Here is a 144,179-nt window from a genome sequence, read left to right as displayed (position 1 = left end):
ATTTGGAAACTTTCACTGAATGAATAAAAAGGGCATACAGATATTGGAACAGTGTCTATAGATAGTAATAAATAAGGGTGGATTATTATGAAGAAAAAATATTTTCTTCAGATTCTGTCTTTGGTTAAAAAGATGCACTGGGTTCAGTGTGCTTTTCACAGCTATCACATTCATGACCTTTGCAATTAACTTCTTAAGTATTCATATTTAAAAGGCATGCCATAAAAATAATGGATTCAGAATAACTACCATATGTGGTAAGAACAAAGAAAAAAAATACTTCTCTCTATCCCAAAAAGTTTCAGAAGTTTCAGAGTTAATAAAGTTCGGTATGTGCTTGGAGAGTACAGGCCCACAAACAGACTATCGTTTTGAAAGAATTCAACTCCCTAGAACCACCATTGGAATATTGCCACTCACTATGGTGAGATACAGGACAAAATTCTAAAAATGGGTATGTAGGCAGGTGAAAGGCAATATGGATTTCTAAAATAGTTATCAACCAAGTTTACATATGTTAGCAAATATTTGCACTTATTAGTATAAACAGGTTGTCATAAAATAGTAAAATGACACAAAATGAAATGACATACAGTAAATTTATAACAATGTAAATTTAGTCCTTGGTTCATTTTCTTCTTTTTTCACATTTTTCTAAATACTTCTGAAAATATTCATGTGCCATCTGTTATTGATTTAGAATACTATATATTTTTTTGTTTTTTAAGCCTATTTTCTCTTATTCTGTACACAGAAAAGATACAGACTAATTTTTATATTATTCTATATAACCAGCCTTCGTATATTGGAAGGCATGTTTGGAAGCAAACATGCACTCAATTTAGCTTTCCCAAACTGCTCTCTTACGAGACAGGGGAGATCAAACGTTGTGTCCTTGACGGAGCAGGAGCAGACAGAAGCAATCTCTTGCTCTTCCCTCCTGTTTCCCCCATCCTATGCCTTTCTCTCTGTCTGTCTTTAGGCCCCCTGGAACAATAATAAAAAATGTTAGAAAAAAGCAACTTTTCAAACATTTTACCCAAGCATTTTTTTCTTTTCATTTAACAGTGTGTTCATTATCTATTGGTGCATATAAAATTAGCCCCATATGTAGCTTCTTTTTTTTTTTTTAAAGATTTTATTTATTTATTTGACAGACAGAAATCACAAGTAGGCAGAGAGGCAGGCAGAGAGAGAGGGGGAAGCAGGCTCCCTTGCTGAGCAGAGAGCCTGATGCGGGGCTCGACCCCAGGACCCTGAGATATGACCCCAGCTGAAGGCAGGGGCTTTAACCCACTGAGCCACCCAGGTGCCCCCCATACGTAGCGTCTTAATATAACAAACATTATGTTTTCATAGTTCCTGTGGGTCAAGCATCCAGGTATGGTTAAGCTGGGTCCCTCAGACTCAAGATATCTCATGAGCTTGCAGTCAAGCTGTCAGCTGGAATACGGTCACCCCCAGCCCCAAGTGGGGCTGACGGTTTTAATTTCACTCACAATGTTGTAGCCAGGCTGAAGATCTGCATGCATGGCTGGTCTCAACTCCTCAATATGCCTTATGGGTATCTCCCAAGGACTGCTCACAACATGGTAGTATGCTTTCCCTTGGGCACATGGTCCCAGGGAGTGTGTAAAAGGGCACTACAAAGGAGTCACAGTCTCTGCAACCTAATCTCAGAAACGACGTCTCAGCACTCTTGGCATAGTCTAGTCCTTAGAAGTGAGGCACTAGGTCCAGCCCCAGTCAAGGGGCTTAGTTAGCACCGCGTATCATTCTTAGATCACTCTAGAAAATGCAAAACAATGACAGATGAGTTTATTTCTGATGAAACAAAATTAACAGGCTCAGCATGACTAACTCCATTCAGAAAGTGTCTTTGATGAATCGAATTTTTTTCCCAAGAGAATCTAATTTCGTCATTTTGCTTCTGATCAAATCCCTAAACAGTAGAGCTTAAAATGTGCCAGGCGCTGGTGACGGTGCTGACTGCAGGAAGTGAGACACAGCCTCTCTCTTCAACAAGAGGCCTTTAATTTTGAACTCTGTTGTTTATTTCTAGATCTTCAAAAATCTTTTTAAATGCTTTAGTTATTTGGATTTTGTTTTGTTTTGTTGAAACAAGGAATGATTACCGTACTAAATAAATATGCAATTAATTGTGCTCTTCCAAAGAGCTTCAAAGCACTGAAGTGTCAATATCTCCCTGGATCTTAGATTCCCTAAATAAATAGAGATTCAGTTTATAGTGAGATAAACTAACACATAAAAGATTAGGTTTCCTGTCCTCTGCCACAAAGGTAAGAACAGATTGTGAAATAAAAGAATCGGTCCCACTTGAGTGGCTATCCGTTTCCCTACTCACCAGGGATTACTGCATCTCTCTGAGCTCTACACACCAGTTAGAATCATTGATTTCACAACCTACTCATGTAATTCACTTTTACTCTTTCGCCTCTTTATCCCTTGACTGACTACAATCTACCCCTTTCGGCTTTTTCCTGCCCTTATCTTTGTCTGAAAGCATTTAACTTTTGCATCACACGGTTGTTCCATATCTCTCTTTTGTTCCAAACATACTCTGCTTTACACTAAATCTTTGAGACCACTTTCAAAAATCCATTTCAGATGTGCTCTTTGGAATTCTTTTTCCTTAAGTGGTACTGTTATGGACTTAGCTCTGATTAAGTCTCTCTTCGTTGACAACAACATCTTCCCAAACTAAAAGACTTTGAGCTTCATCTCCATGCGCCAAACCAAATCATGGCTATTCCAACCATTCACATTAGAATTTCCATTATCTCCAGAGTTTATCTCCCTATCTAAAATAAGGTAGTGGAAGAGTCTTCAGACAAAGTAACAGTCACTGAAGCAAAATACTTGAGTCCTAAGTCAGAGTTGGCTCCTTAAAGTCATTTAAGGAGAATTATAATAACATGGCATGTTAATAGTCCACTCACATAAAAGCGAATTAACTCAGTTCTATTTCTATCATACTTTAATATAACAAGGTAAAGATTATAGAGCACATAGTAAAAGAGTCTGCCCCACTGATATTGCTATGTAGTCAACATTTTCATGGTAATATAAAATGCCACAATATGCTTTTCTGGTGGTTGACACCACATCTGACTAAGCTTGTAACATTGCTGGTCTAATTCATATGAATAAGCATTGTGACTTTCAGGAATCTGGAACTCTGAAAAATGTAAAGAGAAAAACATTTTTGAAAAAAAGAATTATAAAACAAAGATAGTTGTTCACCCAAGTGAATTATATAAACATCACTGGAACCATGAGTTAATGACATAAAATCTAAATGTGTTATAGCAGGGAGTGGTCATAAGAGCATAAATTGCTGTCACTGACAATCAGGCAGTCTGGGACCTGTAGGAAAACTAGATGTGTTCATGGCTTCTACTGTGGTTAGCACTATACAATAAGCAGCAAAAATGGGCCTCCAGAGGGAATCTGCAAAAGGTTGTAGACAGATGTTCTGAATCTTAGAGTCCAACAGAAATGTATTTAGGTCAAAGAATAAGATTGAACAAGGAGAGAAAGAGCAGAAACAGAATTTGTTGGGTGACCTCTAGAAGCTGTTTCAATAGAAAATTGTCTTGATACGTGCTCTCTACAAGAGCAATGAGATTAGCTGTGAACTATAGCTAAACTAACATTAAAAGTCTGGATCTAAATGGAATGACACTGAAAATGTTGTAGCATCTGAGAGTTCTACGACAGGGTCCACAGAAAACAATGTTTTTTAAAAAGAGGATTCATTGAGCCAAAGAGCAGTATCATTTTCTTAAATGAGACTTGGTTTTATATCAGTTGTTCAGTTAAACTGAACTATCTTAGAAAAGTTGTTTTAATTCTTCTACATACCCTTCTTCTTTCTAATATCTATGTGAGGGCATGGAAATTGATGTAGCCAATAAAAGCATGAGTCACATTGGTGTGACTGGGATTTCTTTTCTCCATTATATATGTAATTTTATTTATATATGTAGTTGTATTTCTCTTATTTATAGATGTATAATATATACAAATATTTATTTGTATTTGTATTTATTATCCATTTTGTATATATAATATTTTTCTATTATATATATGTGTGTGTGTGAGTGCATATATAAAATCAAAATTGTGTTTGATTCTCTAGAATCTATTTTTTTTTAAGATTTTATTTATTTATTTATTTGACAGAGAGAAATCACAAGTAGATGGAGAGGCAGGCAGAGAGAGACAGAGGGAAGTAGGCTCCCCGCTGAGCAGAGAGCCCGACGCGGGACTCGATCCCAGCACCTTGAGATCATGACCTGAGCCGAAGGCAGCGGCTTAACCCACTGAGCCACCCAGGCACCCTGATTCTCTAGAATCTTATGTAAACTCATAGGATCCTAGGTATAATCTTGCCACTCCTATATAGAAGGAAACTGTTATAATAGCAACTGACATTAATAGCTCAGATAACAGATTATTTAAGTAATTACAATAATAGCTATGTTACCAAATTCCCATCTTTTTCCTTTACCCTCACTTACCACCCCCTTGTTGCCACTACTTGCACTCCCAGCCTCTGTCTCAGACACACTTAGGACTCACTCCAGGCCAGATCATCTGCTTGGTTTCTAAAACTCCTTCGAGGACTAAAATGATATTATATTTCTAGAGTTTACATGACCCCTACCATCTAATCCTCTCCACCTCTATCATGAAGAGAATGAGAAAATGACCTAAGCGGTCCCCACATAAAAGGAGGCCCATGCAACTTCTCAGTAATAGACCAGGCTCATCATATTTTCACTCATTCTCCCCTCCATCTGTGGGTGATCCCGATGAAAGAACAGTTTGCTGATGGTTAGGTTCTAATTCCACAAATTGGGCCTCCTACAAAAGGGGACCCATGTAGTGATCTCAGCCTAGATTATTTCTTCCTGCTTCTGAAAAGTACACCAAAGAATAGCATTGGAATATCAAAGTATTTCTACCATAGCTAAAGTGATCTGTTGCAAGAATAATAAAAATATGTTTACACATTTGCACTACATTTCTACTCCTGTGTTTGGAGCCATGGAAATTCAGGAAGATGAGGAACCATTTACTATAGCATTAAAATATTAAAAAGTGTCTTAAAAATAAAGGCTGTTTACATTTCTTTGTTATAATGGGGATAACAACTTAGTTTTCATTTGACATTTCTGGAAAAGGGTGACAACCAAGAATAAATATATTATACCATATCAAACTAGTTGAAAGCTCAACTCTTTGTAATTCCTATATGAAGCTAAGGGCCACAAAATCCTTGAACATTCAAGGACAAGTGAAAGAGGAAGAAAAGACTCCTATCAAATACCAAATCTGAGTTTTATTCTACTATTTAGTGCAACTCCCTTTTTTGGTCGTCGTTTCTCTAAGTAAGCTCTCGTGGAGTTTGAACTCATGACCCCGAGATCAAGAATCGCATGCTCTACAAAATGAGCCAGGCAGTCAACCCTGTGCAACTCTCTTTTGTGGTCCTAGCACATTCTGTTGACCTAGTTTACCAATTGCTTTCTTTTCTTTGATAGCAAACAAGAGTCCAGAGACAAAATCAGAGATAAGTGGGGGCTGTACCACCTCGCTGGTGGCAGCAGTGTGGACTGTGGACAAGAGCTCTAAGTCTCAGAAACAGAGAGTTGTGCTGATGCCCATTTTTCTGTCGCCTTCTACTCTGAGATTAGAGATATTCATAAGATTCAGTCACACACCTCTTCTAACCAACTAACTATTGGGCTGACCTTCATGGTAAATTTTTCTTGCTGCTTAGCACATTAGAAGAGACATTTTTATTTTGTGAAACAATCAATCCATAAGCAGTGGTTAAATGTTTCTTTATTCTTAGTTCTTTCTTGGCATTGTTGGGGATGGCTAAAAAGAATAAAGACTGACCTCTATTTTCTATTGTTTAACATATGACTGAACAAAAATACAAAACACAAATTATGACAAATGCATAGTACTTATTCTGAATATACACTGCACTCTTTGGATTGTATTAATCCATTAAATTCTCCTACCACCCAATGAAGTAAAATACAATTAACTCTTAAACAATGTAGAGTTTAGGGATGCTGCTCAATTTTTGAGTTCCCCCCAAATTAACTAGTGATAGCCCACTGTTGACCAGAAGCCTTACCAATAAAATAAACAGTCAATTAGCACATATTTTGTATGTGATATATATATATATACACATATATGTATAAAATATACTGTATTCTAACAATGAAATAAGCTACAGAAAGAAAATATTTTTAGGAAAACCATAAAGAAAATACATTTATAATCCTGTACTGTATTTATCTAAAAAATCCACATATGAGTGGACCTACACAGTTCAAACCTGTGTTGATCAAGTGTCAACGGCATATTATTATCTCCACTGCACTGATGAAAAAAGTGAAGCATGGCAAATTTATCTAACTTGGCCAAGGTTATATAGCTAATAAACTGCAGATCCAGGATTCAAACCCAGACATTCTGATGCCCCTATCTATGTTCTTATTCAGCATGTTCTACTAACCCTTGAAACAGTCAAGTGTTACATGACTTTAAAGAAAAAGGAGATAAATGACACTGGAAGAGGTTCATGGGTAAAATGGAGTGGACTTGAAACTTGGCAAATTAGGAGACCATGGCCAGGCAAGGAGCAAGGAATTCTGGCAAGAAGATGAACAAAGCACGTGGAGTGTCCCCGGGGGAGCAGAGGAGCCAAACCAATCAGAGAAGATGGGGATGAGGAGAAATTAGATGAGATCATTAGGATGGGGAATAGTATGGAAATCCAGAACATATCTAGTGAAAACTGAATTCCTAACAGGGCAAAGTAATAATTGGTTTAGAAGACATTATCTCAGAAACATATTTTGTTTCGTTCCAACACAAATAAACCTTCTCTATAGGTGTGGAGATCTCTCAATGATCATTTCATTATTGCCAAAACTGAACAGGGGAAAATACAGAGTAAAGTGTTTTACTCGGTAAAGTGACATACAGGTGTGTTTATTTTTAGGTAGCCTTGGAGAATGGCTTCCAAGGAGCTAGAGTTTTCTATCCTGACCCACAGTGCATTCTGATTTGGACTCCATCTTTGTGATCTCTGACCACCAGGAATGTACCACACTTGTATTGAAGTTGAAATGGGGTTAAAGCCATGAGGCCTGCCTGAAAGACAACATACAGAGGAAAATTTTTTCCATGCCACCTGCTGTTCTGGAAGATCACTCCTAAAGGAAAATCAGCTGAGAGGCAGCAAGAAAATGCAGTCTCCCCTCAAAAAGCAGAAAGGGAGGTGAGGAAGGAGAACTTGAAACACAACTAAACCATCTTGGGATGGAGAGGATACTATGAACAAGTTTGCCAAAAACAGAATGAAGCTGAAGAAAGCAGGGGGTCTGAATGTGTCGCTAGAAAAGTTAAGCAAGAAGGTAAAGTAAGCTAGCTCAGGAATATGGCCAAAAACTTAGAAGGAGAAGAGGGAACAGTTTCATAACCTCTCACTCTTTCCAACTTCCTACAGTGTTCCAGAAAAGACAAAGTGTGCTTGATAAGGATGATTTATTGAGCAATTATCTCTTTCCACCCTCAGCTCTCTGTAACTGGACAGCAGACAAGTCTGGTGAATTATATTTGTGGAGTTCTCTGGAAGAGCTTCCTCTCAAGGATGCACAACTTCCCAGTTAGTCACAAGGCAGCTCTACTTTTCACACAATTTCTGTTATTTTAACTTACCCTTCTCTGTCCCTTTTTCAGTCCTTGCTCATTTGCCACTGATTTAGGATTGTTTATTGCACCTGCCGCTATAATCATTGTTTACCCCCTGCATGCTTATCCAAAGTGCTTGCTGCCGGGTGCCTGGGTGGCTCAGTCAGTTAAGTGTCTGCCTTGGGCTCGGGTCATGACCCCAGGTTCCTGGGATCCAGCCCTGCACCGGGCTCCCTGCTCAAGAGGGAGTCTACTTCTCCCTCTGCCTCTGCTGCTCCCCCTGCTTATGAGTTCTCCTTCTCTCCCAAATAGTGTCTTTAAAACAAAACAGACAAGTGACAACAACAAAAAGTGCTTCCTCCCTTTTTGCTTGTCTTACTGTTCCTTCATGCTGGTCCCACTTTGGACAGTCTGCTCTGCAAGAAATGGGATGGAATGGCCCATGTGTGCTCCAGCTTCCCTCCCTCCTCCTCCAGCCATGCTCTCAGGCTTTCCTCTTCTGCCTCACGACAAATACCCTGCAAAAGGAGGCATTATGGGCTCTTCTCTTCCAGTAGGGTTCTTCACCTCCCAGAATCCCAGGTCTTCACTTACCCTGTCCAGCCCCGCTTCATAAAACCGCAGTGGTTACCGCTGACAAGCATGGGAAGCAGGATCTCAGGAAATTTGTGCTTTGGCTCAGTTATTACTTGGGTTTGATTTGGGTAGCCTGAGAGCGCCGAAAAGTCTATTTCGGCTGAACATCGTGCAGTCGCAAATGTGGTGAGCCGGTCTCGTCTTTCACCGGCTGTCATGGTTAACTGGCACCTGGCAGGCACAGGGTGACTGTGTAGCATCTCGAGCACACATGCAGACAATTACATGAAGAATGCCAACAGATTACAGACCATCAGGGTCATGTTTTAGCAGAGTTCTTCTAGCAGGGAATGTGTGCCAGCATCTAAGATCGATTGTGGCATGTTGTTTATTTTAGAAGCTTTGTTCCAGAACTGTTGGGTACTGGATCATTCCAGCATTTTTCTGCGTTACAAAGTCCAAGGAAAAACAAGTTTGGGGCTGAGGGTTCTCAAGCACCAGTGACTCAATGACAGGCACCAAACTCATTCCACTTAAGACTGTAGAGTGAACTAAAATTGGGGTCCCTGAAGTGAGAGACCAGATCCTTTATCCACTACATTAAAGGAAGCATTTCTTATTTCTGTTAAACAATCAGGAAAGGAAAGATCACGCAACAGCGGGAAGAGCACTGCAAATATCAGGGTTACCAAGAGTCACCCAGAAACCTTTAAAATAATTTAAAGTGGTGATAGAACAAGTAACACAGTGTGTTTCTATTGATGCAGTAATCCTTAACCCTTGAACTTAACTTGTACTTGCACCAAGACGTCAGTAGAACTGTTTCTAGTTGCTCTACCAAGGCAATTTCCCATAGTTAAATTGATCGGGAATGGTGCTGATTTTCTCATTTAAATGATCCACAGAGTACTAAAAAAATTGTGACTCTTTGCGGGAATTACTTTTCTATGAAAATAAAAGTGGGGAGGGACTCGTAAAGGGATCGAGAGCATACTGCACTGTGAGCTCTAAATACATCAGAGATAGACGGGTGTACCAGAGCTCTGATTTCCTCAATTCTTTCCAAGGTAATCAAGGCAACTCCAAGAAGTCTCGTTTTATCAGAAATTGGATTTCTAAAATATATCCACCTGAGTTCACAGTGAGCAGACAGCTACCTTGAAAGTGGGATGAAGAAAAAATAAAATTCGAAGGTCTGAAAAAAAGTAATGGAGAAGCAAGATGCTTTGACTCATTACTAGCACCACGTATGCACATCGAGATACAAAAACAGCTAAAAAGGCCAGGACAAAATTAAACAGTAATGATGATTTATAGTAAGATACTCTGAGACATGACAGAAGTCTCAGTACACCAAAAGGAAAATCTTGTTTGCTCAAATTATTTGTTTCTTCTGTCTAATGAATGTAATTCTAATATACAAGTGATAACACTGGCATTTCTTTGAAATGTTGATTCAGTTTAATTATGAAAATCACCAAGGTATTTCCTAGCTGCTGCATCACTCCCTGTACTAAGATTAATCACATCAACATCATTCATTTAATCTTCAAAGAGGAAGCAGTTGTCCACAAAAGCCTTCAAATAGCTTCATTAGTGCAATTTTTCAGTCTCAAACACTTAGCTGGCAGCATATGATTGAGAGTAAGGTCATTAGATTCAACTATATCCTAATCTAATTTTTTTAATGTTTCTACATTTAACGTAGAAATGTGTAAGTATGGAGTTTTGGCCTTCTCTTTGTTTGGCAAACAGTTCAAAACGTGAAGAGAAGATGGACTGTGATTGACAAAATATTTGGCTGCTGTGGCTTCAATTCAGAAAATGTAATGTGCAGGCCCCACACGGATACATGTCCCTTTTGGGGTCTGTTCAATGTGAAAAGGATTGGACATAGACATGTTGTGTTTTCTTGTCTCCTGCAGACAAAGAAAAACTTGAGCATGAGAGATATTCCTTCTGCTCTGGAGCTAGAGTTAAAAGAGTCATTGCAAATACAATTTCTTTAGTGTTTTAAAATGCAAGATGGATTTTGTATTTACAAACAGAAATGGTCAACCTCACTTAGGTTTTATTACTAAAACCCACTTTTAGCATCCTCCCCTTTAATAATTTCTTCCCATATTGGAAACCAATAAGCATCAGAGTCCAATAAAATAACACAAACATAATTGATGCATTGATCAAATCACAGTATCAATCATTAAAAATTACCGTTGCAATCAAAAGCATCCTCAGAGACTTAGAGCAGAGCCTGACTCCAACAGGGGTGTGGTGGTTGAGTTACTTGTAATTACTGTACCGGCTCTGAAGTGTTATGAAATGTGTCAGAAAGTAAAATTTGGTGAGCCTTCTTACCGAGAATCAAAACTTACTGAGCGCTACTTTAAGATTTGCACCAAGAAATTATTTAATTGATTTTGACTGGTCCACTTGCAGAAATTATTCCTTGGCAATATTCAGTGAGTGTGGAAAGGATAAACCAAGTTAATATATGGGGACTATATAATGCCAGATTTTGAAGATCTGCCAATGTTGGAACCAGTAATACAGTAAGTTGAGGATTAAGGCAAGAGGATTAGGGCTTTTGGTCATGAGGACAGTTCATAACCATGCAGTGATCTGAGGCAATTGCTCAAATTTTGTTTCCACAAATTATATAAAGAAAATTACGTTATTTAAAGTAACTGTTTTTTAAATCGCTTTGAAATAAAACTACAGTGAGTTTTTGTGGAACTACATTCTGATACAACATACTTTTAAGATAAAATATGAAGATGAGAATAACCCCAGCTTGAAATGTTCAGTGTTGCACTTTGCCCAGCCACATGGGAAGTCACCAGGATAAAATGCAACCTCATTTGACCCCTTGAACAATATGAGATCCACTGATATGCAGATCTTTTTCAATAAATACAGTACAGTTCTGCAAATGTACTTTCTCTATGACAGTCTTCATAATGTTTTCTCTAGCTTACTTTAAGAGTACAATATATGATACATATAACACACAAATATGTGTTGTTTATGTTATCAGTAAGACTCCTGGTCAACACTAGGCTATTAGTAGTTCAGTCTTGTGTGTCAAAAGATAAGCAGATTCTTGACTGATCAGGGGATTGGTGTCTTTATTTTTTTATTTTTTTTTTAAGATTTTATTTATTTATTTGACAGTCAAAGATCACAAGTAGGCAGAGAGGCAGGCAGAGAGAGAAGAGGAAGCAGGCTCCCTGCCAAGCAGAGAGCCCGATGTGGGGCTCGATCCCAGGACCCTAGGATCATGACCAGAGCCAAAGGCAGAGGCTTTAACCCACTGAGCCACCCAGGCGCCCCGGATTGGTGTCTTTAAACCCTGTGCTGTTAACAGATTAACTGTATTTGAAAGGGGAGCGATAGGCTGCATTACTTACGTATGTGTACATTATTTACATATTCACATATATTTCAATATGATGATCAGGAGAAAAAACTTCCTGCATTCCTTAATTCATGCATTCATGAAGTTTTATTACCCACTATTGTAATAGTGTGTTAAACATTCCACAAAATACAAAGATAAGAAAAATAAGACTCTTCTCTTGAGAAGCTTTTATTGCTTCTCAAGAAGCATGTGTCCTCTGCAGAGAATGATAAAAGTTTTTATCTTCAGATGTGGCAAAATATTTTTTATAACAGTAAGTAAATAAATTTAGAAAGACTCAATGCTCACTCCAGTTGGTATTTCTAAAAATAAGTCTGAAATATCCATTTTAATGGTTAATGTCAGGCATTTAATGCAACTAATATTAAGAGATAAAAACAAAAACGAATAAACCTGAACAAGTATACCTAAACATATTCTAAAAAAAAGATGTGTCTACTTTTCAAATAACAAAGTCAATTTATTTTATTCATGTAAAATTTGGCTGGAAATAAAAATGATCATAATTTAGAGAAAATGTTTAAAACTGTAAATCATGTAGCTTCATGGATAGTTTTATTGTTTCTTCCCTCCCTTCCTCTCTTCTCTCTCTCTCAGGGTATACACACATACACACACACACACACACACATAAATGTATTCCCCTCATTCATAAGAACAGCATTCCTATGAAGGCTATCATGAGCCCAAATGGTGCAAAGCAAAGATGCAATTATCACTAGTCTATATGGAAAATTTTTTGAGAGTCCCCAGACCCAAAAGATTACCTCTCTTAGACTTTTCTGATACCTTAGGACACATCTTGTTAATGGACACACACAATAAGTTGAGATAAGGCACAGCTTCTCACAGGCACAGCTCAAAGCCTATGGCAGGTGTGGCTCCCGGGAAAGGAGCTGCGGGTGCCATTCTCATTGCTTGGGGGGCACACTGCCTTTATAAGTGCACACTGCAAAACAATCATGGAATGCTATTTTTGCTTCTCATCTTTTTTCATAAAATCAAAAATCTTCAGGTTTCTTCTGGTTAGCAAAACAAGTACAAATGTTGGTCTTTCATAAAAGCAAAGTAGCATAAGTGAAGTTTTGAAACTCAGGGGATACCTGTGTATTTCAATGCATGCCTAAGGTTGGAGGTGGAAATTTGATAGTGGGCAAAAGTGAATCTCATCCAGACACCTGTAGTAATATGGGATCCAAATATTATTTAATAAGGGGCAGAAAGTAAAACAGATAATTAATAGAGCTTACTGAATTCATCTAATTCACAAGCACTTTTGGCACGCTTCTGGTAATTTCAATGAACCATCTTAAAAGTAAGAAACCTGTCTTATAGTACCAGATGATACTGGGAAATTAACAAACCAAAATCGTCTCAGGAATAATAAATGTGTATTCCTGTTTGCAAGCATATAAAGGATAAATACAGGGGGCTCAACAAGATATGAAGAGTCCAGGAAACAAAAGTAATTATATACAAACTAATACCTAATCTGGGTCTTATCCTGAGTGTCTGGAATGTGTCTCACTGATACAGAATATGCAGTGGCTCTTTTAACAGCAAGTAACTGAGAAGCTTCTTTCACAGAACTCTAAGGAGCTTAGAATCACCTTTCTGACCATCTTTCCTGTCTTCTATATATCCTCATAAAATATTTACTGTTCTTCTGAATGACCACTCTGATTATCCTTAGACTCCTTTCAGATTCCCTGATGATGTCATGGAAATGTTAAACCCATTATGCTAAGTTAGGACCTCCATCTGCAGTGACCTCTTGGCACAAGCTTCGAGGACAGCATGATATTTTTACATAAAAGTTAGTCTTCATTCAAATCCTCCAGGTCTGATCCTGAAAAAACACTGACAGCTCAATCAACCCTAATAAATACTTAACTAGGTCCATGGAAAAAATAATAATACAATTTCCCCCCCAATCCATTATATATTCACAACAGAGTCATAAAAATGTCTACTAAATGTACAATTATTTTATCACATTTTTATTGGAAAACAAGCATTTATCCTAATTTACAGGTTTAACCCAAAGGTGGTACATGACATTCCTTTTCATTAAGCTATTAGGAGAGTGACGAGTGATGGCGCCCAGCTCTAATTATCTTTAATGTAGTGTTTCAAATTGATCATGCATAATGCAATTACAAATCATAATTAAATTAATTTGTATTGATTTAAGATTTTATAAGTTGCTAATAACTGCAGTGTAGTACCTCTATTTCCACAAGCTAACATTAATATTTTCAAATACCAAAGCGCTTCCTCCTTTTTTACTCCAGTTTTGTTCTCATTAAAAAGTTCACAAATTTGTCAGCACTTTACGGAGGTGAATGCTAATTTCAAAACCCTGTCAGGAGAAGTTTTTAGTATTTACATTAGGTTTCTCCAAGAAATGATGTCTGACACATTTGTAACTTTAGGGTCATCTAGATTTAAAAACGTATCTGTCTCTGAAACACCTCGTCCCCCTAACTATCCTACCCACCACAACTGCACTCCTGCCTGGCCAGTACCGTCTTCGCACATCATATCAGCTTCTGATTGCCTGGTTGAGTCCAGGAAACCAATGGAAATGCAGAAGTCCTTTCCTCAACATTGGGGGGGGGGTGGAGAAGAATCTGGAAGCCAAGAGGAGGCCCAAGCAAACTTTACCCCCATAACAAAACGCAGCCTTCCCTTGTCTTCCTCATACTAACCACATTCCAATTCTCTCAGTAATCTCCACTTCTGAAGGCCAAGTCCTAGTAGACATCCTTCCCAGTAGACAGACATACAGGCAAACCCGGAACACCTCCTCCCCGTTTCTCTCAAGAACTGAAGGGGAAGACGGGAAAAGGAGAAGAGTGAGACAAAAGAGCAGGATGGATTATTAATGACGCAAAAAGCCCCCAGCAGTATGCTTTTGTAACAGGAACAAATATTGGACAAATTCGCCAAATCATCTGAGCCGTTTTGTCACGTCTAAAAAAGTATTCCCTCACCTCCTAAAACTGTAGATTCAGCCAGCCCCAGGGGATGGAGCGCAGGGAGACGGAATCGGGTCCTTCCGCCTGCTACCGGTCTCGCAACTGTTGTTGCAAGATTGTTGCCTTCATGAGGAAGGGTGGGCCTAGAGTTAAAGGTAGTTCTGTTTTGTTTTGTTTTGTGGGTCCTTCTCTGGGTGTGTTAAGCGCCTTAAGATCCTATGCGGGGAAATGAACTAATCAGATGGGGGTGGGGGCGAGGGGGGCTTGGAAATGGAAGTGAAATGTATATGAGAAAGGCTCAGAAATAAATACGACGGGCAGAGCTTCCCGATCCCCGCAGCCTCCCGTTGGGACTGGCCGGGAACAGGCGCCGGCTGAGCTTCGGAAGTGCACGCTCCCAGCAAGTAGAGGCCCGGAGTCAACTCCGCCTGGCGGACCTCGCGGCGCGCGGAGCTTGCTGCTCACTAGCGACCCCTCCAGCTCTCCGGGCGAACCGAGCCAATGCCGGAGCGCGCCCCGGACACCCGACCCGGGCGCGCCGCCCAGCTCCTTTGCGAGGGTGGTCCCATCCCGGAGCGCCGCAAGCCGCCCGGCAGCCCGCCACTGCGTGGAAAGCGGCTCCAGAGCCCCGCACTGGGATGGGGTTCGAGATGTTGGAGAAGAGCACCCCTCTCCCCCCCACGACAGAGAAGCTGAAGTCTCCAAAGTCTGAGAGTCAACTGAGCAGGAGGCGGAAATGCAGGAACACCACACTCAGGTGGAACCGACGCGGGGCTCCAAGGGAGGAAACCTGGCGAAGAGCGAGCCCTGGAAGCAGAGGGAGCTAAGGGACTTTCCCCCCTAAACTGGCCACCACCAGCCTGAACTCTAACAGATGGGGTCAAACCACTACGATGGCTTCAGATGAAAACAAGCTTGGGCAATACTTTCTCTACACATCCCCCACTAATTGAAAAGTATACATCCACACATACAGACACACGCCCTCCCGCAAGAAAGAAAAAGCAAAAGGGGTCCAAAACTTGACTGGGTTGCGAGGCCGGACTCCTCCCTCAGCCAAGCAAGGTGCAGCTGGTCTACACCACAGCCTCCCTGTCAAGTAGGCGGGACTCCAACCGTAGGACACGCCACGTGGATAAATGCAAGCGTTCTGTTGTTCCAGGTTTCTGAGGCCTCAGCCCGATCTCATCACCAACTGGCAAAACCAGTTCTCCAGCCGGACTTCGGAAGATGTCTCTTTCTAGTCCGGCACAACAGATGGGGTCCCGGTGGTGTCTCCTTCTCCCCAACATTACACAGAGAAACTATTTAATGGACCCTTGTGCCTTACTAAAATATTTCAGAAAGAATCTTGAGTTGTGAAGAGGTCTCTGCACTGGGCGGTGCTGGAAGGAGAAAGAGTACGAAAGGGGTGGCACAAATATTTTCAGGCAATCTCCAAACACAGTGTATACTGGAGAATAAAATTCGAACACAACACATTATGTTCCTTAACTAGGAATACTCAAGAAATGGAAATATGGATTTCCTTGGACTTGAGTTTGGCAGTAGACACAACACTCAGCTTCAACCCTGAGACTGAAGGCACAGCCATTAATTCCCCTGTGTGCCTTGTCCCTGGGATTGAGATGATGTAGCCCTACCCTCCAGGAATTAGAACATTTTGGGGGGAGAGAGGGCGGGCTCCATCTATAAAATAACTATTTTAAGATAAAAAAGATGATACTCTGGTTTTAATAAAGTCTTACAATTGAGGCTGAATGTTAGGTGTTTGGAAAAGGTGGGTTTCATATTTTGTGGGGTTTGGGGTGAGTTTTGGCTTTTGGTTTTTTGGCATCGGTATGTGTGACTACCAATGCAGGTTGTTAAGTTTCCAAGCAGGAATCAGCTTAAAATGCATGGATTCTATTATATGTACAATTTAATCACAAGGTATTTAAAATAGACATTTCCATCTAAAATCCAATCAGAAATCAACACAGTTCCTCCAGGCACTAGATGATCATCTCGATTTTGCATTTGTAAACTGGGAGAAATAAATGTGACTTGTGGATACCAAGAGGTCAAGTACGGCTGCTCAAATATTTTTCTTACAAAATGACGGATTTATTAGACAAATAAGTAGCCCGGCTGATGCAAAACCCCCAGTGATTGAATTTTGACGTTAAGTCAACAACAACTCGAACTACATCAGTGCTTCAAGATTTAGTTATGATGGTAGAGATTACTGAACAAATAAGAGCCAGAAATGAATACAGATTTCTGAGGATCTGCCCCTGGCACCCTCTTCTTGACATTCTCCTCCATATGCTCCCATATCCTGACTGTATTCTAATTAAAGGACTTGCCTATGCCTTGTGATTGGAAAATAAGTTCAAAATAATTAGGCATATTTTCTGTTAAAAACAACAACAACAAAGAACAGGCTTAGAGAGAAAGCCAATTGAGTTTCATTATCAATTCTTCCGTGGCTTGAAAGTCACCCACAATTAGAAGGGAGGGAGCATGCAGTGGGTGCTGAGTTTTGTTTTCTAAAGATCTGATTTTCATTAAGAATTTTGATAACCTACTCTCCTACCCTTTCCACCCTTTCTCTTAAAATACTGCTCTCTAACAGGTTTGAGGGACTTGGGCCATGTTAGTACCCCACTCGTGGACCTGAATCCACTGCTAAATAATTAAAACCTCCGTGGACTTCCATGAGTATTTAGATTTCACCTTTCGGGGGTCAGTGGCTACGCTCCAGCTCCACCCAACTGCGGCAACCCCCCGACCCTCCCCCACCCGCTGCCGAGCTGCGGGGGGGGGGGGGGGGGGGTGTTGGCCATGGTGCTGAAAATCCTGCGTGAATCTTGTGGAGAGGGCACTTCTTATTTTTTCATAGAGAAAGGGGCTAATGTGCTCCTAGTGTGAATTTTTTTTTTTATTTATTCTATGTGGGACTTCCCTATTGTTGTGGAATTGGTGACTTAATTTCCATTTAAGTCTTCTTGAGCTAGCCAAGAACTCATTCCTTGCACCTTCTTTTTCTCATATTCATCAATTTTCGGCTATACTTGGTTCCTCCTAGTCTATGGAACTGCTTATTTTGTGAGGATAAATCCACATTTGATTTCAAGGCTTCATTTGATCAAAGGCTTGACACAATTTCTCTCTATAGCTAGAAATTTGCTTTCTGGGTATCCAGGCACAGACTGCTAGAGGCAATAAACTGGTACCAGATCTTTATCTCAGATTTTATTTAAATGCAGTAATAACTGTACTCTGTTAAATAAGTTGCCATCCAGGCTTCTCTCCCAGTTTGTCATATTCTCCTCCCACATATGCACATACCCATAATTTCCACAGATGTTTTTATCATCCTGGTTTTTAAAATCATCTGTTGTATTAGTTGTTTTCACAAATAAATAAACTTGAAAATGCAAAATTGCTAACCCTGAAATAGCAATAGAACTCATAAGTAAAAGAAAAAAAAAGTTTCAGAATTATTTGGCACTCCCCAGGATTAAGTAATAAGTTGTGCATTTGAAGCCTTTCTACTATTTCTCTACGCTTCTTCCTTTTTTAATATTGAGTAGTACCTTTAGTCCAATAACACATCTGTTTACAGTTTGCCTGAACTTGTTTCTGGATTTATATTTCAATATGCTCCTTAGGATGCAAAATTCCTGTCAAATTAAAGAGTGCTCTTGTCTTGCCCGCTTCCAGCAAATCACTTGCAGCACCTAATAAATCCAGCTGGGGTTCCTTCCATAGCCCGATGCTGCCGAAATCATTATTGTCCTGCCTTGTTTCATGTCAGAGGCCTCTTCGCCTCATCTGTCATGAAACCAATTTCACTTTATTTACATCCATTTGCTAGTTTAATTACTGTGCTGATGAATAGCCTGAAGGAATTAAGTTACGAGTCTTTGGAAACCCAAAGCGACAGATATATGGGCTACCATTTAACTACAGGGAAAGAAATGAAGACTAGTGTGGAAGTCACCAAAATTTAAAGATAATAAGTGTTTCTCTCTACCCAGCTACTCTTGAAATTCAGGATGATCTTGTTTTTATGTATTCATCATCTCCTGGATGAAATTCAGTGCTTCAGAGCCCCTCATATTTACACATTCACTGCAGTTCTCTACAATACAATTCTCCATTTTTCAATGCGCTTTTTTTTTTCTAAAAGAGTTACTGATGATTTTCTAGCTGAACCAAATAAGCTAATGTGCTGGTGTTTTGGTACCTGCCAATGTTAACCTTTCCTTCTGAGAGTCTTACTTCTGTATAAACACAGATAGGTGCTTTTGTAAAAATAAAGAATATTTAATATATCATATCTAATATACAGCATAAAATACTCCATTTATATTCTATAAATGATATAACAGATGTCATTTATAGAGTTTTTGTTTTTCACCAAGCACAATTTCACAGTTATCTTCTTCAATGTATTTTTTAGACAAATAAGGTCATCCTGCTTTCTCTTTTGCAAGTCCAATATAATAGAGTACTGGGAATCTATGTTAATGACAAAGGTTTTGTGATATGGCTGTATAATCTGTGCTTTCAAATACATATAAGTAGTCAATTATTTGCATATATATATTTAAAAACTAAGATTAATAAACTTTTCAGTCATTCCATTATCCCATAAATTAATACTGTAAATCATGCCTACTAACCATGACATTAAAAATCATCTTCAAGTATATTCTTTCTTAAATTTTATCATTAATTATAGATTTTGAAATTTAAAATTAATAATCCAGAAATCAAGTCCTCATATGGTTCATCACCATTGGCTACCAATAAACAACAATCGTATCTTAATTGACATTTGATTTTATATTTTCTGTATCCCCAGGTAGCATCACACACAAAAAAATGCAACTTTTAAATTTAAGTGATTATATGTTTTCTTCTCATTGCTCTTTTTCTGACATTTTAAAATCAGTACTTTTGTAATGTGTTAAATTTATGACACATGACAAAATATATTCACCATTTCAAGAAAGAACGTAAATTTTTTTCTTATAGACCTGATGCCTTATTAATTGATACCATCTTACTCATTTATACCAGAGTTATTCATTTACACTATCTCCATGCTGAGTACATAGTTACTTCTAAGGTTATACAAACTTTCTAAACTATTTATCTAACCAAAATTTTTTTTAACAATCAAGGGCAAGAGATACTTCTAAACAAAGCAGAAATGAGAAAGATGGGAGATTTAAATGCTTTCTCATTTCCTGTCTTCCTAAAGCAATTAAATACTTTTTGTACCCAGTAAACTCTGCAGTTTCATGTATCATAAAGCCAGCCTAAAGGAAGGGATAAAAATGTACAGACGTTTTATTTACTATCCGAAGAACTAAAGGTGATGAAAACGCTACTGTACATGTAGATAAAATATTAATAAATTATATATTCATTACAAATCCTCTCGGTGCCTCCCTTCAGGCCCCGTTACATCCCCTAAATGCATATTTGCCCCATTCCCCCTCCCCCTCAACTTTTAATAAAGCTCATCTACAAAACAACCTATGTCACAAAACAACATTTTTTGTATCAAGTCCTACTTATAAAAGTTTTGCAATAAAGGAACCCTTAACAAGATCCTTCAGGTAAAATGTCCTTGTATTTTAATAGCATCAGATACTCTCCCAATTCTTCTAGTAGAGATTTTTGAACAGTCTTTAACTTGACAGAAAGAAAATCTGCATTGGCTGAGTCTTCTTTAGCTATTTTTGTTCATTTTTTTATAAAAGAAATGAGAAATGATGGGGGTTTAAACTGCTTTCTCTTCAGTCTCCTCCCCTCCCCCATTGCTCTCATTCTCCCCCTTTCGAAGACCCTCTCCTCCCTCTCCAGCTCTTTTGATTAATAGATCCATGTGGCTAACGGCCTGACATATGGTGTGCGAAGCAGCTTGAGATAGTACCTTAGGCATCCCCTACGGCCATTAACATATTAGGGGCTTATGTGCAGTCAGACAGTCAGACCTCATCCAGAGCCGGCGTTTTCAGAAAGGCTGCACCCCAGAGCTGTTTGATAGAGAGTTTCAATAATGCACCACTCTTCAATTTTAAGCGTTGTGTCTGGTGCTGAAACATTGGGACAGAACCAGAATAAAGTTTAGAAATGAGACTCAGTTACATTAAACAACAACAGTAAAAATTGTGCCTACGTCTGTTTGTATATGGAGATGCACGTGGAGGCGCAGCTTCAAGCTCACAAGCACACACCAGCTCTTGAGTATTATCAGTAAACAGGCAGCATCACCTGCCTGGATTTATTTTGTTTAAGGATTTATTTTGTTTAAAGTCCTCTTTCTACTGAAAATACTGACAATGCAATAACAGCACAGGTACTGCTGGAGATGATTCAAAAGCAAAAATAAAAGACAGCCTAATCCTTAAAGAAATAAAGTTCTCGGAATCATGTAGCCTGATGTTTTTCCCTAGTAGAAGAAATTAAATATATTTTTACATCAACAGTTTTGAAATATGAAAAAGAGGAAGAAAAGCATGAATATTTTAACTGTAAAAGATGTGATCATGTTTTAGATACATTTGCAGATCAAATCTCTAGAAAGCTAACTATTCTTGATCTACAAAACCTGAAAGTTTACAAACAAGCAAAAAGTCTTGACAATAATTCTATAACTCTGAAGGTGGGGAAAGCCTCTAGGAGATTATATATATATATTTATATATATATATTTATTTATATATATACATACACACACACACATATATGTATGTACGTGTATATCTATATATGTACTTCGTGAGGGAGATGATACTCAAAATCAAAGAAGACATCCCACTTGAAGCTTATTTCATTCACTTTAACGGTTTAACAGCATAACTGAAGCTTGAAATTTGCTTTACCCAACGTTCTTATTCCAGCCTCCTGCTGATAAACCACTGTACCCCTTTTGAACTGTACTCTGGCTGTTTGCTTGGCAAATAAATGCTGTTCCGCCCTATTAAACCTTTTAGGTAGTTTCATCTTCGGATTTCTCAAATACAGAGCTAATAAGGAGGTGCTTTGATGCTGTTTTACTTTCAAACTATAGCCTGAAGGCGTTGAAACGCGCTAAAGGTAACCGAAAAAGTAAATTGCCACGAGCAAGGCGCACCCTCCCTTTCAAAATCGCTCCGACCCTCTGCAGTGCACTGCGTGGCAGCCAAAAATCTCCTGTTCCTGGGCACAACTACGTCCCGTTGGCAGCCCCTGGGGTTCTGAACCCGTGCCACGTTACCAGGGGGATGAGGAGAGGGGAAGCACTTTTAAGTTTAAAAGCCCTGAGATCCCTTGGGGGAGGTGAAAGACAGGAGGTAGAGACGGCAGAGCTTCTCAAAAGTTGATTCTAGGCAAACAAATATCAGAAGGGAAGTGAAGATTAAGATACAGCAACTTGTTTAAGCAGCCAGGAATAAAAGTTTTGCATAAGGCGTGGCGGCGGTGTGCAACTGCTTGCTCCCGGGCGCTAAGGCTGATCTCAAACACCAGGCTCAGCTTCCACTTTGGAGGGAAGACCCCGGCGCGCACTCATGCCTCGCACACACTTGACTCCACTACACACGCGCGCACACACACACGCAAGCAAGCGCACACGCGACCGCTTAGTTGAATATAAGCAAATGAAACAATTGAAACATATCTTCTTTAAAACTAGGATGAAAGAGTCTCTCGCTCAAAAGCGTCTCATTTCCTCTCAACTTGGGTGCATTTTCAGAAAAAATGCAAGCCCCAGGGAGATTAACTCTCTGCCCAAGTTAAATAGCTCCTACCTGCTTTTAAAATGCCTGTATTTTTCCATTGCTAACTCACAAAACATATTTTAAGCAGGGTAGTTGAGCTCCGGTCTCAGCCTTAGAGCCCCCAGAACATTCTGCTGCTCTTTCTCTTTCTTTCATGACAACGCTTTTGTAAAGTCGCATAAATGATCAAAATTAACATAAATCATTATTAGTTATTAGGATTTGGTCTAAATTACACTGCGAATATCGCACCAGCCCCATCTGCCGCCCCTGCTCTCGCAGCAATAGATTGCAGATAAAATAAATGTCCTTACCCCATTAGAAGGTTCCTGTCTCTGTAGCCAAAAGCCAAACAAAAGCAATAAATACCGGGCTTTTTCTCTCCACTATTCAGCTGTGACTCTTTTCATCAGCTCTTCCTCTAGAAAAGCTCGATAGCTGTCTGAAAATATTGCATTTTATATCACCAAAGGGCGATTAATATTGCATTAACTGTATTTAACATTTTTTAAGCGCGAGTAATCTACAGTGAGTTAGTTTCTGCTAATAAGTACAGGGGGTATCAGAACTACGACAGACCACTTAAGATATCCGTATAAACATATTATTTGTCTCACACTTTGTTTTTGTTTTTGTTTTTTTAAAATATAATGTTAAGAGTGTAGCGCGCGATGTTTGAAGTGGAAGAAGCCGTGCTAATGGTCTGCTTAAAGTATTCTGACACTGACTGGAGACAGCCAGGTCCCTGCCTTCATTAAATGTTTATTGTCAACACTTGGCGGGGGCGGAGGGGGGTTAGGGTGTGGAGAGACTGGTGTAAGTGTATTTCCTCAGCTGGAAATTGTCAACACTTTGTTTTAGTCTGATCCATGCCTACCAAAGTTTGTGTACATTATGCTGCACTGAAGCCAGGAGTCAGAGTTATCAAACTTTTGTTTGTAATTCTTTTTGCCTCATCAAGGTGGGCAGTCTCTTTTCCTTCTCTTTTCCTCCTCCATCCCTTCTTTTGCCACTTCTCCGTCCAAGCTCTCTTTTAGCTGCCTCAGTTTCCCCTCTTCTTTCTCTATACTCTTGCCTTCCTAAATCAGAGTTGCGACCTCAGGGCATTTGGGATTGGGGCGGGGAGTGGGACGGGGTGCTCTCTCTCCACCCCTGCGTTTGCGGGAGCGGGCGCTGGACTCACTCCTAGTGCTTTGCCAGGTTATCTTGGACCGAGATCTTCCACCCCCGTTTTCCGATCCAGGATTCTACTGAATTCTCCCGGACGGAAGCAGAGTGGCCAGCCTTCTTAACACCCTGGGTGCAAATCTTTGCCTCTTAAGTTCAAATCCTTAATAGGGTTTTCGTTGTGTGCACCTTAACTACAACAAAAAAACAAAAACCGATACCGTACTGCTTCCAAATTTTTTTTTTTTCTTTTTAACGTAAACCAGTTTGGGAAAGTTTCATGGTGTTTAAGGTGCCTGCTCGACTTAGGCAAACTGTGGGGAGGGGGGTATTTTTAACCTCTGTGAGTTACCAGTCCCTTCCCTTTTTTCTCAGGACACCCTCAAAGGCACTTACATGGTAGGGGAAGACTTCTGAGAGCTTCTAATTACCAGCTGCGAAACTCCGACTCACCTCTCGGAGGAGACCGGGAGCTCGCAGCGCGCATGTGCGAGCTCCGCGCGCTCCCTGCGCACTCCGTGCGCGCCCCGTCCGCCGGGCGCTCCCCGCGGTCCGCGCCCCGCCTGCCACCCGCCTCCGCTGCGCAAGCGCGCCGGGGGTCCAGGCCCGGGACCGCTTATCCGTTGGGGTGTTTGGCGGCCGGGCCAATTCCCAGCCAGGGCCCGAAGGCTGGTGGCTGTCCCGCTGTCTGAGAGGAACTGCGGTCTCGGGTGGCTGGAAGCCTTCAGACCAATCGGCAGGCGGTGGAAGGGCGCATACCCGGCGCCCTGCGGTCGCTTGGCCGAGGCTTGCGCGCTTGGGGCGCTGGGATTCCCCGCGCGGTCGGCCCCGGGTGGGCGGGTGTTTCGGTGGCAGAGGGAGAGCCCTACACGGGTCGGGGGAGGGCGGGTCCCTCCTGGCTGCAAATTGTGACCCAATCATGTCCGCTTGCGGTGTGAAACGGCACCCGCCCATCCACCCGCTCGGAAGTCCGAGGTCTAGCCGAGAGGACGAGTGAGCTGCAGACTGCGGCGGCTGGAGGGGAGGGAGCAGACCCACGAGGCGGCCCCCGAAGTAACTCCCTGAGACCGGGGAGCGCTTGTCCACTCCACATGCAAGGCCCTTCCCCGCCCGCGCCCAGCCCTCGAGGGCCTCCCGATTCGGGCAGAGGGGGAGAGGGAGGCCTGCCCGTCTCCTATCAAGTTGACTTGACAACAATTACGAAAGTTTTTAATTAGCTTCTTGTTATCATTCATTTTATTAATTTCCAGAACTCTCAAGCCATGAATTATTCAAAGAGCAAGACAACCGGAGCGGGGCTGTCGCGCGCCCCCGCCGCACGTTCCCGGCCCGGCTCCGGCAGCGCTGCTCGCCCGCCGCCCCGGAGGGCGCGAGCCGGCCCCGCGCCGCCAGCCGCGGTGGCGGCGCGAAGGTTTGATCAAATATTAAATAACGTAATTATTGCGACAAGGCTTATCTCGCAGGTGGAAAAGAGGCTCCCCGCGAGAATTAGAATTCGGCTGCTATTTTTAAAAAATCAATTAAGCTTGCGGTCTCCTTTGAAACCGCCCGCGAGCTCTGTGTGGCTCTCATCGTGGGGCTGAGACTGCGGCGCCAGTAACACGGATAAACAGAACCACACCAGATAATAATTGTGGTCATCACCTTTACCATCCCGGGGGCCACCAAGGCAATTCGAATGGAGTGGGGGAACACTGCTTTTTAGCCAAAGTCAGAACTCAACAATTCCACTTCATGGACTAGACTATGAAAGCTCTTCCCCCAGAAAGATGGAGCAGGGATGCTTCACGCAAGGTAGACGAGAGAGAGGCCCGGGCGACGCGGCTGCGGGCCGTGGGCGGGGGCTGGCCAGGTGAGTCCCAGGAGCTAGGGCGCCCTGTCTTCCGTTGGCCTGGCTATGTGTGGTAACAGGGCCGAATTAGTCTTAGTATCAGGAGAAAGTATACCATCATGGCAGTGGGTGCTACGGTTTATTTATGAAAGTGTAATCGAAGTTGAGAGCAATTTAAGAAAACGCATTAAACAAAAATCTACTCAGAAGTTAGTTGATGTGTCTTGAGGGCATCATTTCTCAGACCTATAGGAGCAGGACTCTGAGCTAGGACTGGGGCAAACTGAAATTTAAAATGAATGAATGGCATCAACGCGACAGGTGCATTTCATGCTTATTTTTCTTTTGCCCTGCCTACTCCACGAACGCCTGGATTTCCCGAGAAGCCGAAGTACAAACGGAGCGCAATTTTCCCACTCTCACCAACTTATTTTAAGATCATTCTTTTAAAGTTCGCAGCCACACATTTTAGTATTTCCACTCACCAACTGGTTTCAGACTGTGCTTAAAGTGTGGTTCCTCTTCCCAACCAGAAAACTTTGAAAGGTCAGCTACCGCTGAGTGACAAGCCTTTGCTCTTGCTTCAGGAGGACATTTGTTTGCTTGTTTGTTTCTTTCTAAATTGACAAAGGTGTCTTAGAACAGTCTTATTCCTTCCCACGGTACACAGATTCACTCACCAGAGAGCAAAGCATTTCTGTTTTGCACAGTTTCCTACTGCATAAAATAGGAAACTCTGCAAAGCATGTGTTTTCATGATGTTTTATTAACATAATATTGTCTTTTTATTTGATAAGGACTTTAATACAAAACAAATGCTTAAGTTCTTATTACATACATTGGTCATCATTATATAATACAAATGTATTTGCCTGCAACATTTGCGTTCCGAGCAGATTGGGGGGGGGGGGAAGCCTTTGTAAATCTTTTCATTTGTTCATTCCTGGTTCTCCAACAATGAAATCCGGTCATACTTTCCTATGAAATAACGGTTGGTTGGTTGGTTTGTTTTTACAAATGCATTTTATTAAAAACTTTGATGACATTTCAAGTCAATAACAACAAAAACAAATCAATTTTGATGGAAGAGATCTATTTTTAAAAATACCTCTAGTGCTTTTTTAAACATTAACAACTGTTTAAAATCACAGCTTTTTAAATGTACTATTCTTTTTTGAACATCAGTGTTTTGTTTCACAGATTTGCCGGTGAAATTAAAAAGATTTGGCTAAAATGGGATGATGTCAGAAGATATAATCCCAGCTATTAAGAAACTTTGTACATTTGGCATCTGATCTAGTCCAGGGTCACCAAGAAATAAAGTATCTCTGGTCTTTCTGGAGCAGTAGGTGGCACACTAAATGTTTCAAATGAACACAGGCATTTGACATGGTGGCTGGACAGATCCGTGGATGATTTTTTATATTAACCTCCAAAGCAAAGTCATTTAGTTACAACATTTTTTAAAGAAATGTTTATAGGCTAGAAACACCACATAGAAATCTCCAAATGCCTCTTTCCCTGAACCTCAATTTAATTTGGGGAGGAGGCCTGGTTATTTATTACCTTCCACCACTCTGAAGTGAGAACTGTGGTTTAAGAGTTTCTGCAGTTAAAAAAAAAAATTGATAAACACAGGAAACTAATATAGAATTCATTTTATTCAGAGCACCGCTTTTCACATGAGTTATCTGAAAGTGAATTCTGATTCAGCAGAAAAATACATCATTCTCACCCCTTCCTCACTTTTTATCCCCCTTTCAATATCCTCCCTTGTATTTGTGGTTGAACCTCATTTTTTGACCGGCTCTACCAGGACTTGGCCCAGTATAAACAAAAATGCACCCAAATCATAAAACTGCTCTTCTTTCAGTTATGTTTTATTTGTAAGCGTACTGGGACACATCCCCCTGTTGTATTTTGGCGCACAGAAATGGTTCTAATAGGAGTGGGGAGGAGGAAAGGTATTAGAGCAAAGACATAACCAAGGAGAAAGCTCAGCAGACATACATGGACAGGTAGATCAATCGTGAGACATTTCAGGATTAACACTGGCAGTTTTGTAACCATTGTGTGAGTGTGTGCGTTAAAGAAAATATTTACAGTAATTTTCCTTTTGTTCTCTTCCTCTAAATACAAGAATATGACAAGAATGTTGTGTTTTCGGTGAAAACAGGCAGTAGACTGTGAAATCACACTATCCACAAAACGGTCTATCAGAAAGCTAGCCCAGTTTAGTGCTCAGTTTCAAATGCATAGTATGTTTGCGCTGCAAACAATGATATACAACGTAATTAAATAAATAATGCCTAACCAGAGTGAGAGCTAATTGTGTTTCTTTCTGCACCTTTCAGATCATGCATGATTTCAGTCTTGTTAAATGGCAGAGTTTTCCCTTTCTCATTTGTTCTGTTTTCAATTTTTTACTTCTTAAAGGATGGTGATAAACCATCTCCACAAGAGATCAAAAGAGTATCTTATGCACCAAGCAGGCATTTTACCTAACCACCTTCAGCTGTCTTGTTTTTGTTTTTAACCATCAGCAGTTCAGAGAGTACCTTGATTATTACTATGAAATACTATACATGATTTTCTATTTGGGAGACTGATAGTGCAAATTAAAGTTCTTGCTACCCAACATTTATCCCCAACAATAAATTACTTTTGAATAATAATAATAATAATAACAATAATAATAATGAAACACAGTTGTTCTGCTTCCCCCGCAACATGCAGACCCCTTTGAAACAAATGGAGGGCTTTAAACCTGTCTTCCTCTCTCCTGGGATTTAGCTGATTTTTGTCCCAGCCAAGTCCTGCTCCAACTGAAAGCAGAAACTTTCCAGTATTTCCAGAACGATTTCGTGGTCTTCAAGAGAGAAAGAAAGGGTACCTAGAAGAGCAAGATGGGTCTTGTTCTAGAGAGAAAATGGGGCACAGTACCTTTCCTAGTGTCTTCCACCCCGACAGTGTATTTGAATCAATAGGGGGGAAAGTCAGTAGGTAGTTTAAAATAAACCACACTCAGAAAAATAAATGAAAGGGCAAGCAAGTTCTATGGGCACGGGGCGGGGGGGGGGGGGGGGGATTTCAAAATAATGTTTTCCAGATCTTAGATATAAGCAAAAATGGAAGGGGAAAAACCTTGTTAAATTGTTTTATTATCTTAGAATAAAATATTTATTTCGGAGACCCTAAATTCTGCCTTTCAGTCAGCTCAGATTGTGTGTCTCTCTCTCCCTAAACATCCCTACCAGACATGACCAGACCACAGGAGTATATAGGCCAGGTCACCCGAAAATGTGGGATTCCTGAATAGCCTCCCTCTCTTTGCTGTGCCCACCCCCCCCCCCCCTTCTGGCAATGGAGAGCAGCTATAGGAGTCTCATTGGAATGGATAAAATAAATCAAAGAGGACACGGATGGGGTGGAAGTGAGACTTGGAGGGGGGCAGTAAACACATAACAACTAGCTTTGCTACCCAGAATTTCACCTTCGGGTTTGTTTGGTTTTCGATTTTAACTCAGTTTATGTATGTAGGGTTGGGGTGGGTGGTAATAATAGTGGTGCTCTTTTTCTCTCTTCCTTAGGGAGTAATGAAGCTGCAGAACCTGGTTCCCCAGAGTTAAGTTTCTAAAACATTTTTTTTTTCTTTTTGTTGTTTTGTTTTAGTTTGTCTTTATTTGTCTGGTTTTTGGTGGTTGGTAGGTTTGTTTTTGTACATAGTCCCTTGGTCCCCAGGAGATTTTGACAAGTGTCTCTGGTCAAAAACAGTCCATTTCCCTAGACTTCCCGAGTCTCCCCCCACCCTAACCCCCAGAACCAATCTGCTCCTCAAAACCCCTCCTCCAATCTCTGCTTTCCTTTCCCTTGACTCCCGCTCACCCAAATATTCCCTCTTTCTCTCCTGCCTGGCTCTCCCGCGTCCACACCCAGCACCGCAGTCCTCTTTTCTGGAGAGGGGAAAGGGCAGGGAGAGCAGGGGGGGGGGGGTAGAGAAGAGTGCGCTAGGAGGGACTCCCCAAATGCAAGCAAGATAACGGACACTCCAAATCTAGAGGAAAACAGGCTCGGGGAAAGGCCCCGAAAAGCCCCCTTCAGCTCCCCGCTCTGCCCCGCCCTGCACCTCCCACTCCCCATCAGTAAGTGGCGGAGAATTTCATCCGCTTCTGCTTCTGTCTCTGGTTGCAAAACCACACCCGCACCACGTTCTTTTTGAGGTCCAGTTTCTCGGCGATGGCGGCGATCTTCTCGGAGGAGGGCCGGGGTTGTACGGCGAAGTAGGCCTCGAGGGAGCGCTTCTCTGGCGCTGCGATGGAAGTCCGCTTGCGCTTCTTCTCGCCGCCGTTGAAGAGCTCGGGCTTGTTCATTTTCTCGCGCTGCGCGCCCTCGGCCTCCTCGAGCCACGCCTGCAGGATGGGCTTGAGCGCGATCATGTTGTTGTGCGAGAGCGTGAGCGACTCGAACCTGCAGATGGTGCTCTGGCTGAGCGAGCCCACGCCCGGGATCTTGAGGTTGGCCAGCGCCGAGCCCACGTCGGCCTGCGTCACGCCCAGCTTGATGCGCCTCTGCTTGAAACGCTCGGCGAACGCCTCGAGCTCGCGCGGGTCCGTGTCCGAGTCGCAGATGGACGCCAGGCCCGCCGCGCCCACCACGGCCGCAGCCGCTGAGGCCGCCGCCACCTGCCCCGCCGCCGCCGCCGCCGCCGCCGCCGCCGCGCCGTGGTGCGCCGCCGCCGCCACCAGCCCGGGGTGCGGCAGACCCGACGGCATGTTCATGGCGGCCGCCGCCGCCGGGTGCGACAGGTGGCCCAGGCCGTGCATGTGCGGATGCGGGTGTGCCGAGCCGCCCAGCAGCCCGCCGCCCGGGCCGCCGCCGCCGCCCCCCGGGCCACCGCCGCCGCCGCCGCCCCCGGGGCCGCCGCCGCCCGGGCCGCCGCCGCCGCCCGGGCCGCCGCCGCCCCCCGGGCCGTCGTGGGCGCCGCCGCCGCCGCCCGCCGCGCCCGCGCCGCCCGCGCCGGCCATGAGCGCGAGCGAGGGCGACGAAATGTGGTCCAGCAGGTCGCCAGGCTCGAGCGCCTGGTGGTGATGGTGGTGGTGGTGGTGGTGCGCCAGCGGCACGGTGGACGTGGACGTGCATGGCACGCTGTTCATCGTGTGGTACGTGGCGTCTGGCTTGAACGGGTGGCTCTTGCCCTGGGACACGGCGATGTCCACAGCCGCCAGCGCCTCTGCCCGCGCCAGCAGCGTTTCGTCTAGGCTGGCGAAGAGGTTGCTCTGCAGCTGCAGGCGACACAAACCAAACCAAAACAAAAAACAAACAACCAAAACAAAAAAAAAAAAAAAAACAAACCACAAAAAGAAAAAAAGCAAAAACACAAAACAAAACCACGCACAAGCCGGAAAGCACAAGCAAAGGGCAAACCAAACACAAAGCAACCAAAATAACAACAACGTGGGTGGGGACAGTGGAGGCCGGGAAAGACGGAATGGGGAGCACATTGAGGACAAGACGGGGGGAGGGACAGATGAGAAGGGACATGAGTGTGGGGAGAGAGACAGGTTCAGGGGAGAGGGGGACACAAGAACACATTCCGGGAACCGGCGTGGGAGACCAAAAAGGAAGGGGAAAAGAAGAAGAAATGGAAATGTAACTCGCAGCTCGGGACCCGTGTCACGCACCCGAACACGCACGGAGACCGCCTTTCCGAGGCGTGAAATTAACAGAAAAAGTGGAGGGAAGTAGAGAGTCATGGCCCCAGCGCTCCCCACTCTGATCGCAGGCGCCCGACACGAGGCAGAGGCGACGGGAACACGACATTAAGCGCCACTGGACAAAACGTGCCTCGCAGCGGGATTCCTCTAAAACTCCCTGCCCGCAAAACCCAGCACCTGCACCCGGAGCACAGCAGCACCCGACATGCAGTGTCTCGGAGACGGGGAGGGGGCAGGCGCGCGGGCCGGGGCCGCGGGCGTGGGGCGCTTACCGGCGGCGTGGGCAGGCAGGCCCGCCGGATGGCCTCAGAGCTGGAGTGCAGCGACGGGTACTTGTGCTCAGGGAGGGTGGGATGCATGGCAAAGTGAGGCTGCTTGCTGTTCATAGACATCATCTTGATGGCTTGGCATGTAAATCCACAAACACTCCGAAAGTCTGCGGGAAAGTGCGCACGCCGGCTCCCCCGGCCTCCCTTCGGAGGCTGCAGCCGCGGCGGCTGGCTGCGCGGAGGCGGCGGCCGCGCCGGGGGCTGCTGCTGCTCCTCTGCTGCCGCCGCTGCCGCCCGGCGCTCCCTTTGACCGTGCAGAGCGCCGCGCACCGGCCTCGCGATCCCACTTCTCCTAGAGCTCTAGCCCCGCGCGCCGACGGGATGCACTCCTCTTACACCTGAGCCCCACTTCTCGCGGCCGGTTCTGGGAGCTCTCGCGAGAGCTCCCGGCCCCGCCGCGCTGACAGGCATCAGCTGTCTGAGTCTGTCTGACGCGCGCTCTCTCTCCGCGGCGCCGTGCGTCTGCGCGCGCGCGCGCTCGCTGGGCCGCGACAGGCGCTTGGGAGCCACTCTTATAGTGACCACCAGCAAGGACAGCGCAGGTGATGCACCTGTAGCTACCCGGGCATGCGCAATGCACGCCTCACCTTTCCCACAGCGGCTCTGGAAAGATCAAAAGGGCTGGCTATTGTCTCAGGGTACCCACCTTTTATGGGGAGAAAGACACGATGCTCAGAACCCCTTTGGTGCTTTCCCTCTCTCAAACTCTCCCCCAACCCCATCGCAAGCCCGGAATATATGCGCATTACTTAGGCACACCTCCACTCTGGGATGTCTAACAAGCTGTTATATAATGTATACAGCTGGGTATTTGTATGTTAAATTATGCCCGCGCATTCCTCTGTATACAGTATAAATAACAACACAGAAACGCAGAAGATGCTGTCTTTTGCTGCAAGAACCTGTTTCTTTCAAGGTTTATAAATAGGTTCCTGGAGAATAATCGCCGTGACAGACATTTGTTTGAAGCAGTCAGACGCTATTGATTTCCATATAATTTAATTTCCTCCGCATACTTTGTTGTTGTTGTTGTTGTTGTGAATATAACTGTGTCAGGCACCGACAGTGACAGCCACTTAGGAGCCACAAGGAGCGTGTGCTTTCTACTAAGGAACTGCTGTTGAAATGAAATTGTGCATTTCTCTTATTGTTTGTCTCCTTTAACCGTGTACAAACCCACATTTCAAACGAGCTCCGGGTGATCTGAGGCTTCTAGTAATCAAAAGGAAAAATAGTTAACAGGGTGTTGTGGGGATCCTTTCCTCTCCTCAGCGTGTACACACACACACACACACACACACACACACACACACACACATTATGCTGGAAACTCCGGGAGAAAAGAAAATCGTTTCAGAGAAAAAAGAATTAAGATGTTGAAAAGAGAACTTTCTTTTCCCTTCCATCGTCTTGGCTTTGGCCTCTTTGCTTCGTGTGTGTGTGTGTGTGTGTGTGTGTGCATATATATATATATATATATATATATATATATCTTGAATAGGAGACAGGATCAAGCCAGTGTATAGGAAAGTGTGATTAAAATATTAATTCAAACAAATCTGGAATAAAGAAACCTAAGCTCTGGTCCAGACTTTATTTTTTATGTATTCTCTGATTGTGAAATCAAAACCTAAGAAGAATGAATCAATTAGCCAACCTGCTATATGGCCCTTGTGTGGCAGGCAGATCAAGCGCCTCCGGGGAGAACCACAGTTCAGGTGCCGAGTCCCCGGGGACACAACGCTTGCCCCGGGTGATAATAACAGCCCAGATGTTATCACATCTGTGGCGGGAGAGCTGGAGAGCGGCAAGGGGCTACTTATGGGAGGCAGAGATCAGATAAATAATCTTTTGGTCTCTCCCACACCAAAGAAGTCTGTATTCCCACCAAAGAGCAGATCTCATTTCTAAAAACCTCAATTTGCGTTCGTGTGGATCTTTTCCTCAGATAAACGTGTCCGTATTTAGCATACCCACTCAATACTCAAATTCCAAGAAAAGCCCACAGGCGTCACCATGGCTTTTTCTTTCTTTCTTTTCTTTTCTCTCTACCCTCCTCTCCTATTGCAGCCAGAGAAGGGAGAAAGAAAGATGTTCACTTGCTAGTTCCAGAGGAGCCTCGAGTTTCCATCCATTACATGGTCCCCTGGGAGTGCTAAATGCAACTTATCTCTACAGGGAATGGACGGGGAGCAGGACATCGCTGGAGGGAGCGAGTGAGTCCTAAGGTAGTCGTCGCTCTGGAAGTCCAGGCTTAACCTAATCCTTCCTGATACCCATGGCAGCCGTTCCCTGAGCTCTTTCACTAGGGAAAGGAAGGATCCTGCAGAGGGCAAAAGCCTAGATCCTGCCCGCACCTCAGGGAAATGCTGGCCGGAGGGTGGAAAGGTGCATGGGAGGCAGAACCACAAGCAGCACAGGTTCCTTCTGAGTGGATCCCCAGAGAGCGAGGCCAGCCAAGTACTGGAAACTCATATGGACTTACCTATGACTCTGGGAGGGCACGAGGAAACCCAGAAAACAGGCACCCTACCAGAGAGCAGGAGCTCACAAGCCTGCTCAGACTCTCCTCCTCCAGTTCACATTTCTTTGGACACTTTTTTTTTTTTTTGGACAACCCATGGGGTGGGGCCAGAATTTGTCCAGAATATCTCAGCTTTTCCTGCGGCTAGAACTATGAGGGCTGTGGGTTCAATTCCCAACCCACCCCCTAATCAGTGGACTGGAAGCCCATTTTAGTGCACATCTGTGTCCACAACGGTACCTAGCAAAGTGCTTGGCACAGGGTAAAAACGCCCCATCGAACAACACATGTGTGTAGAAGGAAGAGAAGGCAGATGGGGAAGGCCAGGTGTGAAAGCCAGAGAGTTCAACAAGCCAGGGTTAATGGGGGGCAAGCAGGAAGATCACTGAAGGGTCTCCTCTCTTCCAAAAAGGGAAATGGAGATTGGGCCAGAAGGTTGCGTTGTCCCCATGCAGAGCTGTAAATCTTGACAGCAGCTTGTTCTTTTTCGGAGTTCAATTATTGCATCCCTCCCTCATTTACATTCTATTTTCCCTTTCTTCCTCACATGCTTGGTCATCACCAGTCTGGGCCAGGGCAAGACACTGGAGAGAAAATGAGGTATAAAACAGGGGTAGCTGCCCTGCAGGAGGTGGCAGTCTCTAAGAGTGGGGCAGCCCCAGGTGAGGGGGCACTTATGGTTCGGGTGTGACAAGTGCAGAGAAAGAGAGTTGGACGGAAACATGGGATGGGGTGGGAGATGGTGCCTGGACAGTTATCCAGCCACATCCCTCGGCCCCAGGCTAGAGCTTGGGGCATGGTGGCAGATCTGCATGCAGTTCTTTGGGCCTTATGAAGTCTTTCTCTATTTACCCCAGGGCAGCGAAAGAAAAGGGTGGTGGACTGGGGCTCACCAATATGTCACTGCTTTGTTTTCCTGGTCTGGCAAGTGCAGTAACTAGTTGGCCCCTGCCTGTGCTAATGATGCCCACATGGGTTCTGAGCCTTGGCATAGATTCCTGGAAAGGTCCCCTCCTTCCTTCTTGTTTAATGACCAACACAGATTCTCCCCTCCCCCTATCTCATAGCTTTGCATTTTATCAAGAGGGGGATAATGAATGCACAGCTATTGATTTCCAAGGAATTTCTCCCCCCAGGGATAGGGAGTCTATCATCTGGATCAGAGACACATTTCTTTCCCTCATTAATTAATTTTCTCCTCCTCCTTTGGCAGGCCCCACTTCACATCTTCTTTGGCAGCTGCTGTTTCCCCCAGCTCAGAGAGCAGAGATTCCTTGGTTGGAGGGAGGCCCGGCGAGAGAGGCGCTGTTCAAGGGCCCTCACTGCTGGGAGTGAACTGTCCTTACCTTAGACACCCACCCACCTCCACAGAGCAGCAGAGCGAGCCTGACAGCTGCTGCCGGCTCAGGCTGCCCTTCTCCAAAAGAGTGAGGGGGTGGGGGAGAAATCAGCTCTGGACATAGCAGCCACTACCTGCACACACACACACACACACACACACACACACACACACACACACACACCCACCCTTCTGGGATGGAACCCGGGTTATTTCTTAGGATTCAGGAACAGCGGTTTGGCCCTGAAGAACATCTACTTAAGTGCGTGGAGAGAGAGAGAGAGAGAGTGTGTGTGTGTGTACTGGAGGAGGGTATTGGGCTCCACGTTCTGGCTTGAAGATCTGGCCCTACCTGCAGGCCGGCCCCCTCCGGTTCTGGCGGCCCGAGTGGGAGCTCTGCACCTCCCAGACCCGGGGTGCCACAGTTCCCGCGGGCAGTTGCCCAGTTTGAAAGTGGGCACATTTCACAGCGCGGCCCCGCTTTGCGTGCAGGCGTAGCCCCCAGAGGTCAGAGCTGGGCGCCTCCAGAGGCCTTTGGAGTTGTTTGTAAGCCCTATGAAGGGGCAGGCAGGGGCGGAGCCGGCCCAGAGTAGGGGGTGGGGGTCGGTTCTCTTGAAGAGGAGCTGCGCTCTACTGGGCCCGGCGGCGCCCTTGCGCTCCGACACTTTCTGCCCAAAGCGTGGAAAAGGGGAGCTGCTGTTGCGGTACTTTCGCTTCCTCTCGCGGCCGCCTTCCCAGGGCCGTGCCTGGGCTGCCTCGATGCTGGGTCTCTGTTCGCACTACCCCTCTGCGCAGGCCGTTTCCATCTCTCCCGCCGTTCGGGGCCCGGGCTCCTCGCGGGTCCTGCCTACGTCTTCTGACCTCCCCCACCGGACCGCAAGGCCTCAGTGCCCACCTCCTCCGTCTCTGGGCGGTGACCCTGCCCTCTGCCAGCCCCAGGGCCCAGTCCTGCCCACGCAGCAAGTTCAGAGCCACGCTCTTGCTGCCGCGAGCTCGATTTCTGGAGGCCCGGTGCTCCCTTTCCACCGCGCCCCGCCCGCGCTCGGGCCGCTCGTCGGAGGTGCTTGAGTTACTGAGGCCCACGGTGATCTCGTAAGGCTCCCGCCCCGTGCGCATTCAGACTGAACTCCAGCTGGGACCTGCGGAGAAGGTTCTTGAGTTATCCGGTCAAAACCCCACTGGTTTCTTTCTTGGGGCCGTTTAATTCAAGCGCCACTTCCGTGGGGAAACTTTTTCAGGATGTCGACCACCCCACCCCGAGATGATGCTCCCCAGTAAAGTTCGCCGCTGGTCATTATCACTCTTGGTGTTACTCAGGTAGAAATCAATCGATCTATTTACTATCATCTATCTATCACCTCCACCTTCTCCGCCTTAATCTCTCTGTGGACTCAGAGCCAACCTACCTAGTGAAAGATCTATGGGCGAGGCAGGACGACAACTAGGTCTGGGTCCTAACAGGGCAGGTCTGGCCCCCCCGCCCGCCAGCTGCGCCGTCCGTGTGAACATGGTTGTATCACGACACAAGGCCACGGGCCCCTGGGGTTTAGATCCTAAAAGGAGCAAATTCGCCCCCGCTCCACCCCGGCTCCTTCAAAACCAGAAGAGTGCGCCGCTCAGAGAAGGGGTTCGAGGTCCCCGGGTTAAAAACAACAACGAACAAACCAACTCTACAGCAGGCACTCCCGCCAGTGACCCTAAGCGACGAGATGGAAATTCGGCCGCCTTCCCTCTCCTCTGACAGCCGCCGCCGCCGCCGCCGCTGCGATGCGGTCGCACGCAGGCCTGGGTCGGCGGGAGCTCCGCGGGCGCCAACGGACTGCAGAGGACCCCCGCCCCGTACGAGTGCAGTTCCGGGAGCCGGCAGGCGGGAGCCCAACGCCCTCCGCAGGCTCAGCTCCGTCCGCAGGAACAGGATCCCCCAGGAGGGCCCAGAAGCCGCCGAGGAAAGCACGAAGCCGCGAGTCCAAAAGCCAGAAGTGCGGAGTTGGGTCCTGTCGCCGGGCTCGGGCGCTCGCCGGCGCCGCCGCCAGCCGCCCCTCCTCCTCGCCGCCCGCACAAATCAAAGCCCCTTGCGAGGGACTGGGAAATAGTTGCCTTGTCATGTAACACATTGCCCTGATTTATTATAAAATTTTAACGAAATCATGCATATTTTAACAGCCTTTAATCACTGCATGAAAATTTAATTCATGGACTGTAGCGCGTTTAAATAAATGAAGTGTTAATTCATTAGGATTAATTAATTTGTTAAAGGATTGTGTGCAAGGTTAAGGTGGAAAGAAAACTCTTTGTTGGTTTCGCGTCTTAATCGCCAGGTTTCGCGAGTGGTAATAAAATGAAAGGAAACCGCAAAGCAAGTCGTTTCCTCGGGTGGGGCCTGGGCGAGAGACCAGCTGAGAGCGCCCTCGAGAGCGCGGGAGATTCCGGCCGGAGGGGCACCGGCAGATTTGTCCTCCCAGGGGATCGGGGTGGGGGGTGTGATGTGCCGGGGGTTGGGGGAAGAGCCGCGCTGGCTGCGGAAATCCCGGAAGGCTGGGAGAGTTAGAATCAGAGGGAGGTAGGGGCCTCAGAACCGAGACAAGCGGACTAGACCTCACCTCCCCACCCCCAGCACAAAGATGACCCTGTGAGTGAAGCGAGGTCGCGCCTTCCGGCCGTCGCAGCGCAAAGCCTCGGCTTAATGGACAGATGATGGGCCAGCCTTGCCACCTCCTGAGCCTTCCAGCGCCCAGGGAGTCACTGTCTCGCCATCAGGCCGCCGGCCCCGGCGGCTAGGGCTAGCTTAGAGTCTCAGGGGACGCTGAGATAGAAGAGGCGGAGCAAAGCCAAACTTGCAAGCTCAGGCTGGAGCAATCTAGAAACCCTTCTCAATCAAAAGTCCTGGCATTAGGCAATGGGTCCTTCAGCACCGCTTCTGAGACGTCCGTGAAGCCGCCCCTACAAGCACAGCAAACAAGCAGAGGAGACGTCCTTTTCCACACCGAGCTCTTATTCATCCTTAAAGACCCAGTGCAAACAGTACTTCCGTCAAGATGCTTATTTCCTCTCTGCTCGGTGCTATCGCCGTCACCGACTTTTTCCACTCACCGTGCTGTAAGAATCAAAATGGACCTGAACTAGCTTCTCTGTCCTCACAGGGTCTCGGTAAATGTCTAAATCCTTGCCCTTGGAAGCCCCGAAATTCTAAGTGTCCCACAAGGCACACACTTCTCCACACTTGGTTAATTCAACTAACATTCATTAGAGAGGGGTCTGCTCCCTCTTAAGAGACAGCAGACCTTAGAATCTTCCATTTCAAGAAGTGGAGCTCCAATTCAAAGTATTCTAGGCTGCTTCTGTCATGTAAGACTGAAGATCGCCCTACCTTGAGCTCCAGATGGGTTCTTAAAAGAAATCTGCATCTTAATAGATGTTTCCTCGCTCAGAGTGGGGTTCCGAGAATTAGGAAATAAATGTTCACTATGCACTCTGAGATCATTGCTTAAAAGGTTTTCTCTCTGCCAAGTATTATTAAAAGGATTAGGTTACATCATCACAGGCAAAGACTGTGTTGTAGGACTCCCACAAATAGGAATGAAAGACCTTCTTATGAGGCTTTGGAAAACACTCTTTTAATCTAATAGTAGGCTATCTATACTCCATAAAGTTACTGTTAATCTCAGTTTGATGTTCTACAAGTATCATTCACAGGTACAAAATCTATGTATTGTACTGTGGATAACTGAAAACCATTCAAGTATACAGAAACAAGTTCCTGAAATATCTTAGGATTTAAGACCAAAATTCTCCCCTTGTTCAGTGGTACTTTCAGTTTTAAACCAATATAGATACAAAAGACATTATAGGAATACAAAGTAGATTTGAAATTAAGGGGCTATAAATCTTAGAATCTACCATTTTCAGTTTCAGTCTCAGATGATACATTAAAACAGGAAAAAAAGTAATTGTTGATGGGATTAAGATTTTGAAAATTAAAAGACGAACACTAAAGTTCATGTCAAAAAAAAAACCCCAAAAAACAAACAAAAACCTACCATCATGTCACATTCCCTTAGCCATATTTTAGAAAGATGAGCAATCAAAAGATGCTGTTTTTACAGGCATCACTGATTAGTGTCTGCTTCCCTTATCACAAGTGCATCTTGTTCTAACATGGCCTTTAGTGCTATCTAAACCTTCCAATAAGGGTTAAATTCATCTAAATGTCAGAGTTAATGCAAATTTTCCTACATTAATTCAAAGAGGCAAACAACTCTCACCACTGAGCTTCCACTTAGTAGTGGAACATTGGCAGGAAGAAAATGCTACCTGAAAAGAAACATGCCAGTATTTCTCAAGTAGTACTTTAAAAAGAACCCTTGGAAATTTCAAATCTATTCATCCTTTGGCCTTCAGATGTGAACTTTCAAGCACTTGGGAGGAAGAGTACATGCTCTAGAATGAGGGGCCCAGTTCTAAGACATGGTTCTATTCCATTCCAGCTGTGTGACCACCAATCCTCAAATCATTCACTTTAAACTGAGGCTCTTGCCTTACAGAGTTTGAAGAAGATTAAAGGAAATAGAAATTAGTAAAATACTTGGTTTAAATACATTTGTCTTTCGTTTTTAGAGTGTGTGTACAATATACTTAAAAACATATGAAACCACTACATGTATCATGATATATCAGATTATGGTAAAAGTAGTAAAGAGTACAAATGAGAATGTGATTAAAATAAAATCCTGCAGGTTATTCTCTTCAGTGGGGAAATGTCACGTCTGATGGGTTTAATGTATGACATATCGTGGAGCAACGCTTTCTGAAGCAGCTGGGAAATACTCTGGTCCAGTAGAGACATTCTAACCCTGATTAGGCATCACTAATCAGGTTATTCTGCACTGCCATGGCACACTGCTGGTATATATTTGGATTAATGGATTAAAAACTGACACATTCATAGTAAAGAAGAGTTATAGACAGAATTAAAGTGAGGCTTACCCCCTAATTTACTCTATGATTACTTAGAAAAATTATAGATTTCTACATTTAATAGAATTTCAAATATGTTACCATTGTCAAAGATATCTAAACTACTCTCTAAAAGTATCTACCGACTTCAACACATCAAAAAGAATAAAACAGCACACCAATCCTTATTGGAAAATATATATAATAAAAATTATGTTTCACGTTAGCTTTTTTTTTTGCCCCTTATTATTTCTAAAAGTGGAGGGTATGATTCTCTAAATCATAAAAGTGATTTGTTATACTTTCACGGTTTCACTGAATCCACAGAGTCTATTATTAACAGGGGTCAGCAAATATTTCTGTAAAAGGCCAAAAAGTAAATATTTTAGGCTCTGTGGGCCATATGGTCTCACTGGCAGCTATTCAGTTCTGCCACTGCAAAGCAGAAGCAGTCATAGGTAATATGTAAACAAATGAGTGTAGCTGCATTCTAATAAGACTTTATTTAGAAATATTGAAATTTGAATTTTATATCATTTTCCTATATTATGAAATATTTTTTAATTCTTAAAAGCCATTAAAAAGTATAAAAACCATTTTTAGTTCACAGGCTTTTCACAAAAATAGGTGTAGGCCAGATTTAGTCCATGGTCCAAAGTCTGTCAACCTCGCTACAAGATCAATTAAAAATGGTAAGTTTTACTGGTTGTTCTAGGCTAATTCAATATCTGAGACAACATCAAGGATTACAGTGCTTATGACATCCTTTATTCAATTCACATAGAAAAGCATGCAGTATTAATGTAAAACAGTACAGTATTAATGTAAAATGTTCAGTGCACATTAGATAAACAAGTCATTAGCATACAAACCATTTTTAAAGGCCTATACAGGCATACCAAACATGTTTAGAATATACTTTTTCAGAGCCTAAATTAAAAATTGTGCTTAGCTCACCTATTCTCATCCCAACACTCTTCATGAAAAAAAAATCTGTCCTACATAAGAGATATTCTATTAACCAACTAAAACTTCTTTTTCTAAGTAAGGAAAACAGTGCAAGAAAGAATGCTACCATGCATACAGAGTTTCCACAAAGAACAGTAACATGCAAACAAGAACTTCCCTCCAAAAAAGCTCCCCTGGGATGAAAGTGAATCAAGCATTTGGCAAAGAGCACTTCCACACCTGTGTATCTGGAACAATGAAGCTACCATACTGAGGCTCCTCCAACCCTACCAACCATTCTATGCCTTCTTTCCAAAGTAGGTTCATTTTCTGATTTTCAACACACACAAAAAGATGAGGAAATGAAAGCTACCTCACATAAAACAAGTATTTTCATATAGAAAATGTGTTTTTTCATTGTAGCAAAAGGTTCTCACAAAAACTGTACAAAACACAATGTTAAAAATGCAAACATACATATACAAAACCTAAAAAACAAAACAAAACAAAACCAAGTAAATGAATATTGGACTAAGGTTAAGAGTGCTCTTTCTCCACCATGGCCCTGCCTAAAAGTTGAGCCATCACTAAACATAAATAAAAAAGGACAGGCAAAATAATTCCCAGCTTAGAAAAGCTTTAAGGAAACTCAAGTGTCTTATAAGCAGTGTATAGACAACCCAAAAAGTTTTATTTAAGGAATCCAAGTTTTGAAGACAACCAAGGCTCATTAATTGGCCACTGTATTTAACAGATAAATCAAGACTTAAGAAAACATAACACACCCAAACCAGATACATATAATATTCATTAAAAGAAACCCTCTCCCTCTCCCTATCTTTTCTGGTTAAAAAGATGCCCAAATGAAATGAAAAAATGACAAATTCTTTAAAATGAACAGAAGTATTTTAGGTACAGGCTAATCCACCATTCTGACTTGATACTTGACTACAGATTATCAATTCAACATTGTACAGAATTTTTATGAGGGAGAAAAGTAACTTTAAAAACTTCTATTCCTCTCAGGACAAAAACATAAATGACACCTTTCTAATGAGTCAACTTTTAGTTGCTTTTGATGGGCTGGCATTGGAAAGACTGCTCTGGATTTTTCTTTTCGTTGACTGATTTGTATTTTTATTCCTCTTCTCAGGCACAAAGGAAGTAGACCAAGGAGACTGAAGATGGTTATGAAGACCATGCATCTCTGAGGTCATCTTAAATAAAGATGACCCAAACCTCTGATCTTCAAATAGCCGGTGTGAACTGCTTAACAAAACACCCTGGGAGAACTCAGTCTGAAACAAACAGCTTGGGGGTTTGATTTCATTAGTTCCTGGGTTAGAACCGGTATGGAGAGAAAAATCTTCATTCATTTCTTGGTCAGATGGAGAGAGGAGGAAAAAAGAAGTGGGTTTCCAATCATTTCCATTTTCTAACTGATCAGTAGTTAGAGAACCTTTGGAAAGGTTTGGCTTAGTTCTTTCCTCCAACTTATCTGGCTCCTCAAGAAATTCACTGCCTTGAGAGGACTTTGATAACACATCTAAGTCCACTGACTTAAAACCGTTATTACAAGGGCTCTTGCTATTATCTGATTCCGACATCATCGAATCCAACTCGGAGATTTTGTCAAGGTAAGCTGCGTCCATGGATGCTTCACTGGATGTTCTCGTCCGATTCATTTCAAACGAGCGAATAGAATTCAACCTCTTAGATAAGCAGGAGCCTGATTTCTCACCTAATTTTAAAGAAATTTCTCCAACAGAATTTGCTATTGTGTTCCCCTCTGAGCTTTCAAAATCCAAGTTTTGGGCATAGCTTGTGGAACAACAGTCCCAAAACCCTGTCTTTGAGGAAGTAAAACATTCTGATTTCTTTTCATTTTCACTTCTATCATCTTCTGATGAATCTTTATTACAAACATTCGGAGAATCACAAAAATCATCAAACACCAATTTTCTAAGATGGTTCGAGTGCTTTTTGGAACCTACTGCTTTGACTACAGAGCTCTCTCTATTTTCTGGAGTACTGAGCTGAAGGCAACTAAGGGACAAAGGGGTACAAGGAGCTGGAAGATCATAAAGTTCTTCATCTTTGTAGGGTATACAATCACTTGGCTTATTACCCCATTCTCTTTCTAAATAAGTATCCATGCTTGTATCTGTCACATCTAACATTATTTCCACTTGTTTTTGATATAGGTCTTTGTTCTTGGAACAATTTGGTTCTGTTTTGCTGGTGCTTTCCTGCCTGGCAGAACTGCTAGAAGGTTTTGCCAGGTGAGAACTTGAGGTGGATGAGCCAAGCGGCTTTCTGGCACCATCACCTTGATTCTTTGATGTCATATCCTCCTCGTTGCCTATGCTCCCTTTGCCATCTGTAGAAAGTGCTCTCTGGCAAATGGAATTCATAGCTTCCTTCTCTTCACTTGAATTTTTTAGCTGTGAAATTTGAGATTCTAGTTCCTCTATATACTTATCACTTCGTTCCAGGGCTTTCTTGAGGCGATTGGTTTCACGTTCATGCTGTTCTACTTTGGACTGAAGAGCAGCTACTGTAAACCTTCCAAACCTGCAAGGAATGGAAAGATAGTTAACTTTACAGTTCAAACTTTTTTTTCCCCCTTTCCAAAGTTTAAGAGGGCATACTGGCTCAACCCATTTCAATTTCACATACCAATGACATTTCAGACCACCTGATGAACAGGTCAAAAGCAATGCCAGATGTAGTATCTTCAGAAAAGAGTTTTTCACTTTATATAATAATATGCATATGATAACAATAGCAAAGATCTAATAGGATACTTTTGTGGTCAAATCAGATTAGTAATAGCAGAAGGTCAGACATGCACAAACTCACTGCTGATTTCCCTTCCAAGAGCTAGCTCTCTCAATTCAGCTCATATATGCATGCAGGGTTATCCCCTAAAACAATGGCAAAGATTTATGATAACATTTGAACAGTGGTCCACATCCTGAAATATTTACATTCAATCATTTTCCTATTGTACAGCAGTGTTTTACAATACATTTCTTATACAATGTCACCTTGTCAAACATAAAATGCCAATTTGAAATTCAGAAGTCTTAGCAGTCCCAGCAGGGGTGGTTTTAAATACTTATTTGGACCCTTTCAATTATAGCTACTCTTGATCTGAAGCTTTTACTTGGCTTTTCTGAACACTGGGCTTTAATTCATTCCAGCTCTACTTATTTTTGGCATTTTACAACTGTGTGGGACATCAATCTCATTTCTTCCAACTTTGAAATACAAAGTCAGTGCTTGTGGTTCCAATATATTACACATAAAAACATCTTCACATTTTCTGAAAAGGAACATTTTGGAAAGCAACCGAAAAAGAACATATCAAAAATTCACTTCTTTTACTCAGGATTATCTTGTTTTCATTATTCCCTTAAGAAGGGTACTGGGTATTCGTCCTTTCTGATGGAGGCTTAATACTCCATAGTGTATATGGACCACATCTTTCTTATCCATTCATCCGTTGAAGGGCATCTTGGTTCTTTCCACAGTTTGGCGACTGTGGCCATTGCTGCTATAAACATTGGGGTACAGATGGCCCTTCTTTTCACTACATCAGTATCTTTAGGGTAAATACCCAGGAGTGCAATGGCAGGGTCATAGGGAAGTTCTATTTTTAATTTCTTGAGGAATCTCCACACTGTTCTCCAAAGAGGCTGCACCAACTTGCATCCCCACCAACAGTGGAAGAGGGTTCCCCTTTCTCCACATCCTCTCCAACACATGTTGTTTCCTGTCTTGCTAATCTTGGCCATTCTAACTGGTGTAAGGTGATATCTCAATGTAGAAGATGTGGTCCGTATACACTATGGAGTATTATGCCTCCATCAAAAAGGACGAATACCCAACTTTTGTAGCAACATGGACGGGACTGGAAGAGATTATGCTGAGTGAAATAAGTCAAGCAGAGAGAGTCAATTATCATATGGTTTCACTTATTTGTGGAGCATAACAAAAAGCATGGAGGACATGGGGAGTTAGAGAGAAGGGGGTTGGGGTAAATTGGAAGGGGAGGTGAATCATGAGAGACTATGGACTCTGAAACAATCTGAGGGGTTTGAAGTGGCGGGGGGGTGGGAGGTTGGGGTGCCAGGTGGTGGGTATTATAGAGGGCATGGATTGCATGGAGCACTGGGTGTGGTGAAAAAATAATGATACTGTTATGCTGAAAATAAATAAATTTAAAAAAAAAAAAAGAATGGGTACTGGGGGGTGCCTTGGTGGCTCTGTAGGTTAGGTGACTAACTCTTGATTTCTGCTTGGGTCGTGATCTCAGGGTAATGAGATTGAGTCCCAAGTGGTGCTCTGCCCTCTCCACAAAAGTTCTTTTAAAAAGTCTCTTTCTATAATCTTTTTAATGACTTAAATATTGACCCCTGTTAAAGAATTCACGGATTATCTGTTTGGAGCAAAGTACTTGAAAAGATGGCTTCTAAAAAAATTTTTTTTTTTTTTTAAAGATTTTATTTATTTGACAGAGAGAGATCACAAGCAGGCAGAGAGGCAGGCAGAGAGAGAGGAGGAAGCAGGCTCCCTGCTGAGCAGAAAGCCCGATGCGGAACTTGATCCCAGGACCCTGAGATCATGACCTGAGCCGAAGGCAGCGGCTTAACCCACCGAGCCACCCAGGCGCCCCTAAAAAAATTTTTTTTTTTAATCTATGGGTTTATCTTTTTCTCCCTTTCCCCCCTAATTATAATTACAATTAAGGGGCGCCTGGGTGGTTCCTTGGTTTCGGCTCAGGTCCAGATCTCAGGGTTGTGGGATCCAGCCCTGCCTAGGCTTCGGCTCATCAGAGAGTCTGCTTCCCCTCTCCCTCTGTTCTCCCCACCCCCAAACATGTGCCCATGTGCACACATGCTCTCTCTCTCTCTCTCTGAAATAAATAAATAAATAAATGAATTTTAAAAGTTATTATAATTAAGAGAATGTACTAGGTATTTTAACCAACTGGGCCACCCAGGCACCTCTGTACTAGGTATTTAAAAAAAACAAAAACAAAAAAACAAAGAAGAAACTCACAGTAATTACCTTTTAGAGACAACCACAACATGTGCTCTCTCACTCAATGCCTAACACCACCTCCTACACTACAAACCAATTCACTCTCTAGCTCACTCTGACCAAATTCCTGCTCTGGTCACTCTGGGGGGAAAAAAGCAGAAAACAGATTCATAAAATCTCAGGCTTATAATGGCCTTAGAAGACACAGTATTGAATATTGATCTACGCACTGCAATCAACCTCTAAAAAACAAAGCAAAAACCACAGGTATAACAAAAACAAAACCAGCTACAATAACAAGTCCCCCTGTTTTAAAACCAATTTTACTACTACGAATATCTGGTTAAATGAATGATGGTAGCTTTTCCTTCTTTGTTAGAGAAAAATGTTTTAGTTTATATATGTAGTATGTGACAGAGTTTCTGCAAGAGAATTTTAAAGAGCAGACAAATATTTTAAGGACATCAGCAAAAATGTTTTTAAGTTCTTGATAATAACTACTCTAAAATCAAATAACCCATATATTTTTAAATGGAAAAAACATGCAGCATGTTTACTTAATGCAAACAGCAAAAGTGACAGCCTTAAATTTGCTTACCAAGATAAAATTTATCTTAATTTCTTACATGCAATTTTTACAATAAAGGTAAACTCAGAAGAAAAAAAAATCAAACAATTCTTTAAAGATTTATTTATTTTAGAGGGAGACAGAGTGTGAAGAGGCATGAGTTGGGGGAAGGGCAGAGAAGGAGACAGACTCCCCGCTGAATGTGGAGCCCTATATGGGGCTTGATCCCACAACACTGAGATCATGATCTGAGTGGATATTGAGTTGGATGCTCAACTGACTATGCCACCCAGGTGCTGAAAAATCAAACAATTTAAAATCAAACAGTGTTGGGGTGCCTGGGTGGCTCAGTGGGTTAAGCCTCTGCTTTCAGCTCAGATCATGGTCTCAGAGTCCTGGGATCAAGGCCCACATTGGGCTCTCTGCTCAGTGGGAAGCCTGCTTCCCCCTCTCTCTCTGCTTGCCTCTCCGCCTACTTGTGATCTCTCTCTCAAATAAATAAATAAATAGAATCTTAAAAATAAATAAATAAAATAAAATAATGTTATTAGGTAGGTAAGTCAGCTATTACCAAAGGATGTCCCTGGGAACTCAGAGGCTTATGTAAGGGAAGACTAGCGACAAATAAGAAATGTTTCCCAAAGTATTAGCAGCTTTTTATTAGAAGGTTTTAACCTGGAATTTCAAGCATGTCACTTTAAGACGCTACATTTGCCCCTCTGTTTTTTCTTTCTTTTTTTTTTATTTTAATTATGTTTTTAAAAGAAGTTAACAAATGGTTTTGAGTTGAAGTCAAAATGACAGCCCCATCCATGTATTCTGGGTTACTTCAGAAAGCTAAAGTGCCATAAGAACTAACAACAAAGGCCAGCAATGGGGGCACATTTGACAGGGACAGCCAGCAGAAATCACTGATGGGGCTGGCTGTTTTCTAAAAGGTCACTGCCCTCAATTCCCCAAAGTTCCATTTCAATACTTTACAAGTCTATAATACTTTGAGTGATCAGACCTTTTTACCATGCTAATAAGAGGCCTGTGCTGGTAGGCAAACTAACAGAAATATATAGTGAAAGCCATGGAACTGATCAATTAATTAACCTATCCACATAATTTTTTAATCTTTCTCTCCCCGATTAGAGTATAAGCTCCAGGAAAGCAGGGCGTCTGACCATCTTACATTCACTGCTAGCTCCCTACAACAATTCCTGGTATACAGCAGTCCTCATTAAATATTTCTTGAATAGATGTTATTTTCTTACTTTCAGATAGATGCATTAGTGCCTTACATTAAGACAGAGCCAACAGCATAGGATAAGCCAAAGATCCTTGCATCTCTTTTACATGTAAGTATTCTGAATCACTATATTACTAAACTGAATGTTTCATACATTTGACTGTTTTGTTTTGTTTTTTCATTGACACTAAGGAAAGCAACAGATAACAACATATACAGAATATAGTTCTGTGGCTTTTGTTTTGTTTCGTGTGTGTGTGTGGTTTTGTTTTGTTTTGTTTTGTTTTGTTTTTCTACTATAGGCTTGCCATCTTATATTGCTCCTTCTAAAAAAAAACCTGCCACTTATGGCACATGGTGGCTCAGTCAGTTAAGCATTTGCCTTCAGCGCAGGTCATGATCCCAGGGTCCTGGGATGATTCCGTGTCCTGTCTCCCTGTTCAGTGGGGAGCCTGCTTCTCCCTCTCCCTCTGCCCCACTCCCTGCTCATGCTCTCTCCTTCTCTCCTTTCTTAATCAAATAAATAAATAAAATCTTTAAAAAACCCTGACACTTTAACCTTAGCAAAAGAATGGAAACATATGACACTTTTGAGATAGCTATTAGGAATTTTAAGCTTACCCTGGATTAGTGTATTAGATTTGGCAAAAGGAAATAAACCAAGTCAGAGAGAAATAACAATTATTTGTTAATAATATCTGCATATCTGATGCTATACTTCTATAAAAGAAGACAATGAAGATAAGAGCTTATTTAACTTTGGGTTTTAATATTCTTATTCACACTAATTCCAGATATTTCCAGAGTACATAACATTAAATGAATCAATGCCAAGGCAAGCCGGAGGGAATTCTAACATCATTTACCATACTTCCTTTTCCTGAGCAAATTTCAAAATGGAGTATTTTTATAAACATTCCATTAGAGACCAAAAGGCTTTGATTTTCAAAGTAGCAGTGATGGCCAAAGGCTTCCTTATGTCAGAGAAAACATCGTAAAGCAGTTTGGGAGCTGCGACTGATATACTGGAAGTGTGCCAGAGTCTGGGAGAAACGTACAGGACTTCTCAGCTTGCGGTGCTAAGGGATATACACATTCTGGATTAGGGCTCCCCTTGCCTGAAAAGCTACAGAGGTACAAGATTGTTCCTGTCCCTACTAACAGTAAGAGAAATCAAAGTCCTATTAGTTTGACCTTTAAGGTATTACACCTAGAATAGAGTATGACTAATAATGAAAAGCTCTTCAGTTCAGATTTTCTGATAGCCCATTACGCAGGAGTAATAGGATGCGCTTGAAGGGAATTAAAAGCAAGCAAATGTGGTAAAAGAATAAATGCCAGAACGAAGTACCAAAAGACCTAACTTCTAGTGTTATGCTGCTATTAAGTAGTTATGAGAATTTGAGCAATTAAGTTGTTTCTCTAGTTCTCAATGGCATCCCTAACAAAAGGGACAAAGTCAGCAAGCCCAGTGGGTTGCTGAGACCACTAAACTTTTAAAACATCTTCAGGACATAGGGAGGCATGAGGGAAGTGAACCCATCTGCCCCCATGCATCTTGGATTTCATATCCTTTCCTTACTTGCTAGATGAAGTAGCAATTATGAAACAAAGTGAAAGCAATCTTTGGATCTGGACCAGCTTTTAGGATCTGGCCTATGTGACAGTTTGTCAACACTGATATCCTTGCCATACATGCTTCCAATACGCATAAATTTCAGTTGCCATAGTTTAGATAAATAAGCCTAGTTATTTAACAAAGGGGCCCAAATTTACATTATATTAACTGTAACTAACAGCATGAAACTGCATAAAATAAACATTTCAATACTTGCTTTTCAGCTCACAAAACAGTACATACATAACAGATGTACATCAGTGACCAATCAGGTCACTTCTTTCCAAGTCTGAAAGTGGTTTGTCCCTCTGCATCTGTTACTCTATTCACACACAGACAGTAACACAAGCAGTATTGTCACATACATTTTACAAGAATGGATCATCAAAAGACAGAACTGGCCAACAAAAATGAAGGTGCAGCAAAGAACTAAATAGTGATCAATGCCAGAAGTAAAATTGGAATCAAATGTAAATGTAGTTACTGAAGCACTGACCATGGAAACATTGAAACTGCCACCATCTGAGAGACCCTGGCAATGCCTGAGGAATTTGGGAGTGACAAACTTATTGACATAAATGAGAAAAGTAGTTTTGATGAAAAGAATAAAGTTATCTAGAGAAAGTGACAGGCTACCAAAAAACTTCACATTAAAGCAATATGGAGCTATTTCATGACATTGAAAGCATTAAGGATAAAATGTTCGAAGCTGATGCAAACTCAGGAGTATGACAATCGTCAAGGCATTAGAAAAGATGCTAGCAGCTTCATATCATAAGTTATAGGATAAGAAGATAAGCACTATTCAGATTATTTCCCACAGTATTTTTTTTACAAAGAAATAAAATACTTTATTTCACAATGTTTCTAATGGTTTAAATTATACTAAATATTAGTGTGCTAAATATTGTTTTATTCTTTTCATTTCCATAAACATTTATAACTGAGAGTAAGAGATTTAATGTTTTGACAAAAAATACTGAAGTTTATAAAGGAACCTGATTCTTCCCATTGATTATTAAGACTGCTTTTCATGGTTTTTACTTGAATGGCTTTTGGTCCTCCACTTCTGTGCAAAGTAAGGATTACCTATACTAAAGGAATAGTTGACATATAAGAAAACCAAGTAAACTTACGTGAGTCTTGGAATTTTTTTTAAAGAATAACCCATTCATAGAGGGCATTTTGTTGCAGAGTTGCCTGTTTACATAACTGTAGTTACATATCTTCTCATTCCCTGACTGTCCGAGATATTAGAAAACATCTTATTTTAAACATAGAGCAGAGGTAGGGTTTCAAAGGGAAGAACATTCCATTATTCTTTTCCCTTTCTTAAATATTTTCTCCTAAAGTAAAACTCACCAGAGATTACCTGAATTTGTAAACTCCTCTTTTTGATTACAGGTAACAGAAGTAGCCTGTAATATGAACTCTTCAGAAACATGAATTTTGATAGGAGTGGGAAGAAAAGGGAGAGGCCCAGTACTGTGTTCTGCTTTGTGCTTATGTGTGCAAGTGGGCAGAGGGCTGGCTTATTTCAGGGGAAAAGGGCAGAGAGGACCAGGACCATAGGAAGCTCAAAATTGTACCTGGTGGTGGGGGCCTTTTGCTCTCACCTGTTTCCAAAGAGTTGCTTGTGTGTTTACCCTTATCTGTCTCACCCTTGTACACATGTCAGAAGGATGGTTGAAGGCATTCTGTCTTTAAACTACTAGGGAAGCTCTGGGAAGAAGCTGATACATTTTTATCTGCTGCAGAGCTATACGACTTGCCAGTGTTTCAAGAGTTTTCTCTTTTTAAAATTAAACATCCAGTGATGAAAATGCTACATTCTTAGAAAATTGATTCATCATAAAAGTACTGTCTATGACCAATCCTAGACTCGAGTCAGTTCCACAAAAAATATATTAAATAATATGAACCATACTAAGAAAATAGGAAGAAATCCTTCCCCCGATGACTCAAGGCAACATTTCTGTTTTCTGGACCACCATCAAATAAACAAAGAAAGAAAGAAACAGCTCATAATCAAATAAATAAATAAATAAACTTTTGTGATGGAATTTACCAAAAGTAAGTGTAACAAGTAAGTCTTTAAGAGTAGCCTGACCGCTACTGATAATGACAGCGACAAAAGTAACAGCAGCAACCAAAATTTACTAAATGTTTACTTAAATCCAGCACATCGCTATATGCTTGTTATATATTATCTTTCTGATTTAATTGTCCTGTTGACCTAATGAAGGAAGATCTGTTATTTTTTATTTTAAGGATGAGAAAGGAGAAGCTTAAAAAGACTCTCTCTTGTTCATGGATTTGCAGAAAGTGGCAGAAATGGGATTTGAATTCAAGTGTGTCTGAGTCCAAACACCATGTCTGACATTACAGGAAGTGCTTGAACATAAGCTCCCTTCTTCAGTAATATAAGTACCTATTTATGCTGTAAAGTAATGTAGGATTGCTGAGCACACAGTCTGTACACACAGGTAACTAACTAGGATTGTTGTAATATTTACTAATACATACACATGCTAATAAAACACAGAGAGGAAAAAAGGGATCAACAGATATGTATATTCAAAGTTGATAAATATTTATAAAAAATCTACTATGTTTTAGACACAAGTTCAAGAATAATTTGCAATTTCAGGGCACCTGGGTGGCTCAGAGGGGTAAGCCGTTGCCTTCGGCTCAGGTCATGATCTCAGGGTCCTGGGATCGAGTCCCATGTCGGGCTCTCTGCTCAGCAGGGAGCCTGCTTCCCTCTCTCTCTCTCTGCCTGCCTCTCCGCCTACTGTGACCTCTCTCTGTCAAATAAATAAATAAAATCTTCAAAAAAAAAAAAAAAAAAGAATATTTTGCAATTTCAAAAGATCATTTATTAAAGTGGCAGATCAGACAGATCACCCTGACAAATGTAGACTAAATCGGAACCCAAACCACAAATTTGGAAGCCCCATCTTTAGGTGTGCTAACAACAGAAAGTATATATGATCATTTTGCCTACCTCAAGCATAATCAGCAGGCATCTTCAACTATAAGAAAACAATGCTATTTAAGTGAAATGAGAAAATTAAAAATGTAAAATTTTAGGGCCAAAGCATCACATAGGTACTTGTCCCGGGGTCTAATATTGATGAATAAAAAAAATACAAGCCATATTATGCTGCCTCTTAGTTTTAGCATAAAACAAAGTGCTTCAACATTTGCAAGAATAAAAAAAGTCATGATTTCCTCCTTAAAGACAAAGGTCACATAAGCAGTGGAACTAGATAAAGAATTATGGCCCGTGCAGCCATTCCTCCCTCTTCTACCTCCCAGAAGTATAAAGATCAAGGTACAGGCTGCTTTGTAAGCTTTCAAAGAAAGAGAAGCTTCCAAACGTAAAGCAGAGTTTTAAAATAACAGCTCACATTATTAATACAATTTTAAAGGAAGTTTTATATGTGTGTGTGTGTTTATTAAGCTAAACTAACCATGTATTTGTAGTTGGAAACTGTGACATTGAAAAGTCTTGCTGAGATACCTAGAAATTCTTAACACAAACAACCTTAGTATTGGGCTGCATATGTAAATTGAAGAGGAACAGATTCCCTTTTGTAGTCTCTAAAAAGGGCTGATATATCTATCTATATCTATATCTATATCTATCTATCTATCTATATATATATAGTGCACCTGAGAAGGTGGACTACTCTTTTAATTATGAAATAAATTCCATTTTATTTGATACATACATTTCACTTCAATTCCACATAGAAATGCACCCTAATTTTCTGCCTCAAAAGAAAAGATCAGCTTTGAGTTTACAGGACACCAGTGGGGATCCTAATTTTTCGTGGAAGGAAATAAACTATACACAAAAGATATTTCATATCTTTTTACAGTTCTAAAAGGAATAAAGGACTTATATGTTTTCCCAAATATAATAACCTTAACAAAATCTCAACAGTATAAGAGGACAACTATTGTTACATGAAAAAAGCATACTTAAAAATCCCTGGACTGGTATTTATCTATACATTTTTCACTACAGTTAAATCAACCTCTCTCTCACCTTGAGGAACAATCTAAAACAAAATAAAACAAAAAAGACTGTGATCCAGCCATCCTGTAATTATTACTATGATGACAGTTACTGAGGACTTAAAGTATGCTGAGGGGTAAGAGAAAGGAAAACAAAAGGAGTAGAAGACATTCTTGTTCTTAAGCAGTTCCTAATATTCCCAACAACCTTACTGCTTAGTCATTAGCATGCAATGCGGGCTCCTAAAATATCTTATCAATACCATAAAGACAAGTTGACAGAAAACTGCAAGAACTGTCCATCTCCAATTAGCTGAATACCCAGAGAAGGGCCCCTCAGGCAGCTGAGGGGCCTGTGCACACCTGGCTGTCACCGTCTGGCCCCAGGGTATCATCAGACTCCCCTGACAGTCTACAAGTTCCCCTTCCGGGAAATCCAAAGGGCATAGCAGAATCAGTCATCAGATCAGGCTGGGGTCAAATACCAGGAATCATGGCGTTTGTCAGAGCAGAATCATGAGAAGTAAAAAAGCCCAGAATAAGTTAAGAAGGCACAACAGCCAAGCCAGCAAGACCAGAGGTGCTGCCAGGGAAGCTGAAAGACAGGAGTAGTCTGAGTGGTACTGGCATGTCTTGAGACACAGTTTAGGAAGAGCAGAACTGTGAACCAAGGAGACACAGCTCAGAGTCAGCATGGAGACAGATAAAGGCAGGATAAACCCAGTTCAAGTAAGGAGACACAGATAAGAAATCTTATCTGGGACCCCAGCAACATCCCGTCCTTCTTTCTTTCCCCTTTCTTGGTCCCAGTCTCTAGTATGACTCAGGAAAACCCTCCGCTCTTCTCATTTGGAGAAAATCCCAAGAATCTTGGGATTTCTTTTCCTTATAAACTCTTTGTACTTTAAGCTTCAAGAAAGCTCAAAATCTTAATTCTCTGGTTAGCTCCCTCCATATTGCAGCATGAAGGACTCCTTCCTTCTCCTAGTCTCCAGAGAAGGAACACACACACACACACAAATACACACACAGTGATACACACACTTACATGTATTTTAGACAGATACACATACGGCAAGAATTTTTATAAATATGTCTTAGCTCCAAGAAGCTAGCTGATAGATTAACTGAGCATGAGTGTCATGGAACTTGTCAGTATACCAGATCCTTAGTAATACAAGAACAATGGGAAGAACAAGAGGAGAAGTGCTTCTTCTGTCTTAGGAAATCATGGAGGGCTTCAATTAGAGTAACAACTGAAGAGGAATTAACAAGGCAGAATAAAAAGGAGAGGCTACTGGGAGGACCAGGGAAAACAAAGGAAAAGGCATGAGCAAAGGTGCAAAGGCATGTCATAACATGGCAAATCTGGGCCCAGTAAGAAACTCAGCATGGCCAAAGCAGACTATAAGCAGGGGAAGGTTGGAGAGGACACGAAAAGGCCAAAGCTCAAGTCATATTGTAAAGAGCCTCCCATATTTATGAAGAAATTTGGGCTTTAATTTGAGGACAATGGGGAATCAAAGGTTATTAAATAAGGGAATAATGATCAAATTTATATTTTGGAATCTTGGCAATAAGAACGCAGATGCTTTATTTAGGGTTAAGAGTGGAAAAGAAGAATAAGCATAAGATTGTTAAACTAGACTAAGCAAGAAATCATGTGAATCTAAACTAGTGGGAATACGAAGATGGATTACAGAGATATTTAAGAGGTAGGATAGATAGAATATACTAAACAATTAGGTGTGGGATGAGGAGAAGGGGTGGATAAAGAAGACTGAGGTGTTTATCTGAGGCAACTAGATGAGTAGTAAAGCCATCAAGGATAGGAACAAAGCAAGAGGATAAACAATCTTTGGAGTAGAAAGGATAATGGATACAATTATTTAAACACACACCTCTATCAGTTCTTTGTGCTACACATGGTTTCAAGGACATAAAATTACTTCCGTTCATCCTCGCAGTAACACATCATCCACATTTTATATATATATAAAAAAAAATGGCTCCAAGGGATTAAGTAATTTATAGACTGTTATTTATCTCTTCATTTAATTGTTCAACAAATATTTATCACATGCCTTCCAGGTGCTGCGGTTTTGCAAGTAAAGGAAGTAGGCAATAAGATTCTTGCCCTTGGGGAGCTTAGAGTTTAGAATGGAGGGAACAGACAACAAACAGATCAAGTAATTAAACAAGATAATTTCAGACTGATTAGGGTTAGGAAGACAATAATACTACAACCTTGGTTCAGTACTAGCTGTGGGCTCTGTTAAAAGTACATTTCAAGTTTTCATTTATTTAACCCTTAATACTCCCTACAAGATAGGTACTACTATTGGCCTCATTCACAGAAGTCAAGAACAGAGATACAAAAAGGTTAACTCTCTTCCCCCAAATCACAAAGAGTAAGTGGACAAAACCAGAGTTCAGTCCTACTGAGTCTGACTCTGGAGCCTGTGCTCAAAATCACACACTATACTGCTTCGTCATGCCATGATTTTATCACTGTGGTATCACAATAAGACAGAGTAAGGACTTTAGAAGGTACTAAAGCAGAGGGCTGCTTCAGAATGATGTTCAGGAAAGGCCTCTCTGAATCTGATGACAGAAGGAGTCAGCCACATAAAGATATGGAAGCAGAACATTCTAAGCAAAGAGCAAAAGTCCATCATGTTTTAGAAACAGAGGAAGGCCAGTATGGCTGGAGCAGCATGAGCCAGAAGAATGATATGAAGTGGAACAGGCAAACATAAGACTGGTTTGTGAAGAATCTGGATTTTATTTTAGGAAAAAAAACCAAACAGGACAGTTTTAGGTAGGAGACTTTTATATAAATTTTGATTTATATTTTTAAAAAACACAATTTCAAGTATGGTGAAAATGAACTGGGTAGGGGAAGGAGGGGCAGAGAGCAAGCAGGGACATTTGCATCCAGGTAATCTGTCTCCAGTGCGAAGCATTTATTTGAACACCACACTATGTGGTGAATTTAAGGTATAGGGTCTTGGGTGAAGGTATCAAATAGACAAATATGAATCTACAGAGGACAAAAGGTAAAACCAAACAAAGATTTATTATATTTTATTTTATCTCTGACATACAGGTAGATGATAATTAAAGCTATGGGAGTAAATGAGATGGCTCATCAAGGCACACTACAGCAGAAAGAGAAGAAATCCCAGGTCATAATCTATGAAATCAATCCTTTCCTCTTCAGAGTACTTTTTTTTCTTATACTAATAACAGAAAATACTGTTCACTATCCAGAAAGTATCTGGAGCCTTTACCTTCCCCCAGAAGGAGCAGGGGCAGGGGGAAGACTGGTACATAATGACAAGCCTTGGGGTTGCTGTGCAGTAGAAGAGCTGCATACAGGGAGACATTATCAAATCCATAGATCTCACTAAAGACACAATGACAAGAACACATAACATTCCTGAATACATATTTCCAGAAAGGAAAGCCATTAATCCAACTATAACCAAGTTTGATGTTAATGGCCTACAGAGTTTTGTACATGGAGTTTAACACCCTAGGCTGTTAAGGTAAGTTAGTAGCCAAGGACAAGAACTGTTGCTCCACTAAAGCCTCCTAATAGCTGGCACAAACCACAAAAACCCTGCCTAAAGTGCCCAGAGCGGGTGTGTGTGTGTGTGTGTGTGTGTGTGTGTGTGGCACAACTGAAGAGAAAGATCTCAGAGAGAGGGCATGAAACTTTCTAATGCTTTAAAAGTCAATTCTTCATATCTCTTCAAGCTTAAAAAATAAAAAAATTACTAAGGCACTCCTAATTCTATCAAGAACAAGTATATCCACATTTCTGGGCACAGTTTAGGAATAGTAACTGAAGCCAAGGATATTTAGGAATATGAGAAATGTTAAGTCTTCCCTTAAGGAATATGAGAAATGTTAAAGTCTTCCCTTAAGCTTCTCATTCTTGTATTTTTTACCATGTGGAGGTGTGACATGCTTCGCATTCCCCACTGAACAGGAAACTGAGAACAGGCCTTTCTGTTTAAAGCAAAGAATGATGGATATCGTGGAGTCATGCTAACCAGCTATTTAAGCAGGGTGATGAAGGTCACAATGGAGAGATATGCAAATTACATAGCTGACTTCTGCTCTGATGAGTATGAGAAGGAAGCCACCATGTTTCTCAAGCGTAACTGTAGCTACTACTGGAGACAAGGGACTGGAACTAAAGGGACTACTTAGTATTTCTAACAGCTCAAGCTGTTTCCCTCTAGCTGAGAATGCCTTCCTTCTCATAGAAATCTCCATCTTTCAAAGCCAGGTTCAAGTCCTCCCTCTTTTTTTTTTTCTTTTTAAAGGATTTTATTTATTTATTTATTAGAGAGAGAGAGGGAAACAGAGCATAAGCAGGGGGAGCCGCAGAGGCAGAGGAAGAAGCAGACTCCCTACTAAGCAGGGAGCCTAACATAAGACTTGACTCCAGAACCCTGAGATCATGACTCATGCTGAAGACAGACGCTTAACAGACTGAGCCACCCAGGTGCCCTCAAGTCCTGTCTCTTTGATAAACACTCGCACCATTGCAACACACTGGTCATTCCCTGAACTGAGGTCTCTGATATTTGATTTAGTATCTGTTCTGTATTTGTTTCATATATTTTTGTCTCTTGCCTTCGTTAGATTATGAACTTTCTAGAGGTAGGAACCACGTTTCATGGGTTTTATTTTTTGATTATACATCCCCTTTCTTCTATTAAAATACTCTATAGTCTACATTTTAGTATTCATTTCTAGAAGAAAATATAGACATTTTTCTTAGGTAACCACAATACGTAAATAACATTAACAGTAATCCCTTGGTATCACCTAATATCCAGCTCATATTCAAATTTACCCAATTGCCTCAAAAATGTCTTTGAATGCTTTGTTATGAATCAATATCCAAAGAAGATCCGTATACTGCATCTGATTACGACTCTTAATTCTCTATTATTGTAAAGCACATCCTGCTTCCCATTTTGTCAATGTTTTTTAATTCATTTTAAAAAATTTAAAATCAATTAATTAAAAATCAACTACTATAGTGTATTATTAGTTTCAGAGGTAGAATCTGTGATTCATCAGCTGCATAAACACCACCTAGTCATTTTTCCTATTAAGTATACCACATTTGGGATCTGTCTTGTTTCCTCCAAGTCTTAAGAGCTATGTTTATCAAGGCACCCGGGTGGCACCGTCGGTTAAACATCTGCCTTTGGCTTGGGTCATGATCCCCAAGTCCTGGATCGAGCCCCACGCTGGGCTCTCTGCTCCGCAAGGAGTCTGCTTTTCCCTCTCCCTCTGCCTGCTGCTCTGCCTTCTTGTGCTCTCTCCCTCTCTGTCAAATAAATACATAAATAAAATCTTAAGAAAAAAAAAAGAGCTATGTTTATCATCCCTTTACTCAACAAATATATATTAGGAGAAGAATATCAGCCAGAACTCTGTAAAATGCAGTGGCTAAAATAGCGAATACAACTATAGTCCTGGCTTAGACAGAAGAAAGCCGTAAAACAGTTGTACAAAATATTAAAAACTAGCAATTATGATATGTGCTATGAAGGGAAAGTACAAAGTAGTAAGAGAAATTATAGCAAGGCAACCTAACCTACTTCAGGGGTCAGGAAGAGTATTTACTTTATATAGTTCAATGCACCTTGTAGAGTGTTAAGTAAATAAACATTCAGTACTCCCAGGGTGGCTGGGAGAGTAAGTTTTCTTCAAATTATCAACCTTGTAAACTAAAGGACATATCACCACCACCATTAGATATGATTCTCTTAGGAGTCCATGTTAAGGGCGCCTGGGTGGCTCAGTGGGTTAAGCCGCTGCCTTTGGCTGAGGTCATGATCCCAAGGTCCTGGGATTGAGCCCCACATCGGGCTCTCTGCTCAGCAGGGAGCCTGCTTTTCCCTCTCTCTCTGCCTGCCTCTCTGCTTACTTGTGATCTCTCTGTCAAATAAATATATAAAATCTTAAAAAAAAAAAAAAAGGAGTCCATGTTAAAGAAAACTGAAAGAGGAAACATATCATTTTCCGTAGTGAAATAAACTTATTTTAGAAGAGAAGAAAAATTCAGGAACTGGCTATATAAAATCAAAGAAAAAGATCCCATTTTTTGGACCATCAGTTTAGATATTAGGACAATGGATTTTTGACAAGGAACAGAATGGATATTACTGAAGCCAAGAAGAATATGCTTAGTAGAATATCTAATATACTGCTGAAAAAGGCTTTTAGGTTAAAGTTGAGGAAGGAAAATTATCCAGGCACACTTTAAGACTGGATATAATGGATGGAAAAAACCAGAAAAACAGTAGCAGAAAAGATAAATAATAACCCAGTTTTTCATCTTAAAAGGTTATGACACTGTTTTTAAAGTATTATAAAATATATTACTTTTATATGGCACCATCTACATGAGACCAATGTAAATGTTTAAGTCACCCTTATCCACACCATCTGTTATTCTCGTTATAGGTAACAGCACTATTTGAGTGTCTTGGAAAGAAATACCTTCTGCTATGGATTGTACTGTATTCTCCACCCACAGCCAAATTCACATGCTGAAGCCCTGACCCTCAGTCTTACTATATAAAGAGAGAGTCTTTAGGAGGTAATTAAGGTTAAGCAAGATCATAAGGATGAGGCCTTAGTGTGACAGAACTGATACCTTTATAAGAGGAGGAATACAGGGGACACCTGGGTGGCTCAGCTGGATGAGCATCCCACTCTTAATTTCAGCTGAGGTCATAATCTCAGGGTTGTGAGGTTGAGCCCTGTGCTGGGTGTGGGCGTGCAGCCTGCTTAAGATTTTCTCTCCCTCTACCCTTCCCCGACCGCCCTCTCTTTCTCCCTCTCCAAGATAAAAAAGAGGAAGAGAGACCAAAAACTCTCTTTCAGACATGTGAAGACATAGTGAGAAGGTGGCTGTCTGCAAGTTAAGACGAGAGCCTTTGCCAGAAACTAAAATGGCTGAACCTTGATCTGAGACGACTAGCCTCCAGAACTGGAAATAAACAATATTCAATAAACAATATTCAATGAGAAAATAAACAATATTCAATGTTTAAGCCACTACTTCTACAGTATTTTGCTATGACAGCTCAAGTTGGCAATTACACTCTTCTAAATTTTTTCCTCTCCAGTATCTAAACCTTAAAGCTCTCTCTTTTGCATGATTTGTAGAGTATATCTGCAAAATTTGAAGGATACATCGGAAACTAAAGCTGTATGCATAAAATGGACACCTTGACTCCTAACCAAGTAGGCAAAAAAAAAGTAACCGGTTAAGGCACTTCCTAATCAAGGGAACAAAATGAAACATATGGTTTTATTTGCTTGCATTTACTTTTAAACTCTTGAAATTTCATATTTTCTCAGTACAAATAGGAGCTCTCCTCAGATGAACCAGATCTGGGTATTTTCAGCTGTGGTCAGCTTCTCTCTGAATCCCACTAGAGTTTGGTGATGCAGAGTAAACAAGGCTATAAATCAAATGCAATGCATTTAATACCTCAATGCATTGCAAATTGATCTGGAATAGGGGTCAGTTCAAATCGTTTTTTAAGTGAAACTATTCCCTACCCCTGAAGGGAAGGAATGGAAGTTAAAGATAGCAAGTCTGAAAGTTATATGGGATTCAGAAGTGTGACTGTTAGAATAGTCAGAGGCCAGGTTTCTTCAGGTGAGATTCTTCTGTTACTTATCAGGTTGGAGCCATGGATACTTAAAAACACATCCTGGTGGCTGGCATTAAATCTGCAATCTGGTGGGCAACTTTTCAAGAAATAAAAGCTACAGACAAAATAGCTTTAGTTCCATTCAGCACACTGTGGGGAATGCAGCTAATGGACATGCATTACTATGACTGGCAGGGCGGGGTGCCAATAAATGAGAGGAGCAGAGATTCAAACCACCACATAACAGCAACATTTCCTAAGCTTATTTCACTAATTTGTCAAAGCAGAACACTATCTGAACAGTGGAAGAAAAATGAGGTTGGAAAGCACAGGGGAAGTAACTACTTAAAAGTAAAAGCTATGCTTCTTTCTCTATTGGTTAGTTATCTCTGTTTTGAGTAATTATGGCTTATTTCTACCATTTCCTGATACCACACTTGGTTTTACTAAAGGTAACATTTTCTCTTTTTCATATGATAAGCAGAGAGCTTCTTCCAGTAGGATAAATTTCCACTGGTTGCTTATGTCTTCCTTGCTTTTTTCCAGTAGGAAGAAATGAAGTCTAGTAATTACAGAAAGAAAATGTGGAGTTCTGATATGCCGCCCCTCAAAGAGGGACGGAGGGCAATATTCTCTGCTTCCTTGTCTTTTTTCCCCCTGGAGAAGAAAAACTTCAAGTGTCATCTCCTATCTTTTCTCCAACTTCAATTTTCAATTCTCAACTGTTTCTTATAATTTTAAACAAACTGCTAAAGAGGTCAATACTTGTACTCTCTTACTTGGAATGGAATGAAAACTATCCCATCAAGTGAAGAATAGATTCACTTAATTGTACAATTAAAATCAGTCTAAACTTCAACAGATAATGCCTTAAACTCTATTTCAGATATGCTTTCTAGTATAATGATTAGTGTAATAATGTAAAGGTTCTCTGTGTAATGTAACACAGGGTGGACTCTGGGACTGGACTACCTGGGTTCAAATCCTGTTTCCACCACTTACTAGCTGTGCAGACTGGATAAATTAACTTAATCTCTCCATACCTCTTTTCTCTCATCTGTAAATGGAGAACACTAATAAGTACACCATAGGTTGTTGTACTAGGCAAAGAGAAAGCACTAAAAATATGTTAACCACTATCAAGATTAGTTCAGAGAATATCTGAAGGGCATTGTATTAATCGCCCTACTCTCTGTTAGTACAATTAAATATTTACATATAAATCCAAGTGAAAGTTCTCCTGTCTTAGGTCATGTAAAATAATCCTCTTGCTAATCAGATAAGGAAAAGGTAAGAAGGAAATCCTTTCTTCAAAATTAGCCTTAAATGACACAAAGATTTCACCAATAATGTAAGTATCCACTTGACTTTTAGAGGCAAGACATTCTATTTAAATCTACATGTTTCAATGAAAATAGTCCAAGGAAAAACACATACAATAACAGCAGCTTATTCTAAAATATTAACATAATCTAAAACATTGCTTTATGAGCAAAATACATACTTCTGGGGTGATCTGTTATCAACTTCAGCCTTCAGTCGTAAATTCTCCCTCAACAGGCCACCATTTTCCAATTTCAATTTTTTATTTGCCTTTAAAAAAGAGTTGAAAATAGTTAAGCACAAGCTAAAACAAGTACCTAGTAAAAATTATGTCATGAGCCATCTGTATCTTTTAGAGTGATAGCAGAAAATTGAATACTAGCACATGGCCTTCAGAAACTTAAAAATCATCACTGGGGGGGGGCACCTGGGTGGTTCAGTGGATTAAAGCCTCTGCCTTCAGCTCAGGTCATGATCCCAGGGTCCTGGGATCGAGCCCTGCATTGGGCTCTCTGCTTGGCAGGGAGCCTGCTTCCTCCCCTCTCTCTCTGCCTGCCTCTCTGCCTACTTGTGATCTCTGTCTGTCAAATGAATAAATAAAAAATCATCACTGGGAATGACTTGTGAAACTGTGAACACAACCAAGCATTTTTAATCCATAATCCCAAAGCACTTCGCAATTGTCCTATCCAAGGAAATAAAGAGAGCTATGTTAGTTATCTTAGATTCATTAAAGGACTATACTAATGGCAAATATTTTTTTTTCCTTTTCACATAAATGTATATTCTAAGCATGGTAACATTACACTATATGGAATCATTTGCAAAACTAATGCTAAGTTAATTCTCATGAACTTTGAGCTATAAGATTGATTTTGTGTTGCTACTTAAAAAATAGTTTTTTAGTGGTAACAAATCTAACATAATTAAACTACTTGCTTTTCTTCAAAAGGCTTTCCCAAATGCCTTGGCCCACAACTTCTGGGGTTCTCAAAACTGGGTCAATTTTTTTTTTTTTTAGATTTTATTTACTGGGGCACCTGCGTGACTCAGTGTGTTAAAGCCTCTGCCTTGGACTCAGGTCATGATCCCAGGGTCCTAGGATCAAGCCCTGCATCAGGCTCTCTGTTCAGCAAGGAGCCTGCTTCCTCCTCTCTCTCTGCCTACTTGTGATCTCTGTCTGTCAAATAAACAAATAAAATCTAAAAAAAAAAAATTTTTTTTTATTTGTTTATTTTGACAGAGAGATAGAGAGATCACAAGTAGGCAGAGAAGCAGGAGGGGTGTGGTGGCAGGAAGCAGGCCCCTTGCTAAGCAGAGAGCCTGATGTGAAACTTGATCCCAGGACCCTGAGATTATGACCTTAGCTGAAAGCAGAGGCTTAACCCACTGAGCCACCCAGGAGCCCCGGGTCAAAACTTTCTAATAAATTCTAAGAATTCTCATTTGATTAAAAAAAAAAATTCCAACTATGACTTTCTTTTTGAATTGTCTGATACCTAAAAATTATCTAACAAACATTAATTGCTAGAAAATTTAGAAGTTAAATATTGATTCTATACAAAAAGCAGTGTGCCTCAATTTTAGAGTCTTCTTAAAAGCTATTTAAATTCCTCAGTCATGGCATTTTTTAATTCCAAAGAATAACATTCCCTAGCCTAGAAACCAATCTCACTAACTTGGCAAGAGAATTGCCTTTTGTTTGACTAGAACATTGACATCTAAAACATTTTAAAGTGAATGGGTCACAAAAACTGTCAACAAAAAGGCTTAACCCAAAATACTTAAAAACAGATTTCAAAATTCTGACAAATGTTTTTGACTAATTTCCAGAACTTCTGACTATATTGCTCATCCACCTACACAAAAATACCCCAGGAGGATGACAAGAGAGGAAGGGCAAGAACATTCTTCTGGGCACAAAGGCTAGCTAGCTCTTGCACTTACACTCATGTAGGTTCTTTAACTTTTTTTTTTTTTTTTTAAGATTTTATTTATTTATTTATTTGACAGACAGAAATCGAAAGTAGGCAGAGAGGCAGGCACAGAGAGAGGGGGAGGCAGGCTCCCTGCAGAGCAGAGAGCCAGATGCAAGGCTGGATCCCAGGACCATGGGATCATGACCTGAGCCGAAGGCAGAGGCCTTAACCCACTGAGCCACCCAGGTGCCCCACTCACGTAGGTTCTTTCTGGGCTCTTGAGCAGCTGCTTATCCTCATGGTTGCAAACCAACCAGTACTGTGGAGGGTTAATTCTTTAAGTGACTGATATACACTATTATTGCCCCTCTGAAGATGCAAGGAAAATCATTTACAATGAATTAAGCTTTCAAACATAGCACCATAAGAGGAGGCACTTAGTGAATGTTTTTTGATGATGATGATAAGCTTAAATTAGAAACTCATTTGATTTCTTTTCCCCATCCCTTCCATACTGTATCACTACATTTCAAGATCTTTCACCAATACTGTGGCTCTCTAATATCCTCATTAGGAGCTGGCTGGTTCCTCAATGGTATCAGAGGTATTTTCTTTTCTTTTTTTTCCCCCCCAACCATCAAAGGCATTTTTAGTTTAGGTGGGTCAAGATTACAAAGGGCAAAGTTCTACCCATTTGTTGCACCTAAAAGAGTAATGAAGACTTCAGATAACTATTTTGCATTGCAACACTGATTGGGTAAGGATACTGGCCTCATAATGGCTTCAAAACCTACCTAGGCCTTGAAACATCAGAAAATAACTCCATTTCACTCATGCTATGTAGTCTGAATCTCTTGTACTCCTGTATTTGTTATTTTGTACTTCACACTCAAATTTTTTTTCATTTGTGTCCTAGTTTATTGCCTACTACTACGTAATACCACCACCAGGCTTATTAAATATCCCAAACATTTATCCCAAATATTTAAATAGGCTTATTAAATATCCCAAATAATTCTGAGGTCTCAATGTAGCTTTGGGTATTGAATTTAACATGTAACTTTTAAAAGAGCAAAGAAAAACTGTGTTTTATGTACTTCTCTTTCACATAAAAACCCCTACACCACTTTTACAAGCCCAGAGTAATATCTTCATACAGACCCTCACCTTCAAAGAAGCATTTTATTGCCAAAAATTTAAATGAAGTTTAATAACTATAAAGGAAACCACGCAGAACTTAATAGCTCAAGAATACGAAGGGAAGTTAAAGGGGACATTGTAGATTAATGATACTGTAACTTTCCAGCTATCTTTCCTCTTTATATGCTCTTCTGGACAAACCAACAGGCTAATGTTGGCCTTCAATACCCAAAGAAACTCCACACTTCTAAACTTGTACCAAATTTAGTGTAATTACATCTGTAGTTTCTTTTTTCTCTGAAAGCACGAAGCTCCCTTCTTTCATTTCAGCCTTTTCTGAGCTCAAACAACATTTATTTTAGAGGTAGGTATGTGAAGATGCCTTGGTATTTATACTAAATTGCAGACTTCTATGCAACTTAGCTTCACTGAGGATCCAAGGGTCAGTATGTGGTGGTACTTCTTTAAGAAGCTCATTAATGATTTCAAGGAGACTGGATTTAATAATTCCACACAATAACAATAGTTTACGGGAATGCAGACAACAGGTTAAACGAGTGGTTGTGGACATGGATACCACAAAACCACCTCTATTCAGCACAGTACTCCACTGTGGATAAACCTGAAATGAAAGCCAAAGGCTGGTCCCTTTGGCCAACAAAACCCTCCAGCGCTTGGTTGTAACAACCTTTCATACTGAGGACAGGGATCTCTTTTGTTTTCCTAGACTGAAAATCTTAGAGGTTGCCTTTCCACCTATGCCTTATCTTGTTGGATGAAAGGAAGAACAAATGAAGAAAATGAACCCACTCCATAAGCTACAATACTTTTTTACAATAAGTATTCTAAAGCAACTACTCAAAGCTTCCTTGGAATTCGTCATTAAGTCTTTAACTACTTACAATCTTAAAAATCAGATAAGGGTAGTATTAGAAAAGATATGTTCTAAACATTCCATTTTATAGGTAGGGAACTGGATACATGTTCATTTTCATTCATATAGGGCAGTCACTGACAAGCTTAAGAAAAAAAGTAAGGCAAAACACAAAGAGGGGTATAGACACATCCTTTAAACTGATGTCACTCTTGTACAAGAAGATGCAAACTCATACAGAAGCACTATTCTCCAATGATAATCACAAATGGAACAATCTGATATTTCTTGGCAGCTAATGACATTTAAGAAGGAAAAAGTTTCCTTTTAACTGTTTAAATGCTCATCCAGATTTTTGTCTTTCCCTCAAAATCTTCTAATGAGTAAAGTTAATATGGCTATTTTTACTTTTGAAGGCACTTGAATTACAGAATTTTAAAAAACTACAGTAGAATTTTAAAAACCACCACTACTTACTTCCTTTAACTTATCCACATCATCTTTTACTTTTTCATAGATTTCATTAGCTGTTCTAAGTTTTTTCTTCCACTCCGCTACAGTTTCTGGGTCAATTTTACTTGGATTTTCTGCAACTGGATGCTTGTCTTCATTTTGGTTGCCTTGCATCAAGGTTAAAGGATCCAGAATAGTCTTAATTTGTGACTCCAAGCTGAGATTTTTACTCTTAAGATCTTCTACTTCCTTCTGCAGACAATCTATTTCATCCTGAAAAAGAATCACATGACCATTAAATAGACACAGATACTAAACACATATGTATGTTAAATTGAGGTCAATTTGTTTTTAAAATTTTATACTCAAAATTCTGTAGGTACACAGATGCATCAGAATAGTTTTATAAGCAAAAAGTCGCATACAGCTGAAATTCTCAAAACGCATTTGACTCTGATAAAAGCGGGTATTTCCACTGCCTTCATTTTAATTCAGTGATAGTTTGGTTAAAAAAAATAAAAATGTTGGGGTGCCTGGGTGGCTGCATTGGCTGAATGTCTGACTCTTGATCTTAGCTCAGCTCTTGATCTCAAGGTCATGAGTTCAAATCCCGTACTGGGCTCCACTTACTTAAAAAAATAAAATAAAATAAAAATTAAAATGTCAAATCTTGAATTTTATTGAAGATAACCAGAAAACAAGGCAAGTCACATGAATTCAACAAGGAAGTAGACTCCACAGAAGAAAATTCTTAGGCATTTTTAACTGCTTTAGTGAGGGGAATTAAAAAGAGACAGTGTTGGGGCACCTGGGTGGCCCAGTGGGTTAAGCCGCTGCCTTCGGCTCAGGTCATGATCTCTGGGTCCTGGGATCGAGCCCCGCATCAGGCTCTCTGCTCAGCAGGGAGCCTGCTTCTCCCCTCTCTCTCTGCCTGCCTCTCTGCCTACTTGTGATCTCTCTCTCTAATAAATAAATAAATAAATAAAATCTTTTTAAAAAAAAAAAAAAGACAGTGTTGACCAGGGTCATAATAGTTTTTTTTTGGTGTTTATATTTTTGCTTCTGCATTTGAAGTAGGAGTATAACCCTATACCATGTCCTTCTACTTTCCACTCAGAATGCGTGTAGTTAATTTTTAGTTTTACTTTTAACTATTCTGCATTCTGGTTCTTCTATTACCACTGTGACTATTTCAAGTAATAGTTTTCCCCATCTGGAACTGCTTACTGTCTTAAATCCAATTCCTAAACATTTGGTCTAGAATTCTTTTATGTGATACCATTTACTAATCTATAATAGATATTACAACTTAAACTAAGATCGTTACAAATTCTGTTGTTAGAAAATAAACTCCAAGTAGTTCAATAGCCAGTGAACTCTTTAAAGGATTAATCTGATTAATACCTAAGTATGATAAATATTAAGTATGTAAGAATACATTTTAGAGTTAACAGACAGTACTATTTACTATTTTAAATTGCAGTACACGTCAAGTTAAATAGTGTTATAAATAAGAAAGTAAGTTTTTTGTTGGAATTAATATATTAATGAATAAACAAATATGAATAGGAAAACATATATGAATGAACATTTATGCAGTCATTTATTTAGTCCCCACTTTATTTCAAAATACTTTTGAGGCAACTGAAAGCAGTTTCCATGCATATACTTTAACTTAAAAATATTCTATATTTTAAATAAGAGATTAATAATATCCCCTCTGGAGTCAACATAAAATAACAACTGGGCTTAAAAACCACGCATATTCCAGGGGTACCTGGGTGGCTCAGTCGGTAAAGCATCTGCCTTCAGCTTGGGTCATGACCCCAGGGTCCTGGGATTGGGCTCTGCACTGGGCTCACTTCTCCCTCTCTGCTCCCCCTGCCTATGAGCACTCTTCCTCTCTCTGTATCAAATAAATAAGTAAAATCTTTAAACAAACAAACAACAAATAAACATATTCCATTAGCATGAAGCTAATTTGGAAAATTTCTATCACCATATCAAACTGGCTTCACAAGAAAGAAAACTGCTGCATGCTGTCACTAAAATGTGGTATTTAAAAAAACTAGATACATACGAGCAGAGTTAACCAGTAGTTAGGGTGGGAAGGTAGAGGAAATGGGGAGGAAGGAGAAAGGAGATGGGTTAATATGTACAATGTTGTAGTTATGTAAGATAAATAAATCTAGATATCTCACGTACAGCATGATGACTACAGTTAATACTGTACTGAATACTGGAATTTGCTAGCAAAGTAGATTTCAGATGCTCTCACCACAAAAATATAAGTAGGTGAGGAGACGGCTATGTTAGTTAGCTGACTGACACAATCCTTCACTATGGATATGTATATGAAAACATCATGTTGTGGGCACATAAATATATGCAATTTCTTAATTTTTTAAAAAGATTTTATTATTCGGGATAGAGAGAGAGAGAAAGAGCTCAAGTACAAGCTGGGGGGAGAGGCAGAGGGAGAAGGCTAAGCAGACTCAATTAGCGGGGAGCCCTGCATGGGGGCTCCATCCCAAGACTCTGAGCCTATGAAGTTATACACTTAGCGGAATGAGCCCCCCAGGTGCCCCAAATATACAAGATTTTTATTAAAAAAAAAAAAAACCCAAATCTTACTGATTAACATTAAAAAAAGGAAAATAGCACATTTCACACCAAAATCTCTTCGCTGGTAGCTGACATAGGTATATTTATTTTACGAAAATGAATCAGGCATAAAATTATCAGGGAATTTATATATAGAGAAGCAAAATGGAATGAAAGTTACAGTCACTGTTTACCTACCAGAGCACTCATAATGTCCTGTGGGGGCTAGAAGACTGACTTTCACAAGAGGGTTTCTTTTCTCTCCCAACTTGAGGGAGCAAATACTTATAAAATGATGTGTCTGTTTAGGACAAATATGGAATTAAAAAAAGGGAAGAGAATGCTTATATTTGTTCCTGTCTTCTATTTGAAATAGAAAAGGGAAAAAGAAAAAAAAATTATCAAGTAAGATATTAAGTAGGCTCCACAGCCAACATGGGGCTTGAACCCACGACCCTGAGGATCAAGCATCACATGCTACCAGCCAGGCGGCCCTCAAACAAGATATTTTTTAAAATGGCATCTAAAATAAGATTTCATTGGATGTTCACTCTAAAAAGTCCAGGAATTCAGATAGCTCAGTTTTAGCTTGAATTCAAAGCTGTCCTAATTTTAAATTATAATTACTATTTACCTCATACTCTTTGTGGAGTAACTCAAGTCTAGTTTTCCGAAGGTGTTTCCTGACTGTATGGCTTAGCATAGGTTCACTTTCACTTGTTCCTCCTACAAGGGGAAAAAAAAAATCGAACTTTCATTCTGATTTAGGTAGTATGAAAACAAAGATAAATGGTTTTCTTATTGTATTATATAGTTCTCCAGCTAAATTTCTACCCTTTCCCTTACATACACACGGGGCTGCCACCTAGCGCTTTTCTCTAGCTCAATCTTGAGAAAAGATAAATATCAAATAACACCACAATACCTTCAGTAAAATATCACAGGTGTTCACTTACTTGTGTATCTTACTATAATAAATTCAATGAAGGCAAAGGCTATATTTTGTTAATTATCAAATATGGACTACTGCAAAATCTGAATACCAAACAACTGTTAAATGATCATAAAACTAATCATTATATTTATATTTAACCAATTAACATATTATCTACATTATCTACATTTAAATTTCACATAAACAATTATCCAATGTTTTTATACACACACACACAAGTTCATATTACGATATATATATTATTATAACCAATGTATTCAAACATACCTAGATACTGATAACACAAATGAAAAGATTAATGCATCTTTTTACTGAATCTAACAACCCAGTTATGATAGATTATGAATCACAGCATTAACTGTATGCCGTAATACAATACAAATATACTTAAAATGAATTCTTCCTGAGAGCTCTTCACCTACGCTGTGGTTATTTTCTTTGTTGTACTTAGTATCATGACAGCAAAGGCATTTTACAGATGTTCTTTTTCAGGACGTTCTATCCAAGTACAAGGATGAATGAGCTTTTTTACTTGAATTAATTTATGAAATATCACTTAGATATCAAGGCAGGAAAAGCGACGTGAGGAGAAGCTGGGGAAAACACATTCAAATTATTTTAATCATCAGAGTTCACAACAGAAAAATATTTCTTTACCGTATTTCACCCAGGTACCAAGAAAGAAACCTTGTAATAATCTCTGATTCCTTCTTTGGATTTCTTAGTTTCAAAGTCCTACTAGTTCTTTTGTTCTAGTATATATCTTCCTTTGCATTCCCACTATAAGAATCTTACTAAGTCCATTTTCCCTAAATTGGGATTATTACAATCACTTCTTAGGTTTTCTGAAAAGTGTTTTCTATACAAATGACAGATTCACTTTCAATTTTTCCTAAAGCAGAAAAAGTAAAAATCATTTTAATTTCTGTAATCTAAGAATTATAACTTACAAAATAAAATCCAAAAACTAAAAAAGCTCTTTAAATACTTATGATCTTCTAGTTCAAGTTTTATCTCCCTTTTACCCACACTGGTATGGCACTCAGTGTTAAGGATAAAAAATAAATCGGATTCATGTTCTCCCTTAACTGGGTTTGAGCCTCTTACCTGACATACTCACATTGTGTCTCTTCCCTTCAACCCAACTCACATATCATCACTCAAGTAATATTCCTCAAGCACATTTTGGATTTTGCCACTCCCTTGTTCAAAACCATCATCTCACTTTCCTCTTCTATTCACCCACAGAGCAAGTCCCTGAATAAGTTTATTACTCAAGATTCTCCGCACTAGAGTCTCACTTGACTTTTTCAGTCTTATTTCAGTAGTCAGACCCAAACTAAACTATTGATCATTTCTAAAAACATGCTTTGTGTTTTCTAACTTCTAATCCTTAGTTCATGCAATTTCCTCTGTATGAAATGCCCTCCCTAATCTTTACCAGTTGAAATTTTATACACTCTTAAATCTTGTGAAGCCACCTCCTTTATGAAGCCTTTCCTGATATTCCCAGCTGAATTTCCTTGCCTGAATTCTATAGGCCTCTTTTGACCTTTAGCATCTGCTGCTTTAAACCATTAATATTTTAGTCCACATGCATAGCCTCCACCATAATGTTAATTCCACAAGGCTCTAAGGTTTTTCATAGTGGCTTGTGCCCCTCATGTGTTCACTTACAGATTACCCAAATGACCACTCCATCCAGGATGACAGTGGCAAAATGACATCAGTGAAGATGGGCTATTTTAGTCTTTCTCCAAATATACACTATTTAGAGATTGTTTCCAATCCGTTTTTGTGTGTTTATAAAATAGGCCCTTACCAATAATCTCTTTGCAAGGATTTTCAGGCGTGATGGGGACTCTGCAAGCTGGACACTGGCTATTATTCTTCAACCACAAATCGATACAAATTGAACAAAATACATGGTTGTTGATGCATATGACAGGCTGACGTACCTTTGAAAAAAGAAACATTACTTTTAGTACAGGGCAACAGTCATAACTAGAATCCCAATAGGTTTAGTTTAGAGCAAACTCTAGTTTGCTCTAGTTTCTCTAGAGTATAGCAGAGTAGGTGCTTTAAAAGGAAATTATTCAGGATTTATAAAAACACTGGTTTATAACTTAAACAGCAAAAAATGTTGACAGAAATAATGACATATACTAAATATAAAAATCGTTGACTCCATCTATATAACCACAAATACTAATACATTTATATAGTCTTATATTTTACAAAGGGCTTTCACATGTATTTTCTCCATGTCCTGTGAGGTAAACAGAGTAAATACACCTCATAAATAAGGAAACCAAACTGTGAAGAAACCAGATGGTTTGGTCAGGATTAAGTAGGTGCTCTGACTGTGTCTAGTTGTTTTATAAGACAAAATAGAAGAAAGAAGTTACTTTAGTTTTCTACCTGATATTGTTTGTTTACACATTTAATGTCTATCTCTCCTATTAGAAAGGAAGCTGCATGAGAACAAGAAATTCCTTCATTTCATTCATTCCTAAATCTCTGATGCCTAGAAGACAGCCTAGTACACAGTAGGTACTCAATAAAAACTCATCGGATTAAGTAAATGCTATTAAGACAGTATTTAACATTAATTAGTTAGGGAACTGCCGGAGGTAATAATAACTTAATGTTCTTCAAGTAGCAAAAATTTTAAAATAAAAACCGAAATGACATGGAAATGTTTAGGCTTTCACTTGATTCACAAGGTCATGTTACTGTGGGACTCAAAACACATTATAGCATTTTCAATATTTTCCTGTTCATTTTTATTATTATAAAAATGCCATTTTACAGTCCTTCTACACTAGAGATCAGAAGATTAAGAGAAAACACAGAAAGTACTGGGAGAAGAGAAAGAATCACCACAAACTACTTATTTTTTTTAATTATGTTAACTTATCCACCATATAATACATCATTAGTTTTTGATGTAGTGTTCAATGATTCATTAGTTGCATATAACACCTAGAGCTCATCACAACACGTGCCCTCCTTAATACCCATCACCTGCCACCCCATCCCCCAATTCCTTTCTTCTGAAACTGTAAATTTGTTTCCTGGAGTCCAGAGTTTTTCATGGTTTGTCTCCCTCACTGATTTCAACTCGTTCAATTTTCCCTCTCTTTCCCTATGGTCCTCCGTGTTATTCCTTATGTTCCACATATGATTGAAACTATATAAGTTATCTTTCTCTGCTTGACATTTGACTTAGCATAATCCCCTCAGTTCCATCCATGTGAACGAGAATGGTGGGTATTCATCCTTTCTGATGACTGAGTAATATTCCATTGTATATATGGACCACATCTTCTTTATCCATTTATCTGCTGAAGGGCATCTCGGGCTCCATCCACCATTTGGCTATTGCGGAAACTGCTGCTATGAACACTGGGGTGCAAGTGCCCTTCTTTTCACTTATGTCTGTATCTTTGAGTTAGATAGCTAGGAGTGCAATTGCTGGGTCACAAAGCACTTTCTACAGAGAAAACGCTTGTGCTGCTCTATGTCTGCCTCAGAAAGATAATGAGTATTCATTAATTTGAAAGGGGGCTCTACTTTCAAAGAAATCACAGATGTATGGCGATCCATGAAAGGCAGGAAATTATTTTAAGTCTCACTGTAAAGAACTCCATGGTCTTAGCCTAGCTTTCCAAACACTAAGATGCTCCCTTGATTATGAACATTAACATAAGAAAACTAAACAGAAAAGATGATTCAGCATGAAATTAGACTTCCTTATGGAAAAACCAATTCTAATTCATTCAGTTCAACTAATCTGAATGAATGAATGAATAAATGAATAAGACCATGAAGGAAAGTTTCCCATACTCTTCTTCCAAAGTGCTCCTACCTATAGCAAGGACTGAATGCTTATCTAGAAGGTATTCCTTGTCAGAGTCTCAAGAGGCAGACAAGTTCAAATTTCCTTTACAGGTTCTGTTTTTTTCCTAAAACTCATGTAATTTGTCCAAGCTCACCAATATATATTTGTGGGTGTTTTCATTTCATCTTCAGTCATGAAATGCCTTTTTTTTAAAGAATTTATTTATTTATTTGATGGACAGAGATCACAAGTAGGCAGATAGGCAGGCAGAGAGAGAGGAGGAAGCAAGCCCCCTGCTGAGCAGAGAGCCTGATGAGGGGCATGACCCTGGGATCATGACCTGAGCCAAGGGCAGAGGCTTTTAACCCACTGAGCCACCAAGGCACCCCAAGTTATGAAATGTTTTAAGAACAAAAAAATTTCTCAAACTAAGTACCAGAAAGATACTGCCAAATCTATCCTATAGCTTCCTGCAACACACACACACATACACACACACCCTAAATTACTATAATACTCCAAGAAGTAAGTGTACCCCTAAATCAAAAAATTCAACTAAAGAAAGAAAAGTTATTTCCCTGGACTTTTAGAGCAGTGATTTAATCAATCGATCAATTTATTTATCTTTAAAATCATGAACTGATCTAAAATGGGTGAAAGCCAATGGTCAAAACATAAAACTGTGCACATTTGGAAAGATTCAAGATGCTCTCCTGCTTCTTACAGGCTTCCCTCATTAGAAGCACATTTAAAGGCAATCAGTATTTTCTATGTAACTAATTCCACAAAATCTCCCCAATCTAAGAAATGGATTTGGATAACTTAGTGGTTGGTGCTATCATTAAATATCTCCCCAATCTAAGAAATGGATTTGGATAACTTAGTGGTTGGTGCTATCATTAAATAAGGTGAGAAAGATGGAGGAAGAGAAAGTCTGAGAATCACCAGCATAAAAAATGATGGCATTTAAATCGACAGGACTAGAGGACAGCCTTGCATGGGCAGAGTAGCTGTGGACAAGGCATTCTATCAAGCAGAAGAAGGACAAAGAGGAACAGCCAGCAAAGCGAACTAAGAAGGAGGGGACTGTGCTAGAGGACAGGAGCATGGTCTTACAGAAGGCAAGAAAGGAGACTTCCAAGAGGAAGACAGTGGCCAAGCATGTCAAATAATAGGAAAATGAGCTTGGGTGGCTCAGGCAACTAAGTGTCAGACTCCTGATTTCAGCTCAAGTCATGATCTCAGGGTTCTGAGATCAAGCCCCATGTCAGGCTCCTCCCTGGGCATGGAGCCTGGGAAAGAAAAAGAAAGGAAAGGGAAAGAAGGGGAGGGGACGGGAAGGGAGGGGAAAGGAAAGGAGGGGAGGAAAGAAAGAAAAAATGAGCTTGATATTGACACAGAAATGACTATGGGATTTAATTATATGGAAGTCACTGTGATGTTACTGACAGTTTACTGTTTCAGTAAATGGTAAGAATGGAAACTTGACTGAAGGCTGAGAGACAGTGACAACAGAGAACATAGACATTTCTTCATGTTTTGCTGTGAAGGAGTGAGCGTAAGAATTAAGTCCATGGTAAGAGATGCCAAAGAGAATGATACAGTTAAGAGGGGATATTAATGATGGAGGAAGAAGAGGAAGGATTAGAACCATAGGCAGCAAAATCCCTAAAAAGTCAAGAGGGAATAAAATCCAATGCACAAAGCAGAGGTTTTGGCTTTTAAGAAACTGAGGATCTGTCTTTCATTGTAACAAAAGGGAAGGCCAAGGGTGTCAGAACAAATGTAGAGGGGTTAGAAGATCTGTTGATGGAAAAATGAGAGAATGTTCTCATGTTCTAACTACTCCAACTGCTTATATTTTAATCATTAAATATGAGGAGAGGTTACCAGCTGAAAGTGAGAAGTGAGTATCAATATCAACTTGAGAAAGTAGAATAAAGCAGCTATTTTGAAAAGCAAGAAAGTAAATTTACTAGTAATTTACAATATAGCAGGATTGCCAAACACTGTTGAGTTCCTATTTGAGATCTGCAATTTTTACTATAAACAAAAACCAATTAACACAGGTGTGTATTTTTCTTACTAATTTTTACCTATTCGGTTTCAGGCAGGAAGCAAATAAATAGATGGGTTCACTCAGAGCTGGATTTTTGCGAAGGAGAAAGAGAGAGAAAAGGGACTGATGATAATAAATGACCATGGCTAACAAGGGACATGAGTATATGAGTGGTAATGATGACAATGAAAAAGTGATATTCATGGAGTCAACGAACTGGTCTTGATAAGGCTGAAGTAATGCTGGAGAGTAGGTATGATGAAAAGAGGATCAGAGTTAGATGCTTAGAGTCAAAATACCAGAGGTGGTACAGCTGCTTTCTTTAATGTTTTTTTCCTGGGCCATCTCATCTGGCATAGTTCTATTTCCTCTCTTAATCTCATGTATCACATGATGTTAACATCTTTTCTATGACAACTCCTGAGAACCCTCTGTAACTGGACCTCAGTAAGTGGCAGAGCTTAAGCTTTGAGAGACAAACCTGGGGCTAACTCCACCTCTGCCACTTGAGCTGTTCGACCTTGAGTAAGCCTTTTAGTTACAATGAGCATAGGTTTGTCTCTGAAGATAGTGGCCTAGTATACTTTTCATCCAGGCATTAAGATTTAATAACGTAAAGATAAAAACACAGAGGGTTCCAGATAGCAATCCCTCAAAAAAAAAAAAAAAAAAAAAAAAGAGAGAGAGAGAGAGAGAGAAGGAAAAGAGAAGGTATCAATATTACTGTCTCTGTGCCTCGGAGCCAACTCCATGTAAGGCTCTTGTAGCTTCCTCAATCATAATATGTCCAAACCTGAACTTTGTCTCCTCCACTCCTTATCCAAGTTAATAGCACCACCACCTCATTACTTTAACTAAAATACCCAGCGCTCGCTCTGACTGACCCTTTTTACTTCGCCTCACCATCCAGCTGGTCACCAAATCCTAGTATCATATAACAAGTCTAAGTGCCCAGAGATTTTAAGATGCACCAATATTTTCTGTACCACAAGAAAAAAGAATGAAAAATGCTGCCAATTACAAAACGCAAGATGCCATCACTTGTAAGATACAGCCAGGTTTCAAAAAAGTTATAAAGTGGAAAAATTATATCCCAGAATTGTCAAAACTTGGCAAATCTACCTCTAAATGTTTTTTGCTTTTACTTTTACCTGTCATGTATCCCTTCCTTTCCATCTTCACTTGAATAATGGGTTCAGGTTCTCATGGTTTTGCCCATGGATCTAGAGCAATGATCTCCCATGCAAGCTTCCTTGCTTCCAAATATTCACTTCTGTCCACCCTTTTCTTTCTTTCTTTAAGATTATTTATTTATTTGTCAGAGAGAGAGAGTACGCACAAAATCACGGGGAAAGGGCAGAGGGAGAGGGAGAAACAAGCTCCACACTGAGCAAGGAGCCCGAAGCAGGACTTGATCCCAGAATCCTGGGATCAATGACCTGAGCTGAAGACAGACGCTTAACCAACTGAGCCCCTGTCCACCTTTCCTACTAATACCAGAGCTATCTTTCTAAAATAGGAATTAGCAGCTTTCACTGCTCTCCTGCAAAACAGCAATGATTTTTCCCTGTTCACAATTCCAAGCATAGCATTCAAAGCATAATCTGGTTCGTAAACAGCTCTTTCATCTGTTATTTCAATACTTGATATAACCTATACTTCAACCACACAGATCTACTTGATGTTCACCAAATTAATAGGAACAGGGGAGGCTCCTTTTTATTGTGCTCTCATTTCTTAGGTTGACATAACCTGCTGGTCTCAAGCTTCCCCATCAAAAATAGAATCTCCATCAAAATAGAATCCCTTCTACCTTTTAAGATGAAAATAAAATGCTACCTCTTCTAAAATGCCTTCATTAATCCCTTTTAGAATTAACTGGGTCTTTGTCTGATTTTCATAAGGGTATTCTTTCTGCACTGATTTAATGTTCATTTCTTTCTGAACAGTACTTAGAAAGTTGCTTCCATCCTGCTTCCCTATTAGATTTCAGGCTCCTTGGGGGCAGCAGATGAACATCCTCATCTTTGTATGCACCAATAGCACTTGATATAATGCCTTGCACACTCTAAAAGTGAATTCTGATGTATTAAAATGAAAGGCTGAATTAATGATCCTAAAAGCATCTCAGGAAGCAAAAAAGTCAATGGCCACTACAAAACTGAAAAAGCCAGAAGTTTAACCTTCCCATTTAATATGCCAAATTCTATAAAAGAACAGCCACAGGCAGATTACTTAGCTCTCTCCGCTAAGACCATTGGTAATACCACCACAGAAGAATCATTTTCACTGTCTGATACCTGGTATTGTCACTGTCATTGTGTTGGAGTTTTAAAACAGCTGACTAATTTCTTTGGACCAAGTACTTACCAGATGACAATTTCTTTTCTTTTCTTTTCTTTTTTTTAAGATTTTATTTATTTATTTGACAGAGAGATCACAAGTAGGCAGAGAGGCAGGCAGAGAGAGAGAGAGGAGGAACAGGTTCCCTGCTGAGCGGAGAGCCCAATGCGGGGACCCTGAGATCATAACCTGAGCCGAAGGCAGAGGCTTAACCCACTGAGACACCCAGGCGCCCTCAGATGACAATTTCTAAATAATGGTTTAAATTTAGCTTAGGAGAAAAAAAATCTATAAAGAAATAACTACTAAAACAAATGACTTATTATTTATTTGACTATAACTTACAGGAGCAAAATACAAAGAATCTAGCCTTCCCTCAATTCCTGTCCACCCCTCTTCCTCTACCCAGATCCTGGGATATACAATACCCAAACATGCACATAATTTTTCTTAATATAATCTTCCTGAGATGCAGAAATAGTTGTAAGTTGCCTGTTATTAGACTTTATATCCAATTTACTCTCAATGAGGTCTGTGGCAATAAAACAGTATTCTTATGAAATAAAAATACTGATGACAACAGCAAGTGACAAGTACAATTTCCAAACTCATCTGGAGTAAACACATCAAAATGATATTCTAGGGTAATACACCCTGAGGCTGGTGAGGAGGAGGAGAGAGAGAAGAGAAAGCAAGGTATAAAAAGTGGGCTCTTCTCACTGGACTGGGCCTGAGGGGCAGTCCTAGGTGCAGAAAGATTAACCCTAAATCTGTAATTCTACTGAGTAGTTTTCATTTCTTTTATTTTAAGATGTTTCAGTTTTAAGAGACCCTACCACCAAAGCTACTTTCTTAAAAAATAGAAGTACCTGAGAGGAGTCAAAAGGGGTTATACTCTAATAACCATATCATCCTTGACTCACTTACTAGACGGTACTATACATTGGTTTATTAGGACAAGGTTTCTCATCTTCAGCACTACTCGTATTTTGGACCAAGGAACTTTTTGTTGTAGGGAGCTCTCCTGTATATTGTAGAATGTTTAGCTAGCACACCCCTGGAATAAATCAGAAACATCTCTAGTCATTGCCAAATCTTTCCTGAGGGATGAAATCCACCCCCACCCCTTTGAGAACCACTGGTCTAGGATATTTACACGAATTTCCCTAATACCATGGCCCTGGTCGTGTCAAATTCATTTTCAGCTATGGAAACTGAGACTCAAGGAAATAATAATACAGGTTGTAAGTAGCAGAACCAGTATTTAAGCACCATCCATTGTGACTCAACTGCAAATTGAGTGCTCTTTCAAGTAAGAAATAGATTTTTCTTCTTAGGCAGTTAGTAAACACTAGTCTGAGAGGAAAAAAATAGAGGGCACATGCCTGAAAGAAGCAAAAGATTACAGTGAAGACTTTGGGATCAGTGGGGGCTGTAGAAAAGGGGCACTGATAAAGGTGATGGGAGGGAAAGACAACTTAACCAACTGGCCTGGCAATTACACTTAGTCAACTCCTCTGGTTTTTTTTTTTTTTTTTTTTTAAAGATTTTATTTATTTATTTATTTGACAGAGAGAAATCACAAGTAGATGGAGAGGCAGGCAGAGAGAGAGGGAAGCAGGCTCCCCGCTGAGCAGAGAGCCTGATGTGGGACTCGATCCCAGGACCCTGGGATCATGACCTGAGCCGAAGGCAGTGGCTTAACCCACTGAGCCACCCAGGCACCCCTCAACTCCTCTGTTTTTTATCACCTTTGCTAGAGACTAGAGCTAATCTTTCTTCAAAGAATATTCCTTCTTGCACCTATGTCAAAATTTTATGGGCTTCATTAGACAAGACCTAGAAAGACTGTGAAAAAGAAGGCTGAGGTATAGAAATGATGGTAATAGCTCCCCCACTATCACCAAATTTGGGAATTTGGAACTTTTCAAAATAAAATTTCTTGATTGTTTTTGTTATGTTTCAAGAAATATTTGGCTCTGGATCAAATTTTGGTCCTAGAACTTTAAAACTGTGTGATCCTGAGAACTAAGTTCCTTAAATGCCTATTGGTCCAGGTCCCCATTTCTGTCTAGGTAAAATGAAAGGTAATACATTTTGCCCCACCTTTATCCCTCCTTAGAATGCTTTCAGGAATCTTATTTGTTTAGTAAGCATGCCAGCTATTACATACCAACTTTAAAATTACTACGATATATCAACACTTTTTTAAAGTTAATTTTCTCTTATGCTCTAAGTATGTTTAAAAACCCACAACATTATTACACATTTTTTAAAGTGTCTGCATTCTTTAAACTTAATTTGGAAAAAAGAAAAGTGTAGTCCATGTGGCTTTTTTCAAAGCAAATTACTTGTGACAGTTATGTACAAGGCTGTTCTTAAATCCACTCCTGGGAACTAAGAGGCAATCAGGACTCCAATGTGGGCTCAGTGTACTGAGGCTGATAACATGCTGGCCAATCACCAGCCTCTGATGAACTCTGATGAATAAATTTAGTCAACCTAGAATGAGGACTCTAAGTTGCATAAAGCTTTGTACCTAGCCTTACCTTGTTAACATTTTTAATCAATAATATGGGTGGAAAGCAAGACAAGAAGTCCTCCCTGGGCGGGGGTGGGGGTGGGGGTGTGGGGAGATTCTTCTTGTGGTACTCTTACCTGGAAACAGTCCACCCTATTACTGGACTCTATAAGAAACAGACACCCCACAATCGAAGGAAGCTGATTTCATCTCAGATTATTGCAGCCAGAGAGCTTGCCCTTACAAAAGTATAAATCTTAATATTGCAGAGTGACATAAAGCCTGATTCCTTTCTAAATGAAAGAGTTTATATTTAAAGATTTGCTATTAGGGTGCCTAGGTGGCTCAGTCTGTTAAGCCTCTGACTTCAGCTCAGGTCATAATCCCAGGTTCTTGGGACTGAGTCCCACATTGGGCTCCGCACTTGGCGGGAAGCCTGCTTCTCCCTCTCCCCTGCTTGTGTCCCCCCCACCCCCCTCCCCGGCCCCGTCAAATAAACAACAACAACAAAAAAGATTCACTATCATGTCCATTCATGCCAACAAAATTCCACTTATATTTAAACTCAATTTATATTTATAAATTCCACTTATATTTAAACCTCAATTTCAACTCCGGTTTCCAAATGATTTCAAAATACTCTGGCTTATTTATATTTATTTTAAAGTCTGGTATCCCAAACTGAACTCATACTCAAGTGAGGAATAACAATACAATATGCTAATGTTAAACACCATCATAAGTCTAGCTGCTTGGCACTTCACTACAGAACCTCCTACATCCTTTCATAAAACTAACTAGGGGCCACATGGGGAGACATGTCATTCATGGAAAAATGCAGACAAAGTCAACAAAGGTACTACATGCAACAGTCATTTGATTTCACAGCATGAATCCTAGCTGAAGAAACAAAAGACTGGAATTATCTAGAGATAAACTGGTCTGTAGCAATCTGGTGCCAGGACCAAAATGTCATTTAACAGATATCCTGAACTAGATGAGTCTATATTTCTGCTTGCTGGCCCACTAGCCCAAGGCAAAGGGAAAAAATTAAGGAGGAACAGGCAAGAAAATGTGTTACACAAAACTCATCCCACAGGATGTATACCTACATTCTTCAAGCCACACAGAGCTCTTGTGATATTGGCATGGTTCCTAAACATTGTTGGGCAGAGAATCCACCTTTAAGACTGAGGTAGAGACGGGCAGAAAATTCAAGATGTCTAAACTGTCTAATTTTAAGTACATTTATAAATACAAAAGGTAAAGTATTGACAATGTGCATATTTAGGCTATCTCTACTACTTCTTTACCTCTCTGTTCTTCCCCATCCCACTGAGCATCTATATTTTCTACTTAGATTTGAGATCTCCCCTACCCTCACTTTCTCCTTTAAAGTAATATGCATTTTTTTTCTTTACTGTGACCTTTCAGGGATAATGGTCCCTAATTCTGTTGAATAAGCAAAAGAAAAGGATCCTGCTGATAGTGAGATTTGGGGACAAATAATGAGGGTGGCAAAGGAATGGTTATCTGTGTGAGGGCTAGGCACAAAGGACCTTAAGGTAGATCTCAGAGTTGGCTGGAGATGCTGTGTCAGGGAGGTGGAAGTAACAAAGGGAACATGGTACTTACTACCCCAGATTATGCTATCTCCAGTACCCCCATACCCCCACGAATTCCAGTATGTGGGGAGGGTAAATGACCCAAGCATATCAGATTTGCTTTAAATATACAAAAAGCAACTGTTATATGGAACCAGTTAAAACCTCAGGACGTACTGTGGCAATTTCCAGAACAGGTATCACGACATTGGGAAAGCAAATCTTCATCAAGTGAGTGCACTGCCTCAGAAAGCAACTGGGAAGAACAGTTACTTAAAAGGCTGGTTTCCTTATATGAGGGCCTGTCTCAGCACCCATACTAAAGGTAACCATTCATTGAATATTATTATGTTCCAGACCTTATGCTAAACACTAACATGAATTACTTGATATAATCATCCCAAAATGCAAAGAAAGATGTTGCTACTATTAACCATTCCCATCTTACAGATGAGGGCACTGCTCTGAAAGAGGTTTAGTAAGTTGTATAAGGTCATGTAGCTAGTAAACGGAAGAAGCTGGAACTTACGCAGTCTGAACATAGAACTCAGGCCTTCAACTACCACACCTTTAGATGACAGTTTATAAATCGTTCATCTTTTATTTGAAGATTTAATTTTAGAACACTGCTAACAAATGTAGGGGAAAAAAGAGAGAGAAAGGAAGGGAGGGAAGGAAGGAGATCCCAAAAAGGTCTGCTCTCATGAGTTTTTAGGAAGAAATCCACTGAAGACACAAAGGATAATGATAGAGGTTGAAACTATAGACTATAAGCCTTAATTTTCTCATATTTAAAAAGCAGGGTGGGTGGGGGGCAAACAGCCTATCTGTCTCACAGCACTGGTGAGAGGAATTAATGAAGTACTTAAATACACACAAAAGCATTCTGTAATCTACAAAGCACTATACTCTACTAGTATCATTTCTGTTACACACAAAAAGCATAGATAGGCAAAATCAACCAGGCAGAACACATTTTCAACACAACTACAAAAGGGCCTATTAACTAATGGAAACTAGATAAAAGCACAGAACTGAGGCCACCTAAAAATTATTTCCCAAGATGTTTCTATCAGCTTTTAATGCTACTGCTGGGAGTATATTTACTCAGAATTTAACATATGCTGGTGGGATGTCATACCAGAATCCAAATGTAAACTAGCAAACACAAACATCACCTCCTCCTCCCAGCTATGTAAGTAAGGCAGTGGCAGCAAATGCCAGCTCAAATACCACCTCCATGCAGCCATCCTGGATTTCTCCAGTCAGAATTGATCAAGCCATCCCCTATATACCTTCACAGCACATCTGCTATTTCCTTGGCATTTCATTCTGAGGAATATCAAGTTATCAGTTGCTTCCCAGCCTGACTTCCTACTCCTTGAACTCAGTAAATTTCACACAGAACGCCAAAGACCTAAGGCAGAGAACCATGTTGGCTGGCACTCAAAGGTTGGCTCTATGAAGTTTGTACGTCTCAATTCTGAGTAGGTGGCTGTAGTTTCAGTCTGCATTTTAGGGTAAACACAGACACATCACAAACGTAAAAAAAAAAAAAAAAAAAAAAAATACAGTCTCTTCTCCTTTCTTGATCTCTGCGTTAAAGAAATGCTCTTTTAAAAGCCAAATGGGAGGCACAAACGGAAACGGAAGGGCCGGCGACTGCTTTAGAACCTTCAAAATCCCGTTGCTAACTCAGAACTACTCTCTCCTACCTAGTTTCACAAACACAGCCGGCACCTTCTGCAACACAAAGAGAGGGTATTCTAGCTCAAGGCTGATCCGTTCTTGGGAAAAAAAAGCCCAAGCCTCTCATTTTAAACACCACTCAGGGGCAGGTACTATTTACCCTTCACATTTTGAACCCAGAGCAAAGGCCACTCTAAAGGCTGGGTTAAGCAGAGGAAAGGAGGTTTGGAAACGCTCAAGACTCCCCGGCTAGCACTGCGGGCAGGCCCAAGGACAGGAACACTCGCGCAGGGGTCTACGGAATCCTGGGCAAGGCTCCCAGGAAACGTGCTTCAATGCGCTTCACTACACGCCACACGGGCGGCACCGGGGCGGAAAACACCGTTGTGATTCCTTTCCGACGAGGCCTCCTTCGACGCCGGAGTCGGCCCGGTGAGGCCGCCGGCGGACGCAGAGCCGCTTGGCCGCCCTCCCTCCAGACCCCAGGCCGCTGTCATCCTCCTCCAAAAGGCACACAGATGAACCTAGTCATCACGACGCGCTCCCTCCGTCCCCCAGGACGCGGCCTCCCGTTGCCTGAGGAAAACGCTGGTCAGCGTCTGCATACATCTCGGCGCCTCACGCCCCGTCCCCGCCACACACGGAGACCGCCCTGGGCTCCGGAGGGCGACTTCATACCCGACCCTGTTTCGTATTAGTGCCCAGAATCACCCATTACCTTCCCCAAGCAAATGTGGCACGTGATGGGCAGAGTGAGCGACAATGTAACGTTCTGCACAGTCTGAGCCATGGCAGCGTTCAGAATCCCGCCAACACGGAAGTCCCGCCGACGGCGGCTTCTCGCCGCGTCTGGGGCCGCGCGAGGCCGGCTACGGCAGCCCGGCAGGGCCATAGCCCGCCGGGAGAGGAAACGAAAACGCGCTTTCGAAACGCGCGGTCGCCAGGGCTTTTTTTTCTTTCTTTCCTTCCTCCTTCCCTCCCACTCTCCCTCCCTTTCCTCCCTTCCTTCCTTCCTTTCATTTAAAAAAGAAAGAAAGAAAGAAAGAAAGAAAGAAAGAAAGAAAGAAAGAGAGAAAGAAAGAAAGAAAGAAAAGAAAAAAGAATTCCCGTGTTGGGGAACTGCAAGATTCTTGAGAATGGGAAGGAAGGCTGTATATTACAGGCATCCGTGGAGGATCCTGAAAGTTTAAATGAGAAAACGCGGAGCCTGGAGGAAGATGGGGAAGGCGATTTTAAATGCCTTGCCTTTTCCCAGAGGGCGGAAGGGGGCGGGGGAGTTTCCCCGTCTAAAAATTAAACCCTACACAGTGTGCAAACACATGGCGCAGTCTAAACAGGAAGGGAAACGATGTTATCTCTACATTTTAATTTTCGAAACAACTTTCTGTCTCTCTCAGGTCTTTTTCCATCCTGAAATGAGGTAATGTCACTTAAAAGCAACAAAGAGTGATTGTCTCTTGATCTGTTTCCGAGACAGGTTACATTTTATCACAACTTTCCCTGAAGACATGCTTTTCGTTGGTCCTTCTGTGCTTTCTAACAGAGACTTAAGGGTCTGAGCCTCGGACTCTGATTTACACCCACCAGTGAGAATGCTGCAAATAGTGCCAGCCGTCCACACTCCCGGAAAGCGCGTGCACAAGCGTTTAAAGCCTTCGTTTCAGGTGCATGTTGAATAAGATATGTGTCCTTGTGCTGTAGAACTCGGAAGGACGGTGTGTGAGGTTCTAAGTCAGCACTTCCTACCAGCGAAAAAGAAAAACTCTAAAAACTTCCTACCTCAATCTTGAATAGAACAGATTTGAAATTTAACAGCAGCTGCTTAAAGTGAGAAAGAGCCAGTGTGATTAAGTTATGCAAACAAATACAATTTGTGAGTAGCCAGATCTAGAAACAAATCAATGGGACGACTTTTAGTAATCTTTATGGAAAAAGAGACAGTATGATCACAAGAAGCACGTGGTCAGTGGAAAGGGGTTCTGGACCTGCATGGGGAGGGCAGAATTCCCTGCCCCAACAACTTCCTGGCTCTACTGGTTTCAGACAATTTATTTAACCCCTTTGCTTCTTAGGTTCCTTTTTGGTAAATTGTGTGTGGGTGTGTGTGTGTGTGTGTGTGTGTGTGTGTGTGTGTATTAAATGAGGTCAATGTATGCTTAAGATCATGTTTCAAAGAAACAGACAATAATGAGACTGGACCAACTAGGAATTCACCTAAAGAAGGCCACGTCCAGTTCAAAATTGTCTCACAGACAACAGTGAGAATTCTAACAAATGGTTCAAAATGTAATTTCCTGAGAATTGGAGGCCATTGTGTGTTTGGAATTGGAGAATAAGGCAAAATAGTTACATCGCTTGTCTGGTTATTAACCACTTTTTCAAAATGCTTGGCATACAGTCGTCTGGTTTGGTTATTTTCTGGCTACTTGAAGTGATATTTTTATGGGGTCAAGCTTACATGTTTTGCTAAAACATTGTTCCTGTCCCTGGGTGTAGATCTGAAACTTCAGAATGAGAAAACTCCAGGTCATTCATTACCACTGTCATTCAAGTTTCACCTTTCCTGGGTCCTGCTGCGTTCTTCCTACTCTCACCTAGCCCATTCCCTGTTCTCACCTCACTGATACCTAAGATGGTATGTCAGGACCTATCATACCCACCCTCTGAGTAGGATATAGGACTGAGAATGTTCTGTCTCCCACATCCATCCCTGAAAACAGTGCGGGGGGGAGACATGTTGAAAACATTTTTTAAAAAAATTCTTTTCCGTTGTTAATGGAGCAAATTCATTTTTCATTAACCACCTTGGTGACTGGTGTTAATATTTAGTCACCAAGTGAGTTTGAAAAATTGTAACCTACGTTTTAAGTAGAATGTTAAAATCTAGAGTATTCCCAGCCTCTTTTTCCACATTCACTAACATTGTCGCAGCTCCTCAGTGCTGTTGTCGTAGTTTGTCCATATAGTTATTTCTGTTGTGATCACATCATACTATAGTTGGTTGTTCATGTGTTTGCCTCCACAACGGACTGTTTTTTGGAGGGCAGAGATTGTGTCTGATTTATCTCTAGTATCTGGTACTAGGTGACTCTTCCATAGAAGGTAGTATTTTCTTTAGCTACAGACTCAGGCTGTTTTAAACACTGTCTTTACTTGTTTTTCACTGCAAAATGGAAGACCACATTGCTTTTTTGCTAATTATAAAAATCGCTTCTCTTAAGAAAATTAAGCCATTTATAAATATATAAAATAATGGGGGGAAAAGTTCCTCGTATTTATGCCTCACCTTTCTATCCTGTGTGGTAATCGCTATTAAATTCTAAGGGCGCCTGGGTGGCTCAGTGGGTTAAGCCTCTGCCTTCGGCTCAGGTCATGATCTCGGGGTCCTGGGATCGAGTTCTGCATCGGACTCTGCTCAGTGGGAAGCCTGCTTCCCCCTCTCTCTCTGCCTGCCTCTCTGCCTACTTGTGATTTCTCTGTGTGTGTGTCAATTAAATAAATAAAATGTTTAAAAAAATTCTAAAGCATATCCTTACAGTTTAATTCATATATTTATGCATAGGATCATAGTATAACATACCTGTTTTGTTTACTAATGTTTGTGAATAGGTGCACAGATACATACACACACACACACACACACACACACACACACACACATCTAAGTAATATTGTTAACAATATGGGCTGATGAGGACTATCTTGAGGTCCAAACCGATGCCAGGCCAATTCCCAGACATCACTTCTAATTATAATACAATGGTTTAAGGCCAGAAACTATCCTTTCCCTTTGCTCTATGAACACCGTTTCTTTTTGTTGACAAATCATGTTCTAAACAGATGTCATTTGGCCAAAATTGTTAAGTAATGTTGCCATTACTCTAATAGGAAAAAGCAAAGATTATATGGCCCATTGACTTTGTGCTTAATCTGTGCCTTGGCTTCTTGGTAGCCAGGTCCCTGTGACCTGGGACAGTCTAACCCCCCCCCCCAAATTCTTAGAAGTATAAACTTTTAGAATTATAAACTTTTTATAATTCTTAGAATTATAAACTTTAGAACTAGAAAGAATCTTAGGGGGTTTTATGCAGGCCTCTCCTTTCACCGATAAAGACATTCAGATCTAGAGAAGATAAATGACCAGAAAATGGTAGATTTGAAGCAAAATCTTAGATCTTACTTGGATTCTCTGAGATTGTTGGCCCGATGCCTTTGCGTTAAGTGAAAGATGTATTATTATTAATAAAGTAGTTCGGTAATAAAAAGTCAGTCATAATTGAATTTCTTTGCTAAGAAAACCATCAAATAGCTATGGAACACCTTTTACCCCTTGTTTAAATCAGATTCATTTTTATGATAAATTATTTAAAAGCAAGTTTAAAAAAATATAAAATCTTAAGTGCTATTAAAAATTGATTAGGCATGCATTATTCTTTCATTGACCCAGTTCAGATTGTTTTTTAATTTTTTGGTCAAAGCTAATAAATTTGAGTAGATGTTTCAGACAGACGTTTTGTAATCATTTGGCCATCAGTCAATTAATCACAACTTCATAAATATTGATTTCAGATTACATTTATCTTTCATTCCTGAAACACAATCTTTTTTGTTGTTGTTTGTTTTAAATTTATACTCCCCCACTTGGATTGTGGCTAACACTGAGGAAACTCATAAAAGTTGGATTAAAAAAAATTAATCATAGGTGCTGGCCCAGCTGCCTGGGCATCAAGCATGGGACAGTCTTCTCATAGGCTGGAGAATTCTGAGCTAGAATATCTCAGGATGGTGGCATGAAAGATGCTTGTCAATAGAGCATGTGAATAGAGCAAACTTGCAAGTTTTTTTTTTTAATACACTACTGATATAATGAATTTTTTTTTAAGATTTTATTTATTTATTTGACAGAAAGAGACACAGCTAGAGAGGAAGCACAAACAGGGGCATGGGAGAGGGAGAAACAGGCCTCCGGAGGAGCAGGAAGCCCGATGTGGGGCTCGATCCCAGGACACTGGGATCATGACTTGAGCCAAAGGCAGATGCTTAAGGACTTCTTAACACCCAGGTGCCCCAATATAATGTATTTCTATTAAAAACATTAAGGAACAACGAACTCAGACAAAGTTCCGTCTCATGGAGCCTTCCTTCCAGTGGGAAAGTTATACTGCACTGGCTTACAACCAAATCTCGGCCTCTGGAGGAGCAGTTGAGATTTTAATGCTGAATTTGCACATCAAATTTGTATGTAAATCACAACGTAAGTGATTGCAGAATGAATGAATGAATAAATAAATAAATAAAAATGAATAAAATGAAAAAAATGAATAAATAAATAAATAAAATTAGTTATTTGTTATTCTACCAATATTTAAAAGTTGTCCTTTGTTTTTGTTTTTGTTTTTGTTTTAATGTGCCAGGCACTGTTCTAAGAGCCTGGTACACAGCTATGAAACCCTGCCTACTTTTATTCATTCAACAACCACTTTGCTGACTACCATTGAGGTGCCAGCCACTGTACTATTGTGTGTGTGTGTGTGTGTGTGTGTGTGTGTGTGTTTCTTTTCTTTTCTTTTAAGGTAGGATCCATACCAAAGGTGTGGCTTGAACTCACAACCTGAGATCAAGGGTCGCATGCTCTACTGACAGAGCCAGCCAGGGCCCCACCACTGTACTATTAATGGGCCTCTTTATAAATGGAATTACGGAGCCCAACTCTTTTATTTTACCATAAAGTGCCTATTTCTATAGTGATTTCTCTTCCAAATGTTCTTATTATGGGTTAGCTTCTGGCGTTGTGACACAGCAAGTTATAGTTTTAAATATTCAAAGTGTTGCAAATTGGGTGATTGTTTCAAATTAGGGAATTTTTTAAAGAATACTTTAGTTCCACCTAAGGCTAAGTGGTACTTCACAAATGTTTGTTGAATGCTAGAGAATAAATAAAGGAAATATTATCTCTGGTAATATTGTAACAGGAACCACAGAGACAGAGAAGTTGTGGGATTTGCCTCAGTAACAGAATAGGGAACCATGCTCTGATATCCTAACAGATCACATTCCTTTTCTTTTTGCCCTTAGTTCGGGTGTTAGCAGAACTTCCAAGGTGAGATCCTCCATTAAGACATGAGAGCCAGGGGTGCCTGAGTGGCTCAGTCAGTCAAGCATCTGTCTTTGGCTCAGGTCATGATTCCAGGGTTCTGGGATTAGGCTCCACAACTGGACTCCCTGCTTGGCACTCCCTCCTTGCCACTTCCCTTGCTTGTACTGTCTCTGTCTCTCTGTCAAATAAATAAAATTAAAAAAAAAAAGAAAAAAAGAAAAAAAAGAACTGAAAGCCAGCCCCTTGTTTTCGTGTTATTTACTCAAGCCCTATGAATAATTGCGTTCAGAGGACACCTCTCCCACAAAGGCATCCTGCAGTTGGCCCTAGAGTCATGGCAGCTGGCTGCAGTCTTGCCAAGTTGCTTTACTATTTTCTACACACTCAACACTCCTGGCCATTGTTTTAGCTGCTGAATCCTTTATTTCAGGTGTTATTTAAGATATGGCTTCACGGAGCGCCTGCGTGGCTCAGTCGTTAAGCCGATTGCCTTTCCGCTCTGGTCATGATCTCAGCATCCTGGGAACGAGCCCCACATTGGGCTCTCTGCTCAGCAGAAAGCCTTCTTCTCCCTCTCCCTCTCCCTCTCTCACTCCCCCTGCTTGTGCTCCCTCTATAGCTGTGTCTCTCTGTCAAATAAACAAATAAAATCTTTAAACAAATAAACAAAGATATGGCTTCATTTCCTCATATAGCACCATCCTCAACTCTTTGATCTGTGATTTCTTCTCACCCCCGCCACCTCCTGCCACAGCATTCATTATATTCATTATGACCAAGTCTCAACTTCCATCTCTTTCAGGATGCTTTTCTGGTCGCCCCAGCCTCCTCACAACCCCTCTGACTTTCAAATTCTGAATCACGACTAACCTATAGCAACCAATTTTTGTACCTCCTGAATTTATTTTACAAGCCTTTCTTTAACGCCAACTGTGGCTCAAGCACTGTGACAAATCCTAAAGGTAAAACTTTGAGACTGGCTCAAAGTCTGAGATCAAGGTGTCACTGGGTTGGTTACTTCTGTGAGGAAGAGTCTCTTCCGTGCTTGCCTGGTGTTTTCTGGCATTCACTGGTGTTGCTTGCTTGTAAAAGCATCAGTCAGATCTATGCCTTCATTTTTACAGGGCATTCACCCTGCAGGCACGTCTGAGTTCTAATTCCCCTCCCTTTTTCTTTTTTTCTAATTTCCCCTTTTTTATAAGAAGGGCAGTCATGGATTAAGGACCAACCCTACTTCAGTATGACCTTATCTTGCTTAATTAATTAAGATGTGATGACCTGATTTCTAAAGACGGTCACATTCTGACATGATAGGGTTAGGACTTCCACACATGAATGGAGTGAGGAGCACAATTCAACTCATAGCAGTATCCATGAATGTTGTTTAATATGATGTCAGCTCCCTCCCTCCTGAGCACATGATTGGTCTGCTCTGCCTTGCCCTCCTGTCTGTGGTGGGACTTTGGGTCTAGTTTAGCAAAGAAGATGCAACTAAAAGTTGCATCTACGTGGTTCCTTCTTGGCTGGAAGCCTTTCATTGTGTGAGGCTGCTGAGAGCTCTCTGTCCTTCTGCCATGATGACCAGTCGTGCAAGATGGAACACATAACTAGAGCAACATGGAGCAGAGCTCTGACCCTGATAGGCCAAAGAGCCTGAAAGAAAACTAAACCTTTATTGTTGTAAGTGACTAAGAGATGTGACCATAGCGTAACCTAGGCTTTCCGGATACAGTAACTTTGGGGGGTATGATTTATTTTTATTTTTGCTATGGACTTAACTGTGTTTCCCCAAAATTTTTACATTAAAGCCTGAATCCTCAGTGTGAGTGTATCTGGAAATAGGGTCTTTTAGAGGTAATTAAGGTTAAATGAGGTCATGAAGGTGGGACCATAATCCCATTGGACTGTGGCCTTCTAAGAACATGAAAACCTCTCTGTAACTCTCTGTATCTCTCTCTCTCTTTCCCTATTTTTATTTCTTTCTCTATCTTCATTTCTCTCTTTCTCTTCACTCCCTTACCCCATATAAGGACATATAAAGACAAAGGCTGTCTGCAGGGCGCCTGGGTGTCTCAGTTGGTTGAGAGCCTGTCTTTGGCTTCTGGAGTTCTAAGATCCAGCCCCGAGTTAGGCTCCCTGCTTCTCCCTCTCCCACTTCCTCTCCCCAAGCTTGTGTGTTCTCTCTTTCTTGCTCTCTCTCAAATAAATAAATAAAATATTAAAAAAAAAAAAAGACAATGACTATCAGCAAGTATTGGGGAGAACCGCCATCGGAACCCGACCACACCTGACACATTTTTATCTGGGACCTCCAGTCTCAGAACTGAAAGCTACCCCATCCATGGTATTTTCTTATGGCAACCTGAACTAAGACACTTTTTTTTTTTACTTAGTTATACTGATATACAGGTTTTCCTACTTGGACTTATTTAGACTCTTATGATTTTTTTCTTACTTACAGTTTTGTCTGATCTATAAAAAATACTAGTTTTATAAACATGAAAGATTTAACATTAAAAAAAAAACGTTCAAAGCATGCATCATAATGCCATATATTTTAGTAGATCTGCTATCCAGGTTATCTTTACAATGAACTAAATTCAAAGGAAAATGTCAATTCAATTTCATAGAAATGTATTGAGAGCCTCAGCTCTCATGGCCACTATTCTAAAGAGCTTCCCACAAATCTCTTACCTTTCTTTCTGCAGATACAGACTTTTAATGATGACACACACCATTTCTGTATTTCATGAACTTAAATGGTAATTTGTGGTATTGTTCTTCGTCTCACTCGAGTGTTCCTTGAGATGAATGTTACTGTGGTATCTTGTATAATTGTTCACCAAAATCGGCTTCCTATCCATGCCCTGGGTGGGGAATCTATTTTAGAGTCCCACTGAAGCTGGGCTTGATTTGGCCAGATTTTCTTTGGCCGGAGGCATGTGCGCGGAAGTGACCTAGATCTCTTCCACACCGAAGTTGAAAGAGCCGGTGCTTTCTTCCTCACGCCTTTTCCCCCTGCCCTGGGAACTGGGAGGCTCTCAGCGGCAGTTGTGCCCTATAACCGGGTGGCAGCGAAGACAAAGCAGAGCAGAGCCTCGGGCCATGTCCAAGAGACTTGAAACATGATCTGGGAAGTCCTTTTTGTGATAAGCCACTGAGTTGTTTCGTCTTGTTTTGTATTGTCTTAAGGGCTGCAAATCCTAGTCCAACCTCACTGATACAGCATTATGTTAAGACCCATGTGGTGTGTGTCTGAACGTCCCACAGGCTAGCTATTCCTTGGGACAGCATGTGTGATGGACAAGAGACAAACCACTCCATTTTTAAAGATTTTACTTATTTATTTATTTGAGTGAGAGATAGCATGGGTGGGGGAGGGGCAGAGGGAGAAGCAGGGTCTCCTCTGAACATGAAGCCAGAGGGGGTGGGGTGGGAGTGGGGTGAGGGTCGGGGTGTGGGGGGATGTCTCTTGGAACCTGGGATCATGACTTGAGCAGCGGGCAGGGCAGATTTAACCAACTAAGCCACCCAGTCGCCCACAGGGAATCTTGACACAGCTGTTGAGAGTATTGTCAACCAATGTCCTTCAGTTCTCAGCCCGTTTGGGGTTTGCCACAGTGGCAGAGAGGCATCTCAGGCACGTCATATTCATATCCTTCCTAGGCTGGCTCGCATCTGGGAGCTCATGGGGGTAGGGCTATAAAGCCTTGGCCAGTGAAGGACAGCTCTGTTGGGTCACTTAGCTCTAGAGCTCCTTGTGGAATGGCTGAGGTGTTGAAGGGCCTGCACCTCAGCTTGTCTGCTTCCTTTGCCCAGTCCTGCTTCCTTCCCTTCCAGTCCAGAGGCCTTGACCACAAGTGTACTTCCTGATAAACCTTTTGCGCATTCAACAATGTTTCGGAGTTTTCTTCCCAAAGAGCCCAGTCTGCAACCAACATGCTTACCTTTAAAGGAGATAAGAGAAGTGAGTGGGTGAGTGTGTGTTGGGGGTGGGGAGGATGTGAGCGTACACATAATACCCTCCCAGTGGGTCTCTGTGTTGGTTGTCTCCCCACTTTCCTCCTTTGGTGACCCATTTGTTCGTAAATATGCCATTATTACTAATTAGCTGCAGCCAACCTCTGCTCCTGTGGGCCTTGGAGACCGTCTACCTTCTTCTAGCAGATGTGTCAAATGTGCAAGCATAACTTTTAGAGTGTGACCTAGTTTCTTTGCTTAAAGTCACTGCGAATAAAAAGGACCATTCAGAGGTCAGGAGGCAGGGCCACTTTAATTTTTGCTTTTTGTTTATTCTTAAGATTCTCCAGTATATTAAAAAATGAAAAAAAGCCAATACAGCATCACAAATCTTGTGGTGGATTTTGAATATTTACATTTAACAGATTAATTCCTTTAGCCCAAAAGACAGTCCAATGTAATTACTTCCACATGCCCAAAATAATTATAGTATTTATCATAGAATATGAATTCCTGGCACTACAGGTAGTATTGTCTTCTAAAATTGTTTTTGTTTTTTTCAGCCCATGGGTCACATCCGCATTAGAGGATCATGAAATCAATTTCTGTGAAGAACAGGGCAATCGAAGTGTGGAAAACTGCCTCACCCTCTCTCCCTTTTGCCAGGGTGAATGAGTATGTGGAATTTGTGATTACCCCTTCTAGCCAAAACACCCTCAGTAATTTATCCTGACTTTCTCCACTTTTTTCATCCCTCCCCCTTCACCTCCATCTGCCCTGGTTGTAACCAACAGTTTAAGAAACTTTCACTTGCACACAATGGAACAAAAAAGCACACAGGGGAACAAAAACACACACTGCATTGCATGTGGTAATAGTAAAAATGTTTGTTTTGTTTTTGTAGTGGTCTCCCTGCCCCGGGTGGAGCCGAATGTAAGACTTGAACTCATGACCCTAAGATTAAGAACTGAGGTGATATCAAGAGTCAAACACTTAACCAACTGAGCCCCCCAGGCACCCCCATGGTAAAAGCATTTTTTGTGCTGTGTTGTGATGTAGAATAGATTTCTTATTGAGGTGTGTATTAAAACATTTGAAGACAAACCATAAGTGACTCTTAATCTCACAAAACAAACTGAGGGTTGCTGGGGGGAGGGGGGTTGGGAGAGGGGGGTGGGGTTATGGACATTGGGGAGGGTATGTGCTATGGTGAGTGCTGTGAGGTGTGTAAACCTGGTGATTCACAGACCTGTACCCCTGGGGATAAAAAGACATTGTATGTTTATTAAAAAAATTAAAAATTTAATAAATTTAAAGAAAAACATTTGAGAACTAGTATCTTACGTACACATTGATTTGAATGATAGATGGCTCCTTCTAGTATCATCAGGGTCTCAATGAAGTATTCACATTCTTTTTGAGATAATGTTAAAAGTCAAAATTTGAGTCATCTGATAAAGGTAGACTTGAAGGCGCGTGGGAGGCTCAGTTGTTTGAGCCTCTGCCTTTGGCTCAGGTCATGATCTCAAGGTCCTGGGATCAAGCCCCACATAGAGCTCTCTGCTCAGCAGGGAGCCTGCTCCCCCCACCACCCCGCCTGCCTCTCTGCCTACTTGTGATCTCTCTGTCAAATAAATAAATAAAATCTTAAAAAATAAAATAAAAATTGAATTCAATGATGTTTGAATAGCTCTGTCACTACTTTGTTATTTTAGTCATTATTTGGATGTGACCTACAAAGGATAAGACATCATTATTTAAAAATAAACTTTTATTTATTTATTTATTTATTTATTTATTTATTTTTTTTAGGTGCAAATGGTGGTTTTATTAAAACACACCTTCCTCAGCTCCCAGTCAACCAAACTTTTATTTTTTTTAAGATTTTATTTTTAAGCAATCTTTGCACCCAACATGGGTTTCGAACTTAAAATCCTGAGATCAAGAGTTACATCCTCCACCAACTGAGCCAGCCCAGCTAAGTGCCCCTAAAAATAAACTTGTAATTGAAAGTGTGAAAGTGTAAGTCTATAGGAGTCAAAGCATGTGCTAAATGGAGAATAATTGAAAAGATTGTATTTATTTATTTTAGAGAGAAAGGGATAAAGACTGTTGGGGGAAGGGCAAAAGGGGAGGGAGAGCAACAAGCAGACACCCTACTGAGTGTGGAACCCCAAAAGCTTTGGGGGGAAGGGAGGGCTTAATCCCAGGACCCTGAGATCCCAACCCCAGTGGAAATCAAGAGCAGGATGCTTGACAAGCTGCACTTCTCAGATGCTCTAGAAAACTTTTTTAAGTACTGACTAAAGCCCTTTTTTAAACTGGTGAAAATAGAGTGTGTTTTGGGCTTTTATACTTTTTTTTTTTTTTAGATTTTATTTATTTAGTTGACAGAGATCTCAAGTAGGCAGAGAGGCAGGCAGAGAGGAGAGAGAGAGAGAGAGAGAGAGAGAGAGAGGAGGAAGCAGGCCCCCCGCTGAGCAGGGAGTCTGATATGGGGCTCGAACCCAGGACCCCGGGATCATGACCCGAGCCGAAGGCAGAGGCCTTAACCCACTGAGCCACCCAGGCGCCCCTGTTTTGGGCTTTTTAGGGAAGAAATGGAGGTAATGCTTTAGAAAAGGAAAGCAAGGAAGGAAACCTAAATGTTCTGTATACATACTGCGTTCATGCTGTATGTGTATACATGAACTTCCCCTCCACACACCTGCTTTCCTATATGCCTCTATAACGAATATCTCTTATGCAGAATTTCAACAACCAGGGATCTCAGAAAAACAGTATCGATACTACACAATTATAATTGAAATTCTTAATGATGATTCTGTGACTCTGAAGGATCTTAAGATGCCTCTGGGATCCTCGAGGCTGTGTTAAATTATGTTAAGGTCAATATTAGTGTTAATTATATTTTATTATATTATTTGAATATTGGTTATCCCTCCGTGCCATACATTGTTACTCTCATTTGACCTAATAGCTAATTAACTATGTTTTAACTTGCTGTGTGTAAAAATTTGTGAAAAAGTGTATTAACATGCAAGTTTGATTTCATAACTGAGTTTTAGCTGTGAGTGTAAATGTGGCATATAATAAAACCTCCCATTAATATGGAAATAACATAACCTAGATGTCCTGTTACCATGTTATTTATATGTTTGCTTCTACATTTAAGTTTTTAGGCATTTGGTAGGAAAAGTGTTTTCTTTATGGTTTATGAAAAAAAAAAATCAAGCTATAATGTTAGTATATGGCATCAGCAAGCCCTTGTCCTTCTGTAGTTTACTGTTTTGTTCTCTAGCTTTTCTTCTGTAGCTCTGTTTGTCCCTAGTAGTTATAAGTTCTGATCTTTGGTGATAATGCTTGATTTGTTAGAGATCTCTTGGGGCAGTCAACGTATGCCAGACGTGCTTTCTCTTTCTCCCTAGATTTGCAAACGTAATAACCAAGACTGGGTGTTCAGGTTAGATATCCCATTCTTTTGGAGCTTCCCTCCTCTAACGCAGCTCTAATTGGAAGAAATGATAAGAGGTTTGTTTGCAGGGTAATAGTAATGGCCAGCGTACTGGATTCTGCTTACTGGATTTCAGGCACTCTTCATAGCATTAAGTGCTTCTGTTCTTTTAATTCACAGTACAGCTCTATGAGATTGTTAGTGTTTTACTTGTGAGAAAGCTGAGGTGCATTCATTCATTTAACAAGTGCCCATTAAACACACGCTATGTGTGAGGCACAGATCTAGGTTTGGGTCCACAGCAAAGAGTAAGATAGACACAACACCCCCACCCTCTTGGAATTTACATTTGCTGAAGTCTCCAAAGAGGTTTCAGGAACTGGGGAACTTCAATCTACTGTACCTTTTTGGCTCAGCAAGTATTTCTGAGTGTTTATTGTGCATGGTTTAATGGGAATAACACAGCACTGAGAGTCAGAAATCCTCATGATTTTGTCTTTGACAATAGTTAGATGCAAGTACCCAAGCTTCTCTGACCTTATGGGTTCTAGAAGAGATGTCCCTGAGTTACTCTAATTTTATAATGCTTCTACGTGTCTAAAACTTTTTAGATACAGTGTATAAAAACGTAGGCGCTCAGGAAGCATATGCCAGATGCTGACTTGGGAGAATGTAAGCCTTCTATAAGATTACGTAGTTTCAGAACTCCTTACGGGGACTCAATGAGCAGATTGGAAAGAAGAAAACTGAGGCCAAGTGGCGTGCCCTAGGCCACAGAACTAACAAACTTCGGGACAAAGATTCAAATTCCTCTCGTCTCACAAATGCTGGCTTAGCCCTGTCCCTCTTTGGAAGATAAGATTGAGCTTGTCTTGGAAAGAATTACTAATCTTCGACTATAGTCGAGACATTGTGAACAAGATAAGCAGAATACGGACTCTACTGTGTAGCACCTGCCGTTCAGGAGAGGAGAGAACACTTACACATAAAAACTCCTAAGAAGGAATAAAATGGTAAGAGTCTTAAGGAAGATTAAATGCGGATTGGTTGATGGGATAAATTACCTTAAGTGGGCTTAAAAGGGAAGATTACATAGGAAAACACCATTTAAGCTCATCATATATGGACATATGGACTAGGGGGAAATAGTCTAAGTGAAAGTGATAGCAAAAAGTAAGTTATGGAAATGGGAAAGGATTAAGGAATAGCCCAGAATTCAGTTTAGCTGGAGCGTTAAGTGGGTAAAAGTAGCAGTAGAGAGGCTGGTGAGATGGGCTTGAGGCCAGTGGTGGAGGTTCCCAAAACTTTGGACTTTGCTCTGTAAGCTCTTGGGAGCCAAAGGACATTTCTGATCAAGGGAGTGTATGATCGGACTTATGTTTTGGGAAATCCAACCCATCAACTGTATATAGAATGGATTGGATTGTGGAACAAAAAGGCAGAATATTATGCAGGCTGCATGTTGCCAAGAATAAGAGAAATGGATATATATAGCCTAGAATATTAAAGGATTTCCTGGAGCAGGGATAATTTGGTCTGGGCTTAGAAAAATGGTCAGATTTGCTAAAGAGAGGTCTTGGTGGGTAAAGATGAGGATGAGTGAGATTATAGCATTCATTCTCATGAGGACTCTGGTTGTTTCAGAAATAAAAAGATCTATGCCCTTTGAACAGCAAAGTGAATAAACAGAAGTGCTCCCAGAGTGAATCTGAGGGTTCAGAAAGTTTCGGAATCAACCTAGGATGCAGACTTAGGGGCCAGATCTGCCTCCTGGGCTACATGATCTAATCCCAGGGCAAGTTTAGCCCGAGAGGAATACTTACTACCACCACTTTGGGGGCCACAAGAATGTAAGGCAACTGGTAAGAAGAATATCAGGATTTATGGTATTTCCAGTAGCATCAACACTTAAATAATCATCATTAGATCTGCAGAGGATGGATGGACAGAATTAGACCAGGTGTCTGGACAAAGCACAGAAGCTCAGCCTGAAGCAATGTAGCTCTGCTGTAAACAGCTGGGAAACAGCTGCAACTGACAGCCCCTGCTGGCAAGCTGCTGCCAGAGACAGGCATGCTCAGTACCCGGAGAAGTGACAGGAAATCTGCAAAGCTGAAACTTGGGGCATCAGGCCTTCCAGGCCAAACCTGAGCCTCTTTCTGCTGGTTGACTTCCTGTATTTCACTTGCCCAGGAAGGAAAAATGCCAGCAGATTGTCCTTCTTGCTGCAAAGAAAGTCCAGGAAACTCCTTTGTGAGTTTCTTAGGTCTTATATGCCATCCTTGTCTACACCACAAGCCTTCTGCAGCTGCCAGAGTTCAGTTTGTTAGTGTTTAAGAAATTGTCAAGAATGTGTGTTCGTGTTTAAGAAATTGTCAAGAAGTTGTCTGAGAACGGGTGCCTGGGTGGTTCAGTCGGTTAGGTATCTGCTTTTGGCTCAGGTCATGATCCCAGGGTCATGAGACTGAGCCCGGCATTGGGCTCCTTGCTCAGTAGGGAGCCTGCTTCTCCATCTCCCCTTGCCTCTCCCTTTGCCTGCTACTCCCCCTGCTTGTGCATATATACATATACATACATATGTATACATGTATACATATACATATGTATGTATATGTATATATGTATTATTTGACACAGAGAGAGAGCACAAGTAGGCGGGGAGGCAGGCAGAGAGAGAGGGGCAAGCAACCTCCCTGCCTCCGAGCAGTGAGCCTGACGTGGGGCTCTATCCCAGAATTCCGAGACCATGACCAGAGCCAAAGGCAGAGAACCCAACCCACTGAGCCACGCAGGCACCCTAATAAATAAAATATTTTTACAAAAAGATGTTGTCCGTGGTGATTCATAATTTTCCATCATACCCACCAGTGCATGGAAACTCCGATTACTCCACATTCTTTCTGGCAGTTGGTAGGGTTCGGATTAACACCTTCGATCATTCTAATAAGTGTGTACTGATACCGTTATTGTGTTAATTCACATTTCCCTAGAGGATCTTTTCATGCGCTTACTTGCTATAGGTGATCTTTGGTGAGGTATCTGCTCAAATCTTTGGCCCATTTTTAAAAAACCGGATGCTCATCTTCTTTTGAGTTGTAAAGTTTCTGTGTATATTTTAGATACAAGTCTTGATCAGGCCCGTACTTTGACATTTTTTCTCCCCAGTTTGTGGCTTCCCTTTTTATTTTCTTAACAGTTGAAGAGCAAAAGCTTTCAAATTTTGAAGAAGTTTTTGCTTTCTCCTTCCATTATTTCTTTGATTCTTTCTACTGCTGGTGTAAGGCAGATTCTTCATGCTCAACCGTGGCTGATGTTTGGACAGAGTCATGTTGGGGTCAAATTGCTCCTGAGTTCAGTCCAGGCATCCCCCTCTGCATGGTTTTTGTGGCAAAGAGTAGAGGAATAGGAAAGAGGACCAGGTAATGGAGTTTTTAGGGGAACTATCATGAGATCTTCAGCTCACTCAAGAATGACACTCAACCCATTCCAAAGGATTTTGAGGGAGTTTCTCTTTTATTCATTAAAAGCAGATTCCTTGACAGCTGCCGTCTTGGACTCCCTAGCATCCCTTGCAAAATGTGACTTATGTAGGAAGGAAAGATGTGTCTGAACCTGGTGACTAGCTGTGGTAGAGTTCCTGGAGGGCCACCTCAAGTGACCCGGAAGTACTGACTATTAATGATATATTTCAGTAATCATCCAAACACTTCAGAGGCAACAAGGTTGCTTTTTGCCTAATCATTTTATTTATCTATTTGGAGAGGATTGAGAGTCAAGGCTAAGAATAGCTAGTCTTAATTTCCAGAAAGATATCTGGAATATTCCTTAAAAACTATGTTCATGATCCTCTAAAAACTGTTTCTAAAAATGTGTTCCTATGGTAGAACCATTAAGCAAAAGCGGGTAATTGTTTCCAGACCTGCACTTAATGAATCAGAATTTCTAGTCTGTGGGTCTCCATGTGATTCTTATGTGATTCTTATGTACACACAAATTTTAAAAACTGGGGGAAAATGTCTTTACTCATGTGTTTCATCAATTACATAATAAGGATGCTGGCCTTTGTGCTGGGGCGAAAAGGTCAGAGGAACAGAGAATTTATAACCAGTGTCCTGCCTTTTATAATCAAAATTACGTGTTTCTAGAGAAAGTGTAGGAAACCAGGATGAGATTCCCACACCTGCCTCTGGATGAGAAGGAGTTAACTGGCAGGATGCTAACTAGCAGGGCTGGATTATTACCTGCTCTAGGCAGGAATGCACCTAAGTCTATTGGCTGTAGGCAACAGAGTCCCTAAGGGGTGTAAGGCAGAGGCATCTGTGGTTGGGAGGCATTATTTACTGCCTATTCTGTGGGGCTGAGAAAAATGGATGTCATTTTACTGAAGTCAGAAGGTGGGGAGGAGAAGGGCAGAAGTCATTTCCTAGAGGTTTGGTATTTGGTGGCAGAAGTATAATACATGTCAAAGAATGTCTTTTTATTTTATTTTTTTCCTAACAAGATACAAACCTTCTTGTAACGCTAAAAGAGAAATGGCGTTTATCACGAAACACAAAAGACTGCAGACAAGAGAGACATCCTGTTTACCTACCGGGTGAGACACCCCCCCAAGCCAACAGTAGAGGTTTTCAGCCATGTTGGATATCCACTCTACTTTCCCATCTCCTCAGGACTCTGTGCTTTCTCCTAACATTTATCAACAGTCTATCCATCTTCCAAGGATAGACTTAAATACCAAGCACCCGCTAACTGTACTCCCATTCCCCATCCCCATCCTCCACATTTTGCTGCTATACACTTTCAACTCTTCCTTCCTAGGGGAACTCGTTGCCTTGCCCAGAGGACAGATTAAGTCTCCTCACTGTCCTCACAGTGCCAGGCACAGGATCTATTCCATCATACTTGTCATTTCTTCCCCATTGTCTAACATGTCTTTCCCCTTTCTGCTCTTTGAATACAACCCCCTTGTAAGAACAGAATAAATCCCACATCTTTCTCAAGTTTTTGCCTGGCCTTGGAAGACCACCATTATTTCCGCCTCCTCTGCTCTTCTAAGAATCTGTACCTCTTCTTTGGTGTTTTTTTCATGATTTGTATGACTTGTTATCTTTTCATGAGTTTTATCTTTCTGACCAAATTATAAGTTTCTTGTAGGCTGTATGTCTTTGACTTCTTCATGTTCCTCCTTAGGTTGTCATTGAAATCTGGCAATTCTAATGTTTCCATGAAATTCAATATTCAAAGAGAAGATTCTAGAGGCTAGAGTAACACACACAGAGCTATATTCTAATATATGGTTTAGGATGTATCTGAGTCATGGGGCGCCCGGGTGGCTCAGTGGGTTAAAGCCTCTGCCTCTGGCTCAGGTCATGATCCCAGGGTCCTGGGATCAAGCCCCGTGGTGGGCTCTCTGCTCAGCAGGGAGCCAGCTTCTCCCCGACCCCTCTCTCTTCCTGCCTCTCTGCCTACTTATGAACTCTGTCTGTCAAATAAATAAAATCTTAAAAAAAAAAAAAAAAAAGAACGTATCTGAGTCATGCCTGTGCTTCTCATATCTCACCAGTTGGTGAGCAGCTAGGTCGCAAGGAGTCTCATATGTATCTCTGAATTCCTAGTTGACAGTAAATTCATGTTAATTGAATTGATGATTAGGAAGGACTTTTCTTTTTTTAAATTTTTTTAAGATTTTATGTATTTATTTGGCAGAAAGAGACACAGCGAGAGAGGGAACACAAGTAGGGAGAGGGGGAAAGGGAGAAAAACAGGCTTCCCGCAGAGCAGGGAGCCCGATGCTGGACTAGATCCCAGGAGCCCAGGAGCCCAAGGTCATGAGCTGAGCTGAAGGCAGACGCTTAAGGACTGAGCCATCCCGGTGCCCTAGGAAGGACCTTCTTGTAACACCAAAACACATGTTACACTCTACTCCTTCTTCTCAGCTTCCTTTCTTTTCCTCCTTTCTTTCCTTCCTTCCTTCCCTCCCCCCTTCCCCACTCCCCCCTCCCTTCCTTTCCTCCTCCTCCTCCCTCTCCCTTCTTCTTCTCCTGCTCCTTCTGATGTGCTTTTAAAACCCATATCAATGGATAGAACTGCTTAGGACTGGATATACTACCTTGTGTATACCCTACTGTTCTACACCTCTGTGTCTTTACTCAGACAGGGTGGCCCCTCTGGAATGCTCTTTTCATCTTTCTTTATTTGGCTAACTTTAAATTATTCTTCAAGTCTCAGCTCAGAGTCTCTTCTAGGAAATCTCATCAGAACCTTCAGGAGTTACGTTGCCTTCCCTTTGTATTTCCAGAGCGCCGTGTACACACTTCTGTTTTCACCCTCACATACTGTGGAAATGTTCTGTTCGTGTGGCTGTGTCCCTGGTAAACTATACTCCCCCAGGTCACAGCTGTGTCATGTTTTGACACAGGCCATTTCTCAACCTGTTGCCCATCCCCCACCCCTCATGCAGAGTCTGGTATAATATCATAGACATTCCATAAATGTTTGTTGAACCATTGGCCAGTAATTCTCCACCGGGGGGAGAGTGATTTTACCCTTCAGAGTTTATTTGGCAATGCCTGAAGTTATTTTTGACTGTCACAAGTTGGGGGGGGGGGGGTCCCTACAGGCATCTAGTAGGTAGAGGTTGGGGATGCTGATAAACATCTTACAGTGCATAGTTCAGACTATTGACCCCCCACCCCCACCGGGCCCTTCCCCAACCCTAGGAACTACCCAGTTCAGAATGTCAATAGTGCCTAAGCTGAGAAGTCCTGGCTTTCACACTGTGATGGGAAAAAGTGTGGTGTGCTAAAAACAATGCTTTAAAAATTTTAGAGGCTGTGCTGTCCTCTCTCTCTTACCTGTCTTTCAGGAAGATTTTTAGATTTGCATTCACAGATGGGCATGAACTTACAATAATAGCAACTTGTGCTATGCTAGTGAAACGGCATGGTTTCTAAGTGTGATCAATGTTGGAAATTAGAAGTTAAAAGCTTTTGTTCATGCAGGGTTCTGTGGGTTTACTAAAAAACTCTCTGTGCAACTATTTGAATTAGTTTCAGGTGAATTTCAAAAGATCAAACCTTGGTGTGTGAAAAATCAATCCCACAGGGATTCAGAATAGCTTCTCCTGGTCATTTATGAACTGAACTGGGGAACTTTTTGAATTTTATGTACTAAATGTAGCCATACTCCCACATAAAGCTGCAGGGGGAACTGTACTTACGCAGGAGAGACTCCGGTATGGAACCGCATGCAAACATGGTTTTCAAATGACTTCGACTCACCTACTTAGACCAAAGAGGCTGTCAGTTAATTTAACAAACTATCCCTGTTCCCTGATCTTTGGGCCATAAAAATTGTTCATCTGCTCAGTCACAGGCCATTTAATTTTGGATGCATCGTTGCCAGTTGGTTACAGTAATTAGCATTCCCTATATTGTAGCAGCTTCCCTGAAGCTATGCTAAGTAGGGTTGCACTTTTGTGTGGAAACATAAGCCGGCTTGTGCAAATGAGCCTGGCCACCCATCTTAGAGACAGAAGCCCTAACTACCATCTTCTTGGCTCGGGGTGCCTTCCAGGCCCACCTGCAGATCTTATTTACTGATTATTAATGACAAGAACTGTAGGCAGCTGTGAAAGGCACAGCATGGCAACTCAAAGCTGCAACTCAAAACTATCCTCCGTGGGACTGTAATTTTCTTGAATGACACCTGACTTCATTTTAATTTCTTTCTTTGCTCCAAATGCACTTGTGCTGTAGAAATGCAATAGAAATTCAATGAGCTCCATGTTTAATAGGCAGACTTGCAACATTTGTTGGTGCATCTGTTAGTTTCCTGGCAGAAGTGGGGCATTTGGAAAGGAAATATACATTTGTGTTTGTTCCAGAGTCGGCACACAACCTGTAAGGCGATGATTCAGCAGGGCCCCTGGTGAGATACCAAAGAACAGGGTTACCTAGTGGTTCACTAGTGGCCAGTCTGCGGAAATCACATATTATATGGGCTTAAAAATCAAATTTAATTGAATAAATGTTAATTTTCAAAAAGCGTCAGTGTTCATGGTTAGGAGATCAGATTTTTATTCCAATTTAGAGGGACGTGGTATTCTATGCATAACTGCAAATGAATTGGCTTCATTAGGAATGAAAACGGGATAGAGTTCTTTCAAATGCTCACATCTGCATTTTAGTTTGTACATCTGCAGAGTTTCGGTTTCCCAGGAAACCGCCGAGCAAGAGTTTGTAAGAAGGTTTATCCACTGCACATTGCTTTATATCCAGAGTGATTTTATTTCTTTTTCTAATATTCTAGAAAGTAATATTTCATCAATGGAATTCATTTTCGCATGTTTAATTTCCAGATTAATAGGATGAACACCTTGAATGTAATTAAAAATAGGTTATGTTGTTTTCCTCCATTGACTGGTGCTAATGCAAATTTGGGGCTTTAGCTCACATTTGTTGCTTTCTTGTCTTTTCCTGCAAGGCTGAATTGTTCAAATGAATAAGGGCATCTGAAGTCGAAATTTTGGGGGGTAAGGAACTTATAAATTTTATGATGGATTGGCCATTTTGCTGTCCTCTTTAATCATCATACTCTCTAAGCACAGTGAACTCTGCTAATTAAAAAATGATCTACGTAGTCTGGGCACAATTAATCTTTATTTGCATAAGTTCCGAGGAAAAATCAAGTAAATATTACCAGTAGAGGAAAGAGCTACTTTGAGTATTTGGCGACCGTGCCTGTGGCGGGAAACAGTGATGAGGACTGACAAGATGAAGACAAGGAGCGTGCTCGTTAGTGTAGCTGTTTCTCGCTACCTTTTCAAACAGGAGTCCACAAAGTATCATTTTCATAAATGCCAACACAAGCTTAGGAAACCAATAAGAACAACGGATGTTTAGGGGAATAAACTGAGACTAAATTCAATGATTTCTCATTTTGTTACCAAACAACAACAACAACCCCCCCCCCACAAAACCCCCACAAACAAACAAAAAACCAAACAAACAAAAAAACAAAAACAAACAAACAAAAAAAACCCCCCACGGAATGCTGAACAAAATAGCCACAGCAGGGGAAGCAGGGAGCCAAAGGACTGCGGGACCTGGTTTTAGAAATTCCTTTAGACCCCATCACAAGAACTGCATTAGGAGGAAAAAGTGGGACAAGTTCACATTGTCCATGATGTATTTCTGTTAGCGCAGGTAGCTTTTAAAACCATCATGGGATAGAAAAGCCAAGGTCTGCTTCTACTCCCATTCATTTTTTTCAGGTAACAAAAGTAGTCTTGCTTTTGATAGGGGAGGAGAAAAGAATGTAAATACTTGTCTGAGAGTGCTGTGGTGAGTGGCCTTTGGAAAGCTTTATTGACAAGAGCAACCTCAATTATAAATGAAGGGAAAGGCAAAGTGTTTGTCAAGGCAGTCTTTTTATTGGGGTCTCCTAGCAGGTTATTCTGCTCAATGTCCAGGATGAATCAAGAAAGGGAAGAATTCCGAGCCACTAAAGTTCTGTGCTCCATTTTACCATCCTCAATGGCTGTGGGAGGGTGAGGAGACTGGGGGGTGAGCAGTTTCTTAGCTGGTTGCAAGGAACTTTTTGGTCAAGAAAACTTTTTCTAGGGGAGCCACTGATACAGGAATAAACAAAGTCCAAAGTTTTTCTTCTCTCTCTCTCTCTCTCTTTTTTTTTTTTTAAGATTTTATTTATTTATTTGACAGACAGAGATCACAAATAGACAGAGAGGGAGGAGGAAGCAGGCTCCCTGCTGAGCAGAGAGCCTGATGCGCGTCTCCATCCCAGGATCCTGGGATCAGGACCTGAGCTGAAGGCAGAGGCTTTAACCCACTGAGCCACCCAGGCACCCCAACAAAGTCCAAAGTTTTTAAACTTCACAAAGCCATTTCTTCTACAGAAAGAATACATCTATATTGCTCAGTACCTTCAGTCAGTTCATACCTCCTCATGGTATCTCAACAAATTATAAAAAGTGGTGAGAAAATAGAATGATGGTAATAGACATCAAATCATATAACTTCAAAACTGAAAGGAAACTTGAACATCATCAAAGCACAGAAAATAAATTAATAGGAAGTGAGTTTCCTCCCAGGAGCTTTCTCCCAGAAAAAAAATGTGATTTTTGCTCCATTGTGACTTCTATTTAAAACAGTGACCAGGCTGCTTCTTAAGTCTCTGGATGTTGTTTGTTCCGCATTTTTATTGACCGACTGCAGGAAAATAAAGAGACAATTGTAAGCTCACTGAGGCCTGGGGTTCAAAAGCTTTCTGCAGTGAATATCCTTGTACTATAGTTCAGAGGTGGTGTTAGGAGTGAGTTGGACAGTTAGGTAGTCATGGCCGGGGTCCCCAACAAGAAAATATGGAGTCAGGACAGCTAAGATAAAACAACACTAACGTCCTGTTTTGTAGCTGAGACAGGACCGCACTGACATTCTGCTTTGCAGCCTTTGCAGAAATGACTTTTGCAAAATGTCCTAAAATAAAACAATTAACTGCAAAATATTTGTCACCATCATGGGCAAGGGGCTGTTAAGACAAATAAGCCCTCAGATGTCAGCCAAAAAAGACCATCAGCATGTGAACATTAACCTAATAGGTAGATAACTGACCAAAGACCCGATGGGCACAACTTAGCACACCCTGATTGCTTAAGATAGTTCCACCAAAGATCTCATAAAATCCCTTAAACTTAGAAACTCCAAAGGCAACCCTCTCGGGCTCCTTCCCTCTCCAGGGGCTTAGTACTCTTGCTAATAAACTTTGCTTTGTTGCCCACCACTCTTCGGCTGGACTGTCTCTTCATTCTTCCAAGTGGCTTGACTAAGAACCACAGGCATGCAAGGCAGAGAAATCCTGCAACAGTGGGTGTGAACCTGGCCCAGCTTTCTGTATAGATGATATTCAATCCTGGAAGTTATCTTTGGGAAGCCAAATCAATTCTCTAGTAATTGTAGATACTCATGTCTACTACCAAGTAGATTTGGAGTGGAGGTGGGGAGAGGTTTATTATTAAGGAGAAATGCTGACTTGGTGTTTGAGAGTTCGTTTAAAGAGGTGATTGGGGGTTATGAGTTTTGGATCCTTTAGTTTGTGTATCAAAAGCAAGTTCCCACGCAAATCGTATGCTATCTCTAGGAATTAGCTAACGCTGGCGGGAGTAGTCCCTCCTCTGGTCCACAGGGCCCCCCAAGATGCCAAAGATTCATAAAATATAGAAAATAAAAAACATGGTGAATGCCCTGGCCCTACTTCAATCCTAAAGCCCTGTCCTGTAGGACTGACCTGCAATCAAAGATAAAATCTTAAAATTGACAAGATGCTGGTCTTCCTCTCCGGAAAAGAAAGTGGGATCTTGACAACAGATGGCAGCTTGTCTTAAGCGTTTGGCAAGATAATTCTCAAGGAAGTATAATAATCATCGTAATTACTATTTATTGATTCATTACTCTGTGCCAGGTACTATCTTATGCACTTGGCATATATTATCTTATTTATTTCTTTTTTGACGAAGTAGGTACTGTCATCTCCACTGTAATATGCATACACCAAAAGCTTAAGAGAGGTTTAACAACTTGCCTCTTGTGACTTCCTCAGTAGATAGCAGAGCAGGGAATCTCACCCAGCTCTGATTACAGAGTTCAAGGTGTGCGCTCTTGCCCTCTACACTCAGATTCCGAGACCACAGAGCAGTGAAAAAAGAAACATTAACCAAGGTAAAGAAACTGAGAGTTGCCAGCATTTTAGTTTTTGCAAAGTAAGACCTTGTAATAAGGGGTGGGGGGAGGTTATTGTACTATTCCAACAAAAGAAAAAAAAAACATTTGAAACACTGGAAATGAGAAAGATATAATCTCAGAACACAAAACAACTGTTTCCATGGAAATAATGGCAGTTTCATGGAAACTCACTGTAGTGCCCTCATTTTTCTCCTGCCACCGTGGCTGGCGCTGATGGGCACAGGTCTGGGATTGGTGCAGGTCAGCACAGTAGCCCTGAGCAGTGACAAGGACCTTGGCACTGTTGGCACTGCGCAGGATCTGGTATTAGGCCCCATAGGGACACATCCCTCAATGTCGAAAAGAGAGCCATGAGGTTAGCCGTGGCAGATGAGAGCTAGGTAGCTCTTTCTAGAAACACCATTTTCAGAAAAGCAGAACAGAGCCTTGACAAAGGTTGGAAGAGATGTGAGGCAAATACAAAGAGAAGGGGATGCTTTTAGTATTTATCTGAATGAAAGACAGCAGGAAAAATGGCTTATGCATGAGATAAAATTTAGCAAAGCTGATGAGGACAAAGGTGAGGGATTATTGAATAAGAACATGAGAACTTCGTTCAAAGACGACTGGTGACCAAATGTCCTAAATCCTCATTAAGGACGAAAAAGAGACATTGGCTAAAATAGCAGCTGGAAGGTAATAAATCAGATATAAAGAGCACATGATGATGGTAAGTTTCCTGAAATACTGGAATTAAGAGTAAGAAGTCCTCTTCCAACCCCTAAGCCTCATTAATTCTTAGCTGTTGATCTATATAAATGATGAAATTCATTCTTTTGGTCTCACTTCTATTTACAGCTGAAATGAATTCTAGGACAGGTCTTTCCCACTTGCCACTTTGCACTTTTCATTCTGATAAAATAGTTTTACATGTGTTTTAGAGCTATTGTTGGCAGAGGTCATTAAGAGGCGTGACCACAGGCTGACCCAGAGCTGGCCTGGGGGAAATGGGGGTCTCTTCCTCCCCTAACTTGGACCCTATGTCCTGCCCACCGTTTCCACACTAGGAGCTATTTTGGGAACAGCCTTGAGAGAGTAAGGTGTTGTTGAGACTTTCTAGACTGTTTACGTGACTGACCCCATTCAGGCTTCTATGAGAACTTTTAAAATTCTGGTGGGCAGGTGTGGAGATCTACTCACCTTGTAGCTGTCTAAGACAAGCCTCGGAAGTAAGTCCTCTTGCTTCTTCTGTAAGCTGCCCCTTAGTAGTCTAGAACTGTCTGCTTCTTTTTTCAGTCTCTTCTTGCCCTCAGTGTATGGCAGCCAACTTGCAAATCAATAGTTATCCATGAGACTGAGATAAGTAATTTCTTTTTCAAAGTTTGGAAAGACAAATAAGGGGGATTGAAGAGGGAGGTGTCCTACCTAGGTCTCACTCTGGCCTTTAGAAAGGACAGCAATACTGTGTCTATATACACATAGACTAATCTGACCTATGACTGTGATATTATGTCCAGAATATATAACTTGGCAATTCAGGAAGTGGCTTGGGGGTGGGAAGGAGTATGAGCTTTGTGATAAGGCCCCAGCAAAGTCAAACATGGTATGTGATAGTTTGACACTCAGGAGACCTGAATTCTTATTTTTGCTTTTTTCTATCAGTTTGGGGAATGTTAGCTTTCTCTCTGCACATTTACACCTTTGCACTTGTTACCCACTAGCAAGCTATGGTTATATAAAGAAAATGGCAGATATATTTTGAGCTTCTTGGAAGAATAGTCTTAACGTTAGCACATTTTGGAGCATGACTTTATCAGGTCCCTTGTCTCTACCCTCATGACCACCTAGAAAGGGAGGTATCATTTTCTATATTTTGTAGATGAGGAATCAGAGACTCTGAAAGCCTAACTGAATTGTAGTAGGGGAATGAGACAAAACTCAAGGCTGTCTAGTTCTACAGTACGTCTAGTACACTACTCAAGGGCTTCTCCATCTGTAGATTGCATATGGATGGCCAGAGACCTTGTGAAACTACAGGCTTTGGCACAGTAGGTCTAGGTCACGGCCTCTGCATTTCTAATGTACGTCCAGGTGTTGTCCATGCTATTGGCCCCTGGATCACACTTAGAGAAGCAAGGTATTATACTACCTCTTGTCAAAAAATATGGTAGAAATCTTAGGTGGCCTTCTTCCTTACGGGAGAGTGTTCAGTCTTTCACCATGAATGTGTGGTGTTGGTTGTAGTTTTTTTGTAAATGTCTCCTATCAAGTTGAGGACGTTCTCTTCTCTTCATAGTTTGCTGAGAGTTTTTAATCATGAAGAGATACTGAATTTTGGCAAATACATCTTCTGCATGAATTGATATAAGCACATGTCTTATATCAATTATATCAAAAGTAAGTCTTATTTTAAAGACTATAGTTACATTTATTTTTGAATATTGAGCTAGCCTCAAGTAATAATTTTTAAAATAATATTTGTTTTGGGTTTAAATTCTATACGTAAGTTATGCTTCTTGAAGGACTCAAAATAGAAAAAGAGAAAAGTAAATAAGTAAATAAGTAAAAGTAAATAAAAATCACTTCAAATTTCACCACCTAGAGATAATATGATGCTGTATATTACGTATATTATGTTAGTGAACTTCCATATAGTTTTGAAGACATATTTATGTATTTATGGTTTTACAGCATTAAGAGTAAAACCACAGGGGCACCTGGGTGGCTTAGTGGGTTAAAGCCTCTGCCTTCGACTCAGGTCATGATCCCAGGGTCCTGGGATCGAGCCCCACATCGGGCTCTCTGCTCAGCAGGGAGCCTGCTTCCTCCTCTCTCTCCGCCTGCCTCTCTGCCTACTTGTGACCTCTCTCTCTATGTCAAATAAGTAAAAAATATCTTAAAAAAAAAAAAAGAGTAAAACCACATACATATGCTATGTATGTCTTCTTTTATTTATGTGACATTTTATCTTGAACATTTATCTTTTTTTTTAAGATTTATTTATTTATTTGAGAGAGAGAAGGCGAGAGAGAATGAGAGCATGCCTGAAAGGAGGGAGGGGGGAGGAGAGGAGGGAGAGAGAACCTCAAACAGACTCCCTGCTGAGCGTCGAGCCTAACTCAGGGCTCAGTCTCATGACAGTGAGATCATGGCCTGAACTGAAACCAAGAGCTGGACGCTTAACTGACTGAGCCACCCAGGTGTCCCTATCTCAAGCATCTAAAATTTTAAAGCTTCTTCCTTTGGCTCAGGCCCAGGGTCCTGGGATCGAGCCCTGCATCAGGCTCTCTGCTGGGCAGGGAGCCTGCTTCCTCCTCTCTCTCTGCCTGCCTGCCTCTCTGCCTGCTTGTGAACTCTGTCAAATAAATAAATAATTTTTTTTTTTAACAAACAACCTGATTTTATTTTATTTTAATTTTTTTTAAAGATTTTATTTAAATCTGAGATCATGACCCAAGCCGACGGCAGAGGCTTTAACCCACTGAGCCACCCAGGCGCCCCTAAATAAATAAAATCTTTAAAATTTTAAATATTACAGGCATGTTTTTGCCTCAGCGACTATGCACTTCCTTTGATCTGGAATCTTTATGAACAATTAGGTTCTGTTCTGTTTATTTGTTGTTTGTTTTTGCCATTATTAATTTTTTGTTTTGTCATTAAATATTATAAATACCTGTATATATAAATCTTTGGTAATCCTTAACAAATGAAATTCATTTCTGGAAGCAAAATTAAAGGCTCCAATATCTTTAATATTCTTAATGCCAAATTACTTTTGAATAGCAGTGTACAAAAGTGTTTTGGTCATTATCTTTTTTTTTAAATTAATAGACTGTTTTTAGATTCACACCAAAATGAACAGAAGGCACAGAATTTCCATCTAGTACCCCTTGTCTCCACCCACATGCACAATCTCCGCCTCATAAACATACTGCATCATAGGGGTACAGTTATTAAAAATGGGTGACCAAATATTGACACATCGTTATCACCCAAATTCTGTTGCATTAGGGTTTATTCTTAGTATTGTATATTCTATAGATGTTGACAAATGTTATTACCTCTTAAAATATTTCTGTTGGGGCGCCTAGGTGGCTCAGGTGGTCAAGCATGTACCTTTGGCTTAGGTCATGATGCTGGGGTCTTTGGATTGAGCCCCACACATGGAGTTCCCTGTTCAGTGGGGAGCCTGTTTGTCCTATGCTCTGTACACCCCACCCCTGCAACTCCCCCTCAACATGTGCTCTTTTGCACGCACATGTTCTCTCTCAATAAATAAATAAAATCTTTAAAAAATATTTTTATTAAATTAGTATTGCTGTTCTAGATTTTAAAATTTATATTTTTATTTCTGTTTAAGAGATTCTTATATATCCAATCGCATTGTTTATGTTTGCTTACTTTGCCCATGCTATTAACATTCTCTTGTTTGTTATTTGTTTGTAAAAGCTTTTCCTGTATAAAGGCTTATAATACTTCTGTCTTTATTTATGTTTCCCCTAATTTGTCATTTTATTTTGTAGTTAGCAGCATACTCAGATTTGAAATTCTTTAGTTAAATATACTAATTTACTAAAATATCTTAATAGTTTCAATAGTTTTTCTATTGATTTATAAAGATTCCTTCTGATCATCTTATCTTCAAATAAGGACAATTTTCTCTTGGCTATTCCTCACCTTTGCAATGTGTATGTACATGTTGTTTCTTATTCTTGTCTTTTTGCATTGGCTAAGATTTCCAGAATGCTGTTAAAAATAGCAATGATAGCGAGCATCTCTTGTTTCTGTGTCTAATTATCAGGGACTTAGTGTTTTACCATTTAGAACGATCTTTATCACGAGCTCCTAAAATAAACTTTTAATACGGTGAGAATGCTTTCTATATCTAGGTTACAATGAGTTATTATCAGCAATGACTGATTCCTAATTTCAATGGAAATACTGTAGATATTCGACTCTGGTACTCCTAGAACCTACACACCACAATGGGGCCTTGAACCATAGCTTAGCTTCCCACGCATGTCCTAGAATTCTTTCTGGCAGCAGCCGTTAACTCGGTGTCTCTGGGTGGTAATTTTGTACTCTTCCACAGTATCTCCACACCACAAAAGTCAATGCAGAATTTAGTTGATCAGAGTTCCACGTGCAACAGAAGCTCCGGGGAAAACTAAGCCCCTTTGTTATCAGACACTTCTCCTATTTTCATCATTTGGCAGAACTCCCGAGGAACCAGGCCTCCTCTTTTTATTCTCTTCTTTTGGATTAGGAGTCCTTCAGAACAACAGCTCTTACCTGCTGCTTCTCAGGGCCCGTGGGCCACTCTGCCCACTCCCAGGCTGTCTGAGAACTGCTGTCTCCAGTATTTTTAGGAATCCTGTGGCCAACCAACTGCTCTCTGACTCCTGTCCACTGGGAATTGAGGTTTTGTAAGGGAGTTAGAAAAACTGGAGGTGAAGAATGTAAGCCATTTGATCATCTCAAAAAGCATCCCTCGCACCTAGACAGACAACTCAGAATTCTGGAAATTATAGAATCTGCTCTACTGAGTGAGGGGTGGAGGGCTGAGGAGTGATTGGGGTATCTTCCAATCTTCTTTTAGATGAAGGGGTTTGTTCCCTTTCTTTTTTTTTTTTTTTGAAAGTTATGTAAAGCTTTATTCTATGCCAAGCATTAGAAGTCAGACTGACCGGCCAGGGCCGCCTCCGAAGAGAGCCGACCCCCCTTTGGTCTTACAGGCTAGTTTTATAGGGCACAACCGCAGATCTCTACGTATATGGGTTTGGCTGATTGGATGTCTCCTACCTGTGTGTTTTAGTAATGGTTACCCGGAACTGATACTAGTAACTGCTTAAGTGCTTATTAAACAACAAAAATGGCCTTGTTTTAGGTATGTTTTTAGCAACAATTACCTGGAACTGAGATCAGTAACTGCTGAGGCATTTATTAAACAACAAAATGTCTACCTAGGCAACATTGTTCCCTTTCTTAAAAGGCATAATAACAGAGTGAGTAAAAGCAAAGCTCTGGATCCTGAAAATCTGGACTTGACTCATGGCTGCAACACTTTTAACCCTTTGATCTGTGTAAGTTAATTAACTTCTCTGTATTTCAGTATTTTCAGATATAAAATGGGGGAAATAAAGGTATCTCTCTTGTAGGATTCCTTTGAGAGTTGAGTATATATCTATCTGTATCTGTACCCAGCGGTATGTAGATATATAGATAAATGGTGTTTAAAACAAATGCATGGGGCTCCTGGGTGACTCGGGTGAGAGTCCAACTCTTGGTTTCAGCTCAGGTCATGATCTCAGGGTCGTGAGATCGAGACCCACGTTGGGCTCCACCCCAGCAGGGAGTCTGCTTGACATTCTCCTTCCTTCTCTCTCCCTCCACTCCTCCCCCTGCTTGCTTGAGCTCTCTTTCTCTCAAATAAATAAATAAATCCTTAAAACAAAAACAGATGCATGGCATATAGTAAGCCATCCCTATTGAGGGTAAGCATGGTAACCCTCTCCTTATGGTCTTAATCCAACTGCTTTGACCTTTCAGTTAGGAGAAAATCTCCCCAATTACTAGCATAAAATGCCACTTTCAGATCTTAGTAGTGGGTGAGTTTTTATGTTTTTAAAAGTACTTTATATATTTTCATAGATATAAAATATTCTAGATATATTTTAGTGTTAAGGTAGGAGAGACTATTAGAGTCTGATAGGCAGATGTCATTTAAAAACTGGCTTGCAGTCTTATAATGCAGGGATAAAATAATGGGAGATAAGAAATAAAATGGGTTTGGTGATTCTACTGAATTTGTTGTACATATAAACATACATGAAGAATTCAAAAGGTACTATGATAGATATACTACTCACTAACTAATTAATACCTTTGAATGTATAAATATTGTAAGTAGCATATATATATATATATTTTTTTTTTAGATTCAGCCTAAAGTTTTGGTGTGGTCGACCAGTATTATATCTGCTTGATATAAGAAGAAATATTTTTGTATGTTAAGCTGGATGCAGAACACAATCATATTTGCCATAGATGATACTCCAGTGCTAGATTTGGAGGCTGACAATTATAATCCAGTATATTTTTCAACTACATGCAAATATAAATACACATCATTTGCATACCCCATTCACTAGAATTTGTCACTACTGTGATTAAAGGTAAGGATTCTGGTTATTGATAAAGAGGATGCATTACCTCATTTCCTGCATTACCAAGTTGGTCATGGAAGTACCTTGCTACTTAAGGCTTCGTCTGTAGATCAGGAGCACTGGTAGCATTGGGCAACTTGTCAGGAAAGTGGAATCTCAGACCTCTACCAAGACCTAATGAATCAAATCTGCATTTTAGCCAGACCCCCCCAGGTGATGCACATACACATCACATTTGGAGAACCACAGGTCTGGTGCAGTGGATTTTGAACTTCTCTGTACAATTGAATCACCCAGTAAGCCTTTGTCCTGGCCCCCCATCCCAAGTAAACCAGACTCTCTGAGGGTAGAAGCCAAGGCCTCAGCATTTCTGAAAAGTCCCCATGTGATTCCAAGTGTGCAGTCAACATTGAGAACCAGTGGTCAAGAGTCAGCTGAAAAGTCTTCCAAAAGGACCCTCCTTTTCTTTTTGTAACTCTCTGATTTCAAGCTGGAGTTTGGAGCAAGAGCTGTCTGATTAGCTGGAAGCCACTGAGACTAGAAAAAAGAAGTGAAATTATGTATGGATCTTAAGACCTAGATTCCCCAAAGACTCAAGCATTCAACTCTATATTCCCCATGACTTTAAAGTGCTCATAAAATAGGGTGTATTAGAGGTAGCAATTTGTTTTTGACACTTTCTAGTGAATGTTACTCAAGGTAGAAGAGCAACTAGTGATGTAATTTTCATACTGTACAGTGTAGCCTGGGCATCTCACGGAGAAAGCTCGTTTCTTTCATTTGCAATGATGGCGGCCCAGCGTCCATGAACAGCACCATGTGAGCAGCCTACTGGGAGAAGCTTCACTCTCAGTAATCAGTCTGGAGGCCTTGGCTCAGCACCTGGGTGATGGGGCTACATCCTAAAGAGCACCATTGGTGTTGCTTTGAGAAAGACCAATGCCCACAACGTTGCCAAAGTTAATTTTTTCCCCTGCTGGGAAGCTACCTTCATTTGCATCGACTCTCAATGACCTACCTTCCTTGGGGCAAACACTGACCTGCAGTCAGAAGTATGTTTTAAAATAGAACTGTGTATTTAATGAATAACAATCTCCCACATGTGGGTCTTGGTGATCTCTCATGCCAGCAGCATCTACAAGCTTGTGGTCCTGGATCAAGCCCGCTGCAGGTCGGAGACCGGCATAGGTAAGGAGCCGAAGAGGTGGTGCAAAGGATAACGGGCTACCACTCCAAGCCTTGTAGACTTTCTCCCTAAAAACTCCCTTGTTCATTTCATTACAGTGATTATAGCCTTTTCATTTTTGCTTTTATATACTCACTTGTGACTTGGATCATTAGCACATGCCCTCTGCAACAGGGGAGGCTGACTTGAGGTGAGAGGGAAACAGCAGGAGAATATGAGCTTGTAAAGATTCAGCTTTCATGGCAGCCTTGCTGCTTGGAAATAGACATAGAAAAATAGAGACAATATTACAAATAAGCAAAAGTATTGTTGATTCGAGTTTTGGCGAATAATTGCCTGGATGCAGGTAATTTTTAATGTAGAAAAATGCCCTTAGGGGCTTGGGGAATAAAGGAGAGCCACCTGAGATATTTAAGTTTTGCAAAAACAACTATTTAGCATGCACAGTGGCTACTTTATCTGCTGTATTTTAATGTATGCAAATGTAGATCATATTGTAACGAGAATTTCATGGCAGGTCCGAGTGAAGCCAATGTAGGTGGCACTTTGATGCAATTTTGATTTGAAATTACTCTTAGAAAATGATGAGTGTGTCAAGTGATGGCAGCGTGTGGATAGTGCAGGGAGAGCATATTGATTTTTTTTTTTTTACGCTCATTTTAAAATAGAGAAAGTGTTGTATTCCAAATGATGTGATTAGGCAAACTATTAACATCATAAAGCTCTCCATAAGATTTGCTTTTTATGTATTTTGGACAAACAAATCAATATCAAATTCTATGTTAGTCTCCTTGTATGCTTGCATATTTGGGTGTTATTTAACTTAGATAAAAGGGGAGAAGAAGCTCCTGCTCTTATATCACCAGTTCAAAGATATTTTTCTATAACAATTAAAATCTATTTTAATATAAGTCATAAATATCCACTGCTCTGTAATTCGATCATTAATCCTTTTTTGGACTCTATAGTAGTAATCATGTTGTAGAAATCCAGTTTACATAGAGGTGGTGGTGATTATAATCTGCTTATTCACAGTCTTGCTGAGATGTTTTGATGTCGTCATTCAGCAATTATTGAGTGTCTGTTGTGTATATTCTTTACTTTGCAGAGGACTCGTAAAAGTTATAGAAACCTTGAGCCCTCGCCCGAAGGGAAACAAGAGGGTATTATCAGTTATGGAGTATTTACTTCCCACCAACCACTAGTTTATTTTTATGTTTTCCCACATAAAGCATACATGAACCTCTGGGACAGGTATTATTATTATTATTATTTAAAAGATTCTATTTATTTATTTGACAGACAGAGATCATGAGTAGGCAGAGAGGCAGGCAGAGAGGAAGGGAAGCAGGCTCCCTGCTGTGGGGCTCGATCCCAGGACCCTGAGATCATGAACTGAGCTGAAGGCAGAGGCTTTAACCCACTGAGCCACCCAGGCGCCCCTGGGACAGGTATTATTATCCTTGTTTACAGATGGGAAACCTGAACCTCAGAAAAGTCACTCATTCAGTATCACAGAGCTTTTAGAGGCAAATAAGGATTCAAGCTCTGATATCTCTTACATCAAAACCTTGCCTTTGCCATCAGAAAGAAATAAGCATAGATTTAAACATTTTTCTATGATCACAGCTTTTATAGACAAATTGTAAATATTGAGGGAATACTAGAAAAATTAACCTGAGACTTCTTGGAGAGGGTTTTGTCTTATTTGATATTGTTTTTTATAAGCATCTTGTATGTAAGTGTTACTACCATCACCAGCCTCTGCCTGGTTAAGTTGTTTTTCTACTACTATCTTCTGCCTTGCAGAGTATTTTTTTTTTAAAGATTTTATTTATTTATTTGAGAGAGAGAAAGAGCGAGAGAGAGAGAGAGCATGAACAGCAGAGAGAGAGGGAGAAGCAGGCTCCTGGCTGAGCTGGTAGCCTGATTCAGGCTGGATCCCAGGTCTTGTCTCTGAGATCATGACTTGAACCAGAACAAAGGCAGAGCTTAACCTACTGAGCCACCCAGGTGCCCTTCCCTGCCTTACAGAATCTTGATGCTAATTTACTAACAAAGCTGAAGTATGTCAATTTTCCTGAAACTATAGGGGTGAAAAAATACTTTCTATATTTTTAGCTATTCCTATATGCCTGTAATTTTAAGTTCATGTTACAATTTTACCAAATTGCAGACTTTTAAAGTAGAATATCACTAAGAAATAGATTATTTCCTAATAATCCTAAGAAGTACGTTGGTTATTCACTCTTAAGGTGAAATGGGCTAGCATTGAATTGATTCACATCTATACTAGTGATATACTGATATTACAGCTCCTCCCTTTTCCCCCTCAATTACCCAAATTGGCAACTTTGAAGGATTTATATATTTTATTGAGATTATGTGGATTTCTCACCAATGCTAGTAAATCAACTTCTGGATGATGACTCTTAATACTTAACTGCATTTACAGATAAGAGAGAAAGAGAGAAAGATAAGAACCTCCAGGGACAGATGAAATTAACCTGGGTGAGACTCCTCATGCAGTGGTACCTTCTGCGATATACCAGTTTCAAAATTATGCCACCATCGCTTCAGGCTGACTGGTTTGACATGGACCAGATTTCTGTTCAGTACTATGAGCAGTAACACACTTGATATCACAGGTTGTGCTCCTTTCCTGCATTCTTGTAATGCTTATTTCCTGCTAAATTAAATAATCTCATCTTTGGCTTATATGAAATATTGAGTTTATTAAGGCAAGCTTTCTGTCCCTATTTAGGCCATGGTCTCCTGCTGGGCATGAACGAGTGGATTCTAAAGAAACCGACAGTTTGCCTTCTACAGAATGATTTGGGGGTCTCTGAGCTCTTTGTATGATTATCTACAACAACTAATCCATAAATCAATACTGATATTATGATCTGAGAATGGCTTTATTGTATTTTACATATTAAAACATAAGCTTCTGATTTTTTCTTTAAAAAATAATATGCTAATTTTTTTATTCTTTTTGAATTCATGGCATAGATCCTAACAATACAAAATTATTTTAAAAATTCGATATTAAATGATCTCCTTGGAGTCAAATGAGAAATGAGCAACAAAAACTAATCATATATTGCCTAGAAGAGCTGTTAGTTGGATACAATGGGAAATGGTATTTAAGCTGCTGTTAGCTAGAGGTGATTCATGAAATAATTTAGGGAACTCTTAAATGTAGAGGTATCTCTTATATAAGGTATATTTCTTTGGTCTGGAGCCAGACCATTATACCAAGAGCTGGAAAATCTAGGTCCTACTCACGATTCAGTTACTGTGTACACATCAAAGTAAGTCATTAAGACCCTGTGCCACATTCTATGGGAATACTTAACTTCCAAATATGTGAATAAGCCAAGTATTAAGAAGCTACTGCTTATAATAATGTCTTGGCATGTTTCATTTCCTGAAACTCTAGTTATATCTGATTTCACATCTATCCTTTGAAATTACTGATAATACCAGGCTCATATTTTCCATTGACGCCTTTATTGTTGTTGTTAAATATTACCTTTGCTTTTATTTTTTTAAGTAGGCTCCATGCCCAGTGTGGAACTCAGCATGAGGCCCCAAACCACAGCCCTGAAGTCAGGACCTGAGCCGAGATCAAGGGTCAGGTGTTTAGCTTGCTGAGCCAACCAGGCGACACTTGCTTTTAAAATTTAGAATTATTCCATGTGGTGTGAATGTATCACGCTTGCCACAGCTCTAGTCCATGACTTATTGTATATAATGATATTTACAGCTTTGTCCTTTTTAGCTTTTCATGTTAAACTTTTAAAAAATACATTTTTATTCATTTGTTTGCTAGAGAGAAAGAGAGTACAAGCAGGGGGAGTGGGAGGCAGAGGGAGAAGCAGGCTCTCCACTGAGCAAGGAGCCTGATGCAGGACTAGATCCCAGGACCCTGGGATCATGACCAGGGGCGAAGGAAGACGCTTAATCAACTGAGCCACCCGAGAGCCCAGCCACTGATTTGTCTTATGTTTTAAAATATGTATTTACACTGTCTTTTCAAGTTAGGACGCTACCTATATGATTTAGTATATTAGGAAAATGTGTTGATGTATCAATTCTTCCCTTTAGAGGAAAGGATATTTACAACATTAAATATATAATATTTTATGATATTTAAAATATTTTAAATGCAAGTCAGCAAATGGCAGGCTGGAACAAACTGGTTTTGGAAAGGGAAAAAAAATCAAAAGGAAACAATGAAAGGGAAACAAAAGGAGGAGAAAGGGGAAGAGGCAAAGAAACTTATGGAATCTTTCTCCTGTCTTTCTAGCCCAGGACTGGTCATGTTTGACATTCTCCAACCCCGGGGGTGCTGGGCAGAATCTCTATTGTGTTTTTAAACAGACCACAGGGCGGGTGGAGGTGCTCAGCCATTGTTCATGCTATAGAGGATAGCAACACACTTAAGGACATGAGTCTGGTTAGTCACTAGTCACACGAAAAGGAAATGAGGCAACCTGTGTCTGTTCTGTCCCAATTTCTGCTCTATTGACATTTGCAGTCTTTCTTTCCAGGCCTGGGAAGGTGATGTGGACCAGGACAGCCAGGACACCGGTCCTGAGCAAGTTCTTTCTCCAGATTCCACCAATCTTGAAGTGCTGTGGGAGGAAAGAACATTCCTACAGTGGTGTCAGGCATGTAGTAGGGATTCAGGAAATATTACTGACTGAATAAATAAATCAGGGCTGTGAGATGAACCTGGGTTTATCTGAATCCAGTTGGAGGCTTAGGAAGATGGTAACCCTAGACCATGGAAATGCCAAGGGGACGTCATATACAGATCACTCTTGATCAAACCTCATCATCACTTAAATTTTTAAAAATGGGTTTATAAGAGCAGTTGGGTGGCTCTATTGATTGTCTGACTTTTTTTTTTTTTTTTTTTTAGGATTTTATTTATTTATTTGACACACAGAAACAGCGAGAGAGGGAAAACAAACAGGGGGAGTGGGAGAGGGAGAAGCAGGCTCCCGCTGAGCAGGAAGCTTGATGTGGGGCTCAATCCCAGGAATCTGGGATCATGACCTGAGCCAAAGGCAGATGCTTAACAACTGAGCCACCCTGGCACCCCAGTGTCTGACTCTTGATTTCAGCTCAGGTCATGATCTCGGGGTCCTGAGCTTGAGCCCCATGTTGGCCCCAAGCCAACCCAAGCTGGGTGTGGAGCCTGCTTAAGATGCTCTCTCTACCTCTCTCTTTGCTCCTCCTTCCTGCCTCATGAACTCTCTCTCTCTAAAAAAGTTTAAAAATAAATAAGTAAACAAAGTAAATAAAAATGGATTTGTAATTAATGTGATATAACAAGCACAGGTTTTGCATACAGTTCAGTGAGTTTTGACAGTTGTATGGATCTATGTAACTATCTCAAAAAGATGCAGATAATTCCAATCATTCTGGAAAGTTCCTACATGCCCTTTCTCCCTTGTCTCCCTCACCCAATGCTCACCCTGGGCTCTACTGTAGAATTCTTATGCCTCTTTTTGGATTTCTTATATATGGAATCGGGTTTCCATTTCATATAAATAGGTGTGTACTTTCTTTCACTTAACAGTGTTTTTGAGATGCATCAATGTTGTAGCAGTAATCCTTTCTTTATTGTGGAGTGATATTCTATCCATATGGATATACCTCAGTTTGCTCCTCTAGTCACCTGTTGACAGACATTTGAGGTTTTTTTTTCTAAGTCTTGAGTGTTATAAAGTTGTCATAACCATTAAAATCACTATTCCTAACCCTTGGCAACCACTAATCTGTTCTTCATTTCTGTTATTTTGTCATGTTAAGAATGTTATATGAGTGAAATCATGCAGTATGTGATCCTTTTGGGTGGTCTTCCTTCACTCAACATAATGCTCTGGAGATTCAGTCAAGTTGTTGCAAGTTATATATAAATGATCTGTTCCTTTTCGTTGCCCAGTAGTAGTCCAGGTGTGGACGTACCACAGCTTCATTAATCATTCACCAGTTGTAGGACATCTGAGCTAATTCCAGTTTTTACCTACTATAAAAAAAGTTGCTCCAGATATTTGTGCATAGGTTTTTGTGTGAGCATACGTTTTCATTTCTCTGGGATAAATGCCCAAGAGCGTAATTGTCAGGTGGTAAGGGAAGTTGCAATTGCGTGTTTAGTATTGTAGAAAACCGTCAAACAATTTTTCAAAGCCATTGTATCATATTACATTCCCACTGGAAATGTGTGAATAATCCAGTTTTGCCACATCCTCTTCAGCATTTGGTGTTGTCACTATTTTTTTTTTTAAGACATTCTGGTAGGTATGCAGTGTGGTATATAATTGTTTATTTTATTTTATTTATTTGACAGAGAGAGAGATCAAGATCACAAGTAGGCAGAGAGGCAGGTAGAGAGAGAGGGGGAAGCAGGCTTCCCGCTGAGCAGGGAGCCCGATGTGGGGCTCGATTTCAGGACTCTGAGATCATGACCCAAGCCAAAGGCAGAGGCTTAACCCACTGAGACAGCCAGGCGCCCTTATATAATTGTTTTTTAATTTGTACTTCCCTAATGGCTAATGATGTTAAACTTCTATTTATTTATTTATATTTATTTACTTATTTATTTATTTATCTGACAGACAGAGATCACAGGTAGGCAGGGAGGCAGGCAGAGAGGAGGAAGCAGGCTCCCTGCTGAGCAGAGAGCCCAACTCGGGGCCTGATTCCAGGACTCTGGGATCATGACCTGAGCAGAAGGCAGAGGCTTTAACCCACTGAGCCACCCAGGCGCCCCTGGCTTCTTTTCATGTATTTATTTCCCATATATATTCTCTTCAGTGAAATGTTTGTTCATGTCTTTTGCTCATTTTTTCATTGAATTGTTTGGTTTTTCACTGTTAAGTTTTTGAGAGTTCCTTATATATAGTCTAGATATGGGTTCTTTGTAGGATTTGTGTTTTGTAGATTACTTTCTCCAAATTTTCTCCCAGCTTATCTTTTCATCCTCTTCACAGGGCTTTTCACAGAGCAAAAGTTTAGTTTTAAAGAGGCATAACATTAACTTTTCCTTGTAGGGATAATGGCATGGTGTTAAAATTTAAATCTTTGCCCAGACCTAGATTTTTATGACTTTATTGTATTTTTTTCTTAAGTTTTTTAGTTTTATATTATACATTTAAATCAGTGATTCACTTAGAGTTAATTTTTGCAAAAAGAATGAGATTTAGGTTGAGGTTCTTTCTTTCTTTCTTTCTTTCTTTCTTTCTTTCTTTCTTGATCTATGGATGTTCAATTGCTCTAGCACCATTTGTTAAAAAAATATTCTTCCATCGAATTGCTTTCATGTCTTTGTCAAAAATCAGTTGGGGATATTTGTGTGGATCTATTTCTAAGTTCTTTATTCTGCTCTTTTGATCTCTATGTCTATTCTTCTGCCAATACCATTTTGTCTTGATTATATGGCTATATCATAAGCCATAATATTGGGTAGAGTGATTCCTCCCATTTCCTTATTATATTTTAAGAATATATTAGCTGTCTGAAGACCTGTGCCTTTCCATGTAAATTTTAGAATAAGTTTATTTATGTACACAAAAACATAGACAAAATCACCTTGCTGGAATTTTGATAGGAGCACTAAACTTATAGATCAATTTGGGGAAAATTGACATCTTTATTACATTGGGTCTTTCAACCAGTGGACGTAGTTCATCTCTCTGTTTATTTAAGTCTCCTTTTGTTTTTGTCATGAGCATTTTACTTTTCAGCATATAGATTGTGTACCTATTTTGTTAAGTTTATACCTAAGAATTTTATTTTCTTTGGAGCAACTGTATGAATGGGAATTTTTAATGCAATTGTCCTGTTTCTATCCAACCATTATATATTATGTATATTGGGTGGAGGAACCAGATAGCTTGTCTTTTATTTTGTAGGATGTCAGATTAAGAGAAACCACATCTTGATCTGATAGAGGGAACTGGGCATCTCCTAGAATTCCTAGACTTTAAATTTACTTAATAACTAGATGAAATTTTGGGTTGCTTCTTTTGAGAAGAGTGTGAGCATACTCTGTATGTGAAGGAACGAGGACATGGGTCTTTGCATGGCCAAAGAGATGGATTATGGCAGAAATTGTCTCCTAATATTCTGTTATTCCTGTTTACAGAGTACTAGAATTTTTAGAATTTTTCATAAAATCACCCAATTTATGACTTCATTTTTCAGCCTCATTTACACTGAAGTGTAGCCATGTGATTAAGCTCTGGCCAGTGGATAATAAGTGAACATAATGTGTGGAATTTTGGAGTCATACCTTTAAGGAGGAGGAATGTAGCCATCATGACTCCCCTTCCTTTTTGTTCTCTGGAATCTGAGTGCAGGGCTGAGCCCTTCTTGATGTGAAAGAAGACAACATTCTCCATTCACATGAAGAAGATGGGAACGGTAGTAGGGATATAAGACAAACAAGATGGAAAGAGCTGGGGTCCCTCAACTGTGAGGCCATGATATCAGCCAAAAACTGTTTATGCTCAGTTTTGGGCCCTTGTGCAGGAGTTGAACTTGCATCCTAACTTATAATTTACCAATCAAGAGATAAGAATTATTCATATTTGGGGGTAGTGCTTAGCAGTCATTTTACTATGTGAATATGTGACTGTTATACTCTCATTTTGCTATACTTACTCTTATTGAACAATATATTATGACTGTCTTCTTGTCAAACGATGTACAACTGTGACTATACTTTTAAACAAGGACTAGCATTCCTGTATGCATCTACCATAATTTAATTAGCCATTTTCTCATTGTTGGACAGTTTTTGCTATGACAGATGGTAGTGTAATGAACATAACCCTTGACCACATTTCTGACCACTTTTGGGGGGATGGATTATTATAATTAGTTATCATTTGAGCAAGAGAATAAAGCTCTTTAAAACTGACAAATGGCTTCCAGAAATGTGTACTAGTTTATTTGCCCAAAAGGTGTACTAGTTTATTCTCCCACTGTAGAAGAATGTGTTTTCTTGTTCTTACCTAGAGAGATGATTTTGCTCCTTGGATATGGGAAGACAGTATCATCTTACTGTTTCAATTTGCATTTTAAAAATGACCAGCAAGGTTGAATTATTTTTCTCATTTTTATCAGACCCATGAAATTCTTCTTACATACATTAGTCATTCCTATTGTTAGCAGATAAAATGAACCACCTTACTTTTTTGAAATTCATTTGAACAAATACTCGTTGGAATCAGGGAGTGACAAACTGAAAGTGGTTAGCAGAGCTCCATCAGCAGGAGCCAAGGAAAAGGCTTCCTAAAAACAGACACAGAAGCAAGCAAGGGAGTAATTTAATTGGCTGTAGCTTCAGCAGTTATTTTGTTGGGGAAAGTCCACCTGGCTGTTTGTGATTGGTTTTTCTTAAGCTTGGTTTCTTAACCTTGAGGCATTTTCAGGAATCAACTCTGGCTTCGATTTCTTTTTCCTGTAGGGGCTGCCAAGACCATAGGACCACCTCCATCTTGTTTAATAACCTCCACTGAGGTTGATTAGTGTTGATTCTTAAATGATGATTTCATTATCCAATTTCCATGAATTCCTTCTCTATTCAGAATACCCATTCTTTACAATATAGCGTATGTTTTCCTCATTTGTTCTATGTCTCAATATTATGATATTTTTGATTAGCAGAAGTTCTGAATGTGAAATGATTTGAGATATATGTGGACATTTTCCTAATTCTTCCATTAGTTTTATGATAAAAAAACATTTCTTTCTTCAGAAATAGGATATGTTTTCAAATTTTCTTACATGTTAAAATTTTTATTTACTTATTTATTTTTTAAGATTTTATTTATTTGACAGAGAGGACACAGCAAGAGAGGGAACACAAGCAGGGGGAGTGGGAGAGAGAGAAGCAGGCTTCCCACTGAGTGGAGAGCCCGATGTGGGGCTCCATACCAGGACCCCGGGATCATGACCCAAGCTGAAGGCAGATGCTTAACGACTGAGCCACCCAGGTGCCTCTAAAATATTTTTTATTTTTACATGGATTTTTGAAAGCAACTTAAAATGTAATTGAGTGTCCGGTATGAAAAATCTAAATAATTGTTTCCTCATACATAGTTTTCTCAGTGACATGAGTTGAACATTTCATTGCTTTTCCATTATTTATGATTCTTGCATGATCACATATTACATTTTTACAGTATTATGTTTTACTATAATTAACACTGCTGTTTGATGTAGAGAAACTTGTTAATAGAGAAGATCCTAAGAGCTCTCATCACAAGGAGAAATTTTCTTTTCTTTTTATTATATCTAGATGAGATGATGGATGTTAATTATACTTAATGTGGTAATCCCTTTCACAATATATGTAGATCAGACTATCATGCTGTAAACCTTAAACCTACACAGTCATGTATGTTAATTATTTCTCAGTAAAACTAGGAACAATTTTATTTTACATATACTAAGGTTTACATGGCTATCTATATTAATTCTCCCATTACTCTTCAAATAGTAACTATATTTTGATGGATGAAAATAGTAACTATTTTATTTTTATTGACCCTTTAAATTATATATAAAAATTAATATAAAAAACAAAGAATAATATAATAATCATTCATATTCCAACATAGAATTAACACTGATTAATATTTTTCACATTGTTTTGGTACCCAATTATGTTAGTGATTTTGGCTATGTAATATTTTATCATAACTGGTAGGGCAGCTTCCACCTAACTCTTTTTTCCAAAAGTTTCTTTTCTATTTTTACTTATTTATTCTTTAAGTGAACTTTCAAACCATTTTATTAAGTTCTCCTAAACATTCATTGAGCATTTTATCTTTTAGAATTTTGCTGATCCATAAAATAATTTGCAAGGAATTGATATTCCCAACCAGAAAAATCACATTCTCTTATTTTCTTTCCATTTCTCAATAGATGCTCATAGTTTTTGTTTACATAAATATCAAAATTTTTGAGTTAAATTATTTTTTAGCATCCAGTGATTTTTAAGGTTTTGGTATCTTTTTTCTCCATTGTATCTTCAAATTAGTTACATGCTTTTGCATGGATTTGAAGAGCCTAGGTCAGAATGATTAAACACCTTTCCTAAATTCTACTGTAGAAAGGAAGAATAATATTTTTATCTATTTTTTTAAGAAATCTACGTATTTCTGATTAAAGTATAATTGACAGACAATATTATGTTGGTTTCAGGTGTGCAACATAGTGATTGCACAATTATATACATTACAAAATGCCCATCATGAAAAATCCAGTCACGATCTGTCACCATACAGTGTTACTATGAGAGTCTTTTAACTAAGGGTACAAGTAGTCCTTCCATTCTGTTCCGTTCTACCACATTCCGACATTTGGCAAAGAGCCTAAAAACTACTGATAGGAACCAGAATACAAAACACCACGTCAAGTGCTAGAAGTGGAGAAACGATATTGTGAGAACTGGCCTTTGCTTTCAAGACACATTTTTTTGGAAGACAAAAACCCAGTGAAAGACACACACAATTAATTAAAAACCAATGAAAGAGATCAGCAGGACTGTTTTGCAATAGTGATTGCTCTGTGGACGTCTGTGAACTGAATGAATGCAAGAGAAGCTTTCACGAGATTTCCTGTTTTTATTGTTGTCCATCCAGTCCTGTTTTAAAATGTTGCTGCACTTTTTACTGCTCCTGCTTATTTTTGTTCTGGCTTCTAGATGCCTGTGGCTGTGTATTCACCAATGTTAAATAAACAGTCTGCATCCTCCAGCTGGATGCCTTGCTTTTTGAGACGTGTCTGTGGTTTTATTGCAACAAGTCCTAATGAAACTTGGTCCAATTCTATAAACGTATTAAATATTATATAAATAACGTGCCACCATTGCTGATGTATGCTGTGATTTGTGCCTGACTCCGCTGACAATGGATAGCCATTCCCCCAGAAAGAGAAGCTTTTGCAGATGGCTACTTCTGCTCCCCGTCTGCCTGCAGTTCCCTCAGAAAGCTGACTGGGTTCCACAGCCACAGAAACTACAGTAAAACTACGATGCTGATGAGGAGCCAGCCTGGGGCAGGGCAGAAAGGGGGCCATTTATCACGGGGTAAAATTCTTCCCATCTACACATGTAGGAATGAGACGTGGGATGGTATCAGGAACAGAATTCATCTGGCAGTTTTATTTATTTTTTAAACAAATCCTCTAGAACTTATTCAATCAAGAATCATGCCCTCGAAGGTAGTCACTTATCTCAGGAGAATTTTTACATGGCTTCCTAACTTTTCTTGAGAGATTTTGTTGAGAAAACATCATGTCTTCTTCACAATACCATTTTGCAGGTCTTTTGTGGAGACTCATCTTGTTTCTTTGAGGACGGCTTTCACTTCTGGAGATAGCCAAAATTTTGGAAATTAAGTCTCTTGGGTAAAGCTGGTGAGTAAATTAGATACCCAGATGTTTGATGATGACTGACATACGATTGTGCTGTGATGATGTTGATTTTTATTTGGATTTGAACTGGTTTTAATGACTGGGGAGTTAAATATAATGGCAGCTTCATTGGTTTATGTAGATTTATAGGTTTTATAATTCCTGAGGTTTCTCTTTTTTTTGAGGTCAAACTCATTTGTAAAAATACATTCTAGGTTGCCTAGTTAAATGCCAATCAGATGATCTGAATATCTCTTTCGTGTCTTGTCAGGAAATTGTGGGATTAACCAGAGCCTCACTATGTCTTTCTGCTGCCAAATTCAGATTGCTTCTCATTTAATTTGTTCCCTGTCCAAGGGCCTGATAAAATCCATTTATAACACAGTCTGACCCAGTCCCTGATGGAAGAGATAATTTTTGAGTATTAAGACAATGGATTGATTAATTGTTGGACCACTTGGCTATTTCAGTGGTTTTCTTTTTTTGGAAAATTGCAGCCATTTTATATCTTAATTTGTTATAGTTTGGCAAAATCCAAACCTAAATCTGTTCTCTTAGGTGATCTCTCTTAACCTTATTCCTAAGGAAATAGATCTTCTAAAGTGACTTTGATAAGATATGAATGGGCTTACTCAACCTTTTAAAAAAGCAAACTGGATGCTTAGATGATGAAATTCAGTGATCTAGTGATAATCATGGAATAAGCAAGAACAGTCTTGAAAAGAAGAAGAGGTGGACCAAAGACGAATAAAGAAAAAAACTTCTGGAAGCACCAACAGTAGGATAGCTGCCACCATGAATTAATCATGGGCCAACAGCCAGGGACTGTGCTTGGAACATGACCTGTATTACCTTGTTCAATTCTTTTTTTTTTTTTTTAAAGATTTTATTTATTTATTTATTTGACAGAGAGAGGTCACAAGTAGGCAGAGAGGCAGGCAGAGAGAGAGGAGGAAGCAGGCTCCCCGCTGAGCAGAGAGCCCGATACGGGACTCGATCCCAGGACCCTGAGATCATGATCTGAGCCGAAGGCAGCGGCTTAATCCACTGAGCCACCCAGGCGCCCCACCTTGTTCAATTCTTACTTGTACTAGTGTCCGTAGCTATCTGCCTCCCATTTTATGGATCACACAGTAATATGTAGTAGCGCTTGGCTTTTCCTAACTATGAAGCCCATTCCTCTGTTCTCTGTCTTACTTGATTTGCACTTTGACGAGGGCTGTAATGTTCGCCATTATGGTAGAAAAAAGAAAGAAGGTCCTTATTTTCTTCATTGAAATGCTTACAGCTAGTGTAGAACTTGGCTGAAAATGTAGAAGACACAAAATGGGGTAGAGAAACAAAATATAAGAATGCAAAAATAGCCAGGTTTGAGCCCCTGGAAAAGTCATCTAATGAAAAAAGATTCAATTGGTCTGCACATTCAATAGCACACAGAGTGAGTTTCCTTATTAAAGAGTAAAAGCATTTTGTAGTCACCATTTTGCATAATCAAAAATGTGTAAGGGAGGTTATCTTTACCCAACATTACACACTTTGATGTTTCCATTTGCTATGCCATTTTGGCTTTCTGATACAACACTCACTGTATAGTCAGTCTCCCTCTGAGAGCTTTCTTCCAGATCAAAACAAAGATGGAGTGGCATGGATTATTTTGGTATGTACACTGCTCCTTCTCTGAGGCAGAAATGTTTGCATTTCTGCGGTGAGGTCACTGGGAGACTAGCTCTGCACATAGAATTTCAAATATAGCCTTTGTACTCCACTTCTCTTGGTTAATTTACATATTGTTGCTGTCTCACCTGTTAGCTTTGAGAGAACATACATTCAAGAAGAGCAGGAAGTTTGCTGTTGCCCAGTGACGAGGTTGAGATACTTACAGTAGTTGGAAAACTAGATCCAGGTGAGAAGGATTTCTTGTACGACTCTTAACCTCTCTCTCTCTCCCACTGAAACAGATTCTGAAAACATCAAGAGAGATTCTCTGTTTTGCTTCAGTTGATTCGTTTTACATCATCTTTCCTAATACTGTTCATTCTCTTCCACTCTTTTCCACTTTTTAAGTTTATTCTGTAATCTTTATGCCACACTTTATTGTTAAATGGATTGTTAAGTCATTGATCTCCCCCACTAGACCATAAACTCTCTTTGTCTTGTTCAAAATTGTACATTCAGCACATAGCCAAGCACTTGACACTCATGCGTTATTTGTAGAATGAATGAGTGTTAATTGAGTGGTTGGCTTCAGATTTTCTTCCAGGATCCCTTACACGTTCCCCTCAATATTCAACCAGATTGTTTTGTTATGAATACATGGTATCTTATTTAGGCACTATAATAATCGGAACATGTAAATATATTTTGCAACGAGTGTACAAAAAATCCAAGACAAGCTGAGAAATTGGGCAGAAAAGGAGCTCCCACGTGTGCAGAATTATCAGCTCCTTTTTTTCCCCCCTCCAGCTTGCAGAGAGTTTGAATCTTCTCCAGCTCACACTTCCCTCTGCAGCTGCTTGCCCATGGGGACTCTTCCAAAGCAGAGCAGCCAAAAAGGCTGCGGAGAGATTGTTGCCCGTGGGGAAACTGAGGGGTAGTGTGACTTTGGCTGTCAGTGCCAGTAGAATTTATTTAGATTTTAGCATGATAATCCAGACAGTGCCCACATTCTCAGAAAGACACAAGTTTAAGACAAGTTTATTTACAAATACAATGAGTAAATCTACTTTTTTTTTCCTTTTGAATTAGAAGAAGATGGATCATACTGAACACAACGTAGATTCTTAGGCTTTCATCTTTATGAGCTTTTAATTTGGTTTTCCTTTCACATATTTCCTCCTTTATTTGAAATTTTTTTTTTTTTTTTGTGGAGGAGGAAGGAATGCAGAAAACATAGAATAATTATTTGTTGGAATTTTTTGTTCTTACTCAAAAGCAGTATGAAGTATCCATCTATTTTTTTAAGATTTTATTTGTATATTTGAGAGAGAGAGAGAGAATGAGACGGGGAGGGATCAGAGAGAGAAGCAGACTCCCCCGCCGAGCAGGGAGCCTGATGTGGGACTCAGTCCGGGGTCTCCAGGATCATGACCTGAGCCAAAGGCAGTTGCTTAATCAGCTGAGCCACCCAGGTTCCCCTCCATCTATGTCTAATAAAAGCTCATATAGATGAGTTAGCCTAATTTAAGTCAAGTTTATTCCTCAACACCAACATTATAAGCCCATTTGATTCAATTCAACAAATACCTATTGATCATTTTCTTTCTGGGTAGTGAATGTGAGTATGCGATCCATATAATATATAAAAATTATATAAATGAAACTGAAAATAAGACCAATTGTTCAAGCTAGAACACAACAAAAATGCAGACAACATTTCTAAACAACAACAACAACAACAACAACAAAAAACACCATCCATCTAAGTAGAAAACCTCGATGATTTTATAGGAGTTTTCCTTTTTTAATTTAAATTTTTCTCTGATTCAGTTCCTGTAATTACTATTTTTCTTCCAAAGTCTGTAGGCTGAGTCCATGAGCTGCCAACCCTATGGGCCTGAGATACTTGGAAAATAACTAGGATGTTAAAATTTCAAATAGAGTTTGGACCTTCCATTTCCTTAGGCAAATAATTGTTCTTGTGTTGCCAACTCTACTGATGATCTTTTGCTTCTAGAAAAATTTGAAAAGGAAATCCTCGGAGTTTTTTGGTTTTTAAAAATTGACTTACAAAACCAAATCAAGCTTGCCTGGTGTACTATAATAGTTTCTTCCTGAAGATTTCTCAGGAGAGTGAAGTGATCAGAAAGAGAAGTGATGGGAAATATTTGCCTTTCTTCATTTAAAAGACAAAAACAAAACAAAAGAATAACAAATATTTGCTATTCTGAGGAAGTGGAAGAAAGGTACAGATTGTAAAACTACATTAATATTGTAAAGCTTGTTAATATCATGTGGCCTTCATAAGTTCCTGTTATTATATAAATTTGCAGGATAAAAAGATCCAAAGATGAAAGCTTTGGAAAGTTGTAACTTTTGCTGTCATGGAATTTTTGCATATTGCTGTCATGGAATTCTGGGGATACTTATTTAGTTGCTCCCATTATGAAGTCTGAATCACTCATTGGCTTGTACTTTAAGACTGTCTTATTCTGCTACTTCTGCCTACCACTGTTGGGTTCGCTAAGGTGGGATCAAACGGAAGTATGACCCCTTATCATGTGAGTACCTGATCAGCCTGCTTTAGGTAGCGCCCCTTGGAGAGAAGCGGGCAAAGGACTAAGGGGCTTATGCAAAGGACTCACGGTGCCAGCATGGCTGAATTGAGAATGAGTTCGGTTAGTAGAAGAGAATGGCTGTAGACCAAAGCTAGCTTCATCCAGAAGAAATTAAACAGGGTAGAGGGAGCTGCTTACATATTGCATTTTGAAGTCCGTGGAATTTTTGTTTGGAGCTGTTAGTTGAAACTTCTTTTCCTGGCTAGTTTTGCTGGTGTGACAGATCTGAATTCAACGGGGCTAGGAGAGAAGGCAAACGTGAATGGAATCGGTAGGATGTGAGCATAATAAGGTCAATCAGGTGGATTCCCAAAAACGCAGAAGGCCCTGCCAAAGATCCTGAGGAACAGGGGCAAATTTGGACTTGAACAGCCATTTTAGCTCTACTTTTTAGACTCTGGAAGCCCTTGACAACCAATCTCGTTTTCAACACCTATGGGATATTCTCCGTGGATGAAACCAGTAACGTTTTAGTTTGCCTTCTATTTTCTTTTAAAAAATTGGTATGAATGCATATTATATCATAGTCTAAAACCGAATTATTCTCTTTAAATAGCACCTTGAGGGGTGCCTGGGTGGCTCAGTGGGTTAAAGCCTCTGCTTTCGGCTCAGGTCATGATCTCAGGATCCTGGGATCGAGCCCCACATTGGGCTCTCTGCTCAGTGGGGAGCCTGCTTCTTCCTCTCTCTCTGCCTGCCTCTCTGCCTACTTGTGATCTCTCTCTGTCAAATAAATAAATAGAATAAAATCTTTAAAAATAAATAAATAAATAGCATCTTGAAAGTAGATCACGTAAAACCAAAATAAAGCCAGATAGTTTTAGTAAATGTGTGTTGGCCTTTAGAGAACTTGTTTTGGTAACCAGTTGAATTTCTTTTTAATCACATATTTCTGCTCCACTGGAAGATCTGCTGATTTTAGAGTTCTAAGCAACACTAGGTCCACAAAGTTTTCATCCACCAGATCGGTTCCTTATCATCTTGTCTTGTATAAGAGACTTCTGGAACATTTAAACCAATGATGAGCTACAGATAGATCTCTCTCTCTCACACCTTAGTTCCTAATTAATAGCTCCAGTTCTGGATATGTTTACACAGGAAATATTTTCTTACCGTTTCTAACAAATTATTTTTTCAAGTTTTTATTTAAACTCCAGTTAGTTAACATACAGTATAAAATTAGTTTCAGATATACGAGATAGTGATCAACACTTCCATATGTCACCCAGTGCTCATCTCAGCAAAGTGCTCTCCTTAATTCCCATCACCTATTTAACCTGTCCCCCAACTCCCACCCTTCTGGTAACCATAAGTTCTCAATAGTTAAGAGTCTGTTCCTTGATTTGTCTCTCTCTCTCTCTCCCTCCCTCCCCCTCTCTTTTTTTCCCCTATGCTCATTTGTTTTCTTTCTTAAATTCCACATATGAGTGAAATCAGATGATATTTGTCTTTCTCTGACTGACTTATTTCACTTAGCATTATACTCTCTAGTTCCATCAATGTCACTGCAAATGGTGAGATTTCATTCTTTTTATGGCTGAGTAATATTCCATTACATACACACACACACACCCCACATATATACACCATCTCTTCTTTATCCATTCCTCAGTTGATGAGCACTTGGGCTGTTTCCATAATTTGACTTATAAATACTGCTGCTATAATCATATGTGTGCACATATCCCTTTGAATTAGTATTTTGTATTCTTTGGGTAAATCATAGTCTTTGCATAACTACAATTGCTGGATCATAGTATAGTTCTAATTTCAACTTTTTAAAGAACACCAACAAATTATTTTTATTTTATTTATTTATTTGTTTGTCTGTTTAAAGATTTTATTTATTTATTTGAGAGAGACAGTGAGAATGAGCAGGGGGGGAGCGGCAGAAGAAGAGGGAGAAACAGATTTCCCACTAAGCAGAGAGCCCCATGCAGGAGTCAATCCCAGGACCCTGGGATCATGACCTGAGCTGAAGGCAGATGCTTAACCGACTGAGCCACCCAGGCGCCTCTAATGAATTATTTTTAATGTAGAAGTAGGTGATGTGTTTTCCTTCCACTAAACAGAGTCCTATCCTGGAAACTCATTCTCTTATTCACATGCTAAACAAGCATTGATTAAATATCTGCAGTGCAACACGCATTGTGCTAGACATGGTGGGTGTAGACGTGAAAAGTCCTCTCTGGGCTCACAGAACACATGGTCAAGTGGGGGATATGTATGCGAAACTAGAAATGCCAATTCAGTATGGTAAATGGTATGCCGGGGTGCCCTCTGAACACAGGGTAGAGCCGTATAACATAGCTGAGGGAGGAAGTGGATTAAAAAGAAAGATTATAATTAAACTGTGTTCTTTCTTTCTTTCTTTTTTTTTTTTTAAAGATTTTTATTTATTTATTTGACAGAGAGAGATCACAAGCAGGCAGAGAGGCAGGCAGGGAAGAGAGGAAGGGAAGCAGGCTCCCCACTGAGCACAGAGCCTGACGCGGGACTCGATCCCAGGACCCTGAGATCATGACCTGAGCCGAAGGCAGCGGCTTAACCCACTGAGCCACCCAGGTGCTCCATTAAACTGTGTTCTTTTTTTTGTTTTGTTTTTTTTTTTAAAGATTTTATTTATTATTGGACAGAGAGAGAGGTCACAAGGAGGCAGAGAGGCAGGCGGAGAGAGAGGAGGAAGCAGGCTCCCCGCTGAGCAGAGAGCCCGACGCGGGACTCGATCCCAGGACCCTGAGATCATGACCTGAGCCGAAGGCAGCAGCTTAACCCACTGAGCCACCCAGGTGCCGCATTAAACTGTGTTCTTAAAGGATGAGGAAACTTTAGCTAAGGTGGAGAGGTTTAGACAGGTATTTTCGATCGGTAGCAGGACATTGGCAAAGGAATAGAGACGAGTGACATGGGGGAAGGTCATTATGTGTGGTTGAAACATTGGCAGAACATGCGGTCAGGGAAGACGAGATAGGAAGGAGCCACCATCTTGGCCTTGCATGTCAAGAGCACAGATTTCAACACCAAACAAGGAGGACTTTAACCTAAACTCGTGGGCACGGAAGCATTTTAAGCACGCGAGTGAGGAGATTTTGCGTTTTCTTTCTTTCTTTTTTTTAAAGATTTTATTTATTTGACAGATGGCGATCACAGTAGGCAGAGAAGCAGGCAGAGAGAGAGGAGGAAGCAGGCTCCCTGCTGAGCAGAGAGCCCAATGCAGGGCTTGATCCCAGCACCCTGAGACTATGACCTGAGCAGAAGGCAGAGGCTTTAACCCACTGAGCCACCCAGGTACCTCAAGATCTTGCATTTTCAAAAGGCCACTCAGGTAAGGTTGAGGAGAACGTCTTGGTTGAGGCGGGAGGAAGCCCTTCCTTGGAGAAAATCAGTCAGGAGATAATGTACCAATTCATCCGAGATAGGAAAAGTTTTTGAGCCAAGGTACTCCTGAGTTGTAGGTAAAGGAATTGGCATAAGAGCTACTTAGGAGGGAGATTCTTTAGGACATGGGATGATATTGTGGGGGAGAGAAGTTGAAAGACGGTGCCATCAAGGGTCAATTGCAGGCTTCTGACTTGGGTAGCCAGGGGTCTCCTTTACTAAGCTAAGGATATAAAAACAGAATACTTGGGGGACACAATTATGAGCAGGTGGAATTTGAAGATCTAAGGAACATAACTGCAGATGTCCAGAAGGTGGTTGATGTGGAGCGCAGAAGTGTCACGTTAGCTGCAGGGGGTGTGGACCTCAGTAGAGAGGAGCTATTTACAGCCACGGGTGTGGTTAAGACAGCCAGAAAGGGGAGGGGGAAATCAGTTACAACATCAATATGGACATTTAGGTTATTGTCAAGCACTGGGAATGGAGCCTTCGTATCTTTTGTGAATATTTTAGTCCCCTTAGAATAACAAACCAACAAATTTCTACCTGATATTTAAGTTAATTCATTTCTTCTTCATTATGCTCCGACTCTCTTTTGTGCTATTCTCTGCAATGATGTGATCAGCTGATCTGTACTTCCCCAGTAATAACAACGTGCATATTACTGAATTGGCTTAATGCTTTCTCTTTACTGCTACAAACATCTGGTTTCAAATTTTGCTTATCTGCTCTATGTTTTTTCTACCCCTAATAAATGTGAGCGTTGTGGTCATAAACACCCAGGTCAATGCCCAACATAACTGAAGACTTTCTTCCCGGGCACAAATATTTGTTGAGCGCCTATATTTTCCAGATGCTTTCCAGGATCCAGGGATTCAGCGGTGAACATCTTCAGCATTTACACGGAGGTCATGATGGGAAAGCCTCAGCCTTCATTTCCAGGCAGCAGAATAAGAAACAGTGGAGCATATGTAAGGCTGGAGGTGGGGAAAATCTGTGCATTCGGTAGAGGTCAAGGAAAAGCAGGATATTACAACTTTCTCCCGTTGTATTGCATTCGTTGTAACTTGTCTTGCTTTGTCATCTGAATATTCTCCCCCAACTTTGGGCTGTACTTATGTCATTCTTTTTTTTTTTTTTAATTTTGTGCCTGTGTGTCTTATATTTCTCTGTCACTGTTACCCGATTATATTCCCTAGCACCCCTCATCCTGTCTCCGGTGATCCATTTTCCTAATTCTGGGGAGAGTGCAATGTTCTTTTAATTCCTTCTTTATGCCGTTGCAGCATTTGACCTCTCTGAGCAGCATCTAACCAGGTGCCTCATGGGATTTGTTCCCCATGTGTGTCCAGCTCTACACACTGAACACATGGCCACAAAGGGGTAAAATCACTTTTGTAAGAGTGACATAGGTGTTTTCTTTCCTAAGTGAAAATGATCTCAGTGTGAGCCCCCATCAGTAAGGCAAGGTTGCAAGACACAGTGCTCTGTAAGCTTGCCTTGTTTTCTCTTGGGACCAAGGGTGCTCATCTCTGGGCTGGACAGCTGTGTGTAGCGAGCTTCAAGCTCAGTGCCACGCGGTGGTATATTCCCCGCCAAACTCTCCATCTGAAGTGTGCTGGATGGTTCTCCTCCATCCATGGCCATTTTATCACTCCCTGGGGCAGAGAAGATCTTCCCACTGTTGTTCTTTTATCGGAATGGGAATCCAAGTCGATTCACAATAAGTGGTAGAACATCTATTTCGTATATAAGACACTGTGCCAAGTGCCAGAGATAATATCTAAAGAAGTTGCCATCTCTATTTTAGAGGGGCTTATAATTTCATAGGGGGTGGGGGTGGGGGAATGCAGGTCTTTACTAAACTAATGAAAGGGTCAGCATGTTGAGTTTTTGCTTTCCTTGCCTTTTTCTTGGATTCTTACTGGGAACCTGTTCAATTGCACCTAGTGGAAAGAACTAGTCTGTTTTACACTTTCATTCAGGGGTGGTGTCCCCTCACCCTCCTTTCTAAAATAGCAAACTCCCAGCCAGACACGCTCTCTGTCTTTTCCCTGCTAAACTTTTCTTTTTCGTATTTATTATCATCTAACGCAATATACATTTTACTTATTTTTCATATCTATTATCTCTTTTCTATGCCATGAAGACAGGGATTTTCATCAGCTTTATTCATTGCTGTATCCCTAGTGCCTCAGTAAATATTTGTTGAATGAACGAATAAATAATTCAATGCGTGCACTGATTCTTTCCACAAACACCTACCATGTGCCATGCTGTTGAGATGAAATGGTGAATAAAATTTCTATGATCTTGCCCTCATGGAGTTTACACTTGGTGGGAGAGACTGACATTAATTAAATAGGCATATAAATGTGTAATTACAAGCCCAATTTGTATATCTTGTCCTCATAGGTGATCAACAACTACTAAAAACCTGCTTTACACAGTAAACTTTCAACGGTCTAAACCTGTCTCTTAATCCACAGAGAGATTTATCATCACTGTATTGGTAAAGACAGTAAAATCGAACATTTCCTGGCAAACAGACTTGTTTAAGAGCTAATATAACACTATACTGCCCTCTTCCAGTCTATCTAGTATTTGAAAGATTAATCTGACAAAAAGTTCATATATATTATACATACTTACATATATGTGTGTGTGTATATATATAATAAATATATTATATATATTTATATAATATATATAAATATATATTTATAATATTAAATATATAATATTTATATAATATTATATATATATATATATAATGTCTGTCCAGAATAATTATCCAGTGGAATGCAGGTAGATGTGTGTGGCTGCAGACATATTCTAAATTAATTTGTTTTCAGAGAAGTCTCTTGTTTCAACAAATGAAGTTTGTTGTTTGGGAACTTTAGTGCTGTTACAAGGATGTAAGGTATTTTAACATTAATCATAGAATATTCTAAGACAACCGAGTTTCACTGACTTAAAAAATGCAGTACAGCCCAATCTGAACTTTCAGTTTCAAAACATAAATGTTTTGTTCAAGAAGTGCTTTTGAAGTTTAACCTTATGACTTTAAAGGCTGATATAATTTCTTTGACTTGAGATTGAGTCTTTAGGGCAGACACAACAACATAATTTCTTGTGGTATTATTTAAAAAAGAATGTTAGTCAGCAACTGCTCAAGTCCTTCTTGTATTCACTGGCCAAGGAGCAAAAATGATATTGGCTTGAAAGTTTCATCCACAATTAATCTCAGTACGGTCATGCTGCTTTTTCTTGTTCAATTCCTGTAATAAGCGATCTTGTGAGTTATAGTTGGTAAATAAAGTTGTCATATATATTGACAGTAATAACTGAACTATCACTACCCACAGACCCCCCCCTCCACTTCCCAAATTTTAGGATTGTGGAATTAATATAGTATTTTTTTTTTTTTAGATCTAAATACATACCAGCTGCAGTCTTTTAAAGTCTCATATCATTTTGTTAGCACAGGGCCTGCCTACGTGAGCAAAAACATGGGAACTGCATCCTAATGCAGTTGACAAGATGTTTTATTTTCATGATTACTTCTCTGCCTTTTTTTATTTTGCCTGCAGGCAAAGGTTGGCATACATGTCAAGAGAATGTTCTCCAGCTGGGGCCTGCAGTACAGAGAATTGTATATACCAGAGGGCTCATGGGACTCTAGGCAGATTATTATGGTAATATTGGAGGCTGCTGTCCTCTCCCTCCCACAGCTGGGCCGCCTCTCTCATTGTAAGTATTGAAGCAATATGTTTTGCAAATTATACGTTGGGAACAACAGGGACCCAGTAAAGTGAAGAAAAAGAGAAACATTGCAAAATGTTGCCTTTAATATTATATTTTTCTTGTGCATCAAGCAAAATAAATTAAAGCTTTAATTTTTTTTAATTAAATGAGGATCATATATTGAAAAAAGAGCTATAAGAGTAAAAACTTAATATTGATTTTATTGAGTGAGAGTTTCAAGAAAATATCGTTACAGAGAAATTAGACGGTAGCCTGATTCAAGAGAATCATGGTAAGATTACATAATAGCCTTTATTATGGATTTCAAAAATCCTTTTGAGTCCAATGAAGCTGGGTTAGCAAAAACTGCACAAAAAATATCATTTTAATTAGTGCTAATGTGATCTCGTCATGGTCCAGCTGTTTCACGCGGGATGAAAATGCGTGTTACTTTATTAGTAATGCATCTTAGGAAAAAAATGTCACTTCTGATTTCAAACATTTGTTATTAAAGTACATTTTAATACAATAGTAGAGCAACATGATTGATTTGGTGAAATGAGGCATTAGTGAAATTCAGGCAAAAAGGTTTAAAAGCCTTCTTAATTGAGGAAGAAATGTTTTCCTTCTGTCTGGCCTTCCTCTCTGGAAACATTAATAACAAATCAGGAGTCGTATTTCTATTGTACATTTTGAAGACGTATCGTATGAAAGAGAGGAAAAAAGCCAGTAATCCAGAGATTAGCAATTTTTTTCCCTTCCAGAACAACAAAGTTTCCCCCCAAATTTAAAGTTGTAGGCTAATTTTAACAAATGCTCTGCTCTTTGGGTTTTCGGTAATGAATTTAAATTTATTCATCAGCAAACATTTCCATGTCTGTCTTGATAGAGAATCCACGACTCATTCTTTGGGATTCGGCTTTCCTTATTTCAGCGGGTCTTCCCGCAACTTCTTCCTTCAGAAATGAAATCCCGCAGCCTTAGAATAAGGGCCCCTGATTTAAAAACTTAGGCGTGTGCCTCAAAGCTTCCTCTTCAATTCTTGGGTTAGCCAGCCGGAGCCTCCTCACACGAGACAATCATATTAAGTACAGCACATTAATTTGTCATGTGTCTCCTCTTCCTTCACCACAAACCCATAAAACAGCTCACCATGTGCCATCTTGTGCCTAATATATTTATCCAGTCTATTTATTTGATATCATGCCAATATATTTTAGCTTGCTATTGATAGGGATGTCCACACGCAATTTATTCCTCTCCGCTAGATATTCATTTAGGAGGAATTGAGTAAATAAAAGGCTGGTAGGAAGTGATGTTCAACGTTTATTGCCAGCCTCTGTGATCTTTTCTGAATTATAGTTATCATTTGGGGGTGGTAGGAGTGAGGGGGGAAAGGCAGCAATTCCCTATTGTTTTTCAACGTTGCTTCTCATTCTAGCCGCTGTCTCAGTGTTTGGTCAAAGAGAACGTAAATACTCGATTTGACTGATGTGACCAGGAAACTTACTTGTTTATTTCAAGCCTCCATGTCTTGGTGGAAGACAGAGCTGTTTTACCTTCGTTTTCAGCTTTCGTATCATGGAAGGGCACCTGGATGGCTCAGTCGGTTAAGCGTTAAGCATTGGACTGGTGATTCAGCTAAGGTCATGATCTCAGGGTCATGATCTCAGGGTCTGGAGATCGAGCCCCTTGTGAAGTCCAATGTCAGACTCTGTGCTGGGTGTGGAGCCTGCTTAATATTCTCTCTCTCCTTCTGCCCCCTCCCTCCTCTCTCTAAAATAATAATAATAATTACAATTATTATTATTCTTGTCACGTAGACTCAAGCAACTTTATTCCTTTGAAAGTCTTAGATGCTGAAACAAAAAGCAACATTGATTTTATAAGAATAAACACTTTTCTCAGTGATTCATTTCTATG

At 40.4% G+C, this 144,179-nt stretch overlaps 2 protein-coding genes across 2 annotated transcripts; both read right to left on the bottom strand.

Annotated features, from left to right (window-relative positions):
• Nucleotides 1–28,613: 28,613 nt before the first annotated feature.
• On the bottom strand, nt 28,614–31,929 carry POU4F1 (POU class 4 homeobox 1). The gene is made up of 2 exons (XM_032315239.1): nt 31,472–31,929; nt 28,614–30,767 (listed from the first exon to the last, which is right to left on the bottom strand). Exons 1-2 carry the CDS (start codon nt 31,592–31,594, stop codon nt 29,625–29,627), a joined length of 1,266 nt encoding a protein of 421 aa, XP_032171130.1. The 5' UTR covers nt 31,595–31,929; the 3' UTR covers nt 28,614–29,624.
• Nucleotides 31,930–41,083: 9,154 nt separating this feature from the next.
• OBI1 (ORC ubiquitin ligase 1) lies at nt 41,084–85,681 on the bottom strand. Its single transcript, XM_032314954.1, has 6 exons — nt 85,534–85,681; nt 72,578–72,713; nt 70,435–70,526; nt 67,221–67,469; nt 62,992–63,080; nt 41,084–43,866 (listed from the first exon to the last, which is right to left on the bottom strand). Exons 1-6 carry the CDS (start codon nt 85,603–85,605, stop codon nt 42,351–42,353), a joined length of 2,154 nt encoding a protein of 717 aa, XP_032170845.1. The 5' UTR covers nt 85,606–85,681; the 3' UTR covers nt 41,084–42,350.
• Nucleotides 85,682–144,179: the final 58,498 nt, after the last annotated feature.

This window comes from Mustela erminea, chromosome 15 (genome assembly GCF_009829155.1).
Source record: "Mustela erminea isolate mMusErm1 chromosome 15, mMusErm1.Pri, whole genome shotgun sequence".
NCBI classification, from domain to species: domain Eukaryota; kingdom Metazoa; phylum Chordata; class Mammalia; order Carnivora; family Mustelidae; genus Mustela; species Mustela erminea.
The sequence above is the reverse complement of the archived record's forward strand: the minus strand, read 5'-3'. Positions and strand labels throughout refer to the sequence as shown.

Bases quoted from the DNA above. Each gene is read 5' to 3' on its own strand.
- OBI1 (XM_032314954.1), bottom strand. From the start codon at position 85,605: ATGGCTCAGACTGTGCAGAACGTTACATTGTCGCTCACTCTGCCCATC. The intron at 70,527-72,577 runs GTAAGGGCCTAT...TTCCCCTTGTAG, and splicing joins TCCTTGCAAAGAGATTATTG to GAGGAACAAGTGAAAGTGAA. The intron at 63,081-67,220 runs GTAAGTAGTGGT...TCTTTTTTAAAG, and splicing joins ATGTGGATAAGTTAAAGGAA to GCAAATAAAAAATTGAAATT.
- POU4F1 (XM_032315239.1), bottom strand. From the start codon at position 31,594: ATGATGTCTATGAACAGCAAGCAGCCTCACTTTGCCATGCATCCCACC. The intron at 30,768-31,471 runs GTAAGCGCCCCA...TGTCGCCTGCAG, and splicing joins CCTGCCTGCCCACGCCGCCG to CTGCAGAGCAACCTCTTCGC.